The 144,179-nt window shown below is 41.6% G+C and overlaps 4 protein-coding genes and 2 long non-coding RNA genes across 7 annotated transcripts; 3 read left to right on the top strand and 3 right to left on the bottom strand.

Annotated features, from left to right (window-relative positions):
- The first annotated feature begins 631 nt into the window (after positions 1–631).
- On the top strand, positions 632–6,360 carry abhd13 (abhydrolase domain containing 13). The gene is made up of 2 exons (XM_018700354.2): positions 632–969; positions 2,363–6,360. Exon 2 carries the CDS (start codon positions 2,397–2,399, stop codon positions 3,450–3,452), a length of 1,056 nt encoding a protein of 351 aa, XP_018555870.1. The 5' UTR covers positions 632–969; positions 2,363–2,396; the 3' UTR covers positions 3,453–6,360.
- A 399-nt stretch (positions 6,361–6,759) lies between these two features.
- Positions 6,760–9,906, top strand: tnfsf13b (TNF superfamily member 13b). 2 transcript variants are annotated; one of them, XM_018700358.2, is made up of 6 exons: positions 6,760–7,263; positions 7,386–7,500; positions 8,023–8,079; positions 8,393–8,493; positions 8,783–8,933; positions 9,153–9,906. In XM_018700358.2, exons 1-6 carry the CDS (start codon positions 7,030–7,032, stop codon positions 9,263–9,265), a joined length of 771 nt encoding a protein of 256 aa, XP_018555874.1. In that variant the 5' UTR covers positions 6,760–7,029; the 3' UTR covers positions 9,266–9,906. The 2 variants fall into 2 exon arrangements, with proteins under 2 accessions (XP_018555874.1, XP_018555873.1); XM_018700357.2 differs by having other exon boundaries at positions 6,763–7,263; positions 8,369–8,493.
- A 21,361-nt stretch (positions 9,907–31,267) lies between these two features.
- On the top strand, positions 31,268–103,432 carry myo16 (myosin XVI). The gene is given in 37 exon segments (XM_051070776.1): positions 31,268–31,743; positions 35,598–35,870; positions 45,475–45,545; positions 45,938–46,081; positions 51,991–52,038; positions 52,040–52,100; positions 54,163–54,287; positions 54,432–54,557; positions 57,638–57,713; positions 59,256–59,406; positions 59,565–59,715; positions 59,885–59,995; positions 61,971–62,036; positions 63,217–63,344; positions 64,714–64,819; positions 66,101–66,218; positions 67,549–67,696; positions 68,290–68,407; positions 69,992–70,109; positions 70,835–70,906; positions 71,580–71,721; positions 72,185–72,257; positions 75,130–75,282; positions 75,726–75,926; positions 76,274–76,349; positions 77,373–77,569; positions 78,978–79,058; positions 80,498–80,703; positions 85,560–85,662; positions 86,431–86,527; positions 86,635–86,908; positions 88,787–89,078; positions 89,080–89,170; positions 89,286–90,539; positions 92,865–93,017; positions 93,330–93,415; positions 100,034–103,432. Coding segments are annotated over 37 exon segments (5,889 nt in total). The 5' UTR covers positions 31,268–31,715; the 3' UTR covers positions 100,205–103,432.
- LOC127142497 (uncharacterized) lies at positions 64,927–70,150 on the bottom strand. Its single transcript, XR_007813285.1, has 3 exons — positions 70,047–70,150; positions 67,566–67,650; positions 64,927–65,857 (listed from the first exon to the last, which is right to left on the bottom strand). It is a non-coding gene; the product is annotated as an uncharacterized LOC127142497 (long non-coding RNA).
- Positions 103,433–108,801: 5,369 nt separating the features above from the next.
- LOC108899724 (uncharacterized) lies at positions 108,802–120,106 on the bottom strand. The gene is made up of 3 exons (XR_001963600.2): positions 119,615–120,106; positions 109,666–109,771; positions 108,802–109,430 (listed from the first exon to the last, which is right to left on the bottom strand). It is a non-coding gene; the product is annotated as an uncharacterized LOC108899724 (long non-coding RNA).
- A 2,458-nt stretch (positions 120,107–122,564) lies between these two features.
- On the bottom strand, positions 122,565–136,443 carry irs2b (insulin receptor substrate 2b). The gene is given in 3 exon segments (XM_018700351.2): positions 122,565–124,990; positions 131,857–132,301; positions 132,303–136,443. Coding segments are annotated over 3 exon segments (3,390 nt in total). The 5' UTR covers positions 135,243–136,443; the 3' UTR covers positions 122,565–124,985.
- Between the last annotated feature and the right edge of the window lie 7,736 nt (positions 136,444–144,179).

The raw sequence follows: 144,179 nt of genomic DNA, 5'->3' as shown, positions 1-144,179 counted from the left end.
ACACCCTCTCTGCCCTTACTGTTGTTTCATCGAGGGACATGTCATTCAAGCACATTTCTATAAGCACCCTACCTATCAGCACCCATGAGTGTGACAGCTGTCACATCTACACTTTGACCCACTTTTGTAGGTTGCAATATGTCAATTGTGACTCCAACAAGGCAAAAAAAAAAAAAAAAAAAAAAAAAAAAAAAAAACTTTTGAGATCACAGCAGCAAGCTAACATGGGTTGTGAAGTCTGAATGGATTAAAGCACTCTACCCTTTTCCAGTAATGCTGTTTTGTAAAGACCAGTGCTGATTCTTGTAGGCCTACATCAACATTAAAAATCCAACTTGTTTGCTTTGTGTGGTGCTTGCAGATAACTACAGTTTTATACTTGTTTGTGCACTACAACGCAGCACTGTTCATTATTCATGAAGCATCCCTAAACCAGTAACTTTAATTTGGGGAGTTTACAGTTAAAGTGGCAAATTAACCGTCAGTTAGTGGATTTTCTTCTTTCTATGAGCAGCACCTTGTGGACAAAAGTCGAATAGCACAATGGTTATTGCTCAATTTAAGACAAGATCGACGTCTTTAACAGCATGTGAGCTGTACTGTACTTTATTATAAATATTATAAGATTAATATGAAACTTTATAAGTGGCTGCTGCTCTCTCTATTATAGTACATTAACATGCTGCAGGATTTAAACGGACGTGTGTGAAAACCATTGTTTTTCTGCGGAACCTTTTTCTGGTGTAGAGCTCAACACGGAACTCTTGAGGACTACACCAGTAATGCTAACCAGCTGTGCAGCTAGCCTTGCCGGTTGCAGCTGTCAGTCACTCACCTTGCGTTTTCTCAAATTAACTCTCACAGTAATTTAGTTAACCGCTACAGAGCTGAATGACATTGACTGTGCTGTCTATGTGTCTCTGTTTTGTACAAATTTCATGAGGCTGAGGCTCTGAAAATGAGAGAAGGGTGAGTATGTGGCTGCCATAGGTGGTTAGCTATAGCAGTGCCGATAGCAGTAGCCATAGACAGACGGGAGCAAAGGATAGCGTAATAATTAGCATGTTTTTTACCGAGCTAGCTCGCTGTTAGCTAACGTAACGTAATTTTAATAAGATTTGCTTCGGTTTTATGGTCAAGGACATCAAAGCTTGGCGTGTCATCGTCGCTGATTTGACAGCCTGTTATGGCTGTCCAAAAACTGATTCCTGAGTGATCACTGATGTTAACGTTAAATGGTAGTTAACATTAGCTAGTAGCTAACGCAAACTGTCAAACCTCTCCCAACGTTCGTGGTTAACGAGTAGCAGCTGTCACCAGCGCTTCCCTCTAGGTGGGGCCAAGACAATTTTCAGTCTTGTAATATTTGTAAATGTGTCCAACAGATTGTTTCCAACAACACTAACGTTAGTATTACATTATTCCTCTCAGTCGTGCTCCTTCCTGGCGCTGCAGAGTACTAATTCTTTATGCTTACTACATCTGTTTCCACCTCTGCCCACACTTAATTAACTAAAATTTGGGTTTACACTTTATCAACACTTGGTGCTCACTTGGTCTCGACTGACTGGACCTCCTGAACTTTCGGCTGATCAGGTGTGGGAGAGGTGGAAAATATGGGACCAGCAGTGAGCACCACTAAGTGTTTACTATCTAATACACTGACAGATAAGTGATGGTTGGAGCTTCCTGCAGTTGAAATTCTGCCCGTCACGTAGCCAGATGGTATTTTGTGGTGTATTGCCCAGAACACAGGATGGAAATGGATAGTGTTGTTCTCAGTTGCTGAATGGACAGAGTGACAGAATCAGTCCACAAATGTCTTTTTGGTTATATGTAGATTTTCAGTTAATTGCTGTAGAGGTCCATCCTCCCAGGTTTTTAAAGGTTGTTGTGCAAGAGCCTCCTCTTCAATGGACTGTTTTACCTACAGCTTTGTTTAATTCTCTTACTGTCATCTCCGCTTGCAGAGCAGTGTCTGCAGTGTAGAATAGACTTTTTTTGAAACCATACTGCATTCTGCAAACCTGACTGAGTGTATCCTACAAGTAGATGAGCATCAAGAGGTGGCAATTCTGATAACTAGTTGTTAATAGCATAAAATGCCACTTTTGTAATGTTAATGATTCTGAGATGTGAGAATTTGTTTGTTTCATGCAAATGTGTATGTGTCAGTATTTTTATATTAAGTAGACAACTAACAGGATTAATTAATAATGAACATAATGTGTGCTAATGCTGGAGAGATTTTCCTGCAGCTGTTTTGTGGTCTTTCTCAAATGATTTCTTCATATGTTCACTGAATCTTTCCTCCCTCTCTCTCTCCCATGTACTTTCTGTTTTGGTCTCTGTGTATTTGCAGAGCCTGTGTCGTGTGACTCAGCTTGTGTCTAGCCATGGAGAAGCCCAGGAGGCTGTGGGGGGCAATGGAGCGTTGTACCCTGACTCTGGCCTCCTGGTCCTGGGGTGCCTGTCGAGTCTCCCTTTTGGCCCTCATTCTCACCTTCCACCTATATGGAGGATTTTTTCTCCTTGCTCTCATCCTTGCCTCTGTGGCGGGCATCCTCTACAAATTTCAAGATGTGCTCCTCTACTTTCCTGACCAGCCTTCCTCCTCTCGACTTTATGTTCCCATGCCCACAGGAATCCCCCATGAGAATGTGTACATCCGCACCAAAGATGGTGTCAAGCTCAACCTCATCTTACTTCGCTACACAGGCGGGGACACGGCCCCAGGAGTCACCGCTGGCAATCAAAGCAGCCCCTCATCCTCTGCTCCGCCTACAATCCTTTATTTCCATGGTAATGCAGGTAATATTGGTCATAGGGTGCCAAACGCCCTGTTAATGCTGGTCAATCTGAAAGCGAATGTAGTGCTGGTGGACTACCGTGGCTATGGAAAGAGCGAGGGTGAGCCCAGTGAGGATGGGCTTTACCTGGATGCAGAGGCCACACTGGACTATGTTATGACCCGTCCTGATCTGGACAAGACAAAGGTGGTACTCTTTGGCCGCTCACTAGGAGGTGCCGTGGCTGTGCGCTTGGCATCAGTCAACCCTCACCGTGTAGCAGCCATTATTGTTGAAAACACCTTCCTCAGCATCCCTCACATGGCAGCGACGCTCTTCTCCTTCTTGCCCATGCGCTTGCTGCCGTTGTGGTGCTATAGGAATCAGTTCCTGTCCTATCGGCAGGTGGCGTTGTGCCGCATGCCCTCGCTGTTTGTGTCTGGTCTGTCAGACCAGCTCATCCCACCAGTTATGATGAAACAACTGTATGAGCTGTCCCCTGCACGGACTAAACGCCTGGCTATCTTTCCAGAGGGAACACACAATGACACATGGCAGTGTCAGGGCTACTTTGCTGCTTTGGAGCAGTTCATGAAAGACCTGCTGAAGAGCCACGCCCATGAAGAGAATGCTCAGGCCTCAGCTAGTGTCACCATTATCTGAGAAAAACAGTTAGGGACTGACTGCTCACTACATGAGTGAGATGAAGTGAGGCTGTCAAGGAAATTTATTAGAGGGATTTAATTGATTTTTGGAAAGAATGTACATTTTCTATGCTTTTTTTCTGTGATTTTATTTTTATTTTACTCTTTCTGTAAATTTAACACATTTGTCAAAATGATCAGACTATTTCAAGGTTTTAAGAGGGGCAGCAGTGCCCTCATGGGATCTTTTCTGTTGCAGCTATGAATGCATGTACTTATGACCTTTTATGAATGAAGCCAGAGCATACATGCCCACACTGCAAGACATGTCACAACCACAGAAGAATTTGCTGTAATGGATCTGATGAAATTGAAATTAATGAATAAGTTGCAAATAGTAGAAGGACCATGTTTCAGTGAAAATTGATTACTACTACAATTAAAATGGCACCTCTTCTAACATACAAATTGAGACATTGATAATATGTAGGCCTATATTAGTATATGTATATATATATATATATATATATATATATATATATATATCTTTGTTAATATGTTACTTTTTTGTTCAGATTTAAGTGTTGAGTTGTGTAGGCAAACATGAGCAATACTTGTAGGAGCATAAGAATGTTTTTTTTTCTCTCTCCGCCCTTTTTGGCAAGGAACATTAATATTGAGTACTTGCAACAGCTTAGCATGTCATGACATTGTAGTGATTAATATTTATTCCCTCAAAAAAATTTGTCTGGCACAGTAGCAAAAAAGTTGTGTTGTTGAGTAACTGTATTCAGTCACAAGTGTTGACTGAGATGATGTGGTCAGTAAGATAATGTGACATGTTTGATACTTCTGCCTTTAAAAAGGCTTGAGATCTTATTTCCTGTCAAACTGCTTCTGCGTCAGTGCGATTGGGATAAGCTACTAGATATGCTTTCTGTTACTGTGTCCTGTTCAAACACAACTAGCGCACAGTGTTTACTCTTAAAAGTTGCTATTGAACAACTTTGTAGTTTGGTAAGGAGCATTTGCTCTGTGTGGTTTGTTATTAAAGGATGGGTTCAGATTTCTTCATGTCTATCTCATGCACAGCTCTATCAATACATGTCTTTAAAAGAGATGATGGCTGGGAGTTAATACTGACCATGAAGAGATAGTTTCCTAATGTAAACCCTTTGGATGAGATCAATTAGGGGAAAAAATATATAATCCTCATTTTATGCCCAAAAAAAAAAAAAAAAATCCAAAGTTGAGCAGGAGTGTATGAGGTTTTGACAGTCTGAGTAAGACAAACCAAGGGTATTTTCCAAGTTCTTTTGACTAGAAAATCCCATCATTGTGTTACTATTCCTCCAGTGCAGACCAACACAGAAGCAGTCTGGCAAATTCAACAAGGGAAATTTTCTGTTAAAATAAAAAACAAAGACTAACTTTGAAAGATACTTTATTTATCCAACTTATCTGACTGTTGAAACCTCATATTAATTTAAGCTGGACTTTATACTGGATTTTTTCACTGAAACTAGTCACACTGGGAAGGGATTTCTTAATATCCTGTACAGACTGGAGGAATGATTACAGTGACCAATTACATACATATATACTTATATATGGGCGTTTGAGTACTGTATCAAGATAGTTTTGAAAAAGCCTGAACCTGTCTTAAGAACTGAAAATAAAATGTGAGCTTTTTTTAATCAAATGTTGTAATTATTTGTTAGCTATTATCATCTCATCCCATGCTTATGAGACAAAATGGCTTTACTCACTTGGAGGGCTTTTAATTAGTTAATTAACCTTTCCCGCATGTCTTCCAGGGGGTGGAGCAGAGCTTGATGATTAAAACACTGTTATCTGCTCCTGCTTTCCAAATGCTGTGGTATCAAAGCCATTTGAATACATTTAACTGATCTCCTTAGCCATATTTGATACTGTTTGTAAACAGTACGCAAAACAAAATACAACAACACCAAAAGACCAAATTTGTTTCTGTCAATGTGATAACAACTTGAAATATGGTTAAATGGTTAAAAGGCTACCGTGAATGTAAATTGTGGTCTTAAATTATCAAGTGTGCTTTATAAGAAGTCATTTACAGTCTTTTCTCCCTTTTGTGTGGGATTTTTTCACCAGTGGCACTGCACAGTTTGAGGTATTTTTGTATTATATCAAATCCATAAGCTGAGTTCAGTTAAAGATTTTTATCCCATCACATGTTGGGAGTGCACATTGCACAATCAAATGAATAGACACTCATTTTGTTTCACACCTTTTGTTGTACACACCTTTGCAGTTAGTTTGCATTGTGCCATTTCTTAATTCAAGAAAAGATGTGTGAACTTGATTTATTTGATTTATTGATTTGGTGGCTGGCCTAAAGTAAATTTAGTAATTAATAGAATATTAGAATTTTTATGTTAGCCAATACCCCGTTAATGAAAAGAAATGGACTCAAACTGAATGTCTTTTAATTTTTTATAGAGAAAATAATCTGCCAGGTACTTTGTGAATGCACTATTTGAGCATATTTTTGTGTGTTCTTACGATTGTGAGCAGAGTGGAATGAATGCTGTTGAAAGTGTTGGCATAATTTGGAATTTGCAAGTTGCATTTGCAAGCTGGCATGTGATTATGTTGAGTCTTGGCAAATTTCTGTAATGAACCTGCACAGTGTTGACTTTGTGTACATCTACCACGATTTACAGTGACTCCACATTGAGGAAACATTGATGGGATATCTGAACAGTTAGACATCTGAATGACTCATCTTTATCTTCTGTATGAAGCTGTCAGTTTGATTGAATCTTAAATTTTAGAGTTGTGTTTCTTTTCTATTTCAAAAATAATGTTGACAACTTCTTTTGTAAGCACACATTTTCACTTTCTATTTTCTGTACTGTAACATGCAATAAATTGATACATTAAAAGTGCTTGTCTTGTTTGATTTTTGTCGTTGTGATAAAGAGGCTTTTTTAATCTAACAGTTCCAAACTGATTTATGTAACTTGCACTTCACTTTTTATATTCTGGGAATTGCAGTTTGTTTGTTTTTCTGTTATGTTTCCTTTCAGAGTTGAAGTAATTTTTTTACTTCCTTCTTTTAGACTGTGTTGGCTCTCTGGCCGTCAAATTTGAATGTATTTGTCCTCCTTTTTAAAGGCGAAATGTCACTCATCTAAACTGCTAAGCCTGTCCTTACTGTGTCCACTCCAGTTTATTTGTTAGAGTTTGGAGGGCCTCAGATATGTTGTATCATTTTGAGGGCGCAAGATGAAGAGAAAGAAGGAAGAAACTTGTCAAGGGTGCTGGTCAGGCAGGAAGCTGATTGTGGTTAGCCAAGCGGAACAATACAGGGGAAGCTGTTTAACCATTTTGTATTTATTCTGCGTAGTCCCTCCGACTAAACTGAAACCGGCCACAGAAGGATAGAAACAATTGTTAAGAGAGTCAGCCTGTAGAGAGGGACTGAGGTAAAGCTGGAGGCTCTAGAGAAAACTTTATGACAGACACAAACATCCGCCATTCCTAGTCAGAAGTTTCTTACAGTACAGGCGTGAGACCAGTCATGCTTCCAGTGTGAGTTCTCTGGAGATTGTATGGGCCCTGCAATGGCAGTTTTGGCAGGTGTGAAGCCTGGGAACGGACAACGGACAGGTGAAGGGAGGCTGTCCTGGCCAGTTTTCCTGCTGACACTAGCTGCTGTCACCTCCTCCTCTCTTTCAGCTTTGTCCCTGTACCAACTGATGGGTCTCCGAGCTGAGGTAGAGAGATTCAAATTAGAGGTCTGTCGCAGGAGAGAAGAGGGACAAGAGGTCAAGCATGGAGGCCAGGTGAGAGAAAACTAGTCCTCTACAACAACAATACAACAAACATCACATCTGCACAGGCAAGTGAACATCCCAGAAGACATGTAAGACGTTGTATTTCACTTGCATGTATTGCATTTGTACAGACTGAGAATATCAGTAGCAGGGGAAGCAGCCAAGAGCCCATCCGCCAACCCGAAACTCAAAATGCTTTTGGCCTTACAAGGAGGAGGAGAATGGTGGCTACAACAGAGACACCAGGTAAGACACAATATGCGCACTTGAGCCTAACAGTTTACCATGAAAAAGGTGCAATTGTTCATTGCAAAATGTGTGATTCAAATGTTTTGGTTCACCTACAAAAGACATAACTAACATTTAACTTTAATTAATACTTGAATCTCGTGTTTAAGATGGTGATTACAGTCTTCAATCCACTCCTCATTGTTAGGATAGGAAAGTTTCACAAACAAACACTGGCCAGTGGGTATGACTCATTAACTGTGGTGGTAGCCATGTTAAAAGTGAAAAGTCTAACGTCCTTTTGGTTAACTGATTGTGTAAATGTGCTCACCATCTAGCTGAGCAGTTTAGCAATTTCTGTGGTGTTAAGGACACCGATGTTTATGCTGCTGCTGCACACTGACTGTCTGTGGAATTTCACCCAAAAAGGAAAATTGGAAGGAGCAGACGCAAAAAGAGAGACAATCAGCAACGTGTGGACTGCATGTTGCAACTGCTGACCATTTGTAATATCTCTAGTTTTCTCTTGTTTTATCACAGTTTCGCAGCCTTTCCTGCAGCTGTTGGCAAACAACAGCAGAAAAACCTTCAGGAAAGGTACAGTATGCCTGACCTGGTCTGTGACAGATAGTTTGTGTTTGGATTTCATGTAGTATTGATTTACATTTTACTATTTCAATGTAGTTTTTGTTTGGACTTTGCAAGTTACCATTAAATACATCCAAAATAACAGAGTCAAAATATATTTCATACAGAAAATGATATAAACATGTATGCATCAACCCCAAGCAGCAACTAACACTCAAACAGGTTGACTCCTGGGATAGAGCTTTAGCTTTAGGCACATTGGCATGTGTTGTAATATATTCTTATTTGTTTTGATCAGACTTTGACTTGGAGCCTTACACAGGTATCCCCTGGCAGACTGGACTGAGAAGGGGCAATGCCTTGGGGGCTGAGGGAGACAGCATCACAGTCAGAGAGGAGGGCTTCTTCTTTGTGTACAGTCAGGTAGGTCTGTTTGTTTGTCATTTCATAGTTTTTCCACAGGGGGGTGCTGCTGCTCTGTCTGCCAATCACCAGGTTTTACACAGGAGGGGCACATATCTCCATACAGTGCATAAAAAATAGTGTGCTTGATCTAAACATGCAGTTGGTTAACAGACCTTGAAGGGAAAATGCAAATGATGCATACATAATGAATGACATAGCAAATGCTTTACCATCCACCTGACTTGATGTATGTTAAAATCTGTGCCAGTTCCATACTTCCTAGACCCACTATTTTTGATTTACCCAGGTCTATTACATGGACAGCACCTTTGCAATGGGTCACGTGGTGATTCGGAGGAAGAGGAACGTGGTAGGAGATGAGCCTCAGTGTGTAGTCCTGTTCCGCTGCATCCAGAGCATGAACCCCATCTACCCTTTCAACACCTGCTACACAGGAGGTGAGCCCGTGTTATTGTTTCTGTCCAGCTACCCTTTTCACAGCAGCTGTTAGGGAGGATCAAACAGCATATTCTCTTTTTTAGTCAAGCTCAAGCATGGAAATGAATGACATGACTGCATATGTGTGTCTGTAGCTGGGTACAGGGTGATATATGTCTATGAAGGGATAAAGACAAAATGGCAATTCAGGATGTGAAGGGTTCATTTGCATCCCTCAGGTATTGTGAAGCTGGAGGTTGGGGACCAGCTGGAGCTTCTGATCCCCCGCTCCACAGCCAACGTGTCTCTGGATGGAGACTCCACCTTCCTGGGTGCTTTCAAACTGGTTTAAAGTGTGTCACCTCACTTTGGACCCAAGAGATGCTGTTGTCATGGGAAAGAGGTGCCATATTGGGGACAGAGGGAGAAACAAAGCACATTTCTGCTGACCTTGCCTGACTTTGGTCGTTTGAGAGAAGAATACAGGAAGCAGCCATTTCTGCACTGGCTGAATGACAGACTGTGTGACTACTTGCAAGTTCAGCCTAAGCAGACATGAGGGGGACTATGAGTTGATGGCATTGTCTTACTTTTAATATACACTTTTTATGTGCACCTCGTAGCTACAGCTTTATTTTGTTCATATCTACCACACACCAAGACAAAATATTGTAAATTGCCAGAATCAGATACTTTGTCTTCAAGTAATCACAAACACATAGCATAGTTTGACTTGTAGGAGGTGTGTTACTCGTGTGAAATCATTCTTATATTCTTAAATGCACTGATGGATACCTACTGTAGCAGCAGCATCACTATACCACTGACACAATTCCCCTTATATGCTTCTTCTTTTATATATGCCCACTATACTCTGACAGAACAGCCTCGTTATCTTCTAAATGGCACAATCTGATTTAAGTTTACCTGTATATGTCTAAAAGATATGCAAAATCTGAAACAATAAAGTGACAGTTCTTGCTCAAGAGATGACATCATTCGGGTGGAGGTTGTTGTTCCAACATTAGCCACTAGAAGGAAAAAGACGTCCTGCCAGGCAGCAGGGAGACAAATCAAACTAAGGCTGAGCAGGAACAGTGAAAAAGAAGTAAAAAAGCATACTTTTAGCTTTTAGCAAAACTGTAGGCAGACGATGATGATGACAAAATTATTTACTTCATCTTATGTATAACGTGAAACAAAAACCACACAACAAAAATGTGTTATTATATTTATTTCACTTGATTTTTACATAAATTTGACATATTATGATATACTATATATACTAGATAATGGAAAACTATAAATATAGTGATATATTCTCAACTATATTGTCTTGTTATATTGTCTCTATAGTTTGACTGAAACAACTAACTGCTATCTGGCTCCTCTTTTGTTATTCTACACAACAACACATTTTAAGACGGCCTGATCTAACTTTTCCAAAATGCCCCACCTCCATGTGTTTCTTTGTACTTAGATTTTTGTTGATGGGTTAAATGAATAACAGTCACATATATTTTGATCTCTGGCAAAATATCATTATTCATTATTTCAACTTTATTATTAATATTTTTGTACTGCGGGTTCTGCACCACCTGCCACGCTCAGTCCTGCCTATTTCTCCCTCTCTGTGTAACTCACACACAGGCCTTCTGTCTGTTAGGGCAAAGAGTTAGACAAAGCCCAGTGGGTGGTCACTTCTTCACTTGGCATTTTGGCCTTGGAGTCATGGCTCCATTTGACAAGAAGAGAGACCAAAAGGGGGGGAGGGAGGGAAAAAGTCTGAAATAGAAGTCTGGGAAAGAAAGATTTCAAATGGACTTAATGGATAGCAGTAGCCATTAGTGGGAGAGCTAGCGGAAGAGAGGAGAGAGACTATGCTAAAACACATATGGAGAGTAGGCCAGAACCAGGGCACAACAGCCATGGAAGTCAGGGAAACTCTTTGATGATCTGGTAAACAGAGCAGGCGGCTGTACAAACACAAATCGTGAAAAAGAAGAAGTAGGAGGAGGGTATAAGAGACGAGGGGAGCAGAGCATAGACCTCTCCCATAAATGTGTCAAGCATGATGCTCCCCCTCCCTCTGGGCCACAAATGTCTTTGTGTGGTGCCATAGTGACGGCTGGTGTGTCGGCGGAAGCTGATGTCACTGTGGGCTCTCTGCTCTCAAAAGAGAAACCAGCATCTGACTGGAGAATCAGGAAATGAGACCTGCTGTGTACACATGCTGGCACTGTGTATAGTTCACACACTCACACACATGTTGCTGGTACACAGAGACATATTATTAAAACACACAAAAAAGCAGACAGATATATATTACATATACATTATACACACAATCACAAACCAAGTCATAAGATCCATTATGATGTTGTGTAATGATGTTTTTTCCTTACCACATACATAATCAGAATGTCAAACTTTGTTGTGTGTCTTCAGGAAATAAGCAGAATGACCTACATCTGGATTTAAAAATTTTAATCATTTTATTGGAATATTTTTTCTTTGATATTTGTAAATTTCTCAACATTACAATAAGTGTTGATTGTTTGCATGGTGTAATTTAAAGGGGTAAATTATAATATACTATAGTACTATAGTATCAGTGATTTCCAGACATAGCCCTACAACCTCAAGCATCCCTTCAATGACACCACCTGCCATATTCCAAATGAATTCAACTGAGCTGATTTTAAGCCATGTCATTTATTAATTGTATGAATTATGAATTATTATTATTATGTTTTCACTCAATTCAACTATCAAAGTTTGTGGTTTGGTCAAATTTGTATTTGTAGTAGGCTACCAATGCAAGTATCAGATGCCAGATGTGTCATCCATTTATCCATTTAGCTACAGTTATAGTTACAGCTGACTCAATATATGGATATATATTTTTAATCAAATCCAAATTTTCCATTAGTTGAGCTTCTTTAGAATCACTCCACGTATACCACTGACACTGCTGATGTTCCCCCTGGGGTACAAGCTCCCCCAGTTGGTAATCAGTGTCTTAGAGTCTGTCACCTTCATTCTCTAATTTTTCAGGCTGCATCACTTGTCCCCAGCTGTCCTTTCATTTCCTCCCTCCTCCCTCTATCCAGATTTGGGAGCTTTAGGACAGGTCTGACTGATGACAGGGGCTAAAGGTGAACCCTGAATCCTGATTATAAAACCCAGCCTGCTCTGTTTCTGCAGCAAACCACCACAAACACACTCCTACATGCACCACAGCTTTCGCAGGCATACATTTGCACATGCACACGGATGCTCACAACACAATGAGCGCCTACATGTACACTAAATACTAACGAAATGTGCAGCACCCACATCGTCTCACTGCGCCTCAGTGTACTACACAGTCGTTCCATGTACATACTCTTCTAGTATTTGGGGATTACTTTGATCTGCTGCAGTCAGCCCAAAGTAATCAGGCTGATCCAGAGCCCTCAAGCTGAACTGGCAGCAACACTGTGTGGATTTCTCATTTAAGTGAGGATTTGGTTTATCATCAAACTGGATTGTGCCATCCGTTACTCTAAATACTAAACTGCCATGTTCTGTGCTTGCCATGCTGTAGAATTTTAATCAATTCAGCTTGAGGATACACTAATTGTTTTTGATCTGAAAAATGTGACCGACCCATCAGAATGAGAGGTTTATTTGTTTTTAACAGCATTACGTTTTTCAATAGGTTCAGTATTATAGTATACATAGGATCCATTAGAAAATAAGCTGATCTATAATTCATACAGTTCTGCCTCTGCTTGGAATCAAACTACGATGAAACGCCACTCGTGCAATCTGCATGTGTGCGAGAAAAGTAAAAGCAAATTTAAAAGCTGAGTCTGATAAATCTTGCTTTTTTCTGGCCTTTTTTTTCTCAAGGACATCAGACTATTACAGAGGAGAGGACAAGCATCAAATGGGTGAAAGAACCACAGAGCAAGCAAAATTTGTCTAGGTCCCTGTTTGTGTCATGTTAAAATGTGTTTATTGTGTATATTTAAGTGAAACTGATTATTAAGAGTTTACTGCAAGCTTTGACTGCCACAGCTAAATTTTGTTCATCAGCACTAAACACAAAGTACAGCAGAGGTTGATGAGAATGTTTCAACAGGTATTTAGTCATAATCCATCATCATTTAGCCATACTACAGTTGTTCAGCTATTTCAGTCTGAACCAAAGCAGTGGGCCAACTAGTTATATTACCATTCCTAAACCTGTGCCACACGCATGGCTAAAAAAAAAAAAAACAATAAAAGTTTGGTCACAAAAAAGAAAATAGATATGAACTGTTATATATAACTATAACATCACCTATTTCCCTTTGTCTGTGTGTATCTCTCTCTCTCTCTCTCTCTCTCTCTCTCTCTCTCTCTGTGTATCCATGCACCAGCCAGTCTTTGTCATGCTCATGAAGAATAAAGGAAAAGAGCATCAATGCAGGAGGATAAACAGAGGGAAGGAGCTGAGGGGATGAGAGGAGAGGAGAAAGTATGCAAGCAATAGGTTGGAGCTGTCTTGCTCGGCACATCTGCTGTGTGCCTGCTTTTTTGTCCTGTTTTCACTCTCTGGTTTCACTTTTAGACCATTGTTTGAGTGTTTGGTTCTCCTCCCCCTAACACTAACACACAGCATGCACACACACAATACAGGCGTAACCGACTGCGTGTATTGAGTTTGGTGTCAATCACTCCTACCAGCTGCTTATGGGCTTGTGATAAGCAGTTGTAATTAGAGATTTAAGCTCCCCTCTTACTCTCTTTCTATTTCTTTTTCACACAAATACACACCCTTAGTCAGTGACAAACTACAGAATCTCTCTCTCCTTTTTCTCACATTGACTCATGTTTTCTCTCCCTTTCAACTACTCCCCCTTCATTCAGCCAAATTGGCACACTCCCCTTTCTCTCTTTTTCTCTCTCCCTTGCTCTGATGGGATGTCAGTGGTGGATTTTAGCCTATGAGTGTAGTTGTAGTGGGAGCTGGGAGTTGATTCCTCTCTCGTGTTCTCTGTAAGTGTTTCAAAACCTTTGCAGCTGAGACCAGATTGTCTCTGGATTTTATTCCCTAACTGGAAAGAAAGAACTACAGGGAGGTGTTACACCGAGGTATGCCACTTGTCTCCTGTCTGTCTGTGATGTTTCCTCTGTTGTTTACTGTAGGTGTGCGTGAGTTGCTCTGTGAGTTCTTGTCACAGAAGGCCTGGTGGCACACTGTTGAGCATGGCAATTTGTTCTCACTGTGATTTAAATGCTTTATCCTTTTCATACATTTGTTTCTATAACTGAACAAACTCAAATCTCTGTTTCAGTCTGCATTCATTCAAGTTCACATATTTTCCGAGGAAAAGACTATTTCTTTTTCTTGAATGGGATTATCTTTGTTCAATGGCAGTAGACTGTCCTTTTGTTTCCTTCTCCTTTTTTTCCTTCTTGCATGGTGTTGTTTGTCCTGGGATGTTGCATGTGTGCTGGCTGGCAGCACAGAGAAAGGGAAACAGTTTGTTGGTTTGTTCACTGCACACACAAACACACACCCCTCCAAAAAGCCTTTGGGGTTCTGGATGTCACTTGGGAATCGTCCCAGTTTCAGAGGACCTTAGGCAACTTTCACCAAAACGCTGTGTGGTTTTGTGATGTGTACAGTGTCTGCCTCCGTCTCAGTGTTTAGAGAAAGTGAGACAGAGGAGAGTCAAAAAGCAAGAGAGGCAGGGACAGAAGAAGCAAGGGAGGGAATTAAAGACATAAAAACAGAGCATAGTGGTTGGCAGACAGAAAAAAAGCAGAGAAAAGGCAGAGAAGGAACAGATTTTACAGTCTGCAAAGCTGATGTGACAGAATGTAGCTGAGGAGCAAACAGGAACATAGCTCTGGCTGTGTCACCCCACAAAACTCTGCTTTTGTTTCATATGAGCTCACAGATGGGCTCATTCAGACAACTGAGAGTCTACATATCCCCATGTGTGTGTGTGCATGCATGTGTATGAGAGAGAGAGCGTGAGTTAATGTGGGTTGAAGTTGTTTGTGTTAAACCCTTGGGATGACATGATGCAGAGCGGTGACTGTTGAACATTGTGTAAAAAATCAATCACGGTAAACTGATGTACAAGGAGCCATTTCAGTCACCCTCCACCCCCACCCCTTCAGCAGGGTGTGTGTGTGTGTGTGTGTGTGTGTGTGTGTATTTGTGTGCTACACCCATCTGTCCTTTTGCTTGGCCAGATTGTGGGCCTCTGTGTCTGCCGGCGTTGCATAGAGGTATCACTCTCTCTTTAAGATGAAAACAATACGTCCACCTCACTCTTCAAAAATTCCATTTTCTAGCAGTTGGAATCCAGTCTCTTCTGTTTCTTCTTCTACACTTTTCTGGAGGATGACTACACGTGCTGAACTGTTCTTTGGGTGTAGCTGGCAAGAAACTAATGTCTGAAATCTGCAGTCTGTCGGTCTGTGTCAGGACACAGCCCAGTCCCCTGTGCTGTGGTCAGCTGTTGAGCCACATGGTCTCAAGACTTAGTCACCACCCTCCCTGATAATTATGGGTTGATTTATGGGCAAGTTGGGAGGATGACGAAGAACAGGGTGAAGAGGAGAATGGGATGGCTGTGCAAAGACACAAGAAAGGTTTTTGATGGATCTGCCGCTGTCAGAACTCCAGAGGTGTTCAAGGAATATATAACCCCCCCACACTGTTCCACTCATGTAAAGCAGCCCACCAGCTGTGTTGCGATGCTGAAGCCATGTGGCTTTGGCAAGATTTAAATGACAACTTTTATGCATGATTAAAGACAGCGATACTTGTTCTAAGAGGTCTGTGAGGACACGCTCTATGGTTTTGAAAGTCACGGCTGAATACATTTCAGAAAGGTAAAACGAGAAAATACTGCCACCACCTGTTCACTTTAACATTTTAGTCAGCTGTCTGATCAGTCAAGTCAAACAGGGGTAACACCTCGATTTGTGGGCCTCCTATTGCTCAAAAGCCTTTGTCTGCATTTTTTCTAGCCCTCAGTCTGTTAACCAGCTGATCTATTCTTAGATGGGACTGACTGGTTACTGCTCTTACTGGATTTCCCACCTCCCCCACCCACGATCTCACCCCTGTTCCCCAAACCACCTAGTACACCCTTCAGAAAAAAATCACATCTACAGACAGGCACTAAGTAGATGGGTGCATTTCATGTGCCTGATGTCAGAAAGCAGACAGCTGACTGGGCAGACAGAAGTGGGGGTGGGATGGGATTAAGGGGGTTACTGTTCATCTGAGGAAGCCATAGATTTATCTCACCATTAAATCTGATTAGTGTGAATTGTAATCCACCCCAATATGTGCTATTTATAATTGGTGAACTACACGTCTGACTGGAGACAGATGTCTGTTATTTTTGATAGGAAATGTGCAATATCTCCAGGAGGTATGAATTTCAGTAGAAGCCAATAATATTGTGTTTAAGACAGCAGCTGATTAATTTGAATATTGATTGACCCCATAGGGGTATTTTCAGTCTGTAGTGTCAAAAATAAATGGCCAAAGATTCTTGAGCCAAGGGAAATATCTTACTCTATAATTGTTTATTCCGTACGTTCTGCAAAGCAAAATTATTTCAAGGAGTTTCTTTGGTTATAGTCAATTAATCACATCCAGTGCTGAAAGACAAAGCTTATGTGGATGGACTTGAATTCCTGAAAATGTAATAAACAGAAGGGAAATTAACAGTGGGTGTAATCCGTAACCTTTCTTATCAGCATTTCCCTCCTTCCCATATATCCCAGGTGTTTGCATGTGTTGAAGAATGATTTTGAGATAAGGATGAAATCCCAGACTGTTCTTATAAGTGAGGCCTGTGGGACTGGACAATTGGATGACTCAAACAGCAGCTAAAGCTAATGACAGGTGGTGGGAAGCACTGCTGGCAGCAGCCGCACCAACAACATGTTATATGGGAGTGGAACACTTCCAACAGGCTGAGATTAAATCCAAATCTTTGGTCTGAGATTTCCCCCATCTGATGAAACAATATCATCAAAGCAGACCTGTCTATAAGGATTCAGTGCTAAACAGGTGCACACAAAGGTTGACCAATCCCTATATAATAGTCTCCGGGGGAGGGGAGGGGGCTGTTCCCCATGTGACCTCATCTTTCTATAGAAGACTTCCTCATACTAATACGGGCTTGCTGCCAGTGGCATGTGACTGGCGGCCTTGCAGACTTTGTTTCCCTTCCAGAGCTATCATTAGACACTGTGTCAGTAAGGGACATCAATGACAGGGTCAGTGTCTGGGCTTGCCAGGACTTGCATCTGCTACATTTGTGTGTGTGTATGAACATGTATTGCCTTTCACCTGTTTGTACCCTGAACTTAAATGGGATTTGTACATGGAGTGGTAAAAAAAAAAGTGATGTATTAATATGGCATTTTTACACTCCATACTTACCTGTAATTGAATATTATAAAGATAATTTAGTGTGTAGAAGTAGGAGCTGACATAATTAGATTGTGTAACCTGGCAAAGATGGTGACAGGGGAAGATAGTAAGGATCCTTCTCAGTAACATGAAAGATGTGGGAGGGAAGAAAAGACAGAAAAGAGGGGCAGAGACAGTAGCTCAAGAAGCAGCTGGTTCTCTCCTCTTTCTGGAATGTGTATGAAGGCAGGTGCATGAAATGTAGCCGCTTCACTGCTCCCAACACTATCAAGCCTCTGACACACACACACACATACACACACACACGTGCATAAAAACACATGCACATGCACACATGACTTTGGCACAAACACTTGTCCTCCTACCAGGTACTCTTGCTTGCAGCAGGATAACATACAGTATATTAGAGTGCTGAGTATGAGTCCAACTGCAGAGCCATGTTAATAATTTGAACAGGATTGGTTAAGTATTCCCTTTAAAATCACTGCTTTGATCTATGAGAGGCCGTGGGGGGAATTTACCCTGAGATGAAAGATAGCGTGTGGCTGTGATGTTTGTGCGCCTGAAACATGTCATCTCTCACATTCAAGCCTAATCAAATTAGGTCAATACTTAATGGGGCATGATGCTCCCCTCTGACAATGCTATGATACACTCCCACCATGCTCATGTTCTGCGGATCCCTGTCACAGTCATCTGCCACAGTGGGTATGAGAGAGGTAGAACAGGATGAAAAAGTGAGGGAAGACACAGTGTGTGTGAGGGAAACAGTTGAGGAAAAGATAATACACAGAATTACTGGACTGATGGTGGAACAGTGAGGGGAAAGAGAGAGGATTCAAGGTGATGGGTAATGTGAGTGACAAAGAGAGTAGGTATGGACATAAGGGCAATAAGGGATTGAATGTCAGTCTTGTCATATTCTCTGTTAATTTCTCCAAGTGCAGATAAAAGTTCTGAAAGAGATAATGTCTGGTTAAAGCAACATCTCAGACCATACTGTGGAGGGAATTGCTTCGGCTTTGGATTACAGGTTCCCTCCTCAGGTGTGTATGTGTGCGTCTGTGTGATTTGAACGTTAGTCTGGTAATTTCATGCCCCTGATCGACCTCAATTCCAAGATTTAATACTCACTCACCCCTGAACCTCTCCCACCTCTATTTCTCTATACTTACTTTGTCTCCATCTTCCACCTCTATTCACCCTTGTTACATTTCCCAATTCACCTTATAAGAGAGTAGAGGGAATTTAGCTGGAGTGGAGCCATGACCACAAGCTTTTCCTCTTTGACTGGGGGGTGATAAGTAGATGAGTACAGTAAAGACTTATCAAAGTAAAGTTTGATAACCTTGAGGATTCATATTGTACCAGTGCAGTGCTTATAGATTAAAGAAGATCATGACAGACTGCTGTATGCTGAGTATTAACATTCTCACATAGTCACAGACAGACTGATGAGAAGCTCCTTTTGCTGCTAATTGTGTGGTAGTCTAATATAGACAGTTATGTTACCCATTAGAATGATGTATTAAGTAAACTGATTAAATTAGTTCATTCTGGGTGTGTGTGCCTGTACTGTGCGATAAGAGAAAATGTGGAATCTCATACCTGCAAGGAAAACTAATATAATGCATAGGGCACATGTATGCAAATGTGTTTACTGACAAAAATGGAGGTAAAAGCAAACTGTAATTTCATTAAAAAAAGAAACTTAAATCATGCACAACAATAAAATAATAACTTAATAAAAATAATTACTATCATAATTATAGCCTAGATTCGCATTCAAAACAAATGCATGACACATGGTCTAAATTTGAACTGAAAACATATGATCTTTTTAGCATCTGCAGACTAATACAAGTCACTGAAGGGAGAAACGTAGGTGTGTCCGTTCACGTGCTCTGAAGACCCCAGAGTCACGCACACCTGTCCACCAATCAACGACATTGCGTCACGCTGCTCTCACTGCAACAGTGACAAAGAAAATGAGATATTAGTCAAAACTTATAACTCATATAAGTTCATATGAATGAATGGAAGTCATGCAACAAGAAAGCACCAGAGCACCGGAGAAAATTTCGGAGGGATAAGCCGAGGGAAAACAGCTGTTAACACAACCATGTAAACACCGACGGCGCTGTCAAGATGCTAGCTAGATGCTAGTTACCCAAACTCCCCTACTTGGAACACAGCCACCGCACAATTAAAGGTCAGAACAATTATTATGGTTTCTCGTGTTAGGTTATTGCATTGGCTTGTGTTGTGGTTTTAACTGAGAGAGCATGACGCATCTTTTCCATTGCAAGTGATTTTTAAATTTCTTTAAACTTCTTTCTTTTTCTTTTTTTTTCTTTTTTTTTTTTTTACTGATTTAACGCTAGTCTTAATGCTGGTACAAACTCTCCAGTCTACTCTATTGGGGGACTCGCTTTTATTTCTTACCTGGAAATAATTAATTGGGATTAATACCTATTCAGCCTCACAAGCAGTGTTGACATCTGCAGCAACACTAACAACACTAGCCAGTAATGACTCATTTAAACCAGCTTCGACTCTTGACAGCATGTTGATGAACCTTATCATCCACTTTATGTACTGTTCAGATAACAAAGCTGTTTGTTTGGCCAAAATGTGGTTTACTGGTCTCATAATAATAACTCTAATAGTGTTAAAAATATGTTTTGATATACCGCCTCTCCCTGTAGTTCATGATTTCAGAGTGCATGAGTTGTCATTTGATGTAAACTCACTATTTATGGAAAAAAAGGCTAAGAAGTGAAAACTACTTTATTGGTGGTAGAGTGAGACCACCATTAATTATGTGAGAGGCAACCGAGAGATTCAGAATGTCAAGCAAGGGATTGATACAGACAGATGGAGAGATTTTCCACAAGGAAAGCACCGAAAGCTAATTAAAAACCAGATGATGTGTGGAGAGATGCAACAGAATGGAGATCCCTCTTTTTTCAGAGATATCATCCTCCTTCTCTGTCTTCTTTTAGTGCTTCTTTATTAACTTGTTCATTACTTAATTACTTTTCCTCTGTGTCCTTTATTTCACTCCAAACCACAGTCTCCTCACAGACTGTCTGACAAGTAGTAGTTTTGATTTCTCTCTTTCTTTTTTGACCCCATGTGTCTTTCTGTCTCCACTTTTGATCTGTTCCTCTTTGTGTGTGTATGTGTGGTTGAGAATATGAAAACAGCAGCTAGTGGTATGTGTGTAGGGTGAAATGATTGGAGTAAGGCAGCTTGCTCACAAGAGACATGGACTGAGGGAGAAGGCAGCTCGTAAGTGAAAAAAGGTTGTGGTCTCGGACAGGGTGATTGTGTGTGTAAGTGTGCGTCTTTGTTTGATTTGTCTCTCAATGACCAGGTTTTCCTCCCTCTTTTCCTCCAAGGTCAACATGGGGATTATCAGTGAAGGGGCACTTTAATAATCATGGTGGTGGTCATTAACAATTCATCACCTCACACTATACTGCAGGGTTTATATGTGTGCACTTGGGAATTAGAAACACATCTGAGTATTTAGGCACCACTGCATGTTGTGTTTTTCTGTTTGTTTGTGTGCAAGTGACAGTTGGCTCACATCTAAACAAGAGATTTCCAGGCTCTGTTGTGTCTCCTTTGTCTGCCAAGTGTGTCTCTAAGGGTTGCCTTGAAAAAAGTATGTCTGTCTGACCACAAACTCTTGAGGGCGTGTACGCTACATGAGGTGAATCTGGGCACCTCCCCTTTTAGTGTTTGGTACCCTCCTACTTGTTTTTTTTACACCAGCAGCTCTGCAATGTGATGTGGAGAAGAAGAGGGGGATGTTTGTGAGGCTCAGGGTGTAACTGTACCCCTCAGATGTGGAGTAAATGGGCTGGCTTCACTGGGGTCTGGAGAGGGGGAGGGACATAGACAGAGAGAGAGAGAGAGAGAGAGAGAGAGAGAGAGAGCGAGAGAGGCAGATGTAGAAGAATGAACAGCTCCAAGCGGTAGAGTTGCCATGGCTACGGAGAAACGGATGAATGAGTGACATCACAGTGGCGGGGAGGTGAGAGAGTGTGAAATTGATTTGGTGGCGGAGCACGGGGAGGCGGCTCTCGTTGGGTTTTCGTCGGGCAGACACATTTCTCTCTCCTCTGTGCCCTGCGTCGGGCTCTCACCGGTAAGGCTCTGCTTTTTCTCTATTCCCTCCCTTCCCATTAGAGTGAAGGCTGAATTTAAGGTTGATGGTGAGTGTAGGTGTGATTTTCGCTCTGATAACTGTCTGCAGGTCTTGACAACATGTGAGATGAACATAGAGAAAGGACGTGTGTATGTGATAATGTAGGTGGATGTCATGTGCTGCTCTTGTCGAGCCATTGGGAATGAAAGGAAAGGCAGATGTGCTGTGCAGTTGTCATTGGTCTAAATATACCATAAGATGGTTAGTGTAGAAGAATGTGTGTGTTTCTGAGTGGGAATGAACAGCTGATTGTGGAAGAATGATTTCAATGTGCTGTGAGAAATCCTCGCTATAACGAGAATTATTATCGGTACATAGTTTGTAACACTTTAGAACTAAACTTGAGTGTGAATCTGCTGTGATTATGTTTGTCTGTTAGAGAGAGACATGCTCTCTTGTATCGGTGGTGTTGTCAGGCAACTTGGTGTCCTGATAGTTAACATGTGATAATGTTCTGGTCCCTTAGAGAAATTGTCTTATCACTTGTCCCTCTCCACAGGGATATGAAAGCACAGGGTCAGCAGCTGAAAAGCACACTTTGGTACTGGTGAAGTCTTGCTAAAAACACTTCTGCAGAGAAGCTGCTGTTCCACCAGTGGAGTGTGAACCCTATTTCGATTTAAGGGTGGTCTTCTTCCTTATGCAGTGCACCTTTTTGCCATGAATTCGTGGGTAAAGGCCACGCCATTCATCTGGATGTGTGATTAATGGCAAAGCTGACCTGCATTGACCCCTGGGGGACAAACAGCCAGTGCTGAAGGGTAGAGGCTAGAGATCACAGCAAAGCCCATCAGAATCCTTAGCTCAGTGTCTCCTCTCTTTGGCCAGAATCCTGAATGGGGAAACAGATTACTTCAGGGATCAAAGGATCAACATTTAGTCTAGATTTGGAAAGCATAATCTATTACCAGGACCATCAATTGGTCTACATGAAGTGGCTACTACCAAGGCCATGTTGTTGTTGAGCAGAGCGTTCAAGCTCCAAGGGCACTGTACTGCAGATAATCTAGTATTTTGGCCTCATTTGACAGGCATGTGTGAACCAGGCTTTTCTGTTTGTATCTAAGGAGAATATGCAAAGAGACACATTAACATTTGAATTTGCATTTAGTCATTTAACTGCCTTTCTTTACCAGACTATCCTGTTTTATTCAGGAATCACAGTAACCAGGTATATAGTGTGAAGGTTAAGGCTTCGTGCCCTGGTACATGTAATACAATACAGGTACATGTAATACAATACATTTAGATGCACTCACAGCAGAGCTTTCCGGAACAAAGGCAGAATGATTAGTTGCAAACACAGCAGAAGGAAAATTATTGCTGTTATGTGAAAGAGGGAATCAGAGTCAGTTTAGGATGGATCTTGGTGGAGCAGCGTTGATGCTGTGAAGGTGTCTTTGAGAAGGAGTGAGATGCTAGAAATCAATCTGTCCAGCCTCAGTGCTGTTGATAGGCTTGGGGCATCAATTATGAATAGGAAGAGGATGAATACACATGAGGCTATTTCAGAAGTTTAATTAGAAACCAAGAAAATATGTCTTTTGCTGCCATGGGAAACCGTATTGTAGGTGTGGGTCACTGTGTTTTTGCATAGTGCATAGTCCTTGTACAGTATGCATACGCCTCTGTATTGTGAGGAGAAATCTGGGTGGATGGTAAAGGGCTCCAGTACAAACAATATAAAGCAGTCCTGGCATGTGTTTTAAGTCAGTTTAAAAGCTCTGCTGAGTGAATGACTGAGTCTGCCAGCTTTTTGGATGGCATGGTTGGGGGCACAAGTGGGTCAGTAGTGGAGATCTCTCTCTCTCTCTCTCTCTCTCTCTCTCTCTCTCTCTCTCTCTCTCTCTCTCTCTCCCTCCCCACTCTGAGAACAGAGCTGCCCTGTAGCAAAACACAACTCAACCTGGTGAGTAAGTAATAACAGTTGAAAGTAAATAATAAGGAATTGGCTCTGAGTCATTCTACTCTGGGCCTCTGAAGCTGCATCCTTTCTCATGTGCTTTGGTTAAACTGTGAGTTTAGTTTTATTTTTCTGTGTTTCAGTTCACTCCTTGCCTTTTGTGTTCACTGTTTATGGCTACTGGAAAGTAGGGAGGCATTTCAAGGGAGGTTGCTTAGCGACATGATGAGTTGTGTTTACACCACGCTGAAGTCCACTTGAGTGTGCATGTGGTCTTGTGAGTGTATGTCCATGTGTGTGTGGTCAGTCCTTCCTCCTTGTGGAGTCAGCTGCTTGGCAAGGCTGTGGTCAGATATGGTGACTGGATCCTGTACACAAAGACCGTCACATTTTATCATGCCCACACACACAGACTGTTCTATGGAATATTTAATAATTGTGTTTGCTTAGCCTGCTCACATGTAGACTTACAAACACACTAATACAACTTAAGTAGCAAGAAGTAATTTATTGAGACGCGCAGGCCTCCATTCTCAGATCAGTGCAGTGCAACATTCCACTGGTAGAGATCCCAATGCTCCCATGCCTCAAAGCATCAGAACAACACACACGCTAAAATATGATAGATTTTCCTTCCCTGCTGTTGTAATAACCTCAGGTCAGTGTTAAAAAGATGGTCATTAGCTCCCACACAACCACTCAGATATATGAACTTAAAGAAGGTATTTAGAAAAACAAAGGATGAAATAATTCTGTATGGTTTGCATCGTGTTTTCGTCCAACTCAAGGACGGAGTGAACTTGAAAGGGATACTGATATTATGCCCTCATACAGACTACCATAATACTATTGAAATCAGAAACATAAAAAAAATTTGACCCAAATTATCTGCAGTCCTGTGTTTCAGATTATGTTCAGTTCATGGCAAAAAATCACATTTTTTGTCATGGAAAAGAATGATACATTTGCACGAAGCTGTAATTTAAAAACCTTATTTTTAAAACCTTCAACCCTGGTTTAAAAGCTGAATATTGTGCCGTCGATATTTGATGTTTAGGGTCTGTCTTTGTCACTCTGGGGCTGACAATAACCCAAACAAACAAATTGATTGTGTGTTCCGCGAGGTAAAATTACTGTTTTTGTCAATGGAGTCTGGTCGCAACATGGGAAAACATGGGAAAAAGGCCCAGGTTCAATACTGGAGTTATCCTTTAAATACACTGCTGTAGTCTGTTTGAACTTCCTCTTGAGCTTTGTTCCATTTTTCATTTATGGGCTGAAATCAGTAAATAGGCCTCAATAAATGCTGCTTACTGGTAAAACCCAAGACTTGTCAGTGTTACGACTTGTATAGGACATTCAGTCAGACTCCAAGCATGCACTGGTTATTAATAGTATTCATATTGGCATTCATTTGGATGGGAGTTGTAAATTAAATGCAATGCAAATGTTAATGAGCTGATGAGGGACTTAACAAACAAAACTTATCTCCCTATGTTTTAGTGCACTTATGTACTAAAGCGGAGAAATAACAGAAAAACAGTGGATTTACAGCACCAGCCTTCCTCCCTTTTCCATCTCCTTTTTCACCTCTACACAGCAGGTTTCTTCTTTTAGTGTAGACTTCATGTAGTTATTCAGCATTAAATTATGAAGGATTATTGACCATTGTTGTCTAGTCCAAACCAATTTGTCATTTTAAAATCTTTCGTTAGTTTAATAATGCTCTTGTCTTGATGTAAAAATACAAACTGTAATGCACAACTTATTGTGAAAGTTAGTGCCTGGACTGTGTGCTTGAAAGGGGCCATTACAATTTCTCTCACTGTCTCTCTTCCCTTTTAAATGGCTAAATAAAACTCAGCTTGCATGAAACTGAACTGTTGTCGATGGCACTCTACCCAAATGTCTGTGTACTCAAATTTACTGAATATCTGCAAACATCTCAATATTAAATTTTGTTTTTCAGTTTTAGTACACTGATAATTAAGTAGTAAATCACTGCATCACTCTGCACTGTTACTTCTGCAGTATCTGGGCTTTGCTAAGGGAAGATGTAACAGCTGGTTGAGTAGAATTGTACATGTGTAGGAGTGTGTGCTCAGTACGGTGTATGTGCATGTTTGTGCACATATCTGTCTTAGGGAACATTGATACTTGAATTTGAGCAGCTGTGAGCTTAGCATGATAATATGAGCAGAAGGGTGTTGTGGGTTAGTAGTTAGATCCAACTGTGCTTGAGTCTGTTAGCTCACTGTGAGTCACTTAATACAGTGTATGTCAAGCAGTGGTCATGGTTTTCACTCTCAGTCAGCCGGGAGCAGAATAAGGTAAGTGGAGGACGCTGTCTCTGTGCTGAGTGTTACTTTAGTTTGGAGCTGCTCACATGCAGGGTTGTGCTGTTCTTTTGTTCATCTAGTTATTGATTGTCTCTCGCTGAATGTTGCAGGCATCCTTTATGTTCCCGTGTTGTCCATTGTGCCAGCTGCTTGGAGCTGGGAGCTCAGGGGTGAGGGTACTAAAGGATAGACAAAGGCAGAGAGAGATGGACTCATTTCCAGTTTAAGGGGTTTTGGGGACTGATGGGAGGAGGGGAGGAGAGGTGATTTAGAGAAAGAGGAAGACAAACATAATTTTGGGCAGAAACCAAGTGAGGTGTTCAAATTAAAAGCATATAAGAGGAGATAAAGAAACAGTTACAGTTATTAATTGTTCTCTATCTCACAGCCATTGTCATACACTAATTTACTTCATTTGAGCTGTTACTTCCTATTGCTGTCATACATGGGAACGCGGAGATGCGATAAAAGAATGTGAGAAGCAGATTTTTTACTTCTGTCAGAGTCAGGAGACAGATTCTGACAGATTTTTTGATTTCCTCCCCCTCTCTAATGATCCTGTCTTGTCCTTTTCTCATTTTGATCAGCCATTTAGTGGAGCTCATCCATTTTGCCTTTACTGTCCGAACTTCAAAGGTGGAATAATTACAATTGTAGATTAAGGAGCTGAATAGTCACTATCAGGTGACAGTCATTCGGAGGGTTATTTTCTGCATTGTTATTTTGCTTTGTTTGCCTGTGTGTTCATTGAATGTGTACTTGCACAAAATTTCACAACTGAGCACAGTGTGTGCAATTGAACTCACAGGTATTGCTTGTTTGAACTTGTTTGGTCGAAACAGGGCAACGGTGACATCACTTGCCATGTGTCAAGCCCATCAAACAGAGGGGGAAATGTGTCATTCTGAAGCCATGTCTGTCTGATCAGGGCTATCGAACTGTCTGCGATTGAATCATATTGGCAGAAATATACCTCCTCTGTAGAGATAGACAGTGTCACTGGTTACATGGATGCCATTCTTACCTTAATCTGTTTAGCGTTTTCCATCATGTATTTTCACCTGTGTATTTAATGTGTATTCAACTGATGGCACTGTCAATGCTGTGACAGGTTTAGGATTATATCTGAAACTACATATGTCCTTAAAAATTAATGTGAATTACATTAAATGGTACAGGCTAACCTCTGATATGTCACTGTTACAGTGTACCAAATTATGGGCACGGTTTTTGAAGAGTGAAAAGAACTGAAAGAAAAAAAACAGATAGATTACAGCTTAGTTGTCTGGAAAAAAATGGTTAAGTCACTTAAAATCCTTCCCTTCCCAGTAAAGCTGCATGAAATAATAATGTTGATATAAATATTACATTTGAAAACTTTTGTAATACTGCCAGTTCCTGCTCAGAATCCAGAATCCAGAATCTGTGGACAGAAAAGTGTATCTGTAGTTTTTTTTTTAAATTCATCATTATTAATTAACTCCATCAAAAAACCCTCAACAAACATCCTAGTCAATTTCAGAATTGCTAATTCCTTCACAGGAAAAAGTCAGGAATATGACAACAAAGTTAGAGAAATATCATTTTCTTGTAACTCTAAACTTTTGCTTCAGTCATGCTGTGTGTTACACTTAAATGTCTTGTTTATGGGTAGGTCACGTTTCTGTCTTGTTCCTGCTGACCTGGTCATTTCTGTGTTTGTGCAAGAAGCTTCTATTTGTGCATGTTGCCCTCTATTATCTTGAATCCTGCCCTAGTCAGTGAAGTTATAGTTTATGCTCCACTAGATAGCCTTTGGAAAAAATAGCAGCTGGAAGAAGCTGTTGTGCAATTTATTTATTTATAAATCAATTTAATATTATTTTTTATTTTGCTGTGCTAAGGTTCATATAATGATATGATACCCCCCCATCTGTCATCATTAGAAGTGAAGTAAAAGACATAAATTAGTAAACAAAACAGTCTTTTAATATGACAACACACATATCTAAAATACACATTTAGACACCTGGACTTGAACAGGGGAGGAAGCACTAAATCTTCTAATCCTATGTAAAAGCCAGGTGTGGCAACAGCTGGTGCAAAACTATATCACTGCATCTTTGTAGTGCCAAAGGATATTTGCTCAGTTTTTTGGACTACCACTTCAGCTGCGTTTGATCATAAATATTTAATTCTTACATTTACTTCTTGCACATTTTCATCTCTCTCTCCCTGAGTAGATAACAGATACTCACCAGGGTGTAACTCATCTTGTAGACTGTTTGTCAGCACCCTTGTTGATGCATGGCTGCACACTCTAAAACCTAGTTATTACATATTCTAACATGTGTTTTAACCCATCCTCCAAAACAACAATCATGTGGCTAAAAAGATGTGGTAAACAACAGCTGACAACACTTGACATGCACTTGTGTGTATTTAGGTAAGCTTACAGCTATAATAATGATTGCAGACTGAGAATACGTAGTTGTGAGATTAACTGGGTCTGAAATGAATCACAACATACATTTTGATACCAAATGTAGTAGTGGTGTAATGATTCAGTATGCTGAATCTGCCTTACAGTTCAATTTCCAGTCAGCTAAAACCTAAAAAAAATTTAAAGTTTCACATAAAGAAATACTTAAAATATGCATGTAGCTCATTTCAGATAGTTTTGTCAGTAGCATAATTAACAACAGCAGTGCTTGGCAATATAACAATAAAACCTAATGTAGTGACAAAAACACAAGCTGTCACCTCAGCTTGAAAACCAGTGTGTATATTGCAGCAGATTTTAAACAATACACACAGTAAATTATAGGATTCACAGCACATTTAGTGAGGAACCTTGTGTGGGGCAACATGTTTCAATAATGTTCTATATTATCAATAATAGATTTAATAATAATGTTAATAATGCACTCAAAGACAATCAAATTACTTTGACCATGCAGGTATGGAAAAGAGGTTGATATAAAGACTGAAGGAGGCAAGGGAGATAACATAATCTAGTGAATGGAAAGGCACTGGATTAACCTGGTGAATTGTGTGTGTGTCCGTGTGTGTCTGTGTGTGTGACTTTCTCATTAAGAGGAGATTGTAATCACATAGTCAAGTGTTCCACTGGGGCTTGAGGGATTCCTGTTTCTGGTAAATGAACTACGCAGCTTGCTTTCTCAAAAAGCTTTGTTGTGTGTGGATGCAGGTGCACATGTGCCAGCCAGCACACAAACTACACAACAAAGAAACGTTAAGCAATCCATAAAAAATGCTAATATTATTCAAATTTTAAAGTCTGGCTCATGAAATAAATAAATATTTATTTGTGTAAATCACATATGATGAATATTTAATCCAAAGAGATCTCTTTTCATATATAATGCATCACCCCCAAACTTACCAAGTGCCTTTGGCTTTGCCGTAATTGGGAACATTTCCCGCATCAGACCTGCATTATTAGTGTCAGTTAAACAGACTGCATGCAGGTGTGGATATGTAGACACTGTAGGGTGGTAACCATAGGAATCATGGTGGTAACGCAGTCACAGTATTGCTTGACACCTGAGGGTGATGATGGCAGAATGACAGCTGTGTCAAAGAGAATGACATTTATTTGTCATCTCCTGTGGGACAAAAGCTGCTACAATAAGAATTGTTACTGCCATGCGGAAACAGAGACACATCTCCACACAGCCAAATACTGTATGTGCTACAGTATAAGCTACCTGATTATTATTCTTCTGGTTCTGTACAAACATACAGACTTACTCTTTCACAATAATTGCTGCATCTTTTAACACTGCTGTTTTTTAACAGAGTGATTTAATATCCCTCTAGTATACATCTCTATTTTCTTCTCTTAATCCATGCTCTCTGTGTTGCCTCACTGCATAGGTGCTTGACCTCATTGTTGCTGTAGAGAGTTAGAAATTTTCAGGATGTGGCTCCAAACCATTATCCTGTCAGTGTTACACCAGTGATTGGTTAGACTTGCCTTCTAGCAGGATGTCTCACAGATAGCAAGATTTTCCATGAGCCAGTAATGCTTCATGACATTTGGATGAAAAAAGAAAATGACATTTCTTGTCAGATCTACTGTGCGTTCTGTAATGGGGTACATTGCAGTATCCTTGACCAAAAATACTACACTACCCGGCTAGCGAGGGCAGCAGAGGTGTGAACATGTGTCTTGTCTGTGTGAGAGGGTGCTTAGAAATGTGACTCATTTAGTATTCACTGTAGTGCAATCTTTGCAAGCACCCGGACATGGGCATACAAGCGTGTGTACGTGCAGAGGCTGACATATTATTTTACTCAGGTAGATGTAAGTGTAGTTGCCCTGGCTGTATTGAGCAGAAGATGCAGTGAGTAGCTTCTGTGACCTGATTTCCTATGACAGGAATTACTCGAGCATCCAGTCTGACACACATACACTCACATCCATCTCCCAGTCTCTGTCTTCCTCTCGTTCACTGCCGTCGCAAAATGAACCTCGCCTGCTTCTCACATTCTTTTATCCCATCTCCGCATTCCCATGTATGACAGCAATGGGAAGTAACAGCTCATAATCTCACATGGAAAATGCAACACGCTATTTAACCTCCAGATGTATGAGCACTGTGGCACAGTTTTCCAAAGTGTGTCACAATCCTGCTGTAGTCACATGCTGTACACCCTGTCAAGTTGTTTTGTGCTTAGCTGTACTGCTTAGCTGTACTGCATGTGTGTCTCCAGTCGTTTCTTGTCTCTCTCTCCCATCTTTCTTTCTCACACTCTCCTCGCTTGTTCATCCTCACGTTCTCACCCTCCTCGTGCAAATCCTGTTTTTAATGCAAAGCTCAGGTATTCATTTATGCAAATCAGCCTCCAAACACCAAGTCATACAGATTGCCCTACAGACACACTCACACTGCATGTTGTGTCACATAACACTGTCTGTGTGTGTGTGTGTGTGTGTGTGTGTGTGTTGGAGTGTGATTAATGTATGATACAGTGTTGATGTACTGGCCTCACCATTTTTGTAAACTGTACTTATCTGTAGTTAATTTGTGGCCAGTTTAAGACCATTGATGAGCACTTAACCTATCACCGCACCAAAAGCCGCACTGCAGCAGCTTCTCTCTCTCTTAGCTGCCCTTCTATCCAATTTAACGCCCCCCTCCCCTCTGTCTCTTGCTATCACTTGCTTATTTTTCTTTCTCTTGCTCCCCCTGCTGTATCTGCATTTTCTTAATTTTTCACTCCTGTTTCAATTCCTCCTCCATTGTTCTCTGCTCCCTGTCTGCCTTTTTTTTATGATTTTGGCTGAGAAGGTAGAGGATAGTCCAAAGCAGCATGCATCTGTATGAGTCACTGCTTATTGTGTGTGTGTATGTGTGGCAGAAGGGAGGGGGTGTGTAAAGAGGTGAAGAGCATTGCGTCATTGGGGGTGTGTTGAGCGGTAGGTGGGCTGAGCCGGCTGTCAGTCAGTGACGCGAGTGGAGCACGTGTGTCGGTCGTGGCTGGGAAGACGTTGCACGGCAGTTATCTGGCTGTAGGCGAGGAGTGCTAGAAACAGCCGCAGCTCCCCTCACCAATGGATGGATTGAGGGAGTGTATGTCTGTGTGCATGTGTGAGTGCACGGGTGTGTGTGTGTGTGTGTAGGTCTGTGCACATGTAGATGCTGCATGGGCTGCAACTGGAGCTGCTGCTGATGCTGGTGAATAATGCAGACAGGGGGACACAGTTTGGATAGCATGCGGGGAGCCAGATTAATAATGCATCCTGCTGGGTTACAGGCTCTGCATTAGTTAGTTTGCGAGAACCTGTAGCTGCTACTGTCTGCCTGCTTGACTTACTGACTCCCTGCCTACCTTTCTACCTACGTGCCAGCCTTTCTACCTGACTGGCGGACTGTCTGATTTACTCAGAAAATGTCTCACTATCATTTCATCAAATGCTGTAAGTAGCCATTCAGCATCTCTTTATCTGTACATGCAAGTGTGTGTGTAAGTGTACTCATGTATGCCTCAGCCATGGGTGTGTGCTTGTGGTATTAGCACTTACTATATATGCAGGGTGTCATGAACTGTGAGTTTACATGCTTAAGAATTCTGGTCACCTGCTGTTGACACAGTAATACAGTCTAAACATGAAATGGGTATTTGTGTCCCTGTGTATGTGTGTGTGTTTGTGCAGTATGTGGGTGTGTGAGCTTGCTGCAGAGAGCTGCTGCAGATGTGTGAAGTTGACCGGTGAATGCGGCAGGTAGCAGCAGAGAGGAAGAATAGATGAAATAGAGCCACAAAGATGCAGATCCTGTGAGCGTCTGGCATATTCATAACACACTGACAGAGTGAGAGTGAGAGAGAGAGAGAAAGTCATTTCAGAGAGCGAGAGAAGGACAGATGGAGAAAAACTGAGGGTGATTTAGAAGAGTGTTGGGGAGAGGAAGGCAATGGCGGGATTGCGAAATGGAGAGGAGGTGAGGATGGGATGAGTGACATATGAAGAATGTGGTCAAGTGGTGTGAAGAGTGGTGAGCAGTCTCAAGGAGGAATAAGGGAGGGTGATGCTGATATTTTAGGGGTAATGGAAAGGAGGGAAGTAAAGAGGGAGAATAGAAGAGGATAAATAATTGAATTCTATGATAAAGGTGATGCATGCTGTCATTAAGTCTCTCCTTGATTCTGAGAACCTTACCTGTCTCACCCCCAAATCTCTACCTGCTACATACATCTATCTGCATCTTGTATATCCTTGGTGTCTGCAGTTTGCAACCCTGTGTCTGTGTCTGTATTTGTGTTTGTGCTTGTGCTTGTGCTTGTGCTTGTGTGTGTGTGTGTGTGTGTGTGTGTGTGCTGTTTTCTAATTTAGAAGCTCCTCCTGTGCTGTCAGTGTTATTAGCTGGAGCCTGCATGCCATGTTCCACATTCAATCAATAACTGATAACCTGAAGATGGGATGGCAGGAGAAGAAAGCTTCTGCTTTCTATTACTCTCTCTCTCCTTCTCCTTCTCTCCTTCTCTCCCTCCCTCTCCACTCACTCCATCTCTCCTTACATTCATTCAGCCCTGTTTCCCATTAGGCTCAGTCCTACTGTCTTTTCCTTTCTCATTCACATTCCATCTATCCGAACCATTCATCACACAGCAGCAAATGTGTCAGTGTTATGTTTGTATGACTGTTCAGAGCAGAGAAAAGCAAGATATATACAAGACAAGATATAAAATAGGATGATATACAAAATTATAAACAACATGTACAATATAAACAGGACTATGTACAAAGTAACAAATTGGATTCGAGTACTAATATTGCACTGTTTGAAATCATAACCTTAAATGAAATAATATTAGACTAGCACATTTCTATCACTTTATGTAAATATCTCAAAATGCTATTTTACTTCAGCTATTCCTGATAAATTGTTTTTAAATCTAATCCATTCATGAGTTGAATCATGTCTGCATCAATATACCATTTTATGTGACGTGTCACATGTGCTGGATGTGAATGGGTTGATGTGCCTGTAACCTTGAATGTATGTTCAGTAGATGATGTGTGTGGATGACAGAGTGAAGGATGTAAGTGGCCAAACCAAGGAAGAGATGGCACAAAATCAAAGCAGAGGTTTTGACAGAGCTGCTGTTCTCTATGTTACTTACTGTCGCTTATAATACTAGTTAAGTCCTAAAAAGCAGAGGAAAGAAAAAAGAATCAAATCTGCAGTATCTCAGTCATTTTTTTCAGTCTGGCAAATCTTTCTTTCAGTGAGGGTTCTGCAAAACTGATTTAATTGGCTGACTGATCAAATACTTGATTATATTAAAAAAAAATTGGCCATTGTTTTGATGAGTGCAGATGCAGCTGCCAAAATTGTTACAAAAAGACTGTTTGAGTCTCTGAAATGTAGCAATCTACTGCTAGCAACATTAGCATTATAGTTGTAGTTAATGCAGAACATGCACAATCTGCATGTTCCTGCTCTAATGTGAAAACGGTTTTAGACAAAGAAAACTAGCAATATGAGGATCTAATGATGTTAGACTTTATGTCATTTTGATGAGAATTTTTCACATTTTACTGGCATTTTACAGATCAAATGATTAATTGATTAATCAAGAAAATAATGTCTAATTGGCTTATAGTGAAAATAATCAGCAGTTAGCTTTAGTTCTTTACCTTGTACCCACCTCCACACATCAACATTGTATCCACCTCTGGCCATTAGAGTGACATAGTCACTTAAGCTAGTCATCTGGGGTGTGCATGTGTGTATATATGGACATACAGCTCACCACACTTGCACTAGTAGTGATGAGTTATGCTCTTGTTGCTCTTTATTGGTTTTTTTTAGCCCTGCAGTTAACTATGTATCAGTACATTAGATTGGGGCAACTTATATCAGTGCACCCACTTTAATAGGTGTCTACTATGGATCTAGACCGACCACTCATCACAGCTACTACTAAAAGTCAAAGGAAGAAATATGTGAGTAGAAGGGGAAAGAAGAGGCAATAATGTGGAAGTGAGGATGTTGGACTGTGGAGAAATAGAGTGGCATGATATTGGGAAAGACAGTGGGCTAAACATGTTTTTTTTTTTTTTTTTATCTGTGTGTCTGCTCAACCTGCAGCCAAGTTCCTAAAATAAAACACAGTTGAAGCAGACACCTGGTATGAATGGTATAATAATGACCCCCCCTCCCACCACGTCTGGAACCTGAATACAAAAAGAACCTTCTTTACATGTCTAACCAGAGCAGATGGCACTGGTGTATTGTGCAAGAGGTGTTTGTGTGTGTATGTGTGACAGAGAAGGGTAGAGGGGGCAGGTGTTTGAATGAATGTGTAGATATATATCACACAGAAAAAGCAAAGTAAGCAAAGACGCCGTAGCTCCATTTGTCTGCCTGCATGACTTTGTTTCTATTAGATAAAAATCTAGTCCAGGCACACCTCAGCCACTACTGTATAAAGCAGACACAAAGTAGACACAGTCTGTTCATGCCCATTGGAAGACTGTTGAGGATGCCTTTTATTGTTGTGTTATTTTTCACTCCAGGACATTAGCACTGTTCACAGACTTCAGAGACAGAGGGGGATGGGGAACCATGGGAACAACATGTAGTACTTCAAAGGTGTCCTACTAACAATACTTTCCACCTGACGAACAGACTGATGTGTGCTCAGTCACCCTAACAGAGAGAGAGAGAGAGAGAGAGAGAGAGAGAGAGAGAGAGAGAGAGAGAGAGATGAAATACAGGAACAGAGCTACATTCAGTCAGATCAGTGGAGAGACAGGCATGCTCCAAGGAGAGTTAAAACAAAATGGGCACAAAAAAGAGCAACAACAAAAAAGCAACAAAGGAACAGCTAAGTTGAGTTTGATAAAAGAATGTATGACATATAGAGACAGCCATGCCAAAGGGGGATGAGTTGGTGAGTCAGAAATCAAAAGACAGAGCATATTACTTCTGCAAAGACATCCTTTTGCCCATCTTCTGGGCTGGCAATGACCCGAATTTGTCAAAAGATCGATGTCTTATTATCATCTGAACCTTGTCTCATTAGCTCAGTATCAAACTGTATTAGAGTAAACAATATGGTCTGCTGTGTTTTCTGATTCACCATATTGTCTTTCTCACTGATTGCAAGGTTATCTTGCCACCACATCTTGATTGGTAACAAACAATGCTTGAATAAACTACATTTGCATTTATTTTTGCTCTGCTGTATATTGTTTGACTAAATACCATTGTCATTGTCTTTCTCTTTCTTTCTCTGTCTTGGTCTGTCTCTCTTTCTCACTAGGTTGTTTCCAGCTATGTAATGTTTTTCGTCAGAACATGGAGATAGACCAGTGTCTGCTGGAGTCTCTCCCCATTGGCCAGCGCCAGCGGCTGGTGAGGAGGATGCGCTGTGACCAAATAAGAGCGTACTATGAGAGGGAAAAGAGCCTTCAGCGCCAGCAAGGTGCAGTCAAGGTTCGAGCCCCGCCCACCCACCGCAAGAAGCACCACGTCCGCTTCAGCATCACTGATGTCATACAGGATGCTATCATTCGCCATGACAACAAAGGAAGGTGTGTATGTGAGTGCACGTTTGTGTCTGTGGTTCAGTGAAAAGGTAGCAGTATGTGCGGATGAGTATACATTTCAGGAAGACGAATGGCTACTAGATTTGTGCGGTACTGGCACACACACACACACAAACACACATGTACACACAGTCAGAGCAGTGGGCCAAAACAGTGCTGGCTGACTGCAGGTAACATGATTTGTTCTGGCTGGAAGCTGTCCACTTGACTGAGGAGAACAGAGTGGAGCTTTTATCCTGCTACAAATGGCTCTGAAAGACAAAAATACCAAAGCAGAGATGATAATGTCTGCTGTTGAGAGCAAACAGTAATTCCACAGAATGGCAGTCACTTTTTGTAGGAGTCTGTATAAAAGAAGCCCATTCCGTTTTGCTTTCTCACACCAACATAGTTCAGCGACTGGTGACAAGGGAGGTATGAATTATTCTCCAAAGATGAACAAATGTGAAAGTAACAAGAGAACATATAACACAGATCCTTGCTCAGTTGCTGGACCTTGCTGACACAGCTGTGAACAGGGGATAGCTAGTCTGTAGGATTAACAGTGCATTGTTTATGGATTCATGTGTGTTTTCACATTTGTAATGCAAACACAAACGAATGCATCAACACAAACATTAGCATGATAAAATATTAGCTCAGGAACAACGAATACTGGGAATTGTTTCAACCATTCAAACATTTGTTTCAAACAAATGGTAGCTTGCCAATACTGGATGTACTTGAATGATTTGTTTTCTATAAATACAAATGAAACTGAAGATAATCAAAATACATGCAGCAGAGCATTTAAAAAATATATTTAAAAGAGAATTTGATGAACTTTCCTAATGACTTCAGAATAGTAGCTTTTAATAATAGCTTTTAGGTAATATAAATAATATCGTGTTGTGTATTTATGTCTGAGAATGTCTCTTTGTTTCTGTCACTGCATTTGTGTGAGGGTGCATATTTGTGCATTTGCCTACTTTTAATCAGGTGAAAGGACTATGAGAGCATTTTCAAATAGTAAATCATGTTTGCCCTGTTTAGGCAGGACTGTAGCCTAGCTGCCAGTGAAAACACAGTCAGATTCTCAGGCAGTTTTTATGAGATCAGACAGTCAATGAATTCAAAGATTCAAGAGATTTTCACACCTTCACTTGAAAGGACTCTGATTTTCATCCAACGTTACTGTCCTACCTTTTGTCCATGCCAGTCATTTGCCAGTCATTTACCCAGCTGTCTGGGTGTATCTGTGTCAGTCCTACCAGCAGTCTTTGCAGGTCACTGTGTTAATCTCTGCTCCCTGGCTGCCAAGGAGGTTCAGCTGGGGTCTGTGGGAGCAGCTGGTGTGCCATTGCAACAGCCAGACTAAAACCAGGGTTCCTTGGCTTGGCATGAATCAGATCTCATACCCCTCTGCTTAATGCTTAGCTACCACCCACACTCCACCATTGCCACCAAACTGGTACGAGACCACTGTTTGCTCTGGGAAGCCTCCCTCACCTTTTGGTGGTGTTCAAGAGTGGATCTAGATTAAACAAAAAGTAGACCCACAGATGCCCCTGCGTAAGGGACAGATTCACTTCTAACAGGCTCCTTGAGTCAAGGGTCTGCTTGAAAGCTTTATAGTCTGTTCATATCTTGTTTGCCTGTCTTGTTCTTCTGACTTAAGTTCTGTGTCTCTCTTTGTGAGGGCCTAGGGGTCTGTCCAAACCACTCTGAATCACTTTTAATGATGGTTCTTGAGCATTCTTCAGTGGTGCCAGTTCTCTGAGTGATAACAGTTTTTCTCACCATTGCTGCTTGAGTTAGCTCTCTTCTTTTTTTGTACAGAGTGATAAGATTTGCCTCAGGCTACAACCCTCTCCAGAGTAATGTGGGAACATTTCTGGATCGTTTCCCCTTACTACAGAAACATTTTAAGAGAGGAGGGAATGTGTATCAACACGTGTTACATTGAGAGCCCAAAGGTTAATCTGGCAGATGGGAGTAAAAGAATAAGGAATTTGGAGTTGTAACTCTGACAGTGCAAGGATAACCCAGTCTTTTGTCTAGAAAGCAGACTGCATCCTTTTTATGATGCAAGCAGTTTCATCATATCTATATCAGATATGATTCCCAGAAAAATATGATTTCTTGATTATGTTGCACTGTAAGTATTATTGTAAAATCATAATTTCACGGATCACTTCAAGCGTGAAGTGGCAAATGAGAATTAAATATGAAATAATAGACAGTTGAAACATTGTAAGAGGCCCAAAAAAAGGAACACCCTTTAGATGATAGACAATTATATCTGTAACATTGTTGTTATCTTGAACTGTGCATATTTCAACTTGTTAGTTTTCATTTTTCTGCACCATGTCCCCCAGATGGTGATGATTAATTAAAAACTTGGCAGAAAGATGTTTTGGTGACTCATCATTGTCTTTAAGAACTTGTGAGTGCAAAAGAGAAAGAGAGAGTAGCTAAATAAGACTCAGAGCAGAAACAGCAAAAGATACAAAGGCTGAGAAGGAAATAGAACAAGAGAGATGGTGAGATTGGGTGGACACGTGTTATGTCCTAATTAAAGACTGTTTTTAGTGAGTTGGGTTGAGGATTAGAGTCATAGATAGTACAGAAACTCGGTCTGCTGACATGGCAGCCAGGTAATCAGAGATATCAGTCACACACACACACACACACACACACACAGAGAACACAAAATCACAAAGGATTTATTTTCTTATCGGTTCTCTTGTGCAGGAAATAAGATGAAGGAGAATGAGATAAAGAAGAGGAGGATGAAGAAAAGAGGAAAGGGTGAACAGTGGGTAAATGAAAAAAATGGAAAGCACAAGAAATTGAAAGGCAGCAGGGAAGAAACCTCAGGTCAGGGAGGATATTGTAGGGTTCAGGTGAAGATATACCAACAGTGCATCAGCCTATAGTTAGATAGGACCTCGCCATACCTCATTTTGCTTCTCAGTCCCTATCTGTCATATACAAACATCTGCCTCACTTGTGTTTTGACATTTGGTGAAATTGCTTTTCCCAAACCAATATCCTAACTTCATCAAAGTGGGACACCAGTGGAAAGGCAGCAGCTGTTGTCCTTATAGACATGGAATATACAATCAATTTTTTATCATGTCTTACTATTTCAACAGAGTTATATATACATACATATATATATACATATTGTATTTAATTATATTAAATACAATATGTATATTTGGTGTTGATTAAGTCTTAAAAAAGGTAAGCAGCAATTCAGGTCAATTTTAGATGACTGTTCTGTTAAGGAGATGAGTTTAAGTCACGTTTTTTAAGCTACACATGTGACTTGGCTGTAAAGAATAGCTTTCTAACCACTGAGATAGAAGGACATCCGTGGTCGCCAGAGAATGAATCCTGCTGTCTTTGTTGTTCCTCTGTCTTTGCATTGAGCACAGCCCAAAACTCCCAATGTTGCTAAATATCAGCCATATTACCCACCCATAGCTACGCTGAATTTTCTTCAATGTGGACGCTAAACCAGGCCAGAAATATTTCCGGTGCTGATTGTACCCAGCTCTCTACATTAACAAGTGAGTGCTTTTCCCCTGTGCTCATGTTGTGGTTGAAAACATGCATGCTTATGCATCAAGAGGTTGAGATATTTAGGCACTTGAAAGTGTAATTACTATACATATGATACAGTTAGTGCATATGTGTATGTGCTTGCGCATACACAAACAGTTGTCTGAGTACCCACCTTCCATTATTGATCAGTGTGTATAGATCCATCCTGCAGGAACAGCACAGTGACTCACAGACTCTAATCAAAGTGAAGCTAGCAGCAGTAACAGTAATAGCTTTCAGTCCTGTGTGGTGTTTTGGAGCACTGCTTCAGACACAGTTCATAAAGTTGAATCATACCATGGCTAAAATAAGAATGCCATGTGCGCCACATCTTGTGTTACACAATGTTCTTCCTTTTGTGTTGATGCAGCTCCCACCTCCAGATCAGTACAGCAAAGCTTTTTAACAAATGGAGCAAATTTCCTGGAAGTTTAAATAGGTCTTTGTCTAGTTGACTCCAGCCCCTAAATACCTCTTAATCAGAGGAATTCTACAACAAGGTGGTGCTCTTAGTCTCTGTAATACAATGACCATATAGTAGAGTAAGATTATTTTCATTTATCTCAATCACATGTGAAGACGTGCTCATACCTGTATGGTATTAACTTAAACTGTATCTTTCTCTATTTTTTATAGGTTGTGTGTCTTTTCAAAGGGGATCATATTCTGTAGACACTTGTTTTAATTGTAATGGATGTGCCAGGCAGCACTGCAGCTGAAGTTGAAAATCAATGCAACACTCAGAGTAGTAGTGATGTAGTGGGAACTTCCAGACATTTAGCTGTCTTTTATTTAACAGTCAGCTTGCCATCACCACCTTGCATCGATCCAACACTCAGGTGGCTTGCTCAATGGAGAAAACATGTCACACTATTACTACACCCCACTTAAGATTATTTATATATGAATAATCTGCCCAGATGGTAAAACACAAACCAGAGCAAGAAGGAGAAATAGGCAAATATGGATGTTAGTGGAATACATTGATATTTTCCTGCAATAGAGCATGCTGGCATCAAAGGCATGTCAAACGCCTGTCATATTTTTGACAGAACAGGGCCTAGGCCCACAGAGGTGGTAGAGATAGATGTCATCATGTTGGAATCCAATTTAAAACCTTACAACTCTCAGTCTGATACAGCAGAGATCCCTTTAATGTCAACTGCAACATCAGGCAGCATATTGAAACTTTTCACTGGCAGTGGTGTTTATCTGAGCGCTGATATTAAACCTTTGGTTCACTTGATGACTCATCAGTGTTGCTTTTAGGGGTTCAGCTGTACAGGTTAATATGAGAGGGAGCTGAGGATGTGAGAGTGTCAAATATACTAGTACTTTATGAACTCATTTTCTCACTTCACAAATACTAAATTGCAAAAGGGAAGCATAGAGAGGAGCTAAATATTAATTATTATTATTATTATTATTTTCCTTTATCATTGCCATCTACACAGGGTTGTGAGTAAATATTTCTCTGAGGGGGGTGCAGATTAGCCCTTTGAAATACTTTGGCATGTAATGTGAAAATGCATTAACAACCTTGTGTATTTGCTGTAAATGTATGACATTGTTCCAGAGACTTTTAACACCTGAAATTCTTGAAATCATCTCTGAACATGTGGGCAGTAGATTCCTGATCCATCTTACTGATCTCAGCGTAAGATCATCTGCATTTAGAGTTAAGCATTATTGGAAAACTGTACTGTGCCTTTTTTCATGAGGAGCTAAACACAGAAAAAATGTCCAAGCTCATTTCAGAAACATGGGGCAGTGAGTTGAGACGGTCCCTCTTGTGACTATGACTGTGTGATAAGGATGAAAAAGACAGAAGCATTCATAAAGGTGAGGGATTTGAACAGAATCTCATAAGGGGCTGCCAAGGAATAATGCTGCACATGGGGAGAGTATGTGTAGTTGTTAGATGAAGAAAATTGGCAATACTGCTTTAAGTGGCATGTCATGAATGTTGCATTACAGGGATTTTATCAAATGCATGGGCTCAGTACGATAAGGTCGAGCCAAAGAATTGAAAAGAGAGGCTGAAGAAAAGTACATTTAATCTTGTACTGTATCTATAGAACATGCTTATTCAGCATATACATCATATCTAATTCAGGTAGTTCAAATTGAACAAAGGATAATATTGTTTTTGTAGAGGTTAGTGATATTATGTCTTAGCATAGGAAGAAAATCTGTCTAAATGCTCTTTTCAGAAGTGGAGAAGTACTAATGTTTTTACTAACTGTGAAGTATACCCTGTCATTTTCTGTCTAGGCAAAGGATTTAGATGAGCTGTATTCATGTTTTACACAAACACAAAAACAGGTTAAGAATGGAATCTCTGTCAGTCTGACTAACAGCATAGACAATGACTTCTTGTTCATTGCTTTAGCCGCAGTTTGACTGTAGGTACAGGCTGTATATACATACACTGCCTGGCCAAAAAAAAGTTGCCACCTGGATTTAACTAAGCAAATAGGTAAGAGCCTCTTATTGGATAATTACTGCATGGGTGATTATCTTTCAGCTGATGATGATGCAATGAGTAGCTTCTCATTTCTTAAAGAACCATGTCGAAAGACACATCAGGATAAGAATGCATGCAGAATGCATCAGGGTAAGAAGAGAGGCAGATGAAGTGATGCACCCATCATGCCTGGTGCCTACTGTACAAGCCTGTGGGGACAGTGCTATGATCTGGGGTTGCTGCAGTCGGTCAGGTCTAGGTTCAGCAACATTATGTTCCCAAAGAATGAGGTCAGCAGACTACCTGAATATACTGAATGAGCAGGTTATTCCATCAATGGATTTTCTCTTCCCTGATGGCACAGGCATATTCCAAGATGACAATGCCAGGATTCATCGGGCTCAAATTGTGAAAGAGTGGTTCAGGGATCATGAGACATCATTTTCACACATGGATTGGCCACCACAGAGTCCAGATCTTAACCCCATTGAGAATCTTTGGGATGTGCTGGAGAAGACTTTGCGCAGTGGTCCGACTCTCCCATCATCAATACTAGATCTTGGTGAAAAATTAATGCAACAGCTGGATGGAAATAAATCTTGTGACACTGCAGAAGCTTATTGAAACAATGCCACAGTGAATGCGTGCTGTAATCAAAGCTAAAGGCGGTCCAACAAAATATTAAAGTGCGTGACCTTCTTTTTGGTGGCGACTTTGTTTTTGGACAAGCAGTGTAATATGGCATTGCTATGGGGTGGAAGGTTGAAGTAGCTCTCTTATTTCATGAGAAAGGCAGGCTCATGGGATCTTAAAGGGTTGGGGTTTCTTAAGAATCTGATACATTCAGTTAGTAGGGCATCCACATAAAAAATTTGTGTTGAATCTGTCAGTCTATACCTTATTTAGGTTTCCCTCTCATCCTCTCTGGTTCTCTCTCTTTTCTGCTCTTTCTACCAGTTCCCATCTGGTTGCCATGGAAACTCCACATATGACTCGAACAGCTGTTTTGCAATTTTCCACAAAATGACAGTCGACTTTGCTTCATGCCCACTCTCTGTTTCCCCTTTCAGCAGTCTCCTGATGGAGGGACTCACACACATATACACACACACATAAACAACAAAACCTGAGATCAGCATGTAATCAAACACCAACTGACATATAAAGATTTAACATAAAGGGAAAATGACTGTGGTTGCTGTGGGACAAACATATATCTGCTCTGCTGTGCCTGTGTAAATCATTCAGTAGGTATCAATCTCTGTGATGACCAGGACTTTTTTTCCCCTTTAAGCCACATTATAACAGAGATAAACATGGTCATTCTTTACTGTAAACCTTCAACACCACCTAAATACTCTGAACACTCTAAATGTAAATGTTTTTTCCCATGTACTATTCATTATGTTCATGGGTAATATTTCTTTTTCTATTTTACCACCAAGTAAAATGAAACTATACAACTGGAATTCAACTTTAAACCAATATTGGATGACCAGAATTACATGTTATCATTTCTAGCAGCTTTAGAGCCACAAATCAAGATAGTAATTTGTGTCCATTCTGGTGTTGAATTAATATGTTGTTTTCTGTATCTGCTGTTAAAATCCCTCTAACTAATACACTAACAGGAAACAGTGTTAATGTTGCAGAGCTATAAGATAACTTACACTAGTTTGACCTTCATACCTTATATTGCCGGTACATTTACTACTAGTGCAAATACCAGCTAGATATAGTGGCTAACAGTGATTGGTCTTGATGAATCTGCCAATGGTACAACAGTAATATTGATTCCTGTTGTCCATACTGTGCTTTGCATTTTTTTAAACTGCTTGAGTGTCAATATGTAGCTCTTGACCTTTCACCCCTCTATAGACACAGTCATTAATTAACTGTTCTGACCACTGGCAAACACCAAACATCAAATTATGTGATAGTTAATTTTTATTTAGAAGCAAATCATGTAATACCATAAATGGTTTAAAATTTCTACTCCACACTATTGAGCAGCCCTGTGAAATATTGTTTGACAGACAAGAAGACAAGAACATTCTCTTATTCCCTTGTAAGTACTTTAGTGTTATATGAACCTTAATTGGTGGTTTACAGTCCTGAGCCCCTACAGTGTGTTGAAGAGTTGGGAGATAATTGTTCTGATTGACTCCAAGGTTGGCCAGTTTGTTTCTCATCAACAATATAAAGGCCATTAAGCACTGGAAGGCCATTAGAGGTCTGGAAAAATGTATGTGCTCTGTATTCTTTTGGCCTGTTTGCTATGTGTGCATGTGCAGAACACCAAGCATTTGCTGATTATATCTTCCTTAATGACACATCTGTTTCTTGCTTTTGTATATCTATGTTAATTGAACACCTGCTCAGCTCCTTAAACTATCAGACAAAAAGAATAGGGTTGCAACTCACAGTTTCTGACTTTTGATTAATTAATCGCAATTCATTTGTTCAATATAATTCAGTAAAATGTCATCACAGGCCATCATAGGTTTCCAGAGTTGACATTGCTGTAAAACTGCTTGATCCCAGCAGTTCAAAGTCCAAACTCATTCAATTCACAATCGCATAAAAAAGATACAAAAACATATCACATAAAACTGCTTTAGGATATGCTTGCCGTGTATGTGTGTGTCTGTGTGGTATGGTCATATTATTTGAACATGTCAGTCTAGGTAATGACCCCTTTAGTGAAATGACCTCATGGGGGTCATCGGCGGGGTTCATCCATTGGAATTATCACCATGGTAATTACCATGGTTACTGTCTTCAGAGCCATTGGCTTTGGTTAGACTCTAGTATTTATTTGTGTGTGTGTGGGGTGGGGAGGGGGGTGTGGGGGTGCGTGACATGTGTGGTTGTTTTGCTGGTACAAGGTCTTCCAGCATTTAGTCAGTATATCCATCCACTGCTGTCAGTTTAAGTGAAATCACATATGTCCGAACCATAGCGCCCCACCTCCCTCTGTCCTCACCCTCCCTTGTTGTCTGTACCACTCTATTTATCTGTCATGCACTTCAGTACACACTCCCTTCTCCTTCTCTCACTGTCTCCTGGTGTGTTCTCCTTTATTTTTTGTACATGATGAATAAAATGTATCAGTGCTATGGTATAATTACTGTCATCTTGTATGTCCTACTACACTCTTCTCATCCCTTTATGGGTCATATTTGAAACGGTTTGCGTTTTCTTCAGTGGATCTGTGTCAGTGTATGATTGGGTAGTGCAGCTCTTAAGAGCCAACACTGTGATGTGAATGTGTGTAACCCAGAGGCTTTCTGACCTGCTGCTGCTACACACACACACACACACACACACACACACACACACACACACAGCCTTCACATTGATCCTCACTGACGTGTCAAGGACAGTCAGAGGACACTCAACATATATTGGTTTTGAAAGTGAATGGCACGTATCAGCATGTGTGTGTTGTGTCTGAGTGTGAATGTGTTGGAGTACCATGTCTGTCTTCACATACAGCAGGTGTTAACATATAGATGTTAACTTTCTTGCAGTGTTGCGTCTCTTGAAGGATGGAACAGACCTCAACAGTCCAATTTCTTCTGGGGGATCCTTGCTGCACCTGGTAAGATGAGACTGAACAGATGATGATCACTGAATTCAAGAAAGTAGCTCTAGTGTGTATATGTGCTACAAAAAGAAAGAAAATTCCAGTTATTTTTGCACTATGAGGATGCTCATGTTATGCTACAAGTGGCTGAGGAAGAAAGGAAGGAAGAGGTTGTCACTATATCCCTATAACCATTTGTCATGACTTTATCAGTATTTTGCAAATTCTTGCACACAAGGCATCCCTGTAGCAATACAAGAATGTAATAATTCAGTTGCTGCACATTACATTTTCTACATACATTAGGCATTATGCATTAAACCACTCATGTGTAATATTTATTGTTAGCAGTGCATCAAGAAACAAACATTTCTGCAAACTAATAATAAGGAAATCTGTCCTTGCAGTGTGCTCGCCATGACAATGTGTTTGCGGCAGAGCTTCTGATTGAGCGAGGCCTGAATGTCAACCTGCAGGACGACGACCTGTGGACAGCCCTGCATGTAGCGTGTGTGTGTGACCATGCAGATGTGGTGCTGCTGCTGCTGCTGGTGAGAGACACACATGCAAACATGGATGTGTAGTATATTGGTATTATTGCTATTTTATACAGTACCACAAATATACACGCAGACATGCATGGGAACACTTTCTGGATGTAGTTAGTAGTGTAATTTCCTTGTTGATCCTTGCAGCTCTAACCGTGTCAGGTACAAATTAGATTAGTGTTTGGGAATGGCCTGGCATACAAGATTCATGTTTTGAATTAGCTTTGAACCAGTGGCTCTATCCGCATTGGTTACCCAGAATTTTCTGTCCAAGTGGAGCATCTGATGAGGGGTTTTAGATTACAGAGGGTCTGAAATGCAACTTTGCTTTCTCTAACAAACCCAGCTGAATCACTGAAAATGAGAATATTTAGAAATTCAGCATTAGCATGATATCAAAGACAGAGCCTGTTCTGTGGAGGATATCTTGACAAGAGCTGTGGTTGTACTGATTAGGTCCATAACGAGAGCAGGGCCAGCTGCAGGGGAGGGCATACACATCCAGCCCAGTCACTCAGTGGGCTGGGTCTGCTCTGTTGGTGTTGATTAGACCTAGGGAGGGTTGACTGCAGTCTGGAGCTCAGTAGAATCCTGTACAGCCTGGTTCTGCTGATTGGGTCCTGAGTGATTGCTGGCTGCCTATCTGTGGAGCAGGAAAGAGATGTTCCTGAGAGGAATGGATATGTTTGAAGAGCTGCCAGGCAAAGGGTGCAGAGTGAATCTGTATGCCTGATCTGACTGTATGACAGTTGGGTTCATGTATGTGTCGAGCGGTTTGTATTTGCATGCATTTAATTTTGCTCCAAGCAAAGATTCATGCAGTCTGTCGTAGTAGAGCAGGGTGTGATATAGATACGCCAAATGAAAATTATGCAGTGAATTATGCTTTCATGTTGAGCAATACCATGAGAGAGAAAGCGAGAGAGATTTGGTATTGCTCCCAGGCAGGCAGTACTAAATATTTCCCTTTCACTACCGAGACAGAAGTATTTTCTAGTAAATTAGGTCATATTTACGCAGACTTCAGCTCTGTTGCAAGAGAGCAGGGTGATAGAGAAGAAGAGAACGTTTTGAAAAAATTCAAAAAATCAGATCCAATTCTGAAAAAGTTATTTTCATCTTACTTTCCTTTGATACAAAGTGCTTATTTATTTGACTGTATCTACATTTGCTTGTGTGTGAGTGTGCCCTTGTGCTTGCTTATGTGATTTTGAGAGTATTTCCAAAATGGTGCATTTTTTTCTTTAGGGAATGATAAACACTTGGTCTAATCGGCAGGGAAGATGGTTTCTAAAAGGAGAGCCCAAGGCTCTTCCTGTCTACCAGGGTAAAAATAGCTTTAGTCAAGCCATATTTCCGATAGAGATGCAATATTTCTTTCCTTCTATTCATTCATTTCACACACGTCTCCTCCACCATAGACCCTCCCAATGCCCAGTCATTCTGTTCTCAAGCGGCTTTCTTATCAAGGCTGTAAGTGGGAGATCTTCCCTCTCAATATACGGCAGCAAGTTTACACTTTAATGAGAATTTGTACAGTGGTCTCACCAGAGGAACTTGACTGGCAGTCTTATCTTTGATTGGCACAGGAAGGAATAGTGCTGCTAATATATTCTAATCTATTATGTCCTACTCCACCATCTCTTTCTCTGTTTCCCCTCCCCTCGTCCTCTGCTTTTCTGTCCTTGATTTCCTGTCTCCAGTCCCTACACAGAGCAGCGGAGTGGTTTTTGCTGACAGAGATGTTACCAAGCTTGTCTTGTGGGGAAAGTAGGGGGGTTGATGAGAAGTCTGGGTACATTGTCGCTCTGTGTCCGGATTGGCAGTAATGTTAATTCTCTTATCTCCTGCCTCCAAACAGCAGGAGAGGGAGCAAGCCATTTCTAAACTCTCTCATTCCCAACCCATTTCCAAACCCATTCATAAACCTATTCCTAGCTCCAGCTCTGGTTAATATTTATCATTGAGAGCCTGGCAGGATTAACTGGAAGTGCAGCAACATAGTGGATTGGTGCTTAAAAAATAAAAACATGACATGACAGGGTGTGTAGTCTTTATGAATAATTCCACAAAATATTACACTTTTGGTGTGTTATTTGATCGTGAAAACAGGCAGTGATTATGAAACAAAGCCAGACTGAACTCTCTGCCTTTTCATATTTATTTCCATGTCCAGTACTTAAATAGAATTTGCTTGTGCCATGTACATCAGGATGCTTCAACAGAGGTTCTTGATCTCAGCTGTTACATCATTGCTGGCCTTCTATTCAAACCACAGCCCACAAGATACTTAGCAAGTCCTATTTTTTCTGGTGGCTCAATTATCTGCCCCTAATTTCATTTCTTATGAAACCCAGAAAAAGATGTGGTAAGTGATTAGGGTTAATTGCAGACTTGCCCTAATTTTGCGTCAGAGTTAAAGGTTCTTCTTTTGACACTGTTGAATATATATAATCTTGAAGAACATAAAATATATCAATTTTGCTGTCTTAAACTGTTTACCACCACTGCACTCAGACTAATTAAAAGAGTCTTTCCTTCGCTTCTGTGTCATATTGTGGTTCTCTGTCAGATATTAGTTTATAGTCTCAAAAATTGTGCAGGGGTAAGATTTAGCTATGCAGTTATGCGATCGACAGGAGACAGGATCTGTTCCAAAGTGTTATTTCTCATCTTACAGTTCAAAATCCCAACAGGGTTACAGTTGCAGAAGTGACCCACTTTCCCTGCTGGTAAGTGATGAGTTTAGAACTTCTGAACTCGGAGTCCTTTGAAGTCAAACGATTAACAACAAGCCCTGTGGCTGCACTGAATTGAGGGGGTGTTATAATGTAGCCCTCCCTTCTCTAAACGTAACAGTGGTTCATGAAGCATCTGTTGCACACACCTGTAGTGCATGAGCTAGTTTAAGTCCCAAAGTCCAACAGTTTATGGAGACATTTGTTGAGATATTTTCATGAGATGCAACATTTTTGAATAGATTCCTAAGTACAGCAAAATCACTTCATGGTGGTTGTTGTTGTTGGTGACTCACATGTGAGCAAATATTTTATGTTGTGATGAATTATACTAATTTATAGAGAAGATATGAATATATTTCCGTGTATCAGTATCTGCATGATGGTCAGTATGCAGCAACAACAGCAGAAAGTACATAATACATATGAAAAAGTGTTATTTGATTTGAAAATAGTGTGATCATTATAGTTTGTCCAAAAGACAATTGTTTCCAATACTGCAGCATGGTGTATCAAAACTGAGCAGATGTTGTTTGCCAGTTTTTCAGTTGAAAATAATAAGTTCATTGCTCAACTGTAAAACATGCTGCCTCTGGTACATTTCTTTGTCACAACTCTTTGATAATTAAATTTGAAGGTTCCTTGAGACTAGGTTACATTTTTTGCAGAAAAAAACAAGAAAGAAAGAAAATCTTAACAGTACAATGCACAGTATGTGTATGTATTTTAGTAGAGAATGTTTTGGGATTTTTTTGCACCATCATACACTGAATTACAGAGAGTTAAATAGTCTGAGATGGATTAGATACACATGTAGTTCTCTGGAAAAAAAAAGTATATGGGAACTCTCTGCGATTTCCACTGTTCCGTGACAGTGTCCAGCTCAGCAGTTAACTGCCACAGGGACTGCTTTCAGTGCATATCTTGTAGCTGTTATTGATTCTGTGGCAGTCACTGCATGTAACAATTGCCATTATGAACCACAGGCAGCAAGATATTAACAGATTTCCATCTCAACAACGTCCACAGTGGATCCATCATATTGCAGCAGGGAACGTGTCAGGGTCAGAAGTCAACTTGTTAACCCTTTGTAGCCTGCATGGCTGCCAGCCAGGCATCACCTCGTTTATATCTGTCACCACTTCTTATCATGCAAGCTCAGACGCATGATTTATGTCTCTCGATCAATGGCCCACACATCATGCCTACTTCACCATAATATGCGTGTGTCTGTTGGTCTTGGAGCTTTGTGTGGCATAAAAGGAACCATTAGATAATATTCAACTAGGCTCAGGAGGGCATGCATAACAGTTCCACATTAGTTTAGTGCATTTTCCACAATTTTACTCCAGGATAACTTCTATCTCACACAGTTTTCAAGGCAACACGTACATTCCCACGTTTCCCAAGCTGGTTTTTGTACAGCTGTGAGTGAAAACAGTCAGTGGTGAGAGTGGCTGTGAGCTGTCAGTCAGCTGATAACTTCATCCAACCAGACTCCTATTGACTTTTACTGGACCTTGAAGTGAATTGTCTGGGTCAGCACACTTCTTCACTACTGTGCTCTGCAGCACACACACACACAACAACCACATACTTTAACAGAGGCCACGAAGTGAGCCATCAGGTTTATGAGGGAGTTGATTACTGTTTGGGGGTGAAGCACAAATCAAAGTTATATAGTTAGAGCAGTCCAAATTTGACATTAAAAGAGTGTTGGAGTGTGTGTGTGCTTGCTTGTGTGTGTGGTTGTGGGGGTGGGCAGAGAAGGTATAATATTATTCTCTCACTCCGACTCACTTATCACCCCTATCTCTCGCTCCTCAAGCTATGCTTCATGCTGCGATAAGGTTTCTTGTTTTCTCATGAATATTTGCAAAGCAGGAGCCGATAATTGTTAATTTTAATTAAGTCTCTTTGTTAACCCGTAATAAACTTTCATAACTGAGCAAAAAGAGCTCCCACTAGACGACACAGATGGATGCACGATGAAACGGCAAACCTCATCACAACAGATTCCCTGATAACTTGAATTGACAGGACTCTGCCACCATTATCCAACTGTAATTGCTTGGCATTTCTTGAATGAAAAACGTTTCCGCTGAATATACATAAAACATATTTCAGAACTGAAAAAAACAAAATCCAGTTGTCTAATTTATAAATCGATTTAACAGTTCAAGGATGCTTTGAGGCTTCAAGGCTCGGTGTCTGTGTGGTTTTGCTGATTGTTTTTTAGAGCACTAAGGTTAACGGCTCTTCATGTTGCTCTGTCAGCTGGCTCCCCCCTCGCATTTTCAGCCATCTTCCTCCCATTTTTTCGTTTTCCCTACTCGTTCCCTCTCTGTCTGCCTAAGAACTGGGTCATAAATCTTTTTGCCGCACTGCAACTGGCTCCTTAGAATTATATTAGCTGTAAATATTCAATAAGGATCCTCACTTAGTCCTCGGTCCCTGTTATCAGACATGGTCCAGCGACGATCGTTACACTGGCTTGTCTTTTATGGTTTAGTCAAACAACAAGAAGCGATTTATGGCTGGATGCTGACAATTGCCACTTCAAAGGATGTATGTTACTTTTAGTACTTAACCCCAAAGAGAGGGTGATAAAAATGAGTAAGACAGTTGGATGGTCCACATAAGTAACTGAAATACATCCTGCATGGCTTGTATACAATTCTGCTCCACTGGTGAAGTGTTGCAACATTTTTGCAAATAATAAGTGCAGTAGAGTTCCCCCAAAGAGATGCAATCAATCATAACCATATTGTGACCAACGACTGTGCTGTAGTCAGAGTAACAGTCATTACAGGAGCCAGATAGAAGGTCTCCTGTTATCTCATACTATAATAGAAGGCTGCTTAGCAGGGTCCTTGTTGAGTAAACATACATTAATCTTGTCATACATACACGCACTTACCCTGATGATCCCAGGTAGCATTAACCAACGCCCTCGCTCCTCACTGCTCCACCCCCCAGGCAGTTATTTAATGAGTTCTTTAATTCAGTGTATTGTCTGTTAATGTCTCCATGGTTCTGCTCAGCTACATGCCTCTGGGAAGCCAAGATAATTGGGCCCACTTTATCATTGATTCGAGTCTGATGAATGGGCCCTGCTAAAACTCACTTTGTTTGCCTCTACTCTGCTTTTTTTCCCCATCCTGTGTCTGGAAGGCTGGAGTGAACGTTATGCTGCAGGATGTCAATGGAAACATTTCTCTAGGACTACGCATCTGAGGGAACTGAGAGCAGCTATATCCTCCGAAAACACCTGGAGGAAAATGGTAAAGCTCAGCACATTTCTTATGAAGAGAGAAAGACAGAAGCAGCTTTGACATTTCACATTTTATTCATCATGAGCTGTATTAAAGGGGATTCCTACCAAGTTTACAGGTCAAGATCTGTTTACAGGTCTTATGGAGTACTACTGCATATATGCAAAAAACATCCATAAATCTAAATGTCATTTAAGGCAGTGTCTGTTGGGTGTGAAGACTAGAAGTTTGAAAATGAAAAAAATCTCTCTGTGCAGAGTGAGAAGAAAAAAATGCTTACTATACCCCTGCCAGCTACTTTTCCTTGAGGCTGTACTCACCACTACTAGCATAGCACACGAATCTGAAAGACTGAACCATCAATGGTTTATTATGTCACCTGTGAGTCTGACAGTGTTTGTAGGGGTGCAGTGCTAAATTGGTGGAGTACTCTCAACAGCATGATTCATTAAAATGTGGTGGCTCATTTCCATGTTATCACACCCCTTTCAGAAAGAGAAAAAATGCATGTAATGACAAAAAGTAAATATTTCATTTCCTTCATTTAAGATGTGCTCAAAATGTGAATGGTTAATAAGTCCTACCCGCTGTTAAAATGAAAGTTTTTTGTGTTTATGTGTGAAGGTGAAGTACACCCACAGGCCTAATGGTGGTGGATTGCGAATAGGGCACTTCACTTTCTACCACAGAGAAAGGTGAAGGTCAGCACAGGAGCTGTGAATAACAGAGATAAAGACACAGAAGAGGAGGAGGCGCAGACAGACGAAAGTGGTAGTGGCACGAACATAGAGTGATAGAGGAGGAGGAGGGAGAAATGCCAGAGAAATACAGAGGGACAGGCAGAGAAAGGGTAGCCGGAATCATGCTGACAAAGCAAGACAGAAACAGATATAGACAATGATGGAGGGTCTTCCCTCATCCATCTGTCATTGGCCACATATGAGTCTGCACAGGATCACATGACAAATGCAAGCTTCTGACTGCAGACAGCTAGCTCATCAAAGCTGAGACCACCCTACACACACACATACACACACACACACACACACACACTCACTCTCTAACTCCCTGGCCACAGATTTTTTTGAGACTTTTCTCTGCTTCTGTCTGCCAGCCCCTGTGGTGATCTCTTTCCTCCTGCCTACCTTCAGCTCCCCCGATACCGCCCCCCATTGCGCTGTGCTTTGCCACCATGAAACACACTCTTAACTCACACAGGCTCACTCAGCTTCTGTTGCTATAGCAACTTGGTTGCATGCCCTCTATCCCCATCAAGTTTGTGTGCTTGTGGGAGAGACAGACTGTCCATGTGTCTCTACATCAGGGATAAAGGAGGAGAAAGACAGTTGTGGTCTACCACAATAGAAATTCTGTTTACCCTCTTATTGTCCTTGCTGCAAAAGCTGAGCTGCTTGAGTTTCATGTAATACTGTTGTACTACATGTAAATGTTGGCACAGGTATTCTTTTCTGTTATGTTATTGATCATATGAGCATGTCTCAAATAGCTGTAAACCTCGGGGCTCTTGTGTGTTTGCAAAGGCAAATTTATTGATTAACTGATACAACTAGTCTATTTGGAAAATTCCCATTAGTTAGTGCCCTAGAGCTTATCACAGTCAAGTATAGATTGATAGATAATCAATCCAGAGAATTACAGCAACTGAAGTCAGGTCCACTGGACAGTGCATTGATCTTGATAGTATTGGATGCCCTTGGCCTCTGTATGTCTGTGACAGCCCAGTAGACAAGTTGGACTTGAATCATTCAAGTCATGGACTGGGACACTGTATGAGGACTCTGTATGTACCAGACCTTGGTTTTGGGGTGGGGGGTTGTACAGATTAAATGAACAAACATGTTAATTAGTGATCTTTATTGGTTTAGGCCCATTTGTTTCTCTATGCTAAGAAAGCTAACCATCTCCTGCATCCAAGCTTTGTGTTTTACACAATAATATGTCAGTGATATTCTCACAAGAAAGTGAATGAGTATTTCCCAAAATGTTTTTACACTTGACAACTGAGTACATATTGTAGCATTAGAGTGTCATTTGTGTTTGTGATTTATAGGTGTGGATGTGTCATCTATGCATGCAATGAAGACGCAGAGACCCAGCACCATGTTGTCTGATGTTAGACAGCTTGTAGCCACAGGTGGAAACCTTAGCCAGCCCAATGATGATGGGGTCACTCTGGTAGGTGGTAAAGAATTGACCTTTTTGTCTCTCTCCCCTTCCATCAGTTATTTATTCTCGTTCTTCAACTCAGTCTTTACCAGATACTGTAGCTTTTTATTTTTTGCTGTCCTAACCTCTCTTTGGTTCTCTCTCTTTCTGAAGCTCCACATAGCCTGTGCCAGTGGTTACAGAGAAGTGGTGTCTGTGTTGCTGGAGAGTGGAGCGGACCCCCATCCTGCTGACGACAACTTCTGGACCCCTCTCCACCTGGCTGCTAAATACGGACAGGTAACTCACAGATGCAAAACAAATTGTCAGAATGTTTTTGTCGTTAATGAAGAAGTCCCCAATTTCAACTCATCTAGCTGTATCGATCCCATGTGATTGCAGTCATTAATGGAAATAATGAGGAAATTATTGATGGATTGTTCCTCAGAGCAACTTGCCTCCAGTTACCCTGCATGCTCTCTGATAAACTGCTCTTTTTGGGCCTATTGATCAGAAACAGTCAAACCGCTGGCACAGAGGAGCACTGCATATGCATTTGTTACAGCATTTTAGATGAGCAGTTTAATGGTCTCTCTTAGAGGAAAGCAGATTGATTTCCAGATGGGGTGGAGGTGAGCTGTTGGAGCGATGGGATCTGGTAGTTTGGGAGTGGTCCAACTATGAAGGAAGGGAAGTGATCACATTCAGATCTTGCTGACCCAACTGGATATTTAATTACATTTCTGGGCTGTGTGCTTGGCTGCTGACAGAGAGAATTTAATCATTTGGTATTTAGAGTCGCTCTCTACTACTTTGGTTCATTTACCCTCAAGGCGTGTTTTTTTTCCCCCACTGGCATGTATTTTCAAAATTATTTCTGTTACCTCACAGCTTATTTCTGTCATTCATACAGATCTGCTGCATTTTTTTTCTCTCTTTCCTCTCAAACGATTCCTTCATCCAGTTGTTAGTTGATCAGATGATAGTTGATCAGTGGAACTTACAAATGTACAAATCTTCCTCCAGACTCTCTCTCTCTCTTTGTGTGTGTGTGTGTGTGTGTGTATGTGTGTGTGATATATAAGTGCATCTGACTTCAGAGTGGCAGTCTAGAGGATTGGAGAATCGATTAGGTTTCCCTTGCAGTGTTAAATCACTTCGGCCATTGGCTGTTCACTAGTGCCGGTGCTTTGCCTCCTGCATACCAACTAAACCCTGAGCCTTCTTAACACACGCCACCATTCCCTCACAGCTGACAATGACACGTCAGTAACACAGGACATTGTAGGTTCAAGATGTGTGCATGTATTCAGTAAAGTATGGTTCTGCTGATATGAGGCAGAAGTAAACTGTTGCCTAGAAACATTGGCTGGCAACTGTAACACTAGCTGGTACATTAAACCCAAAGACCCCTTCTGCAGTGTGGCATACACACTGGACTGACCCTTTAAGAAGATGTATGACCCTATTACTGCAGCTAATTAAGCTTCCCTCTCTCGGTCTTGCGATAAGTTAGACCTTGGCTCTTGGCTTCCCTTGTTTGAGTTAGGGGATTTTAAATTGTGTCCTCTTGAGGGAAGAATTTTTAAATAGACCTGTGTTGGATTTTCAAACAAAAATGACAGGATGTTAAGATACAACACTACTGGGACTGGATTAATTCACTTTTTTTTCATTGTGAAGTTGCACATGAAGGCTGTGGTGATATGCCAACCACAAGGTTTATTAACAGTAAAACATTCTAAGGCACTTTAGTGTTAATCTTAAGATTAATTTTCATATCTGAAATATATTGTTAAAAGGACATTTGGGTCCTTACCAAGAAATATCTGAATGTACGTCAGCTTTAATTCGGTTAGGTGAGGTTACTTTGGCCCCGCTGAACCCTGTGTACTCACAACCTTTTCCTGGTCCTCCTGTAAACTTTGACCCATTGAAGAGTTCAGATCTTGTGGTGGTACTGACGTGTTGTTAGTATTTATAGGGTGTTAGTGCAGCTGACAGGGTTTGTGGGCAGTCGAGATGCTGTAGACTCATAAGTGAACAGCTGTTGGCATTGGTCAGAGCCAGTCTGCTGAATGTGCTAAGTCACTCTCCTCTGGTAGCTGTGGGGCAAAACCATGTATATCCAAAATTTGTGTTGGTACAGGAAATAAAACAATAATTGGACCCTGGGAGTCAGACTTAATACTTAAAACTTAAAATCTACAGACAGATGTAAAGGTTGACCAATAGAATTGATATATAGGAAAAAAAATTGAGTTAAGAGGTTTCTACTCTGATTTTACTCTTGTCTCTGGGAAGCCTTTATGATGCAGTAAACTGAAAAAAGTAATCAGGAAAACTACTTTAGACACATTTATATTTTGTTTTGCCACCTAGTAAGGTAGCTCAAGCATAATTATATATGCATATATATATACTTGCTGTTTAATATACTGTATGCACTAATAAAAAGATGGAAATGCAGTATGTTGAAGTGTAATGTAAGTATTTCCATGGTAGTGAAGACAGTATAGAGCTCATTCTTTAAACAGTGTTTCATTGCATTGAAGCTAAATATGAGTCTGAAAACAGAACCCTGGAAGGGGATGTTTTGGGTTTATTATTTCACAAGAATATTCCCCTAGAATTAGCTCTGGTTGTGTAGCTCCTTGTGTATAATTATTAGCCAAAGTCATTTCATTTACGTTTTGCAATGACTGATCTCTTTATGTTTATTGAGCTGCTGAGACCGCCTCTGAGTCATGTCATCTCTCCTACATTACCAAGAAATGATGTAGAAGACCTTTGTCTATTATCCATAAATCGAATCACACTTCAGATATGACAGCACATCACACACTAATCATAAATCAGTATTCACAGATCACATAGTGCATACACTTCTTGAATTCGATACAGCAGTCAATCTGCAGAGACAAATTGGGGTGGTAAAAGAGAGAGTGTAGACAGACTGAAAATAAGAGAGTAATGAGAGGGAAAGGACAACAAGTCAGAATGTAGCCTGTGTGCGCACAGTTTTAAGGTGAAATGGAGACAGAACAACAGAAGACAGAGGTGACATCCCATGTCACTTTAGAAATGAGGGTAGATGACTAGAGGGTTCTTCCACTGTGACATGTGACAGAAGATAGACCCATTATTAAAGGATCTCCTCAGTCTGGGGCAACACTTGTACAGACATGTCATGCGTGACATACACTGTATATATCATCACCTTAATTCTTAAGACCTTTACCAGGAGGGTCTTCCGACAAAAAAAATAAAAACATTAGAAATCTGCTATGACATGCTTTTCAGTTGACATATTGGTGTATTGAGAGAAGGTGCAGTTAAATAAAAAAGATTGATGTGGATATTTCTCCCATCTCTTACAGACAAGCATCGTTAGCCAGCTCCTGAGACATGGGGCGAACCCGACTCTGTTGAACTGCAACCAAGACAAGCCTTCAGGTAACGCATTCATGTATTCACACAAATACACACAGACACACAAATAGTGCAGGTAGAATGAGAAAGCATGTTTTAGCAAGCAGGAGGTAATGGAGCAAAGAAGCTGAAAAATGGATTTTGACTTATTCAGCTGAGCCTTTTCAAATGCATTAATAACTATGATGATATAAAACATAAGCTCACACACACACACAGCGAATAAGGCTCCCTCATAATCAGTCTCTGGTGAGCCTATCTGTGCGCATCAGAGTGTTATCTTCAAGAGAGAACGCATTTCTTAATGAAAGAAAACATTAGCACCTCATTCTTGCCTGTACACACATATATGCACTGATTAAATTTGGGTGTTATCAGTAACCATAAGAGGCTGGTGTGATGAATTTGCTAATGGGCATAAAGTAAGCATATCAGCCAAGAGTGTGAATTGTACTTTTTAAAATAATGGACGCACAGAGGATCAACAGAGGATGTCCAAAATAAGACAATTACTGTATGCTTGGCACCAGATATCAGGAAAGACATAAATAAATAAATTCTTCCAAATCGCAAAGTGATATAAATACCATCTGAAAAATATTCCCCACTCCTACAGTGATATTGTATTTATAGGTGCCCTTTAAATCCCACCCTCCTAAATTTAATTTGGTTTTAGGTAACTTATAAAGTTTTTGCAGTTATTGGCTTATGATCCTGATCAGTCTTCCAAATTTCCTCCCCACACACACAGGGACACAGCAGGGGTAGAACTCCTTGCATCTCAAACCTGAACAAAGTCACTATAAGGCCACCCATTGAACTGGGCTGCTGAAGACTGCAGTGTAGTCACTATAAATGTTAGCAGTGTCTTTTGTGTGATGGTGATGAAATGTGTCATAGAGAGGGTTCTACCTAGAATATCACAGCTGCCTCTAACCATTTACTCCTGTGTCTTCATCTCACCTCTGGCTGCCTCACTCCAGCCTTAATCAATAGAATAGGCTTTGTAAAGACGTGAGACAAGCCATTAGAGACTGACACAACCCCCCTCTTTTTCACTTGTAGACCCTGCACCCCTCTTTAAGCAGTCACATGACGAAAGAAAGACAGAGCACGAGATGGGAGTCTAGGGGGTTGTCAGTCACAGAGAAATAAAAAGACAGGATGAAGCCATTCCCCTCCCTTGTGCCCTGTTAGACCTCATTACAGAGAGGGAGGATCTTAACTCCTCTTCTTCTTAAGCACAGTTGGATTGATCCACAGTGGGGTTTACATTCTGCACCAGTGCAGGCTCATCCACACAGATTGTGAGGGGCTGACATGGCGAAAGACAGGAGAACAGAAGGGTTGTTTCACAGCAGAGAATATTATGCTTTTGAACTAACAATATCACCATAATCTCAGTCTCTTTCACCAGTGTCTTTACAGTATGGAGATAACCATGCAAGTCGTAGAGAATAGTGAGGATATCCATTTTGGAGCATACACATTTGACATTTTGGAAGCTTTAGTCTATAATTAAACTCAGATTGGCTGATTAACCTGTCCTGTGTGTCCTTTCACCAGACATTGCCGCATCAGAGCCTATAGCTGATATGCTTCTGAACGCAGAGGAGAGCTGGCTGCAGAGACTGAAAGACCCCTCAGCTCCTCTGCCGTCCACAGACCAACGTTATGATGGCGGGTCACACGACCTCACCACACCCGTCAAAAACCTGTGGGTTGACAGTTTCATAAGCACAACTGTTGTTTTACGGTTACCACATAGATTCTGAATATTTTTTTTTCCTTTTCTCTCATCCACCACATTGCCCTGAACCTGCCTCCTGTCTGTCCACCTACTGTTTCCTCCATTTCCATGACTACTAAATGCAGGAACCCCTTGGGTTTGTCTATCTCTAAGCGGGACAGTCTTCTGGAGAAATGTGCCATGTTCAGAGAGGCAGGTGGAGCATTGAGTGGACAGCCCTCCCAGGACAACAGCCTAGATGGCCCCTTTAGCTCTGGAGCTAGCAAACTAGAGCAGGTACCTTGTCTTCTTATAGCCCCTTTTGCACAAAAAACACATTTTGATACTGTAGTAGAGCACAGATAATCCCAAGTATCTCGGTAGATTATGAAAGAAATTCATTTTAATTTTGCAGTCACCTTATAATGGCATGTTCCTTTTAACTCTTGACCTGCATTTTCCTCAGGTCAAGCTGATGCCTCCAGCACCCAATGACGACTTGGCATCCCTTAGTGAGCTGACGGACAGCAGTCTGCTCTATGAGATGCAGAAGCGCTTTGGCAATGACCAAATCTATGTAAGACTTCACTCTTCACTCTAGTTGTTTATTTGTGTTGGAGTGTTGTGGTGTTAATGGCTTGGGAATTTCAGGATGAGATGTTTAAATCACATTTCACATACTTCATACCCATGAGCACCACCATGGGTTTCCTTCTAGCATATGTACATGTAGTATACTCTCTTTATATAAATGTCACACAGTGCATCACACATACTGTATCTCCTCAATCTCTAAAACCTATTGTGGAAATGATATTTGTATTTGTGACCCATGACTACTGCTACAGTCCAGTGACTGGTGGTCAATAGTTTCCACACATACACACACACACACACACACACACATGCATACATAGACTGGTGACAATTGCAAAATCAATACCATTTAGATCAATTTGAAAGATAAATCCATAACTATATTTAAGAGTAAAATACCCTCTTACCATCTCCAACAATGGTCAATTTCATATTCCTGTCATTTTCCCCACTCCTTTAAAACTGTGGTCTGGCCCATACTTCTCCATTGGGACTGAGCTCCATAAAGACTGGAACTAGATCAATGTGAAGCTATTTGGTTCACTCTTCTGTGAAGAGGCAGTCTGTTAGTCTGTTATTATAGAAACCCAGATGGGCGACAGACAGTAGGGTTAGCCTCAGCAGGGGACACAGACAAGGGGATGACAATAAAGGGAAGTAGAGTGGTGGATAATGAAAAGAGAAACAATTAGAATTCAGCATAATAAGGACTGAGTACTTACCATTTGGAAAAACTGGTGAAAAGAAAGAAGAGTGAGATGACAAAGGTCAGCTACCACAGGTATATCTGAGCACACCTGATCTGATTTTGTATGAATCCTGTATGAGTCATGTGTGCACAGGGCACAGTAATGTTCAATTTTCTTTGTTGCAAAGATGATATTAAGCCAGGAAAACCCAAATAATGGCTTGCAACTTGCAACTTGCAACTTAAATGACCCTTCTTACCTGTGTCTATCTAATGTGGTTGATCTTGCATACATACAGTAATAGAGGGAATTTCAAGGAAGAGGTGAACAAAGTAGACGTTTTGAAGGACAGAAACGGGGAATGGACAAAAGCAGTGAACGCTCCATATGCTCCCAGCAGGGTGGTCAGAGATGGAGCTTTGATGAGTGATCTGCTGCCTTCTGCCAGGATAGAAGGACCAGTGTACCACTAAACCCCTGAGGAGAGCGGCAAGAAACTGGGGGACGAATATGAGAAAAGACAATGATGAAGGCTGGGTTATTGACAAGCATGTGATGAAAGAGTTAGTGAGGGCAAGTGGCTCACTATTTTTAGGTGGGTTTGAACAGTTAAAACCACAGAACGCTAGGACAGTTGGGAGAATTTTCCTCTATGTCTGCAAGCAGTGGGAATTTGTTCAAGTCATTAACCTTGAGCCAGGGCCTAAGGACAGAGCAGCATGTTACAGAATGTTAGCAATGCCTGTGCTTTCCCAGGGGACAGTGTGAGCTTTCAAATAGCTTCCAGGAGTCTTTGTGAGAAACAGAGTGTTAGCAGTTTAGTGGAAAGGGTCAGAAATTGGCAGTTGGTTATTTTTGTCTAAATGGCTTGGGGTTTGTGTGTACTCTGTGTGGGAGGGCAGGTTTGATATTTTCATTGGAGAAAGGTCATTATTGAGGTTATCATTGAAGGTAAGGGACCTTTGGACCTTGACCTTTTTTTTGCCATGAGTTTACCATATTCTTATGGTAATAGAGATGATCACTTCCATGAATATTGATGTTAAGGAAAGAGTGGGACAGCACTTCTGTTTTCAGGTCAGTGTTAGCTTTGGGCAGTCTGTAAGTAATTATAACCCAGCAGTGTGTATGTCTAAACAGTCTGTCAAACTGTGCCCCCTCAAACCCAAAAGATAAATCTTTTATGGTACTGTGTGAACTTCATGGTTTTCAGCTGAGTTACTGGGATGAAGATGACTCACATGTGTTTTTTCTGCTCTCTTGTAGACTTACATTGGACACATCCTTCTGCTGGTCAATCCAAATAAAGAGCTGCCAATCTATTCCACTTTGGTAAGCATTTGTCTAAATGGCCTACATTTCACATAGGCTTACAAGATATGCCAAACTTAGTTCTCCTGATGTTGAATTTGCAGGGTCTAAGTATACTATGATCCCTGCCAGACTTCATACTAGGAAAGCTATGCATGGTACTGATCATGCAAAATCATACCATAAAGGAGGCATGTTTGCTGTACAATGAGCAAGGCATAAACAGATGAAATGGACCCCATGGCTGATAAATAATGCAGTCTTCCTGTCAGTGATACACAGCTAAGGCTAAGATAAGGCTGACTCTGCACCAGCCAGGAAATAGAGGGATCCAGTTTAGCTAGATGCACACACTCAGGAACATTATTACTCTACCTCTACAGTATAATGAATTAATTTCAAAAAACACTATTGGTGAAAGCAGCATATGTTACATTCTACAGCAAGACTAGACTGTCAGTGAATGATTGACAAGGTTCTGGTTCTTTAATTCAACAAGGTGTGTCACCTTATCTTAAATAGTGGGTTTCATTTTGAAATAGCCGAATACATGCCAGGTTAGTGCTTGCCCATGTGGGCCCAGGAGGGGTTGAATGGAGGAGGAGACATCTTCCACTGCCATGACAGAATGATGCCAAGCCCCTTCTGGCTGTCCCATTCCTGTCTGTGTCTGGATTCACTCCAGGCATCTATGCCCAACTGAGGGTGTGCAGAGGAGCAGGGAGGAGCCAGTGTAAGAAGGACATATGTCACAACATGTGTGATCTGCTGGCCGTCTGTCACCTCTTCTGGTCTGGTGGTCCATTGCCCATTCTTTTCCATAGTCACAAACACATCACTAGCACACATCTGCTGTGTTGCCTCACAGTTCAGTATTATAAACAACTGAGGCTTCACCGTCTGATACACTGAATTTAGAACTAGGACTAATTCCTTATTTAACCCTCCCTGGGCATACATTGTGCAACTTTTTCAAGTTTCATCATTTCTACATCATCACATGGTTATAATTAGTAGTAATCTACACCTTGTTAGTGAGCTGGACACACAGGTATGTAAAGTTAAATGCATCTGTGTTGCTTAGTGCAGGTGTTTGTCACTGTTACATAAGTTTGTAATCCAGTGTTTTGATTAAATGTCTCTCTCTCTCTCTCTCTCTCCCTTTTTCTCTTTCTCCCCTCTCTTTCTATCTCTTTCTCAGGTGAGTCAGCTGTATCTGAGCTCCACAGGTCGTCTCTGCTCCTCTCTGCCCCCTCACATCTTCTCCTCAGCAGAGCGAGCTTACCACATGATGCTGCAGGAGAGACGTCCGCAGTGTTTTATCTTAAGGTACACCCACTTCCTTCAACATACAGACACTGAACTTTATGCCTTGGGATTCTGAGACAAAAATGTTTTCAAGTTCAGCTGTCCACCTGGTTTGTCCATCCCCCTCTGCCACACACCTGTTAAACACTCCCCGTGAGATTAATAGCTCTCAGCCTGAGCCGAGCTGCAGACCTGTTCAGTGTTCACAGAGAGATGAATGTTTGCTGGAAGCATTGCAGCGTTTTGTTCTTTGTCCTCTGCTGGACGGAGGCAGCTCCCTGATTGCAGTTAAATTCTCTTCCGGCTCTCGAGTGACATTCCCACTGAGTTGTAACAAATCTGGCAGAGAGTTCATCTCTATCTCATTCACACACACAGTCACACACAAACATACCAGCATGTAGGGATGTTGTAATGTGCATTTGCATGTGTACACATGCTCTCATTTCCTTGATTCTCTTCCTATTGTACTCTGTCTCTCCTTATTTCTCTTTTGTTCAAGCTTTCTGTTAACTCTGTGTCTCCTCACACATACACTTAAGTACACACACACCCACACACTTCTACACGTTTACAGGCAATCAGCGGCCATGATCCCTCGAGGCTAGTGCTCTAGCAAAATGCCCTTGAAATCTAATATAAACTGGTAAATGAAAAGACAGTGAAAAGGCCTTTAGACCTCACACTCAGCAGGGCCATTAGTAGGAAATATAGCAACACACATACTCACAGACAAACAGTGCACCACAGCGCACTGCGGTCATTAGTAAGGGCTTCTGACCTTCTGAAGCCATCTGCTTGGTGTTACTATGCCAGTCTCAACTCTCTGCATGCCGGTGAGTGTCAGAGCATGTACTGTAGAGGTACCTTATGTCAGATTTTAATATCCACTCAATGCCAAATTAAAAACAGGCCTCCAGTGTCAGGTAAATTGTGGCGGTAACAGCGTGTGAAAAGTGGTGGTCAGTAGAGCAGTACTAGTGGTGTGAGAAAGAGAAAGAGAAAATTTGATGGAAAAGGGTCCCTTAACAGGTGATGTCAGGTGGGTGGAGACATGTCACTGAGGTGACAAGTAGGATGACTAAAGCATCACACCTATTCTCCTGAGACATGTAGAGCAGTACAACACACAATGTTGCTTGATTTTTGCCTTGTTAATTTTGCCTTTTATGCCTACTTTTGGCTTCCTTGTTTGTCTTGATTCAAGCCAGGTTACTGTACCCTTGTTTAAAAATCATATGGTATATGATAGAGCAAGATCTCCCTTTTACTATATTATACAATACATTACAACTTATTTATTCATAAAATGTGTACACATCTCTGCGATAATAATAAAATACTTGCCTAAAATATGAATGAGAGATTCTACATTTTTCTGTCTTTGTAGTGGTGAAAGTGGTTCTGGGAAATCAGAGGCATGCAAGCACATAGTGAGACACCTGATGGCCCGTTCCAGCTCCAAAGGCTTTGCACTGGATCCCAGGATGAAACATGTAAGTCTGGACCTGTACTACTCTATAATACACTTCAGACAGTCTTCAGATGGGTTGTCCTGGAGGCTTATAAGGAACATGTGATGTAACTGCAGTGTCCTGGTCATGATCCTCGAATCCTTTGTTGCTCTCATGTCCTTGTTTCTTTACTTTGACCAAGAAAATGATCTTAGACACAATTGTGCTATCTTTTTAATTTTATTTCCATGCTCTATGCAATGAGTCCTCACTGAGAAACTCCTGAATATTTTTCTGTTCTTCAAAATGAAGAACAGATCCTATTGTGAATCCTATTGTGCTTATTGTTCCATCCCCCATGTAATCTCTGTAATAAAAAAATCAGATATCAGATGAATGCATCCTGCTGTTCCTTGTTGCTGTAGTGTGGGAGAGAATAGATGTATGGCGTGGCACACCACAGTATAGAGCCATTGCTTGTAGTCTTTTCCTCTCTATTAGATGGCTGATCATTTGTCAGAGATGCAATTTGAGCATTCAGACCCATGTTTGATCGCATCATTAAAATTTCCATTACTGTGGCTCTATCTCCATGATTCTGGTTCTTTAGGACAGAACCATTTGCAGAAGGGCGTTCTTTTTAGAAGGGAATTCATTCCTCCTTTTCAGAGTATAGAGGGAGAGTTGATTAAAAAAAGATATGTGTGTATAGAAGATCAACAAGTACCCATTGTGGTGCATTTTCCAAGTGAATCAGGAGATGCTAAAATCTCAAAACTTTTTGGTAGAATAGATAATGACCAGAAATGTTTGTGGGGAAAATATATTGGCATATTTTGATGAAAGAGAAAAAAATGAATTGGCACGGTTGGAACTTAGTACCCTCCCTCCTTCTGTATATGAAAAACAGAAGATAAGAAAAAAATCTGTCATTAAGGTCAGCACTCATATCACTGCCTCTTCTTGTATTCACTGGTGGTGCTTATCACAGCATTGTATAGCCTGCAAGTGCAAGTACTGTGTTCTAATGAAGTCATCGTTATGTTGTCGATATCTGGGTCAGCTCGCTCTCTGATCATCCTGGGACAGAAAAAATAGAGAGTACCCATATAATGGTTGCATATTGACATCTAGTGGTAGACTGTGGAATGTAAGTAGAACTCATTTTGTTATAGCTCTAGAAGTCTAAGAGAGGTACTATGGGTAAACCAATATCATTATTGGAAAAGAAGATGGAAACAGAACATACTTATTCTACAGTAAAAATCTAATTCTAAAAATATTGTAAAGCACTGTTAACTTTTCTTTTGGTTTGATATACAGGTGAACTGTATTCTGGAGGCCTTTGGCCACGCAAAGACCCAGAGGAACAACAGCTCAAGCCGCTTTATCAAGTTGTTGACCATTCAGTACTGTGATAAGAGGAGGACACTGCTCAGAGGTAACCTACATTTCTGTCACTATAGCACTGGATGTGAACTAGTTGTTTGTCAATGAGCTTCATTGTTATATCTAGTGGCTTTCAGAAAATCCTCACTTTCACATTGTATTGTTCTGTAGATTTTAGAATCTAGCTTTTGTGCAGAACTTTGCACTGCTCATCACCTGGCTAATATAATCCCTGTGGTGAAGTATGGTGGTAGCAGCATCATGCTGTGGAGGGGGTGGGGGGTGGGGGGTCTCAGCAGTAGGGACAGGGAGACTGGTCAGAATTGAGGTAATGTAGCCAAGGTCCTTAAAGAAAACCTGCTTCAGAGTTAAGACCAGGGATGGGGCCATGGTTCACCTTTCAACAAAACATGGAGTGACTTCAAGTTTCTGACTGTTCTTGACTGGCCGAGCCAAAGCCCAGATTTCAGCCCCTCAGAAGATCTGAGGAGAGAGTTTGCACACACTTCCTATCAAATCTAACAGAGCTTGAGAGGATCTGTCAGAAATGGGATAAACTGTCTAAATCCACGTGTGCAAAGCTTGATGAGGCTTATCCAGGAAGACTCAAAGCTGTAAATGCTGTCAAAGGGGTTTTAACAAAGTACTGAATTAAGGGTCTGAATTATTTTATTATGTCTATTTGTATATTCAGTTCAGTATTGGATTTTTGATAAATTTGCTAAACTTTCTGAAAACACATTTTCACTTTGTCATTCTAGATTGAGAGTGCAGATTGATCGATGAAAATAAAATTAAATGCACAACACAGTGTGCTAAAGGTGAAGTGGTTTAAATACTTTCTTACGCCACTGTAGTATAGTGTAGGAGTAAGATGAAAAGCTGATAAATGTCTGGACGTTATACTAAATTCTTCTATCGCTATCCTAGGTTTGTTTTGCTATACCTTAAGTAAAACATTTCTTCAGTTCTTTTTTAGCCCATTTATTTGTGATTATTTTAACAAACTAAACATGAATTGCCAAGAAAACTGAAAAAATTGCTATTGTTTTCACAGTCTGGATCACTATGTTTATAAGAGTAGTACAACTGGCTGTAGGCATAAACCATACAAAATTACTGTAAGTGTAATATCAGGTGCAAAGTAGTGAATCACCAGGAGGGGGCATTAAAAACTCACCAGTCTGCTGCTGTGGTGCTGTTGAGTTCCATTCCTACAGCCCTGCTGACCTTATTTAACCCAGTTAATTTGATCAGAGCACTGGTTTTTGAACAGTGGCCGCACCTTTGATACTCAGGACTGACTGAACTATAAGCAACACTGCTGAAATTGTATTTACATACTCCTTTTATTAAAGTATGTATCACATTTGGTGTTTAAGCCCGTGTGTACACCTACATGCTGGAGAAAGCTCGTCTGGTCCACCTGCCTCCTCACCAACACAACTTCAGCATCTTCTATCTGATGGCTGAAGGCCTGTCGCCTGAGGAGAAGAGCACACTGTACCTCAACAATGTCCTGGCTCATAGGTATGAGGCCATCATGTGCCATATGTGTATTACTAGTTCTAAAAATCACAAGAGCTCTTCAGTTTAATGTTGCTTTAAGTGTTCAGACATCTCAAGTTCAGTCTAAGAGACCTTACCTGCAGAGGCCACAATATACAGTTCAGTCCCACTCTAATGATATAATACATGTCGGTGCATGAATGTGCTGTATCAATGTGTAATGTACATGTGTGTGCCTGTGTCCATGTTTGCACATTTATATGAATTTGTATTTCCTACTTCATGATTTGTGTCTGTGTCACACATCCCTACTCATGCATGCTCTTACTTGTGGAGTGACTATGACTTTGAGTTACTATGGCTATAACAAAAATACTTACTCAACTCAGTCTGTTCTGGAGCCTGAGAAGCACGCTAGCCCCTCTGTTATCATATCAACCCACTGTGTGTCTGTATGTCTTTGCTGTGTTGTGTGATCCAGTCTTACAGATTTAAAACCCCGTTTGCCCTTTCTCTAGAAGACTAGGCCTCACCTTGTCATCCATGCTTATTTTGTTTTTGTAGTTGTCTGAAGTATTGGTCCATGTTGCCTCAGATTTCTGTCTCTACTTCAGGTATCTCAGTGGAGGATTTTCTGGGGAGAACCCTCCAGTAGCTAAAGCCTCTGCCCAGAGCAGGGAACGCCTTGCTGCAGTCAAACAAGCCCTGCGAGCCCTGGGCTTCAACAAGCAGGTATTGACTGGCACTGCATGCTCCTCCTGTTGTGTCTATTTATTCAAAGGTTATTTAGAGTAAGGACAATTCAAAGTGTCACAGACTCTGAAATAGCCACTTAATGATGTCATTAATGAGATTTTACCTCAGACTTTTGCTGGCACAAACTGATACAATATGACGTGTTCATATTTTAGCCTAGGGCACTGAGGGCTGCAAAGGACACAACAGTTCTACCAATTCAGGCACATGAAGCATTTTAAATGAGACAGGTGTCACCTTTTGAGACGTATTTGACACAGATCCTGAATTGGAATTCAGCACCTGTTTCAATTATCTATCTAAAGACCATATGAAATTTTGTGACCAAATGCAGAAGACAGGACGTTGATTTATGCATACAGTGTGCATGCAGTGGGCCATGGCACAGTCCGTCCTGTGCTCGACCAGCTGTGCTCCCAGCCTGTTATCAGGTTCTATTCTTAGATTTCCAGTCAGCATCTGTCAGCAGTGAGTGACCACTATCTCACCTTTTAATCCTGTAGCAGTCGATACATGCAGGCAAGCAAGGGACAGAGAAGCAGCGCAAATAGAGACTGTATTATTAGGGCACTAATGTGAGAGACCAAGGGATACAAGAAGGAGTGGGGGAGTAGGAGTGGACATGGTGGACCACCCATTGGTCTCTGTCTAAGCTCTCATCAGGGGACAACTCCCAGTCCAGACCCAAAGGTCAATCGTCATTAACGCTCCCTATCGCTACTTTTCTCTCCCTTGTTCCCTTTCTTCTCTTCCCTAAGTGGGAGGAGGAGGGGGCTTCTCTCTGTGTGTGGAGTGTCAGACAGAGACTAATGCTTGTGTTTATCTCCCAGATATCAGCTCCAATATCCTGCCTTGAGAGAGTGCACACACAGACATATTCACACACACGCACACACAGCACACACGCACGCACCCTCAAACTCAAACATCCCCCCTCTCAGAGCAGTAGGTAATGGGGTATTCCATTAAGCGTCCTCTACTCAAGGGCAGAGAGGAAGGGAGAGTGGGAAGTGTGTGAATGGAGGGAGGAGGGTTGACGTGTTATTAAAAAAGCAGTGTTTCTAAATGGTATTCATGCTTTTTTTTGGCTGCATTTTGAAACACATTGAAGTAATATATAGATATATAAACATGATATATTTCTGTTATTGTCAAGGAATCCCTTGAAAATTAAAAACCAACAATACTCCTGTGTAAACAATGTGTTTTTGGACAATAAAGAGGTCAATGGCAAGGGAGAATAAACTTTGGCTACACATGCTTGTTAGAGGGATCAGTTTGTAGGATTGTGTTTTTCTGTTTTCAAGGGATTTGTTGACATTTAGATAAATTTAGCTTATCCCCACTCCTGTGCTTTAAAAGACACTGGACTTAAGGTCATGACAAAAAAGAGAGCTCAGCCTTTCATGTGCAAATTGGTATTAAGAAGAAAACAAATGTTTTGGATTTCACCAATTGCCAATTTCCAACTGCTAGTAGTAAATATTTTATCTCTAGATCACCACTTTCTTTGCTCTGTCTTGCTTATTCCTTTTTCCACTGTCTCTCTCTCTCTGCTAGGAGGTTGACTCAGTGTTTATGCTGCTATCTGCGGTGCTCCATATTGGGGACCTACGTTTTACTGCGTTGACAGATGCCGATACAGCCTTCCCTTCTGATCTGCAGCTGCTGGAGAGAGGTCAGTCCCCCTGTCACAACCAGGCGTCATTTCCACCCTATGTGGAGGTAGTGAGGAGGAGGGAAGCATTACACTATCTCTACTGGTTTACCTCATCATCATAGCTCCTCCCTCCTGCTCTCTCCCTTGGAGTTCTGCTTGGCAGCTTACCAGGATTAGCTTAAGGCCAGACAGTCACCTGTTTGGTAAGCTGCATTTTCTGCCAAAACGTAACCTTGGTGAGGAGAGAGTGTGTTTCATACACGCACTTTCCCACTTTGGGGCAGTGTTTTCTCTCTGTCTGGCTCCTTCATTATGCAACTGCTACATGTGTCCCTGTGACAACTGACCTTTTTTGAGATGGTAAACAAATGACATCAGCGCCTGAACGGGAAAGACACAGTTGTTGTCAAGGAGATGTGATGTCATGGCTGGTGATTTCAGCAAAGGGTTTTGAGGTTGCTGTTACCTTCTTCTGCTTGTTTTTGGGCTCTGCTCAGAAATCCACTGATGACTAATTGCTACCAGCCCCACCAATTGATTAAGCAGGAATGAGCTATAGCAGAGCTCAGCTTGTTGTGCCTCCTGCATGATATCAGTGCTGCATGGAGCTGACTAAGTTCTTGGATCTTATCAGCAGTTCCTCTCTGATGCTCATTTAATGTTTATTGTTCTTATTTTTATGTTTTTCACCATGTCAGTGTGATTTACTCTGTATCTGTCTCTCTTTGTCTTCCTGGTCACAGTTGCTGGAATGTTGCAGGTGTCCTCCAATGACTTAAGCACAGCCCTCACCTCTGACGTTCAATACTTCAAAGGTAGCCCTTCCTATTTCTTGTCTGCTAAGACATGTTAAGGAAAAACGTCAACACTGTTATAAAGAGAGCTTTTAATGAGGTGCAGCAACTTAGGTTTCAGCAAGTAGCATCATTGTGAATGTCAAGCCAATAATACCCCAGGGTATAGGGAATTAGGCATTCCAATTTGGCAAAAAACATGAAACAATCATATTGGGATTTTTTTCTCTGTAAGATCACATAGCTTCAGCAGGAAGAACTAGAGTCTGACCTATAGCAGATTTTTGAGGCTAGTATCTAAAAGTAATAATAAAGTGAAGTTTCACAATCAATATATTGCCCTGTATGTATGTTTTAACATAAACACATAACATAAAAATGTGTCTTAAGGTTCCCCTATTGTGAGAAAGATATGCAAAGAATCAACTTGTCAGTGCTCTCTGGTGGACAAATGATGAAGTGGCAACACTACAACATTTATTTGTAAATCACTTCAAAAATATGTTTGGATGTTTTGTACTGCAAGTTGTCAAGTCAGAATAGATGCAGACAGATATTTGTGATAAGCTAAAATCGACTGTGTTAAGCATAAACACGGTGATCAGTGTGGTCAGAAGACACTCATACTGTCACTTTGCTGTCATCTGAATTGTCAGGGGCCAGAAATTGCATTTTAATGTCCTCTTTGTGTCAGGTGATGTGATCACTCGGTGCCACACAATTGAGATGTCAGAGCAGTGCAGAGACCAGCTCGCCAAAGCCATCTATGGACGCCTCTTCAGCTATCTGGTCAACAATATCAACGACTACCTTCAGGGACACGATGACAGCATTGGGTATAGCTCTGAGAGTGTGTGTGTGTGTGTGTGTGTGTGTGTGAACACTGAAATGGAAAATACTAAGCAGTAGCATAGATGTGGAGGACACACCCAACGCAAAAAAAAACTTAAACACACACACACACACACGCACACACTTCCAAGGTCAAGGCCATAAGATCCTTGGAGCTGTTAATGTTGGGAAGTGTTATCACAATTATATAACCCACGCTGCATCTTCTGGAATGTGTTTGTGCTTTGCCTTATTTACACACCAACCACAGAGTATAATAAATTTGTCAACCACACTGCTCATGGTACATCCCCTTCAGATGTGTTATTGCACACACATATACACTGCTCACAAGCATGATAATTCTTGTCAGAATGACGCAGGCAAGCAGACAAGTTCTCATGTTGATTCTGAAATAAAAGTGATGTTATATAATAAATATGCTGTTTATCAATCTTTCTCTTCCAGTGATCCTGCCCTGGAAATTGGGATCTTGGACATATTTGGGTTTGAAGAATTTCAGAGGAGTGGATTTGAGCAGGTGGGACTGTGCTAACATTTTTTAAGACTTCAGTCAACACCCTAAAAAAAGAAAAAAAAAACAAAAACCAAATTGGTGTTGTGTTCGTGGCCTCGTCAAGCTAAATGATTTCTTCTACTTAAGTCAAATGCAGTAATGACATTACTTGAGTAACATGATTGGCTGAGCTAAAAAAAAAAAGTCTCTGATAATATGTGTCACTGTCATTTCAAACAGATCTTAATCAAATTGTTGAAATATTTGGGCCTGTTATCTATTTTAGCTCCCAAACATTTTCGTCTGTAATTGTAATGAATGAGGTGAGGTCTGTGGCTGACTGTGGCGGGATTTCCAGCTGTCCTCAGATGAACTGACAACTGATATAATGACTGCCGGTGTGCAAGATGTTAGCGTAACACACAGCTTCAAACCTGTGTGCGTGTGTGAGTGTATATGCGGATTAGGGATGAGAATTTTGTTTTGACAGTATGATTCAGTTTTGGTGCTTAGGATCACAATAGAAATCCTTACTGATTATTAATTCAAAATTAAATCTCAGGTCCAATTAAATTTCTCCCCACTACATTTGTCTTGGGGCTGTATTGTTCATATTAGTGAATAAAACTGTCAGTAACAATGACATGATTTCACAAAATTTTCTTTGTTGTTGTACACTAAGTTTGAGCAAGATCAATTAGTTTCACCTGCTTATACCTCTGTTTGATATTCAGCAGTGTAACAAAAACACAAGCAATTCCATCCTGTGTGCTCATTGCACAACAGTGACAACCTGAAACTAGCACACCAGTTTCTTCTTGGAGAGATTATTAAACCCTGCATTCAACAAAGATCAGACTAGTTAATGTAGTTTGTCTATCATACAACACCTACATACAACTATACTATGCACTAAATTAATGTATTAAGCGAGGAAAAGCAATAACATTTTTAAATGTACAGAAGTTTTGGAAATTTGGAAATTAAATTTGATTCATATTAGATATAAATCTCAGTTTCTTTTGTCTTATTTTTTTGTCAGTTGCCTTTCTCCCACTCCATTGCATGTTGTCAGTGTGTCAATGTGTGTAATGATTACATTGCATAGTGTACTGAGTACATGTGCAGCTCCATGCAGCTCACCTGCTATGGGCTGTAAATCTGCCATGGGCTCATCAAGCATGCACTGTTAATAGACTACTCCATTGTAAGACCAGTAGGGATCAGGCAGACAAGTCTGTATATCACTGTGTGTGCGTGCGTATGTGTGTGGTGTCTTGGGGTGTAATTCATCGTGCTCAAGAGGCTAAGTGCTTATTCCCGCTACCCAGAGCTTATGTTCCCTCCCTTTGGAGCCACCAGCCATGTCTCAGCTTTTATTAAGGCCACTGTGTGTTTTTCTTGACTTCTGGATTTTGTGCATGTGTCTGTGACTATGATGTTTGTGTGTGTGTGTGTGTGTGTGTGTGCGTGCACGTGCGTGCGTGGTGTGGTGTGTGTGTGGCTGTAAGACGTTGGTAGCCATACTCGACCTCTGGATGTTCTCTAATCCAAGCAGAAGTCAGGGGATTGCATAACCTTTTTTACTCAGGTCACCGAAAGAGAGCAAACAACAAAATGAGCAAAAAAAAGGAGAGATAAACTACTTCTGGTATGTGTTGGCAGTGCCCGCCTCTTTCCTCAATACATCTTCTCCATTGTTGCTGCTGAGCTGCCTATTAATATAGGCCTGCTCAAACACACACACACACACACTCATTAACCACCACCCACAGAGAAGAGGAGGGGAGGAGCAAGTTCTGGATAAACAAACATGATGATCTCTTACAGTAGATGTGGTACATCAGTGACAAACAAGTCCTGACATGTTTGTACACACATGTATCCACACACATGCAGACACATACGCTGCACAATCAGGGTCATTAGTGCTTGTTAATTAGAGCTGTGTTTGTCGGGGTGTGTTGTACCTGCTCAGCACTTTGCTAATGAGCTAACTCAATCAACCACCTGCTGAGACTGAGCCTTTAATGGACTAGACTAGCCTGAAGACAAAGAATAGACAGACATAGATGAAAGAAAAACAAGACTACAGCTGTCTGCAGCACAGAACAACATGCCTGTAAATCAGCAATTTTCAATCAAGCAAGCTCTGAGACACAATGAAAATGTAGAATTATATGGAAACTATGTTTCTGTATGATTTTAACACTTTGATCAAATGGACATTGAGTCTTTTCAGTGACTGGACAAATCCTTTGAACATTACCTCAAAGCTAACAGCAGCACAGCACCAAATACAACATCAGTATTTTCATTTTCCACTTGATTTTTGAGTAAATCATTATCACCTAATGTACAAGTTTGTGTTTTTATCACATGGATAGTATGCCTTGCTCAAACTAGCATCTTTTTTCATGTTGGATGTGAACATGAAGTTAGAGTACAAAGGACAGATGCATGAAATTCTGAGTTGAAAAGAGGGACACCTAACTAAAGTAAGTGTGACAAGCTTGCACACTCGCCAGACCAATCAACGTGATTGGCTCCTCCCTGTGCTGTGATTGGTCCACTGCTGGGTTAGGAGGAGTTCATGTGTCTCAGCTGTAACACTTTGACTATATTATTGTAGGATAGCAGAAAGGCCCTTCAGAGTGAACAGTTCTCATAATTTCAGGGTCAGGTGTCTTGTATGAGTTGTTTTGGCAGTTCATGTATGCCCCATTGACTTCCCTGTTGGTGCCACAGCAGGCTATGTTTGAGATTGTATTCATGGATTTGTTTGCTTTAAAAACAAACATTCAGCATTGTGTCTCAGAGGAACTTCATCATGTGCATTGAAGTGTGTTTTTACAGGTTGATGTGTGTCTTAAAGTGTGTGGTGTGTGTGTTCCAGCTGTGCGTGAACATGACCAATGAGCGGCTGAGGCAGTACATCTCTGAGGTACTATTCCAGCAAGAGCAGGCTGAGTGTCTGCAGGAGGGCATTGCCATGGAGACCCAACGCTCCCCTGGCAACCAGCCAGCCGTTCTGGATTTCTTTCTTCAGGTACTGTAGGTTTCTGGTTTAGACCAGTCCAGTTCAGTTTGGTCTTTCATGATGTAATTCAACATTGTAAGTCCACCCAGAACTTTGTCAAAAGCTTACAAATCACATGACTAAATGAAATTCAGCAGTTTTATCACTTTTTTTAAACTTAGGAATGGTTTTAACAAGTTGCTTTTGCCCTTTTTTTTTCATTGAAATTCCATTTGACAGTCAGACAGCCAGTTAGTCCCCTTTACCCACACCCATCTCATTTTTTCTGTCTATATTCAATAATTGCAAAAATGGCCAAAAAAATTAAACACAAAAATATATAAAATATATGATTGAAGTTATTTGATATCAGAGGCACAACCCCTCAGGGGGTCAATTAAAGTGCCACAAGGACACTGTCTGAGCATGACTGACATAAATAACATATGAATGTTTGTTTGTTCCTCCTGCAGAGGCCTCAGGGACTGCTGTGTGTGTTAGATGAGGAGAGCCAGAGCCTGCGGCCAGTAGAGCAAGCCATGTACAAGAGGCTGTCAGCCCAGCTGGACTCCAGTCCAACTCACGGCCTCTCTCTCACTACCAAGGATGGAAATGGAAACCCCCCACCCAAAGACCAGGGCCCAGCTTTCACTGTCAACCATTATGCTGGACAGGTCTGTCTGTATATATAGATACGCACACATGCTAACTGTCTGTGATTGTTCTTGATTGTTGATTGTGTGATTGTTCTTCACATTGCAAATGCAACACTCGTCACGACAGTAAGAAATGGAAAGAGATTCTGTTTATGCATTTGTGAAATTTAGAAAAAACACTGCTACTGTCAGGTGAGAACTAGAAAATGATGTAGAGGTTTTCCAGTTTTCTCCAGTTGGTGCTTTTACAAAGATTCAAGTCAATGTAAATTAGAGTATTGTTAGTATTTTATGTTGCATGTAAGAGTAAATTTATTGAATGAGGATTCAAGTGAATGTCCATCAATTATTTGTTTTTCCAATAGATTTCATATGACCTCACGGGATCGCTCACAAGAAACAAAGACTTCCTTCCTCAGAATCTCTCGTTTACGATGAAGTGTAAGTACCCAATCAATAACACACATTTAAGCACATTGTGGCATTAGAGCACACTTGATCACAAAGATGTACTCTTGTCCAAACTAACAACACACAAAACCATTCTTTGTCCTAGTGCGGTTGTGTTTGTATGTGTGCGTTTCATCCCACTGTGCAGCAGACAGTGCCGTCTGTGTGTATATTGTCTATAGAAGGTGCCAGATGTGGGTTGTTGTGGTTAGCATGACACAGGCAGTCGTTGTGTGGCTGCCAGGCTAACCCTGTGTCCAGCAGCCTAATTGCTACAATTTCCATGATGACGCTAATCTTCTCAAAGCTAGCCCTTCAGTCACGCTTGGGTGTTATCCCTGCGTCCGACTGAGGAGATGCCTTGCTGACGTTCTACATACACTGACACACAAACAATTATTTTTCTCTGTATCGATGTCATTCCCTCCTTAAGCTTTAAGGCTAATAGGTTCAAAGAGATCTATGTAAGTCAGTATTCAGGTAGTGATGATGGTTGCTTTAATTGAAAAGACAGTTACCCTTGGGGCTGTGCGTAATTAAGTCCTTAAATTAGTGTGATTTATATTTGTTTTTTCTTGGCTTAGTACACATACCTGTCATCATCTCTTCTTCTTCTTCTTCTTCTTCTCCTCTCTCCCTCTCCCTCTCTGTTTCTCAGTCTTTCAGGAGAGAGTCACACACCCACATTCACACACATGTTGTTTGGCTTTGTGAATGAGCTCATTGTTGTTGTAGACCGCTCCACGTGTTGTCGAGTGGCATAGTCCACCCCCTCTTGTTGCCTAACTGATTGTTTACATGCCTAACTTTATGCATCCTCCCCACTCTCACTCCTCCTCTGATTCTTCTTCCCTTGTTTACATCCTCCTCACTGTTCTTCCCTCCTTCTTTCTTTCTATCTCTTCATCTTACCTCTCCTTATTCTCTTCCACCCCCTTATTTCCACCAATGCTGTTGCTTCTTTTCACTCTTATTTTCCTCCCTCTCTGTGTGTTTGTGCTTTGTGCCCGGCAGCTAGTGAGAGTGTGTTACTGCAGCAGCTCTTCCAGTCCAAGCTGACTCAGACTGGTTCACTGGTGCCAGCAGCTCAGGGCCGCATAGGGCTGAGGGGGCCTAAAGCTGCCTTGTTGTTCCACAGGATGCCATCAGCCTCTCTTTTCACTGCCAACTCTGTCCCCCAACAGCAACGGCGGTACAATGACCTTACCAAGGTACAGTACACTGTTCACAGTGTAGTGAGTCCAGTGCTACAGGGTTTTGCTGCTCTGTGCCTGTAGCTTCCTCTGACTGCAACACATACTTCAAAACTTCTTTCCATTATATATATTTTATATAATTTTCCCAGTGTATTTGAATCATACATTTGCTCAAAAATACATTGATCACACTGCCATTTGAAACTAGATAAAATATAAGAACAGGAATTGATGACTTCAAGGAACACAGTGAGTCAGGAAGTGACACAATCAGTTGGAAGCTTTTTCTTCTGACTGGCAACGGACTGCTGTGCCGATCAATGGAAAAACAGGGATAGTATTTTTGGAAAAAAACAACAGTCTAATTTAAGATACTTCCCACCACTGTGCTATATATAAACCTCTGGGAATTGGATTTGTTTGTACGGCCCTGCAAAGAGATAGAAAATCCACAAGCATGCATACACATGCACACAGTCAGGACATGACTGTGATTAAACACTTTTCTCATGATATACAATCACAAAAACACAAGTCACACACCTGATAATTGTAGTCTTTACATATCAAGTCTGCTTATTGAGGCTGTCTTCTCCACCTTGGTTTGTCTCCATTTTATCTGCTTTAATGTTTTGGAAAGCGCATTGTAGAGGGGCACATGTGTGACTGAAAAGGCTTGCTGGTTGTGTAACTTCTGTGGGGGTCGTGCCTGCTGTCTCTGTGGCTCATTAGCCATCTAGAGCAAAGACTTACATAAGACCCCATCCACCTTTCCAATCTGTCCCAGAAACCTTATACGGTAACATTAAGTAATATTGCAGTACTACACCAGCTGTGAGACTGTAAATAAGACAGTGTCAGACAAGTCAGTTTTATTTATATAGCCCAATATCACAAATTTGCTATAGTGGGGTTTTGTGATCTTTGCAGCATGGCATGCAAAACAGACAGACATGGACATGCAATAAATGTTGTGTGTAAAGAATAGAGCAACATAGTACATTTACAATAAGGATATTCAGGATGACAACATTGTAGGCAGACTGTAAACATATATGAAGGACATGATCCAGGAGGACCTCCGCATAACCCCCTCTCCATCGTGGATAAGACAATAAAAGCCATAGTCATGTTGGGCTTCTCATCTTTGTAAAGCACTGTGGTCAACATTTGTTGTTTTTAAATTTGCTCTGTAAATAAAATGACTAAAGTTTGTGAAACATCATAATTGACTGACAGAGAAGTGATTCATAGGGACTGTTTTGTGTGATTGCAAACATCCTATAGAGCATCAAAGTCACACAGCTTAATTTCACGATAGGTGATTATGTTGTACATATGTTCCATATTCTTCAGATGCTGCTTAAAGTAAGGTGCACAGCTATCTATTTTTTTTCTCCCTATTGTCTGTTTCTGTTGTCAGATCTTGAAGAAGAAAGGCTCAAGCTCCTTCCTCCAGCGACTGGAGCGGTGTGGGCCCATCACAGTGGCTGTCCAGCTGAGGGTAAGAACCATCTCAGTCTGCACAGGATTTTCTCTCATGCTAGTTTCCTCCCACAGTGCGTACTCCTTCTGGTCCTGTACTAAATAAGTATTTAACAAACATACTCTGTAAAGTAAAAAATGTTTAGAATAGCTACAGCTTAAATTGAACAATTTGTCTGGACTTTTCTTTTTTATACTTACTTGATTACTTCCTGGTAAGAGCAACAGATTCCAGCAGTTCTTTGTCTAAGCATCTGCTAACTGGTAATGTGCCACATGCACAATAGCCAACAACTGTTTCCGGAAAGTATATAAAAACATTTAATTTATTTTTTGATTACAATCAGACAAAACCACTCTGTTCACTTTACTCTTGGCTTTATTTTTCCTTTCTGTTTCCTGCATAGAGTACCTGCCAGCATCTGGATTAGATCTTAAATTGCTGCAGGAATTTTTTGATGAAACTGCAGTTGATGCATCCTCGCACACCCACCCCCTGGTGGTAGTCCTTATACACTGAACATTATTATTACACAAAACACAACCTTTTTAACAATGCAGCCCCAAGACCTATTCAGAATAGGATACTGTGATTTCATAACTATATAAAGCAACAATAAGAGAACAGTTCAGTGTCTGCTGATGACGCCAAGAGGCTGAAATGTGCTCAGAGAATCAGCACCTTTGGTTTGAATGAAGCCAGTGTGTTGCACAATCAGAGTTGTGGGCTTGTGGTCGACAAGTCCCTCAGGGAATGGCAGGGAAGGGGAGAGTGGGCAGAAAAACGATTCTGTACCAAGCCAAACATGAAGCCCTCCACATGAATGAATGAACAATGAACAACAGCCACTGTGTGCATGCACACGCATTTGTGTGTGCATGCGCATGTTTGGAGGGAATGTAAATGCTGGTAGTGACGCTCAAAGACGAAGGGTGAGGTGTTGAGCATTGTACCTAAGGATATGCAGTGCCTAGACTGACGTCAGTTTGAGGAGAGGCAGAAAAACAGATGTTAAGTGTTTACTTGTATGTGGATGTTGGGGTGTACGTGTGCGTCTGTGTGACCTTGGATGCAGCATCTGTGATTTCAGGGCTTGAAGAAAAGCTCCCTCACACATACCCAGAGAAATGGCAAAGAGCTCTTTGTGTTTTTTTTCCTCCAGAGGAGAAACACACCCCCAAAAATCAGACCACTTTGTCACAAACACTTTGTGATCTCACTCCAGTTACTGTGGCTCACACATCAACTTATGACATCAAAAGAAAAAGCCAGAGAGCCTTCCCTGTCCCTCTGTAGTGCTTACTGTAGAAGAGCTGCCACAGTGCTCTTCGCACCCAAACTCTAATATTGTTAATCCGATCATGTTACTCATTCTGGTATTCATATCTGTTATTCTAATTGTAATTACCAGTGAATGCCTTCAACTGTATCCTCTCTTCTTTTCCCTTCTTTCCCAGAACTCATTGTCAGAGCTGATCAGTAAACTGCAGACTTGCACTCCCCATTTTGTGGAGTGTGTGCGCCCCAACGCCAGCGGTCAGCCAGACAGTTTTGACAGCTTTCATGTGTCTACCCAGCTGCAGTATATTGGGGTGCTTGAGATGGTGCGCATGATTCGTTATGGATACCCTGTCCGCCTGTCCTTCCCAGGCTTCCTCAGCAGGTCAGTGCCAGAGCATGTCGCATAATTAAGAGTGCTGCAACTGTCATCAGTCATCCTCTTCTTGTTTTTCAGCGTCTTACAGGTGATGGGATGCTCTGCCTCCTCTCTTTGTCTGTCTCACTGATCTCAGTTCTCCAGACACATTTCACTCCCAGCAGGTCACTGTGATCTCTGTTAGTGTATGTATGACAGGGTGAGCTGGCCAAAGTACACTGAAAGCTTGACAGCATATTTCGTCTCTACATCTGCAAGTGAATGCAAGGGCATATACTATACAGGATAACACACTCACATGCAGGCTGAAGCATTAGCATTGGCAAGTCATAGCAACCTTCATTTATGGAAGTACAATTTAACCTTGAATGGCATTTTTAGAGAATTATGAAGTCCATTGCAGCTGATGAATGGCACTATCACATTACCCATGTCAGCCTGACACACATTAACCAGTCAGTTGTGTGTAAGGTCACTATGTCCCACACGTAAGTGTTAGTCATTATGACCACCTCTTTCCTCTCTCCTCTTTCTTAGCTCTTACACTATGTTCCTGGCTTTCCATGTCCCCCTAGTTAATTCACTCCTTCACTCTACATCACCAGTTAATTTTGTTTGTCACTTGTTTTTTCCCTTTTTGTTATTGAGAGGCAGATAGAATGATGTGTCTCTGTCACACCAGCTCTTCTCCATTTTTCTGTTCACAGTTTGTCGTCCGGTTCTTCAGATTCTGAGAACCAGTGGAATACTGAGAGGATTTAGCTCTAAATCTGTCTTTTCCTCTTACTCTCCCATCCTCAGTCTGTCTCTCAGCCTCTCTCTCTCTTTTTGAGGATAAAGGGATTAACACAAACATTCTTGCCAGATAGTAAGAGGACAGAGCTGGTCATGTGACCCACCCCCCAAAAAAGTTTCCACTACTCTGCTGTAAACATCCTCTCAACATCTCTCTCTCTCTCTCTCTCTCTCTCTCTCTCTCTCTCTCTCTCTCTCTCTCTCTCTCTCTCTCTCTGTCACTGTCACTGTCACTCACTCACTCACTCACTCACTCACTCACTCACACACACAAATGCACACACAAATTGAATTCCTAGTGGACTGGCAAATAATACTTAACCAGCAAAGGGATTCATAATAAAGAAAAGAAGAAGCTGCTACTTAGTCTCTGTAATTTATTGTAGATGCAATCTGTGCATTCTTTTTTTTCCTTTTTTTCTTTTTTTACTTTTGTCAAACGAAAATGAAAGAGACAGTCATGCAATAAATTTTCATGAGGGAAAATTCTGAACAGGGAATTGAATCGGGAGAAGAAGGCTATATCAAATGGTGAATCTAATTAAAACTGTAAAATTGTTGAGCCAATATTCTCTCTGTTACTGAGAGATTCCTGTGGGTTTTGTGAACACTGTTAAACCATTGTATGTGTGTCTGAGAATGTGTATGTGTGAGTAGGGGAGTCTGTGAATGACTGTCATACATTTATATTTAGGCAGCCATGTGTTGTGTTATAATCTCTGTGTTAGAAATGGGTGTGACCAGCAGATAAAAAAGGGAAACTTAATTGTTGTTTGGATGGACATAAACTGGAGCATGTGAGGTCAGTAGTGTTTGTTTACAGGCTGGTTTCTAGGATTTCTTTTGAACATAGTTAATTTTGAGTTATTTTTTTATGCAATGCATGGATGGCACTTATTGTCTGTGCAACAGCAGAACAACAGGACAGCTCCAACATCCACAGCTTACATATCCACCTCAAGGATAAATGGTTGAGAAGGTTTCAGATGAGTTGAAACCCAAGCAAAAGGGAGGCATCACTTCTGTGGTTCTTAAAAGCTGTTTTTGACACAATCAACATGTAACACAGGTCTCTGACTGGAATTGAACCATGGACCTTGCAGATATGTGACATGCACCTTTACTTGCAGAGGTTGATTTGAATAAAAATGGTAGCACTCCAGAGGTTTTCAAATCTAAAGCCAACACAGGATGACTGAGCAGTTCATTTATATTACGTAGAGGATAATGTTCAGTGTATGGGTGGAGAGAACCAAATTTTTAACCAAAAAAACCTGCTCCAGCTGGTGACGTGGGTGGATGCATAAACCCCACCATGAGTGCCTCTTTGATGTCTTCCTCCGTGGCAGCTGTGTCTGGAGTGGAGAGGGAGCAGAGATGACAAAGAGGTGGACAAACAGGCAGTGTGATAGTTAGGATGTTTTCTCACTTATTGCAGAAACACTTTCTGCGGGTTGGAACTAGAAGATCCTAAATCACCCTTTTGACTTGCAGAGGCAGGATTGGTGATCTGGTAGTTGACTGGTAGGGCATCTATGAGAATTTGAGATTGTATTAACAGTATATACAGTATAGCAATGTGAACAGATGATAATAATGGTCTAATGGATCAAGGCAAACTACTGGCTACTGGCTATTGTAATCTAATTACATAATTGTGTACCACTTAAGGAAGAAATCAAGTTACTGTTATGCTTAAATTAGTAGTGTGTAACTGCCCAGCACTGGTTTGTGTGCATTGCGTATGTGTGTTTGTTATGGCACATGTTCATACAAATGGAACTTTTGTGTGTGCTTTTGTATGACGTGTGTCCCTGTTCTGCTGTTTATACATTAAGGCCATGCTTAATTTAAGTGGCTCCCACTCACAAAGACACCAGTCAGCTCAGCCCAACTGCCATTCATATCTTTCTCTCTCCTTCACTGCTCTCAACACAGACAAGACCAATGAATGAACACAGCCTGGCTAAAGGAAGGAGAGAGCTGCTGCAGAGTGGGGGTGGACTGCACCGCTGCCTTCACAGAGCTCTTTCTCACTCAATTTCTCATTCTTTCCTCATGTGTTCTCTCCTCTGAACTGCCATTTTCTTTTTTCCTTTCATCTTTTTCTATTTTTTCTTCCCGCTCCCAGCATTTTCTTTTTCCTTCCTTTTAGTGTTTCCATTTAAGTCTTTTTCTTTCCTTTTTCCATGTGCACATACACTACCTCAATTTTTTTCTGTTTCTTAACCCTTTTTCTCTTTCCATTTGTCACTCTTTCAAAACAAGCCCTGGCCCTTGACTAATCAAAATGACAGGCCAATAAATCAGCCATTAATCTTGAGGTTGCTATATTCTCCTGAACACAAACACACCGTTAAATGCACAAAAATACACACTTGCACGCTGAAACCATGCAGGCCACTTCACTAAGTCATAGTAGCTGCCTGAGGTGAATTACATTAGTGTCCTGGTAACCAGTGGAGTGATTTATGAGGAGATCTATTTTACTGTTGTTTTTATTTGTCTTTTATGATACACCATGTGTTTTGTGGCCGGGTTTATTCTCTGCCAGTGTGTAAGGTCAAAGACTACCACTTGAACCTTGTTTCTTTAAATTTCAGCCCTCCATGCGTGTTGCTTTCCTCATTTTTACATTCATTGTTGGAAAGTGAATGAGAAAGCGGCATCAGTATTCATAGAACATGTCACACGTGTAAGCATATAGGTAATATATCCTAAATGGCTAGTTCCAAGTGGGTCCACATCATCACCTTCCACTGATGGATAAACTAACACATTTGTAGGCTATTAAGTTGCCTACTGAAGAATGTCCATCATTTCAGTCTGATGCCTGGGATGAATACCCATTACTAAACAAGGTCAATAGGCTTTGAAGATGTGGCAGCTAAAAATTTGTCAGATGAATAAGAGCAGCTTTACCGAGGAAGTGAAGTGAGCAGTTTAAATTCTAGTTGCCTTCTACCTGGCCTTTACCATTTTAGTGACGCTCAATAACAGTGGTCACTGATGGCCCTTTAGTCACAGAGAACTCAGTCAGTGCCATGTAGCCCTCCATTTAAACTCTTATCAAAGGCGTTATTTCACTTCTTTGACTCCACATGAAGCCCCCTTGGGTCTTGTAAAAGCAGGGACCATCTATGGTTTTCATATCCTCAGAGGGGAGGTCATGGGTTTACAGAGTTCCTTTGTGTTTTATGGGCCCAGGGGGACTGCATTTGTTGTCTGCAAGACTGGTATTACCATACAGAGAGAGGGTTAGGGAGAGTTCAGACAGACCCCACTCCTGCAAATCAAACATGAATGAACCATATTCATGTGCACTCACTATTACCCACTATTGACAGTACAGGTGGTTTACGCTTTCAGCCTTCTGCCTGTTAGATTTGTGTCATCAAATGTGTGACATCATCAAGTGGCTCTGCCTCACTGATAACAGCAGAGATGAAGCACTGACTGACAAAATGCACTGAGCACTGACATACCGTATTTATGTGTGTGGTTGGTTGACATTCCCATGTCTTATAGAACAATTATGTTTACACTTACAAACTGTGAGGCTGCTGAGTCTTTTTGGAGCAGGGGGAAAGGGCCTCATAAGAGCCCTTTAGAAGTAACTGCTTGTGAAGGGGAGGATGTTTTGTTTTCATTCCAGTCCACATGTTTTTATTTGCTCCAGGCATTCAAATTGGCAGGTTTCCCTATATAAGCCGGCTTCTGTCACCTTTACAGTACTCATTCATTTATGACTACGCATTCAGAATTCACACAATATATAAAAACATCTACAGTTAGGTACATTTAAATATGTGTATCTGTCTATTTTCTATATATCTGTGTTCTATATCAACATGGCTCTCTCAATCCCAGGCACAAACAAACCACTGTCTCCATCCAGCTGACAATACATAGCAACGGTTGCTCAGGGCAACACCAATAGGAACAGATGCTGTTTCGCTGGTCTGCTGTGTGACCCCACTGATCTTTGAACATATTATTTCTGACACTTTTGGATCTTTTGTCTCTGCAGTTCTAATGTTTTTTTTTTATTTATTTGTGTGTCTCAGATATAAAGACCTTGTGGTCCCAACTTTGGGAGACAAGAAAAAATTGTCACCAGTGGAGAGATGTCGCTCAGTTCTACAACAGTCCAAACTCCAGGGATGGCAGGTTTGTGTGTGTCTGTGCTCTGTGCCTCTTTCTGTCTCCATCAATAACAAAAGATTTGCCAAATTGCTTAATCCCTGACCCTCTGTTTGAAAGATCCCATGGAATCTTTGACAATTTGTTCCAGCTGTCCCGCCTCATCATAATTCTTCTCACACACACACATGCACAGACACACACACACACAGAGCAGCATGGATCCCTCCGCCTCTCTCTGTCCTGTCTGCCAGACTGCTGTTGTGTCTGAGCGTGTGACCTTATAGGTCACATCAGCTTCTGCCTCACACACGCATACACACTCCTTAACAATGCCCCACAGACACCTTTTCATCCAGCCTTGCTTTACACACACACACACACACACACACACACACACACACCACACACACACACACACACACACACACACACACACACACCACTTCCACAAGTGACATGTGTTGGAATGAATATTGTCTGTCTGTGGAAGTATGTCACCCCCACAGTTCTGTGTACCTGGTCTAGAGTGACCTCAGTCACCCCCTAAATGCCCCCTGAATTCAGGAAGTGAATGCAGTGTTAACATGCAAACCAACACCCTGCACACACTCCACACCCACTCATTATCATACATCATTGCTACATCACTGCTCTCCCATCTTGCAACTAGTAAGTCACAGACTCACAGGGTCTGCTGGCTACTCCCAGAGGCTGATGATGCAGGCAGTTTAGCGTGTGACAATGCTTTCGTGTATATGTTTGATCAGGTTACTTATTTCGCTGTGTGTGTAGATGGGCAGCAGTAAAGTATTTCTGAGATACTGGCAGGCAGATCAGCTCAACGACCGCTGCTACCAGCTTCATAAAAAGATCATCACCTGTCAGAGAGGTAATCATCTAAATATAACAAACCAACAACCAAGATGTTCTTTTAAGGTGTTCCTCGCTCTCTGACTCCTCGGATGTCTCTATTCTCATCTCCTCACCATGTCTCAGTGGTGCGTGGCTGGCTTGCCAGACAGCGGGTTCATCGCAGGCTATCATTGCAGCAGAAAGAGGAGTGCAGTGTGCAGCGGTTCCTGCAGGGGGCAGAGGATATGGGGCTGCGAACCTATGACCAGTTGGTCATCCAGAATGCATCCGACATCGCCCGGGAGAGCGACCGCCTGCGCTGCCATGGCAACAGTCTTCTAAACACCCTTGGCAACAGCCCACCACTTGGTGAGAGGCCTGAGCCGGTGGGTAAGGAGGAGGATCAGCCTGTTAGGAGGTAAATTAGAAGGCACTCCCACAACTCACACGTCCTTATTTTTCACCATTTGTCATTTGTATTTCTAATGTTATTTTGTCCACATTCATTCGGTGAGAATGTGAGTGTTGTTTGGAAGATAGACTTCTACCATGCTACTGATTACTTCACACTAATGCAGCCATTCACAACTGTAGACCCTCTTCAATAGGGCTTTTATTACTCACAACACTGTAATTCATAATACTAAATTTAATGGCCTTATAGTGACTATAGCATTATTTAGCCTGCAAAATAACAGTCTGCAGCCACTGTTACTCACAGGATTTATGACTGTATGAAGGAATCATTTACCTTGAATCCCTGTGCGCTGTAGGCTTTTAATTTGTAAGTTTCGTGATGAATAGTCAGATAATGAGCTGCGTTATCAGATTGTATTAGTATTGTGTTGCACCTATGGAACCTCTGCCTCACCTCTTTCTAATATAACATATCACACGTGGAGAAAATGGCATAACCCTGGAGGGTTAGAAGGGGTATAAAAAAGAGTAATAAGGAGCCCTTTAGAGGAGGTACCAAATGAACAACCTTCATTTTGAAAAGTCACTTAGCTATTTTTTGAAAAAAATATGGCCTTGTTTCATGTAATACCTGAAATATGACTTATTAATTTCAGCACTAATAAACCTGTAAATCTATACATGTTATATATTTTTAAGCTTCCTGATGGTATGCTGCATAATAACTGCATTTATTATTTTAATGCCATTTTTCTTTCACTGCAGAGGAGGCTGTGTCATTTGTGTTGCCTTTTGCCATTGTTACGTAATAGAGACTTTCATTTCAGGTTGACACTGAGTGGTGACTAATATGCTAATGTATCCAGGCTTTGTGACAAAGTGACAAAATAAATGTGTGTTCGCTTATATTTTGGAGGATTTCTTGTCACATATCTTCAGAAAGACACATACCGGTTTTTCACTTAAAAGCATAATCTTAAACAAATTTCATGCTTTAAATGCTCTGAAATAAAGTTAAATGCAACTGAGCACAGTGGAATTAGTGATTCATTTTAATAAACAATGTCCACGATTGAAACACAAAATTTTTAAAAGTCACCACATTGCAGTGACTGCAACAGCAGTTTTAATACTTTTTGATATATTTTAATAATTACATTGCATGTTACATACAAACATACACACACATGATTTCTGTATCCTCTGTGTGTCTTTGTATATGCAACATCTGCTGCCGGGACAGAAGGCAAGAACGCAGGGGGGCTTCTAACAGGAGGAAGGGTGTCAGTAGGCAGAATGGGAGGGGAGTCATAGTTACTGTATCGTATGGGGGATAAAAAGGCGCATACGCACTAAAACACACTTACATACAAATGCACTCACTTCACGCATTCACCTAAACTCGCCTAATTTCTTGGCAGGTTTTTAAAATACCTTCCGCCACCAACTACACATGTGCTTGGACACCCTCCCCCGCCTGCAATTGTGGAACCAACAGATGGCACAGCCAGATTAACGAAGGAAATTTCAAACTGGATGTTATCAAATTACTGCAAAGAGATTAGATTTAAAGCATAACCTCTTGGGTGTTTAGCATCCAATTGGCCTCCTTAGCTCATATTCGTGGAATGACAGTCGAAGCAGGCATATATTGAGTTTGGGTATACTGGTTATGTAAATGATGTAGTTAACTGAATCAGAAAATTAATTTTATGGGAAGATGCGCCTATGTGGCTAAAGCCTTTATGCCTCCTTTGTGAATCATGAATGAATAAATCAAGCACAAATGATGGAGATAATGCAAATGGTCAAACACAACAAAATTATTATAATTTTCTATATGAACATTAATTCTGTTATTCCTTATACCCATTTGTAGGGTCGTGGAGAAAAGTGGGAAAGTCCATGAGGGCCCTGTCAATGGAGGCGGTCGAGTTATTCGCCACTTTCGGTCCAGCTCAGTACCCATCCCCCTCGCCATGGAGAACATGGTCCATTGCTCTGCCAGTCCACCCATCAAATCAGCCCTGCAGCAGGTAGCTCATACCAATGAAGATGGGGCCAGTGGGGGAGGTCTTTCATCTCCACGGAAGCAACCTCCTCCCAAACCAAAAAGGGACCCCAACACCCGTCTGAGTGCATCTTATGAAGCAGTTAGTGCCGGGTTGAATGATGGCAGCCAAAGAGAGCCCCACTCCAGAGGGCTACTGTTCGCCAGCTGGAAGCCCCCCTAAATCCCAGCTGTCTCCCACAGACCCTGCAGGTATATCACCTCCACTGGTCTTAAGAAGATACAACAGATGGTGTTTTTTGTGCCTCAGCACTGTTGCCTAATTCTTTCTCTCTGTATTTAACTGTTTTATTTATAATGTCCTCAGCCTTGTCCAAGCCCCGTCCCCACAGTGATGACTACACAACCATGAGGAAGGTGCCACCCCCAAAACCTAAGCGCAGTCCCAACACTAAGCTGACAGGCTCATATGAGGAGATCAATGCTGTGGCACCCCACCTCCACCAGCTGCGCCCCGCTGATGTAAAGCTGGCCTTGCTGTCCCGTGCTGGGGGATTTGGAGGGTTTGGTGGTTTGATGCAGAAAGCAGCCTCCATTGACGCTCCACAAGGGGTAGCACTGAGCCTGTACCAGGGTCATGATGAAGAGGATGTGTACATAGAGATGTTAGGCTCCCAGCCACGGGCTCGGAGTCTTCAGGAGCCCCCCGATAGCCCAGAACAGGCTGACTCAGAAGCTGTCTATGAGGAGATGAAGTATTTCCCTTCGGAAGATGGTGGACCTCCTGCCACTGTGGTCACTAAGGCAGCAAAACTGGAGGCTTTAGGCTTGAGCTTGGTAGGATTAGGAACATCTCCTCCTCAGAGCGGGGACAATAAACGGGTTGCAGCAGGGGTGGCTACTGCCATGGACATCACTCACTCACAGAGCACATCCAGCAGTGGAGCTTCCAAAGCTCAGCATGGCAAAGATGGCAGCTGTGACATCCCTGCTCCCTTCCCCAACTTGCTCCCACACCGTCCACCTCTCCTGGTGTTTCCCCCTTCCCCTGTCACCTGCTCTCCGGCTTCAGACGAGTCACCCCTCACCCCTCTAGAGGTAAAGAAGCTGCCAGTATTTGAGACAAACCTGAACTATGCTACTGGCCCAGACAGCCCCCTATCCCCACAGTATGCTCGTCAGAGGGCTGACTCCTCCCCTAGCCTCTCTGTCCTCATGCCAGAGAAAAAGTCTACACCTCCGCTTACCCCTCCACCTCCACCCCCTCCCCCCAACGCCCCCCCTCCTCCCTACAGACCTCCTTCACATTTCCCCTTCCCGCCTGAGGCCAGCTTCCTGGTGCTGACACGAGCAGCATCTGTCACAGGGAGCTCGGACTCCCCCAAAACATCCTCCCAAAGGGCAGGTGGGGAACCACTTGGGAAGCCACCTCCCTATTCCCCAGTGAAGATGTCCCGTCCTGAGCCTCGGAGAGCACACTCATGTTCCTCCTCTCCCCTCCTGTTCAACCCAGCCAATGGTAGACCCCTGACCAGCCCCCTGGATGAACTCAACACTCTTTTCAGCTCTGGACGCAGCCTTCTGAGGAAGTCCACGTCTGGCCGGAAGATGAGAGATGGAGGTCTGTCTGTAATGCTCATACATGCACACGCATACACATCAAGCTGTTGGTGTGTTGGTACACATATATAAGGGATGGGGAGTTAGCCTTTGTTTCACTTTATTTTGTTATATTTTATTTTATATAGTCATTTTATACACAGTGTCTCATTGTGTTTATTTATTTGTGTGTGTGTACTCACATTTGTGAAGGGATTCATGTTTCCATTATGCGTTCTACCTAATGTGATGACCTCATGATCATCACAACCTAGTTTGTGCCAGATAATTTATTTGGCACTAGGTGATTACCTTCTGTACAAAAGGAGTGGTGTAGGGCTTTTACTCTGGGTAAGTAATAACCCCTTGTTTTTGGATGTGGGTCTATAACACACATGCCCTATGTTTGAGTGGTAGGAAAGTGAGATTCACCAACACACATTACATTAATTTGGGTATTGTAGCCAGCCACCCTCTTTGGCCCACTTGAGGCAGTCCATTTGTTACAGTCTCCAGTGCAGTGCCCTTTGGCTGCAGCAGCTGCCTTCTAACATGTTAGCTAATGAGCTAGCTGGTTAGTCCACTTAGAATCACACTGCACTTTAAGTATGATCCAGCAGTGTTGTAATTTAGTGCACTACATGCCAAGCACATACAGACTCTGTGACACTGATGCAAAGGTTGACCTTTGCAAAAGGAGGACAAACATATTTGTCTTAGAGTTAATGAAATGGGTGGGACCTCAGGTCAGAGGTTTCAAACCCACAAGAGATTACTTTGTGTTGTTTTTGTGGAGGTAAAGTTTCCATTGATACTTAGCACTGATAAAGCACTGGCTCACCCAAGAGGGTAAAAACTGTGTTGTCCCACTGTTTTTTTTTTATCTGTGCCTCTGTTTCCTTGAAGTGTATTAGTTGTGGCTGGGTTAATAATACATGAGCAGTAGCATGATGAGGATGGGCATCAAATATTTAACAGCTCACTCATGTTCTGCTGAAGGGAGTGTGACTGCTGCAACAAACAGGACATCCTGGACAATTATCGAGGAGAGAAGTTAGAAACATTGCAAACAAGTGAAAGTATTAGCTGCTGTTGTCAATAATGAGTCATCTGCCCAGAGGCTTGTTGTTGTGGAGTTATGTGATTGGTATAGTTGTATCTTACATCTCTGTAGCAAGTTCAAATGGCAGGTAGCTGAAGCCCTTATAGCAGATTGTATGTGAGCAAGTGCAAATGCTGATGCACATGCGACATCTTGCACTTGACTCATCATCAGCACCTGGACTTGGCAAGAAAAGTGCTGGTGTCATGGAAACGGTGTGTGTGACAGGGGAACCTGGTGCTGGGGTATTTTGAGTGGGAATAGCAAAGCGGTGCGCTTAGATCAGAGTGCAGAGGGATGCCGATGGGCTTAACAGGATGGCCTACTTCCGTTCCCTCTTGGCTGTTAAATGACTGAGTGTGATACCTGACGCTGTGGGAGTGGCCAGGGGTTACAGTTGCTATCCCAGACATCTTTGTGAAGAGCAGCTGTCTTTACCTCCTCCTCCTCCCCTTCCTCATCCACAGGGAATGACAAAACCACAGGAATTCTAAGGGAAGAGGGGCAGGTGGTCTTGGCAGGCTTCAGGAAATCACTGTCACAAGACCTCTCATGCCTCAGCAGCAATGTACAAAATTCACAAAATTGGATAAAAGTCCAGTTATCTCTCATTATAGTCTTCACTGTATAAATCCAAAAACGCACTGTGACTCAACACTTCACAAGCATACAACCCTCACATGGACTCTGTCTCTCTTTACCTGGCTTTTTGTTTGTCCCTCACAAGTGCACATCTACCCAGTTGGAGCTATAGTAGAGTTTGCTAAGTTTATATTTAGGCATCTTGTGACCATGGGGGGAGCAGAAGGCTCACATTCTCAGTGTGGAACAGCAGCTGACGAATTCCCATTCACACTCCCACACACGTGTACCCACAGTCACTTACTCATTCAGTTTGTGAAGTATGAGGAGCAGCAGCAGGGGCAGAGGCAGGTCATGTACAGTCACCTTCCCACTACTCAGATCTGAGTGAATACTTTTTAAAGGGCTAGGATATATGTATAAGAAGGGTTGGGACTAAGTGGAAATGATGCATACATACTAGCTAAGTTATAAAATTGTAATATTTTAGCAGTATTTGAATATTTTGCAGTAACATAAGCAAGAAGCTTCCTCCAGTGTTTTAGAGTTTGTGGTACTTTACTCTGATGACTCTATGCATAATGTAGTCTATTGTCTGATGTTTAATGTGTATGACATGCATTGATGTCTACTGTGTTTTCCCGTGACTATATTCCTTCCCAGGATTCAATTCTAATATCAATCTGCCCGGGAGGGAAGAATGTGGCTCTGCCCCCACCTCACCTTCTCTGCAGCTACAGGACAAGAACGCCAACAACCACTCTCCCCACTCATCAAGCCCCGCCCCCGTAGAGAACGGCAACCAAATCTCCAATGGTAACAGCCATTCATGTATTGTACATTTACAGTCAGAATTCAAATCACATGGTTTTCACAGGCAGAGATGAAAGGCAGGGAATGAAATAATGAAATGACCTATGAAATGTGGAAGGGAGAACACAGGTATCATAAAAGACGCTCGGCTTGTCAAGCACTATTTTTCCTTAACATTTCCCTGAGCTTTTCAGAAGGCTTATACAACCCCCTGCTGTATGCCTGTGTCTGAAAAGTGAGGAGTCCTTCAGCTCTGTACCTGTGTGTGGGAGGACTTTCAGTCTTCATAATGTGCTTTTGTTATTGTGCATTCAGGATCGGTGGAAGATGAGAGTCACAGCAAGTCAAACTCCACCAGCTCCACCTCTCTACACAGACACATGGACAGCCATCATACTCAGGTAAATACACAAAGACAGCCAGTTAAAAGCACAAACCCAGTGATGGTGGCACACATAGATATACTTACATGATATATTGTCACACTTATTATTTCAACTGGACATACAGTCAGATGCTTATACTGCAGTATACTGCTTATACTGCTCATACTTGTGGCAACAGGGATCGTTTCTCTTTGTTGTTACCTACACAGAAACTTCTCTTTAAAATATGTGAATGGCATATACATAAACATACAACCTCACTGACACACACACAATTACAGCACAACCATATCAGCCCTGTATTTTGTTTTGGGTTTGTTGACGTTTTGAGTGGGCCGGAAAGTGGCCCCCTTTGAACAACACGTATCACTCATGACATGCGAGCTTTCTCTGGCTCTGTAGACAGGTGTACGCTTACAGGATTGAATTTAATGTCCTGCATGCACGCACACAAGCTTACGTACACGCACTACCACAGGAAGGTATACTCACACAGACACACACAGCCTCATTATGTGGGATTGATAAAAGCAGAAACATCTTGAACACAAAAACCTTTTGTGAACTGAGACATAACACAAACCTGATTAACACTTGTATCTTAGTGAGCATTAATAATTCAAATATATAAAGATATTGGGTCTTATCAGCTTGATTACACTCATATCATCAATGCAGCATACAAGATGACCACAGGGAGAGTAAGTTACAACTGGGACATAGAAAGTTGTTATAACAATTATGTGCTTTGCCCTCACCTCAGGCAAAAGCAGACACTCAAAAGGATTTGTCTTTTATCCACAAGACCAGAGTCAGATTCTCTTTTGATCGGTTTTGTTTTATTTTAACAATATATGATTAAACTGAAAAAAGATCAACCCTCTCTCTGTCATTAACAGAGAGATTAAACACAGTTTTATAACTAAAGAGCCACATCATTCTGAGGGCACTCTTCATCCTTTTTGTTCTCTTCATTCACTCTGTAAATACTCTCACATAGTTTATGTGTAACTGCATTGTGTAATCCAGGAGGCAACTGTTTCATCCTACACTTAAAAGAAAGTTTCACTGCATGGAATTGATTCAGATTCATAGCAGACTGAGTCAGTCAGTGATTGAGCGTCACAGTCAGTAGTGCATGAAACACAAGAATGAGCAAAGCACGTAGCAGTCCCACTTTGAGAGCAGCTCAGAACACATCATTCATAAGACACTGCCACTAGAGATGTGAAGGCACACTGTGTACCCACTTCACAATCCTCAGGTTGACTAAATGTTATACACTTGCTTCCACAGCTGGGGTGAGCTCACTTAATGCATCTTAATGCATCATTTGAAGCTTGTTTGTATGTTTTATTAAATAAGTCTGAAGCAGAGTCTAGCTGCTAATTTAATAGTCAAATTTTTTTAAAGGTTTTTCTCTATTGGGCCTTTCTCTTACCAAAATAAAATGATTTTCTTTCTCTCTCTCCCTTTGATTCTAATGAGCTTGGCTGTTACTCTCACTCCCTCCTTTATCTTCCAGAGGGGACATCTCAACTTTTCTCCATTTGGTGCGGGGGCTGCCCTCTAAAACAGCAAGGGGGGGCAGGGGGGCTCACTGGAGGCCCTGTAGGGATGTGGTGAGTGTATGTCATGCCTCGCTGCTCTCCACCCTTAATAGCAGTGTTTTTCATAGACCCAGTGTGGGATCATAACAGTAATGACTTTCATTATGTTAAAAAAAAAAAAAAAAAGTTTTGTCTAAGTTACTCCACCTAAAGTCTATGTTTGGTGTATGAAAGACTTGCCTCCTGTAGTCTTGTACTCCTTCATAAAGAACAGAGGCCATGGTCATCTTGAATTCATCGGACAATGGATTCCAACAGTAGTCAGTAGTCATGGCAGAAAAGTATAAAATGTTCAGATCACAATTTACAGCAGTTATAATACAAAGATTCAGATCTACTGAAAACATTGGTCCCTGGAAGAAAAACCTGGAAAACCACTGCTTTTGCATCATCTCAGCTTTGCCCCACCCCCCACCCTTTTTAATCCCTTATTTCTGGAAGTAAACTGCAGCTCTTGAGTTCAGCTCCACTCTCTGCATCAGTATACCTGTACATAATCACTACATTATGACACTGTAGTCTTGCCCTCTCATTTAAGTCCATGGCCATTGTTTTTTCTTCTGTTAGATGATTTATTAGATGCTGAATCCAGAAAATACATTAAAACAGTTTAGCTATATGTAGTGCTGTAGGTTCTTGTGAGGGAAGAATATCAGATATATCAGCTATATATGATGTATGGATTTTTTTCATTTCAGGCAGCAGTGTAACAGGGAATATCTTACATGGAAGATTTCAAGGTTGCATTTGCAGAAAGTAATGTAAGAAATAAGAGAGATGTGAACGATGTTGATGATTATTCAGTAAATGCATCTGGTAGTGGACAATGCATGCAAATGTGTATGCAAGTGCAAACACAGAGGAGCATGCATATCAACACTGATAAATGTGGATAGACACTCAAACTTTGAGTGAGTCTGTTCAACAAAGCAGAGCTGCAGTTTTTGTTGTTGTTTATCCATCTGCTCTCATAATATGTTGCTGAATCCATCACATGACCCCCCTTTTTAAACCCTCCTCTCTTTTATCTAGCATCATTGTTGTCACTGGTGATACATCTAACCAAGCGCACTCCAGATCCTCATTCTGATGTTTCTGACATTATCTCTAAATTTAGCAAAAAATATGTTGCCATCTGTAGCGGTGTAACAATTCTGAAATCAAGACTGATACTGTGTACAAACGTCCACAATCTGATTTCGCAATAACGATAGACAGAACCCCAAAACTGTCCTCTGCCCCAACCCTATTTCTATGTATGCTCACTGTTACAACTGAAATATTGAAGAAGTTCCTTTTATACAGTCTTTAAGTTGGGAATATTGCAGCACTATTCCACCCTGCTGATCTGTGTAAAAGGTACAGTGGTGGAATAGGGGGCCTCATCGCCCCACCTTTTAGCCAGCAGCTTAGGTAGTCATAGAGCTGAATCAAGGTCTATATGAAAGGGAGAGCTGGCACGGCAGAACAGATGCCAACCAATGGTTAGGATTCTGATTCTGTGATGCCGGCATGCTGTATAAAATCACCGGTATCATCAGCATTGTGCCGGCTTTGTGTGGTTCAGACAAAGGCTGTATATTCAAGGGTCATCTTAACACCAGTATTGTGTAATCTCTGTGTACAAGGGGCTAGAGACACTTATCTTCCTCACTTCACTAATTTGGTGTGTTTTCTGGAAACAAGTTCATTATCATGGGACTAACTCTGTGACCCGCTTACCTTTCAATTAGCTGCATTCCAGACTGTGTTTATGTAAGATCAGCATATCTAATGGGATAAATGAAAGGGAAAGAATGAAGGAAGCAAAGGGGGATGGATAACTCAGTTAGGAATGAATGGCCTGGTCTGTTTGGGTTCCTGTAGTTAGTTGTCAACAGCAGTCTAGACTAATCATATAACAGATAAACAGACTGCCAACTGATCAGATGGTACAGATACTAATATCCTTTGTTTATCCCTTCAGACAAAGTTAGGACAAAGGCAGTAGTTAGGACATTTAAAATGGAAGAAGTACTGAGCTACATTTACTGCTCAGAACAGCAACACTTAAAGGATGGGAAGAACAGACGGAGAGCCTTTAGTTTCTCTGCATGAATCCCCTGTTTGCCAGGGTTAAGCATAGAAGCGAATAAAGGTAACATGCCAGTTTCTCTGACATTCCCACATTACCCAACCAATCTAGTGAAATTTCCAAGAAAGAGCTCACAAATAGGTCATCAGTGACCAACAACATCTCTTCCTCTCTGTTTTTCTTCTCTTTTTCTGCCATTGCCCTCTCTCCTCTTATCCAACAAAATGGGCTAAATGGTTCTAGAAATACGAGCTACTGGGAGAAGTAGGTATTGATATTGCTGATTTTCTTGTGCTAGTTTTTGTGCAAATTATGAAAGCTGAAAGCTATTTATTGTGAATAATGAAAACACAGTGTTCTGGCCACCATTTGTCGGTCTGTGTACATGCTGGGGTCTATACATAGTGGCTTGCATAGTTGTCTAGAACTGGTCATTTTGTGGAGAAGCTTAGAGGTTGTTGTCACTCTGCGTGGCCTTGGGAAATCCAGCCTCTTAGTGACAGTTCAGAATGACCTCATGTCGTCCTACATTTTCATATTATTAACATAACATTACCAACTCATTAACATGTACATGTGGTTTGGATATTGGTTCCCTCCCCTATGCCCCTGTGGTCAAGGGTGAGGTTAAAATTTCACAAACAGAAGGATGTTTCAGGGAAGGAAAAACCTAGGAAGTCCAGTTTGACTTAGACAACAGAACACAGTAAATTACCTGCCAGGAATGTGCCCTTGCACGTGTATGTTTGCAACTGGCAAGCACAGAGCAAGGTTCAGCTTTGTCTTTGCCAGATCGCTGAGCATTGGCATCCCACATTGTCATTGCAGTGGTTGAATGAATGAGGGGTCTTTTGCCTGTCTGCCAGCTCAAGCCCAAACTATGATGGCTTTCTTCAGTAGTTGGCATTTTTTCATAATATTATCAAGTACATTGTAAGTATATGGACAACCCTGTCCTGTGTGTGTGTGTGTGTGTGTGTGTGTGTGTGTGTGTGTGTGTGTGTGTGTGTGTGTTTGTCCATGTGTCCATGTTAAGTCATGCATTGAATGAGGACATGGCGTTCCTACTTGCTGACTGTTCCAGTAGCTGATATTCCTGGCTGGCGCCAGTGCAGAGAACAGCCTGGCAGAGGAGGTGTAAATTATGGATTAGGTTGTTGAGTATTGTGCTTGTGCAGGCAGTCAGTCAGTCTGACAGTGTGTGTTTGTGTGTATCCATATGAACATGCACAGGTGTGTGGTTCTCCAGATATATGGTCAGTAGTAGTCAGGAAGTATGGAATGGGTGCACTATGCTTTTATTGGTATGTGTGTGTGCTTGCCTGTAGCTATATAGCAGTGCGTGGAATGCTTCACTTACTGCACTGTATACAAGGAAATGCTGTAATACATGTACTGCTGACTTGATTTAGCTCACTGGTGTAATTTAGAAAGCAGGCATGAAAAGCAGAGGATAGAGGTAAGGGGAGCTACTATTGCAGGAAAAAGTTATGAAAAAAGGCAGAATACAGAACAAGTTTTAATTTGTGTTTATGAGAATGTAAAAGGATAAGACTGTTCTCTATATTTTTCTTCTTGTCAACAAATCCCATCAAACAACTAAAGCCAATAATGAAATGATTTGACAAGCAACTATTGTTTATGCCATCAAAACCTGATGTAGCTGATTTCTCTGTGCCATAGAGCTCTGTTGTTGTTCAAAAAGTATTTTAAGCACATCAGTAAGCCACACTATTACACTGGATGACATGTTCCTTATTTATGATCAACAAGGGCACTGTAGTTTACTTTGAGTCAGACCCAAATAAATTGTCCTGCTTCCAGAAGTTCTCACCACTCATCAAATGTCTGTTAATCTGCAGCTGAAGCTAATGAAACCATATACAGTATTTAAGAGTTATTTTTAAGGTGTACATCTTCAGGGGGAACCAGTGGAGTTAGGGCTGAGAAACAGTGCAAGAAAGCACTATGAGAAACCCATTTTTCATTTTGGTGTTTTAATGGGCTTCGTTGACAGTAAGAAAAATACACAGTAGAGAAATGCAAGCCTTATCCTCTAAATCACACCTCTGAGCATGAAGGAACAGTTTCTTGCCCTTTAACAGGCCATCAGCTGCCACCATTATAACCTTCAGTTCCTAATCTGATCTGGATCATCAGGGTTCGGTCCTGTTGCTGCTATTACTGACTGAGGGAGATTGGAATTCCTTTCTGATTGATTTACTTGGGTATTGACTGGCAGATGATTGATGTTGTGCTCTATACAGGCTATTGTGCATGTGTCTGCATTTGTGTGTGTGTGTACACGCGCGTAAATGTATGTGTGTGTGTGTATGTATGCACTTTTGTGTATTTGAGCTTCTGTGAGAAAGTAGAAGTGCCTATTTGAGATGCTCCCTGCATAAGGGACCCCACTGTATTGCAAAAGATCTTCTTCGAGGTGATGTTCAGTTTGTGGTCTCCGGAGACAGTATGGAAATACGTTGTCAGTCAAAGAAGGGATTCCTCCAGCTGCCTCCTGCTGTATCAGTGGTCTTGTGACATGGTTGTGTGCCAGCCCCCGATTCATCTCTGTGTTATTTACTGTATTAGAGTGATTCATGACAAAAAGTGTCCCACTTCCCCAAACTCAGCCCACTGATCATCGGTTCTTTCAAGATGATGGATCAGACAAAACTGTAGGTGGTAATCTCTAATGGAGACAAGATTAGAAGATGATATTCTCTGTTCTTTAAGGTAGTTTTGCAGCATTTTTTTTTTTTTTGATAAAACCACTACTTGTCATGTGCACTCTCTTCTCCCTGCTACCTCCAATCATAGCCTGGTCATTCCAGCTTTCTTTCATCTGCTTGTCTATTCATTCAGGAGAAAGTCATTATACAGTGTGTGATTTGGATGTACACACTCTCTTTTCTTTCCTGTCCTCTCTTCCTCCATCTCTTCTTCCAGGCATTCCAGCGACCTCATCTGTCCACCGGGGATGAGAGTGCCGCTCTGGGGGTGCTTCTGCGGTGGCGGCGAGGGCAGTGTGAGGGGCGGGGTAACTGGAAGCACCGTCCACCCCAGTCCCCACCCCTGCCCCCCACTCTGCTCTGGACCAACAGGAAGACCTCGCCCTGACAGAAGCTGTATGATGCAGTTACATGTATTGGCTATGAAATTCCTCCCTGTCTCTTAAACCACACTCACACATGCTCTTCGTGTTTTTTCTTTCTTTTTGTTTTTTAATTTTATTTTAATGTGGACCAAGTAACCTCAGTACCCAGAGGCTTGGCTGAAGCTCCAGCCCCAAAGCCTCAGCCAAGTCCCTGGCCTGGAGGTCCCGCCTCTTGGCCTTTGACCTTGACTGTGGAAGGATGCCTAAACCTATACACTAGAAGCTCAGCACAAGTGCTATCCATGAAAAATTAGAGGAAAGCAGGCATAGTAGAGGTTCATGGGCAGTTGGGGCGTTATTTTATTATCAAATATTTTACTAACAAAAAGAGACAGTCAGAAAAATAACGAAGACAATGTTATTGTTATCTCAGGTCTTCTGAGATAAAATTTATGATGTCCATTGATGGATTAAAGAGCAAAGTAGCAGTGTTTTCATGGTAGTCAAATATTAAATGGCAGTCTTTGGCCATCTTTATCCTTGCCTATCATGATGCACTGCTGCACACAAAGGAGCTCCAACCTAAAACATGGTGCTGATTATACTTGACATGCTGTCCTGTGATGTTCCCTTGAGTGGTTGTGTGTGCACCCCTGAGTCTCAGACTTCCTTTAAAGTTTACAAGTCAACTCGACGCCTTTGGACGACTCCGGTTTTTAGCATCAAAGTACTGGCTTAGACATGGGACATTTTCAGGTACACAGCTCTCACTTGGCCATTCATGTTTGGGCTCTAAGCACTACTGTAGGCCTGGCGACGTGCAACCAGGGGTCAGGTTAACCTCAATAATATCCCAAGGTGCACTTTTCTTCCCCATTGTTACCACCAGCCTTTGAGGATCAAAACCCTCTGGCCAAAATGCAAACCACTGCACTTACCTTTACTATGAAAATGGGATCTAACAAAAAAGGGATAAAGCTAAAAGCTAAAGCTATAATAACAAAGCTTTAGCCGAGAGGTATAAAGTTCATGTTGTGAACATGAAGCTCTGTGCCAAAGTGACACAACGTGTGAAAGATATGTCTAAACTAACAAGTATAGTTATAAAAACTTATGTATACAGTAGTCCCCATATACTCATATTTGTACAGACTGACACAAATGACCAAATCATAGCTGTTAGCACGGTTCAATGATGATCATTTATGAATAGATTAAAAAGAACATGTCAAAAACGGGGGAGAAAAAAAAATCAACAGTCTACACTTGAAAAGTAGCAACTTAACTCTCATTTTGTCTCATCAACATCTGAACGGTTTTATGTGTTCAGTGTTGTTCAGGAGACTGTGCAGAGCTCAGGAACTCAAGCACAGATGAACTCGATTATTGTACAGATTCCTCCATCGTGGGCGAGCCCTCACAGACGCTCACTACCTTCTGTGTCCTCTCTTCATGTTCTTTCCACACTTGACCTCTGATAAACTGACCCCACTCTCACCTTGGTCTTTGACCCCTCCCTCACCGCCACCTTCCTAATGGATCAAACCGGCTCTACGGGTGTTTCCATGGTAACCACTATGTAAATAGTGAGTAATGTCATATGTTGTAGCTTTTACTATGGCAGAAAAGCACAGAGATTGAATTGAAAGACAAGGAAGAAATGAGATAATACTGTCTATGATGGTGAAACTGAGATTTAAGAATGTCTTGGGTTAGATGCAATGACTAAGGTAAAGAGAAGAGGTTTATTTTAAAATGTGAATATCTTTTTTTCAGAATGATGATTAAGTATGAAATTCTTTATACTCTATTTAATATTATTTGTTTTCCCCCCTCTTGGCCCTGTGTTAATGCAAGGCAGATGTTTTCATTGTATATTGTGTTTATGTGGTGTTGTGTAATGGGCTGGGTGTGTCTTGACAAGGTGTTTGATCTTTGAAGATCATTCTGAAATGTTAGAGCCACAAAGTATCAATAGCTCTAATTGATTTCTCATTCCCACTGATCACCCACAATGTGTCTGATTGATTCAGCCTTACAAATTAGCAGCACCATCAGAGGATCAATCTCAGCTGCTGTCGATGCGTGAAGGTGCACAAATATTCAAGAGGAATTAGAGGAGACCACTGATATTCACAACAGAGATGGCAAATAAGCTGAGCTGCATTTTTCAACTGACTGGCTGAATGTATAAATGCAATTTTTTTTTCACTGCCTGTGCACATCAATGAAACCCTATGTATCTTATTACTGGAACATGCGCCTGTATCTAAAGAGTGTACCTGACTGCTTAATGTTATTATCGTCTTCAAAAATCACGTATGCAGTTCATGTTTTTTTAAGGCAAGTTGATAACGATAAGGTATTGATTTTCTCCACGATTCATGCCTCGTTTACTGTGAGCAGTACTGCATTGCAGAACTATGTCAAACATTTTCATCATGGTGCGCTCATTCACACAAGGATTTAAATCCATCTGTGATCAAACAAAACAGACAGGAACCAAGATCAAGCTGGTCAACTTTGCTAATGCCAGTGAAAGAGGTTTATAGCCTCTATAGTGTCCTTGTAGTAACATGTTTACTAAAATCATGAAACAAGGACATGATACGTTTTTATGGTCTTTTAAAGTATATCATTGCTTTTTACCTTGCATGACCATGTGTTGGACCTAGCCCCCTAAAACGTGCTCATGCTGAAAAGATTTTAAGAAAAAAAAAGAAAGGATGTCTAATGTGAAGAACTACGTCCCACTGCACTGTGAGTCACTGCACTGTCCTCTGCATCTCATCCAAACGCTCTTCATCTCTCCACGTCCACCTTTAGCTGGACCGCCCTGCGCGCTTATCATTTCCATCATATACAAACCTGAGCTCAGTCTGTCATAAGCATACCAAACTCTGGCAGCTAGATTACTGCCAGTCATTTTTGTTAGTCAGGAATTCTCTGCTCTGAGATTAGCTCTCTGGTGCTACAGCCAGTGCAGAATGGCCATTCTATTGTCCCCAGTTCACATATAGTTGTCCAGAGAGAGAGACAATATTTTAGCACCTAAACAGGGGTATCTCACTGCCTTTCATAGTGTTTTTTTATTGTAATCTTTATTTTGTACATGACATACAGTATGTTTTAACCTGCATACATACGTGTTTGTGGAAAGAAAAAGATTGTATGTGATATTTCATAATTATCATGTTCCCAATGTTTTATAAGTACTGTACCTGTACAGCAATAAAGCACAATTGTGTCAATGCCAGTCTCTATATGTGCGTGTGTGTGTGTGAGAGAGAGAGAGAGAGAGAGAGAGAGAGAGAGAGAGCACTGTGTGCTTTGGTGCAGTGGGGGAAAACCTTTTCAGATCATTATGCAAAAGGCCCTTATCAGTGTTATATTATCATATATTGTATGGACACAGCATTTTAATGATGTAACTGGTCAAGGTGACATACAGCAGTGCATCATATTTTATGACCGATAACTAGTAACCAAAGTGGTCATATAAAGCAGTAAAATGAACCATATTTGCATCTGATATGTATTTGAGCAGTAGTACAAAATGGTATAAAGTGGACACATGCAAGTAAATTACATGTCCTTCAGAATTTAAGTACAGCACATGTGCAGCACATGTGAATTCTCACTTAAGTTTCGTGGTATCCAACCAAGATAGATTGTTGTGTTTTGTTTTTCCAGGTTTTGGGACACTTGGGAGTTGGTGGCACCACCCAAGTGACTGGAATTTCATTTGTGGTGCTCACAGCACTGGAAAAGGTACCACTAACAAACTCAACCACCATGTCTCTTTCCTGTCACTTTGGGTGACGTGCATACTTGTACTGTGTACTGTAAGATTTTATGAGAACTATTTCTTTTAGAAAGTAGCCTCACGGGAAAGTATTGAAAGTGGGGTGTTTGGATTAAACAGGGTAGCAGGGATTATTCTTGAGTGTTGTTGAACTTTAAAATGTGAGCACAAACTTGTATTTATCTCCAATTTTTAGTATTTGGGTGGGGACAGAAATCCCAGGGGACTCAAAACCATCTGCATATGTAGATGCCACAAGAGGTTTGTGAGAAAATGTGGTTCTTTGTATTTTAGGTGAAACCAAAAGAGGTTTCATCTCTTTGCAGGGCCCAATATAATGCCTGAGTGGTGACATTTCCCAGGGCGAGAGGCTGCCCTTCCAGGTATTTACTAACCTGTGGTGGTTTCTGTTCAGAGTCAGGTCAAGACAAGCATGAGTTATGCCAGCTGCAACAAATGATCTATGTCTTCCCACATAAATAATCCACTATAGTAACTTAGAGGAATGTTTCCCCCAAGCAGTAGTCACTGAAAGGCTTCACTTCAGAGTGTGGGAGCCTGCATTTGAAGTTTTATGTGTCAGTGTGTGTCACAGTAAACAGCTTCTACTAGAGAGTGCTGACTCATACACTGCCAGGTGTGCATGGTGTGTGCTCCAGGATAAAAAACAGGGAGGAGAGGAAAATGTACAGCTTGGAAGAAAATTAGTTAAATCTTCAGGTTATTATAACAGGACTGAACAACATTTTTATATTGTCCTGTCAGGCAATGTCATAATTTTTAAATGGTGGCTGCGCTCATTGGCTTTTTCATTTTGAAATCCAAACCAGCCCTATAGGAGGGCTGTTTTCACTAGAAATTGCACTGGGGCCATTTTGTCATTTATTCCAAGTTGAAAAGGTCCACCATTACACAGCAAGAGAGGATTAATGGCCAAGAGGTAATTTGGCCAGAACTGCCCCCTGATGCTACACCAATAAGCTCTTAATCAAACACACAGCCCCTTCCTCTCAGTCTCCAATTTAGGGCACCTTTGCCATATTTCCTCTGTTTCTCCCGATTCTCTTTGGTCTCCATCACTCCCTCAGGGCTACTTAAGGGAGTAGTTTGTACCTAGGTGTGCCTGCATCTGTAGTAGTAAATAGTAGTTGTATGTGTTTTAAGGGTGGATGATCAAGAAAAATGCTGTAAAAGAAGTTGAAGAAAATGATAGAGTTGGTGGCTGCGACAATCTGACACCTTTCACAATAATTGCAACAGAGAACATCAAAGACCGTCCCTTGAGATGACAATTTGCACCCTACACACAGCAGGATAGTCAAGCTTTGGATCTCCATGGTTATGTAATGGCTCATGAGAAGCACTATTACTTATTAACAGGTGTTTTTTTCATGTTACCCCATTTATAGTATTCTTAACTCCTGCCAAAAAAATGATGTTCCCAGTCAGTATTTGCATAAAATGTTTGCATCATCTGGCACAAACCAGATTTGTTTTTGTTCCTAGGAAGCACTGAATAGTTGCTCAAAGACCGAGATGTGGGGGTGTTGGGAAAGAGGGAACTACTGCATTGGTTATGGACAATGAGATGGAAGGGGCAGGCTATTGATCATATGTCTTTGTTTGGTCTAGAAACCACCTTTACACATTCACCAGAGACATTCTCATATACAGTAGTGTTTGTCTTTGTGTCTATACATTTGTGCTTTAGAGAGACAGAGAGAAGCAAGAGAGTCCCTCTATCTGAGATATTTCAAAGGCCATGAAACACAGGAGTAAACATGATTCCCACCTCTATTGATTATTTGAGCACTGGTTGGAAGGTTTGTAGGTTTATGTTGACTTATAAACAGCCTGGGGACTGACATGCTCCAGTCTGATCGATGCTGTGAGGAAAAAGCATGGGTTGGCAGGGTTGTTCCTTGAGCTGTGAGCCTTCACAGGCTTTATGATAGCCAAAGGTTACATGAAGGAGCAGCTCTTTAAAGGCCCCATAATGTTCACTTTTCACCACCTAACATCAACCCCACTTTACTACCTGCCCTTCCCTCCTCCTCCTCTTGTCCTCTCTGCTCTTCCTCTTTATTACCCCTTACCGGTTTTCACTATCCTGCTTTGACCCCGCTGTTGTTTGCTTTTCACCTCTTCAACCATCTCTCACAGTGGCACAGACTTCCGTACACTGCTTGCTCAGAGTGTGAAAATCAATAACATCATCTCAACACTGTCTCAATTTTCAATTAAGAAGTTTGAGGTCTGTCTCTCCAGACACATCCATCACATCAGACCAGCCTCTTACACAACACACACTTTGTGTATACACCAGTTACAGCACAATAAAAAACAAAAAACAAAAACATGTTCCTAAAGCTGCATTTAATGTTAAAAGGGTTGCTTGTAGAGGCGAAGCCACACTGAATTATATCCAACTCATTAGTTCCTCTCTGCTCTAAAGAGCATCTTACATCTGTTAATAAGGTTTAAGATCCACAGCTGTGCTCTTATCAACTTTGCAGCCATGGCAGGAAGATGTTTCTGCCGATAAAGCTGTGATAAACTCACCTGCCGAGCACCAGCCAACAAAGTTAGTCACCACCTGGTAAAAACAGTAGAACATTTAACTTCTGCTGCTGATACTCAGGAGTATGTGGAGACCAAACTGAGCTAAAAGGAGAAAGAATATAGGACTTAAATTTGTCAGGTGGCCAGAGACATGACTCTAACTGTATGTTGATACATTTGTCAGAGCAGTTTTAGAGGGTTTATACCTTGCCAAAAAAAACTAAACAAACAAAAACAATTCTCAAAAGGTAAAGTGCAGTTTCAGAATATTGAGAATAATAATATATATTTTTAGTTATATCTACTATATCTTATGTTTTATATAATAGGGTATAAATGGGTTATAAAGGGTAAATGTGGCACCATGTGCTTTTGGTGCAAGTTTCTCTACCATAGAGGCATCAAGGAAATTGCCAAAATGAAGGTAATTTTGTGGGAAATCTCTGAAACTATGTCAATAACCTCTGTGTCGTTTTGGGGAGGCCCTGTCTCTTCTTATACTGTGGAAATGTGATTTTAAGGTAGTGACTCTTTATTATAGATGCAGATAACAACTTTTTCCCTTTCTACTCTGACCACACTATAAAGCTATCCACACTATGCACTATAAACACTGTTCTCATCAGCCCCCATGATGAAGTATTGTTTCAATAGTTCAACAAAAATACGCACACCCAACATATCCACCATGTAAATTCTTTCCCCAATCTGAACTTGATAAACATCCATTAAACTCTCTTGCTGCCTGTGTCTTGATGCTGAATCTCAAAGATCCCATGCCCATATGCTTTTAGAAAAGGAAAACAAAGTGATAAATCATTGACAGCAAATCAGTAACAGGAGATGAATCCCGCTTGCTCCACCCTCCCTGAATCCAGACGGCAGCCACTGAAATCATCTTGCCTCCATTTCCCTTTTACCTAGCAGTCAGCAGATCAGCAGACACTGAGGTTGTCTTTGATGATAAAGCTAATTAACATGGCAATTAACAAAGCTCTATACTGCTGACGAGATCACATAGATGGTGACACAATTTGTCTTTGATTTAGACATGGGTGATCATGACATGACATGTGCACATATACACACAAATGTCAGGTAAGGTACTCAGTAAGGGCTCATAGGGGAACAATTAGCTGTAACTGTGTCTGTAATGTGGCTACAGACACATAGACCTGTGTAGTGCTCTAGTGATTTCACAAATATATTAGGAAAAATAAGAATAAAGCTCTGCTCCCAATCAGACAGCTGCTCTCACATGTTTTATATAATATATATAGAGGGTACACATGTAGCACCATATGCTTTTGGTGCCAGTTTCTCTACCATAGAGGCATTAAGCAGATTGACAAAATAATGCAAAGGTAGGTTCCTGGGAACTCTGAAATTATGTCAATAACCTCTGTATCGTTTCCATGGCAACAGGGGGCCCAGTGAGTGCAGTGTAACCATTGTGCTGCTATGCTGCTTTTCTCCCCTGGGTCGTCTCTCCAAGGACCTCTCTTTTCTGTCATATTTACATTAACAACCCACATAGCTCACACAAGCAAACATATGGTACTCTATACCATGGTCTATATCCTGTGAGAAGTGCTGCAAAAGGAAATTCCTCGTGCCATTCCAGTTTGCATGTGCTACCCAGCAGGGGTTTGTGAAAATACCCATCGACTCCATGGATATGCACATTTGGAGGTGAGATCAATCATGCATTCCATGAATTCAGAAGAGAGACATTTGTGCGGTAAAATGTCAGGAATATGCTAAATGCTAAGCAAGCAATACAGCCTTGTCAGGAGGGAAAATGTCAGATGTTTCTCTGCTTTGTCCCGTGGCCCCCGCCTTTGTGCGGTGGCCGAGCCTTCTCCTTCATTTGTCTCTGCTGTCAGCAGTAAAATGAAAGATTAGAGAAAACCCCAGACCATTTCTACACTTAACATCTGGAAGAGACACAGTGAGAAATGTAGAGAGGAAAACGCCCTACCACTTTCTTTTGATCCCACATATATACATATGTGTCTATTTAAAATGATCTGAGTTCTCCTCATACCTACCCTCCCCCAATTGTAAATGACAGTCAGCACCACATAGTGTCATAGCACTTTTTAATCCAGCATTAGTTAACTATCTAATCAAGCATTCATAAACTAATTAAATCTCATAATTGCCCTACTTAAGAGGTATGAGTAATTTAATTAGCATGGCTTTATGGGTGAAAGAGGAGCTGCTGAATGGTACCACAATGAGCTGCTAGTCCATTCTAATTTACCTTTGAGTCGTCTACAGGCCATCTGCATTCATTGTCTGTCAAAAACATTAAGGATTAAGACCTGACAAGCACACAAAAACACATGTACACACCCACATACACACAAATCAGTATGGTGGTTGTGCCTGAATGTAAGAGACATTGCACATATGTGCACTGGAATATATTGCTTGAATATGTATGGGCAGTATTGTGCAAAAGTTTCAGGCACTTAAAGTAAAGTGAGGATACTTTCAAAAATAATCCCAATGAGAGTTATTTATTTATTTATTTGACAGTGAAGAAAACAGAAAAATCTAAATCAAATCAATATTTGGTGTTAGCACCCTTTGCCTGTAACAGAGAACACATTAGGCACAATATAAGCACAGTATGTATTCAAAACTCCCCTGACACATTAGCTGTATTGGTACAATATTTTCCTACAATACAGCACAGCAGGTGTACAATTAAAGATGCTATTTCTTTTCCAGTTAGTCAAAGGTCTTCCATCTGTCCGCCCTCTCTGCATGTGAGTCATGCATGAGCATTGGCAACATTCCACTTCAAGTTGACGGTTCTTATCTCCTCATCCTATTGGAGTGGTCTAATCCTAATCAGCACATCCCTGCTAGATCTGTGTATTAGTATACAGAAAGCATAGCACAAGACTTTGTTACAAACAGACACATGCAAAGACACACTCATACATTACATACACACAAGCTGTACACAATCCTCTGACATCTAATTTCTGTTATATTGTGATTCCTGCTCTGTAGTGTATTGTTATGGAGAAAAAAGCCTTAGGATTAAACACTTATGTAGGATTTGTCGTATTATCTACATATAACAATTGCTTTAATACCCACCACAAAGATTTAGAGATCCACTGGTGCTGAGCATTTATGCGAGTGTGCTTGAGTGTAAGTGTTTCACTTTTCAGCGCTGGCTCTCCACATGGAGATTGCAACCCATCTGGTATGGACACAAAATGGAGGGTTGGGAGAGGAATGAAAATATGAAAACACATTTCAGATCTGCTGCAAATGTGCAATGATTTTATATCCTTTTGGAGATTTGCCTCCTGTTTATTTTAAATATTTAGTATTTGCAGCTATGAGGTGTAAATTAGCTGAGAGAGAGAGATGGCAAACTCATTCTAAAACATCACAATTAGCATTTATGTGCGTGCTCACTTGCGATTGCAATTAGCATGAGTGTATCTTTTATTTAGACATTCTAAGTGGGACATTTTGACAAAATGCCAAAATAGAGCATTTCTGTGAATCAAATGAAGGTGTACAAGGGCTCAGTCTATTATGACTGACCTGTTTCTGTGTTTTGCCATGGTTGCCAAGTGTTGAGCGGTAAGGATGTCACCTTCATGTTACTGGTAACTATTTGCAAGGAACACAAAAGGGAAGTGGCAGTGGCAGTTAGGAAACCTGAACTGTGCAACAGGCACTTAATATTTGACTCTCTGCCAGGGGGCTCGTGGTACCCAGGTTTGGAACAGAACGTTACGGGGCCAAAGTAGGTTTAATTTGGACTGCTTAGCACCCTGCGTTCTCCAGAGCTGTCAAAGCAGCTCAGAACAGCCCTCTCTCTGAGTCAGCTGAGGTACATGGAGTGAAGCATTTGCTGTGCACACACACATGCACAGCAAGATTAAACATAGAGCAAGACAGAGTGTTCCACCCTCAGAGCAAATACCAGACCATTCTTGACAGGAACATTTTTGATAAGTGAAGAGATGTTTTTCAGACACTCTGACTGATTGCTTTACAGAGGTGAGAACGAGCTCAGCGATGAAGTATGTATAATTCTCACTGAATGAATGTCCTTTCTTTCCTCTTCAAGAATTCTGCTCATGCAGCCAGAAGCACATTTCACCTCTGTGTGTATTCACATGCGCACATTGATGGGTACCCATAATCAAACACATATGCGCAAATATACACTTAAACCAATTGTACTACAGTTCATGGTCATGTGCTTTTCATAGCTGAAGAGAGTGATAACACACAGCCTTATCTGTAACCATGACAACACACCGGATTCACCGTGGGCCCTCTGACGCTCGTTCGGCAAAGTGCATGAATGGTGTTCAGATAGGAACAGAAGCCTGCTGCTGTGGGAAAAGATGTGAGATAGCAGGTGCTTTGATAATTCAGGAGATTTCATGTTAATATCCAGCTTCCATTTGAAAGCTAAAAATAATGGTTATATGGTTATAACGGGAGTACATTCATGATGCACTGCTCTCAGTGCTAATGCAACATATCTACAGCAGTGTGGCTGCATGATGTTAATAGTATTCCTTACATGTTTGGACCCAAAACAAGGCATGCTTTTTTTGAGTCAACCATAACAAGAGGCAAGCACCCAACCCCCCACTGTCTGCCATCCTCCCCCAGACAGAAAGGTCAGCCAGAGAGCACCATAAAGAGGATGAGAACATGGTCATTGAGTTCCTCTAAAGTTCAATCAGATTCAACAGGGGCCCACCCGTGTGTGCGTGTGTGTCTGTTTGACACAAAAAAAGATTTTCAGATTGTGTTTAAAGAGAAAAAAAGAAGGGGGGGGGGTTACACTGACCCTGAGGCAAAGTGACCCCAGGGTCAAAACAACAGGAAGAAAGTCATATGACCATTTCAGACACTTCAGACTTTCAAGGGGGGGCAAACACAGACAAACAGAGAATGGGAGTAAAAGGATGAAGGGGTGGGATTTGTTCATTGTTGTTCACTCTTGTTTTTCTCAGTCAGTCTGACGCAGGTGTCTGCAGACATGCCTGGCACCCGTCCAGGTGTGGATTACAACATCAAGACCACTATAGTGAAAACAAGGTGCAGGGTGAGACAGAAGGGGAGTGAGTGAAAGCGACAGACTCAGAGAAAGATCAACAGATTCATTTCCCTGAACATTTTCACTTTCTACACTTCATATTCTCTTGTTGTCAGCATGAAGCCGCATTGTCTGTGAGTGGCATTATCAAAGAAAAAAAAACAAGAGATGAAGCAACATTTAGGTTACTGTAACCTAATGTGGTGTGTTTGTGTGTTTGTGTGTGTGTGTGTGTGTAGTAAGGCACAGAAAAGAAAATGAATGACATTAAGTGTTTGTAGTGGAATTGACATGAGCAGTGGAGAAAGGAGGGGAAATCAGTGGAGCTGACTTTTTCTTGTCCTTTTTTACAAGAGATACTCAGGTCAAGAGGCAGGATAAGCAATGGCTATTAATGACACAAGTTATTGGTCCCTCAAGTCCTAACAGAGTGGTCGTGTGATATTGGGTCATGTAAAAGCAGGTTGGAAAGACTGCTTATTTATTGTTGGGTTGTTAAACTTTGGCCTTTTGATGTATCCTGTGTGGGACATCTCTGTGAGAACAACTGGACAAGGATGGTGGCCATAATTTTGCTGTTACAGCTCTGTGTGTATCAGCTGATTTCAGGATGAAAAAGGATGTAGCTGGTGTTCATTATTTTTCTTATTGTCATCCAATGATTGTTGCCACAAGTACATATTTAATTTTTGATGTAAGCAAAAAGTCATATAAAACCATGATATTTTATTTTCCACACTTGATATAAAATTCATAACAACAGAATGTTCCATTAGAACGTACTCACATACTTCAGACTTCAGACTAGGCATACAGACAGTTTTCTTAAGCCAGCAAAGGTTAATATGATCAAGCGGAGATGAGACAGACTCAAGTAATAAACAAGTAAAAATACAGGATTGGTGTGGCCAGTTTCGCATTTTTTATCATAACTGAAACAAGAGTGAATTATGTTTTTGTTGCAGACTACCTTCATACACTGAAGCTCAATGTGAAGCAGATTTAGAGCAATATTGAGATTTTACTTGATCCATTTTTGCCTCCTGAGGGAGTTCAGTCTGCCATAGGTGTCATGTGCCACGCTGTACACTGCACCTCAGAATGCATGCAGAGTAAATTCTTTCAAGCCGGTTTCCCAGACTGCATTGCATAACACTGGATAATTTGGTCACTTTACTATGAGAGCTTGTGCAGGGTAGAAATTAGAGCAAATTACAAATTAAAAGTGGCTGAGTGCAGGGAGTGTGTGAAATTCTGTCACTGCATAATGTATTAAATTCTCTATCTGCTAAAGAGATGGTAACTTGACTGCAAAAATGCACACTGGGATATGTTTCAGCAAATAAAACTCAAAGCATGTGTTACAGTGATGCTGTCATGCAAACACACTGTTGTCATGCAGCGCCCCAGTAAATGTAAACCATATTTTTATATTAGTGTGTTATAACCATAGCTTTTAATTGACACATCTGAAATTTAGTGACATTTAGAAGTAATGTGAGTGGTATGTGGAATCTCCCAGCATCTCAGGCAGCAGCTTTGTCTGGGTGTTAGTACAGCTCTGGTCTAGTGTTTCGCATATACCCTGTGGCTGTACTATCTCTCCTCTCCCTCGCTCTACACTGATAGTGATCAGCGGAAGTCTTTATGACTTTCGTTATGGCTGAATAATTATCGTGCTGAGCTCGTGTGTACAGGCACAAGCGTACACACACGCACCCTTCACACATGGGCTCTGCTGACTGCTATGTCCTGTATCACATACAGGAAGGAGATTATTAACTTCCTGAGGAACTGAGGGATTGGCGTTGGAGCGGGGGGGGGGCAGACAGACATAGAGGAGGACAGGATGAGACTAGCAGTGCTATGGATTGGCAAGTCAGAAGCTCTCAGTGTCAGTTACTCCCTATGACCTCAAGGTTAGAAAATGGGCGGGTGTTAATGTACTGCACTGGATGTATTAAAAGATAAAAATAGGTGTGAATGATGGGAAATGTCAAAACAGGCTTTTACACCAAAATCGGTCACAGTCATGTTTGGACAGTGAATGCTGGCTTCGAGGATGTGGAGTGAAAGTGATATTGCTAGAAGCAGGATGTAGTGGTCAACGGACTCTCTAACCATGGTCAAATCCTTCCATTAAAATTGGCCTGACCTTCGACCTGCCACCACTGTCAGGGAGACTGTTGTTTGCATGGATAATTATCAAGGTTTTACTATGCGCACACACATTGACGCATACACACACATAAAATACCATCTCCACAACAAACACACCAAAGTGCCGACTTGGACAGCGCCAAAATGTCCAGCACTCTTATCAGCTTATCATGTGTCTGTCTGTCTTTGTGCACCACTGTCCAGTGCGTATATTTGTACAGCAGATACGTGAGAGTGCAGGTAGTCCACACAAGGTCACAGTATGCCCTGGGGATTTTTGTCTGACCTGGAGTGTGGAAGAGAAAGAAGACAAGTTGGACAAAATGCCAATAGCAACAGGCAGAGGAGAGGAATGGTACAAATGAAAGCATATAATGTGCTGACAGGCTGTGCGGCTTTAGATAGGAGCTGATCACAGTGAGTCTGCCATGCTTCTTTTTTTTCTCCTCCACACATTTGTGTTTCAGATGGTGTGGCTGGGTGAAGGGCGGTGTGGTATATTGTTGGTGGTGGAGAGGTAAGCTCATCATGCTGTCATTACCACAGAGAGAAACAGAAAACACACATGCGCACAGATCCTTGTAAACACAAACACATCCTTTCTCACTGTCTCTTTCTCTTACGCACAAACACATTTGCCCAATCCTGCCCTCAGCGCAGCTTTGTTCCAGCGAGCAAGTGGGTTTAAAAACAAATGACGTGCTTGGCCTTTTATTGTGTTCCGGACACTGTTTTTCCTGAGGCTGGAATGCGGACAGGAATGTGTTGTTGCTCTGCTAGCGCTCAAAGGGAGAAAAACCTATCATGCTATCATGCTCAAGGAAAAAGAAGAGAGCAAGTGAGAAAGAAAGGAGAGAGCAACATATTGATGCAGATAAGTAAGGAAAAAATAGAAAAAGTGGGAAAAGTGACTCAGGGCAAGAGTATTTGCAGAAAAACAGCTCATTACTATTAAGGGTAAACTGGGGAGTAGCAAAATCTCCTCAGTGATGTCGGGGAGGTTTGCTGCTTTTAATTGGCCTCCTCTCTCTCTGTCTCTCTGTCTCTGGTTTTCATTACAGTTGTTATGATGTTCTGTGCTCAGGCCGGCACAACGCTTGCATAACTGCCTGCCTGTTACTGGGCTGCTAGTCTAAACATTGGTCCTGCCAGTCTCTCTCTGTTTTAATGTACAGTTCTAATGTACCTGTACTTCACTAGGACTGTGTGGAAGTCAGCTTAAACCACACGCAAAGGTGAGAGAAAAAACCTGCTCTCATAAAGAGGGGACAGAAATGTTAATTGGGGTAACAGCACAAACTTTCAGGCAGTCTTCTCCGGAGAGGAATTTTAAAAGAGAGCTTGAGAATAATCCAGCTATTAACGTAGGGTAAAAGTAACCTTTTTGGGATACTGGTTTTCAAGGGGTATAATATATATAGCCGATCAGATATTTCTTTTTTTAAAGAACTAAAAGACTTATCTTGGGTAAAAATATCACGTTCAGGTTGGTATACAAGAGAAGCTTCTGGATAATTTAAGAAAAAAAAATAGATATTATCTTACACCCATCTGTTTTCATAAAATACATTTACCAGAAAGTATTTGAAACCAAATAACATTTACAGTCCTGATGCTGCACTAAAACGTACCTTTGCAGATGCAGGGACTGTGCTGTGCAGGGTGTTGTGTTGACAAATCCTCCTTAGAGGGACATCAGCATTAGTCATTTAAGTGTCCCAAAACAACAAATATTTACATTCAAGTGACAAAGCCCTTTGGCTGCGGTAGCAGTTATGACTGGTGCAAAAGAGGAAATAATGTGACAGGGTCAGCATAGGGAGGAGGTCGGGGTGGATGGATGAACAATACATCAAACTTTAACATGGGAAACAGCTGCTCATTTCCCTTTCACAACCAACAGTCAACATTTCTGTTTTTTTAAGCATGATCATGATCATTGTCTAAGCTGTCTTATTAGTATCTTCACATCTTTATTTTTCAACAGTGACTTGTAAATGTGGTTTTGGGAGACACCGACAAATGATGTGGAGGACTAGTTGGTGTTTATTAAGCAACACACATTCATCCATGGGTGACACATTTTGCTTCTTGAACAACAATAGTTGTAATGTAGTAGCAGTGTGGCAAATGTGTACCACGTGTAGGGACCTTAAATGTAACAGGTATAGAGAACATCTCCCCATATCTCTAACAAATCATGTAGTAATGGAGTTGATTCATGCATTTGTCTAGAAAGTGGGAGGTGAGTTTGATGTATCTGGAGATGAAAGTGTGTGTGTGAGGGCGCAAGACGCAGGAATTAGTGACAAAAAAAGAAAAAAAAATCAAGAAAGAAAATGGTTGTATGTGTAACAGGCTCATCCTTCACCTGGGGCACTCAGGGACCTATTTGTCCCAGCAGGGAGAGCTGGGTGAGGGATGATGTCTACAGCCGCTTGGCCCGTCTGGAGCTCAGAGCAAGGCAGGAACACCCAAGATGGATGAGAGAGGGGCTAAATGAGAAAAGAGTGGGAGAGAACTGGAGAGGGTAGCTGGGAGGATGAGGAGAAGATGAGCAATGGGTGGATGGTCTTTCTTTTGATCCATCACTGAGTGATGCCCCATTCAATGTGTTGACTGAGACCACCTGGGGGACTCCAAGGGAGGCTGTGTGTTTGTTTATTAGTGCTCTGGGGGGAGGGGTATGACTTTGCCATAGATGGCTGTCAGCCGCACAGCCCTCCACATTGGGGTGATTGAAGGAAACTGATGGCCCACTTCCAGACAGTGTCAGTGTCTCTGGAGTGCTCAGTAAACCTGCTATGTGATCTCAGTGATGGAAAAGAGCTTTCATTACAATGATACAGGAGAAGCCAGACAGGGATCTCAAGTCCCATTTTGTTATTGTTGACAATGAAATGAATAATCAAGTGGGGAAATTAATCCATTCCTCTGTTCTGTGAACGCTTTAGGTCTCTTTGTCTCTGTTTTTCTTACTTTGCCTTGAAAAGAGGAAGCCTTTAATTGTTCAACTGTATGTTTCTCTTATTATTTATTTATCTTGGCTTCACCACTACCAGCCTCCATCATTCATATAATAATGTGGTAATTCCCATCCCCCTCACTTCTCCATCCACAAGCTCTGCATTCTGCACCCATTCACCAGTCATGTTTATGTTTACTTGTTTATGTATTTTTGTATGAGACTTTCTCACACACACACACACAAATGACCTCATCTAGAGATCAGTGCACAGGCTGAATATGTTTTTTTGTGACCAGAGATGTTCTAAACATACAAACAATCTAAATGTAAACAATGGCACCATTGTCCTCCAGTTCTCATTCACCTTCTCTCGCTCTCCCTATCCATCACTCACAAATATGGAAACATTGGAAAAGAGCATGTTGTCTCAGTGTAGCATAGAAACAGCATGTCCTTGCTGTTTGCTGCTGTGTGCGTCATACGGAGAGAGCGGCCAAGATAAGACACAAGCTCTGGTAATTCAGAGCATTATCAGAGATAAAGAAAAATGTAGATGGAGGTGACGCAGAGATTAGAGAAAGTGAAACATTTGTGGTCATCAGTTAAGATGACAAATGCATTTTAGGAACAGGTTCAGTAGAGAAAGCAGTGAATGAAGAGGGGAGTGGTCAAGATTAAAGAGAGGATACATATGTTAACATTCATGTCTAAAGATTTGTTGATCTACAATAAATCTTTTCTTGCAGTGACAAATGATACTCTGATTTATTTAGATAAGCTGCAAAACATTTCCACTGCTCAGTGTACACTTACCTCATCTGAGTACAAAGTAACATTACTTGTGATTGTGTTAGCTTGTGCTTCCCAAATAGTAAATGTTAGCTAATGTTGCCTAATTTAAAACTGACCGTCCTGTGTAACTGGTATTACTTAAGTCGGTTTGCTGATTTAATGATGCATTTTCTGCACTTTGTGTCTACAAATGTCACAGATGAAGATTTCAAAGGTTTTATCGCAAAAGTCAAACAAGATGTAGACATACTGTAACTGAGCAGAAGGGTATTCATGAACAAAATTGATGTCTCGTCATTTATCACAACATATGCTTTTGTCCTCTCTGTGAACACACTCATTCAACCTTTTGTTTCCTGCAGTAGGAACAGACTGCAGACTTTTCCAGACTGACGGATGTCAAAAATTAAATGCTAAAGTGGTTTGTAAAAGCTGGAATTACCACAATATCAGTCAACAGGAGTTTCACCAATGTTGACTTTGTGCTGGGAGGATGAATTGCTGGCAAATGAGGATATCCATGACAGAGTGTACCATTTAGAAGCATGCTGAGTTGCATGTTTCAACACAACAGAATTTTTTCCTCAAAGCAAGGAACCATCAGTTGACCCGATAAGAGTGATGCACTTTTATTTACTACAGGTTATATCTAAGCTGGGAGTTTTCCAGAGCAACAACTCATTTTCTAATATCCTAATCGCCAGGTTAATGTGTCGTGATCATAAATTCAACATTAATGCACATTCAAATGAAATACAGACACACACACACACTGTGGCACATTGACACTCAGCAGCTTAAGAAGCAGATGGTGTTTCCTTCTAAGGAGCTGTATGCTGTCTGCAGGTTGTGTGCCGTCTCTGCTAACTGCATCCATCATTTTGAAGCAAAAGCAGGGTGGGGGAAAGAAGACTTGTAGTGGGGGCCCGCTGCTAAAAACTCTCCTTCATGCCATGCTCTCAGGGAGGATTTGGTTACTTTCAAGGGGCTGCGTACTCAAGAGTTTCCAAATTTGTAATCCTTGCATCATACACTCTGCAGGGCTACTGTACTCTCAATTAATGTTCCAGAAAACTGATTTAATGCCTTTCTTTCTGTCGCTCATTCTCACTTTGATTAGCGCAGCGCCATAATAAAGCTGTTGAAACACTAGTGTGATGAATAGCTCTACTTGTGCTTGAGGAAACATGTTCCCCAGCAGTGTAATGAGGACACACCCTGAGCTGACCTGCAGCTGTAAACACACATGCACCTGCCAAGTATGACTCACGCAAGGTGGGCAGGGCCAGGAGAGAGCATTAGCTCATCCTGATGGTTCCTACACATTCCCACATCTCATCTCCCATCTCCTAGTCCCCCTCCCCTTCTCTCTTACCTGCCTCTTCCTGTTTCCCCCTCCTCACATCTTACTTGTCCCATTCCCTCTCCTATTTTGTGTGTTTGTTACTGAGTGTTCTTTCTTCCCCCTTGTCCTCCCCCTTTGTTTTTGCTGCTTGTCTGTTATCAAATACAGGAAGGGGTGTGTGTTTGTGTGTGTGAGGTGGGTTTTTGTTCACCTGATGGCCAGGTAAAGAGGCAGAGTAATGTGTGCATGCATGTGCGTGTGCATGTGTGTGTGTGTGTGTGTGAATGTTGGTAGGGATTACAGTCAAAGCAGCCAGCGTGAGAAACAGGAGATGCACAAGAAGCGTGAGAAAACTACCTGGAAAACAGCTGGGAATGTCTGCTGAACAGGCTGACCAAACACACATGCGTATACTTAGAAACACACATACACACTAATGCACGCCAAGTGAGCAACAGTCACTCACACACACACACACACACACACACACACACACACACACACACACACAGATGCATTCCTGTAAAATACATGCTGGGTCAGATCCAACTGGGACATCCATACTGACTCATTTCTCAAGAATCATAGTTTCAGGGTCTGGGAACTTGCAGAAAATAGAGGAAAGAACTCTTCTAAAATCCTAGGAGACCTTCACTTACAGCTTTTAACTCTGAATCAAATATTATTCCAGACAAACACAACTTACCAGAACATCCACATCCCCACCAGAATTATCCTGTCCTTCTGCTCGTTGTCTTTCCTCTGTCTCCCAGATGTTCAGACAGACTTTTCCTTCTTTTAATGCACACTTTCTTGGTTTAACTCACTTCTGTATATTTTTATGAACACCGACATACGTTCACTACAGTATGCACGTTTTTGTTTGTGTGATTGCATGTGTGCATGTGTTTTTGTGTGGATGGGAAGAAACAGTATCTGCATTCTCGGGTTTCACTGGAAAGAGGAAGTTGTTTACTGCACTTTTGCTGGCGGATTATGCAACACTGTGTCTGAGATGACACAAGGGTGTTTATACAACCTATTGCTCCAAGTGTACAGTATGTACATGGGGAGTGGAGGGGGTGGGGGAAGGAATAAGGTGTGGATAGTTGGGATCCATGGTGGAAACACGTACAAATAGGAAGTGCTATTTGAATAGGTGGCCAGAGTTAAAGAGGGATCAGTTAAACACAGACACACAGGGTATGTGCTCTCTCTCACTTGTGAACTTGTCATCCATTCTCTCCCCTGCAGTATATATACAAATATGGTGAAAACATTCTTGTAAGTTTGAAGTGTTTGCATTCCCGGTTGTTGGATTTATGGGACATACGTGGGAACCAGAATATAGATGACTCCATGCAGCACCAGACCAAAGTCTGATGAAAGCCAAATTGATGGCTTGAGAGGAACACATTTCATTCTGCATGTAAGCATCTTTTGTATTGTCACCTGTGTGGATTTCAGCCAATTCCATCGCCAGCGAACCAAAATCAGCTGCAAACAATCTGCAAACAAAATTAACTGAGCTCAAACTGACAATGAACAATGTTCTTTAATAGGCAAGGTGAAGAAAATATTAACATTACCTTCCACAAGTTTTCCACATTCCACGTGTTATACAGATACCTTTTGTTCAGTTTTTATATTTCTTTAGGCACGGCAGTAGCCATTTCCATTTTGATCGTGTGGTCAGTTCATCCAAATAATGTCTCCATCTGTCATCCCTGGGAGACAGTCTTATTTTGGCAACTCTTTGGCAATTACAGCAAATGCTGGCTCTGTTGTCCGAAGGTAAAGCAAATACATGTTTTATTGGACAGTCTAACAACAGTGCTGCTTCAATGGACTTTAGGGTTCAAACATGCACAGATTTCTTCACATTTCAATCAAATGTGGTGGAATGTAAACAAAAATGAACAGAGGCAGTGCAGTGTATATTAAATTTCCCTCCATTTTTCAATATATTTAACCGATTGCCTATCAGGAATATCTTTCCTCTACTCTGTACTGTTTTTGCTGCATGTGCAGCATGTACTTGTTGAATTTCTGCATTTGTAACACATTTCCCTGAATATTTGTGCCTTCTCTCTTGTTTGTGTTTTGTCCACAGGGGCCACCATAAACCTCACTCTAATGGACACTACCACATGCACTATAATGCAGATAATATGATGCATGTTGGCCGAGGCTGGTTGCACAAACCAACTGAAGACTGATTGTTGTAGGAGACATCAACAAACAGCCACAGAGCATACGCACACACACACAGGCACTAATGTAGTGGCCATGTCCCAGACAGCTTTTCCGGAATTTCCTGTGGAGCTACAGCAGGTCTCTGTCCATAAGGCTGATGACTCCCTGGGGCAATTGGCTGCTTTACGTTGCTCATATGGACCTAGCTACTGTTTCACAGCTGACCCCCCTCACACGGACTCTCACTCACCTCCACACATACACAAATTCACACACAAGCAGATACGCACTTAGTTGGTATTCAAATAAGTTCATTGAGTTTCCATTATCATACTGTAATAGTGATTTGCATGGTTTTATCTTGAATTTTTCAGCATCAGTTTCTCCACATAGTGTGTGTGTGTGTGTGCAGGTATTATCTTCTGTTTGACACTTTCAACATACAGTAATGAAAGTATAATAAATTTCCTCTCCTCCTGGCCAGTGAGGATGTGACTCTTTTGACAGTGACTAGTACAGAATGGCTGAAACACCGAGACTAAAGGGTCTGCAGCTTATTGTCTGTGCCTTCTCTAAGTCTTGTCTTTAATTAAACTTTAGGAGCAGGTCAAGCAAGAGGGAGAGCAGGAGCGGTGACAGATGAGATTTGGTTAACAGAGACTATGACACACTTTGCTCTCCCATTAGCCTTCTAGCTTCTACATATGATGTAGGAACAAAGCTGCCTAATAGAAGAGCTCTACCTTCTGACTATCATTCTGTCGTCCCTCTTTCAGTCAACCTGCACATTTCTCTGCAGCCCAACCCTTCTTTCCAGCTGTTCTCGACTACTTTACTGCTCTCACATACTTAAGATTAAATACAAACATGTCATGTCCTTTGCCCTGCACATGCAACCTGAAAGCCAACCCCTCCTCCCATCCAGTAGCTTTAGCAGAAAATTAGACATATTTCTCAGCATTAATTACCATTTTAATTAGCAAGGCTGTGAGAATGAATAATCTGACAGCATATGGCTATGGGTACAAAATCATAATCCTATCACAGTGTTATTTATTCCCTCCCAGTTCCAGGGGCTGTTTCAACATGCTGGTCTAATTACTATTGCTGGGGGTGGGGACCGGGAGGCAAGCACTGAAAAACAATAACAATGCTAATACTGGAGGCAATGCTATGGTTAGGCCTACACCCAATTCTTGATGCATGCTTTCTCAATAGGGAGCAGGGCTTTAAAACACTTAGAGGAAACAAGGAGGGACATGGGAAATGAAAGAATCAAGATATGTCCTCTCTTTCCTTCTCTCATTCCTAATGAGGGTTTTCTTAATGACAGAGGGAGGAATCTGAATCGAAACATCTGCTCTAATGAGTGCCTATTCAAATGAGAGATGAAAAGCTAGTGCTTGTTGTGATGTGGTGAGGAGGAGACAGGGCGGAGTGTGGAAACAGAGGCGAATGGCTCTCTTAAATAACATCATTATTTATTGCATGTGTCTATAAAGAATCAATACAATCTAAAGCAAAGAACTAAGTTTAAATTATCATTTCTTAGTAGCATCACAATATGCAAGGTATGAAATATTTACAGTGAAAGACACAGCAAGATAAGCCAGGGCCCATATCATAACCTTTAGATGCTGAATAAAAACTTGAAACATTATCCAAATGCAAAACACAGCTCAAAACAGAAAAAGGTTTCCTTTTCAAATTTGAAGAAAAAAAATGTACAAACAGCATAAATCTGATTTAAGGTTTAACAAACATTATTAACAGTATTTATACATTTGGTACATCTTTGTAAACTAATTTTCAAAAGTGTAAATATTGCATATATGCCATTTGTGTTGTACCTTAGTAAGAAGAATTTACTATGTCAAGTAATAATGATTTCTCTTAAAATCTTTTTCAGAATTACAGCATTAGAAAATGTCCTCTTAGTGGCATCCATGTCACAAGACTATTCAATGACAGTTAAAAAAAAAAAAAAATCAAAGCCAAACCATACTGGTTAGCATATAACTTAATTAGTGCTTTTGTTGTATCAGAAAGTTCACTCAAACACGTACTATGTACAGTAAAAACAACATAAGTTATTTAACTTAACATCTATCAAAGTTTCGCAGCGTTTGCTTAGATGTAATTCTCTGTAGCATCACACTATTTACAGTATATAGGCAAAGGTTAAGTACCAGTGAATTCAGATAAATAATAAGATACTTCCCCTGGTTTGTCTTTTTTATGCGGCTTGTATCTGTGTTATATTCTCCATTCAGTACCTCTGCATGTTTCAGTATTGTTGTTGCCATTGTTGTGGTGTTTGTTGGGCTGTGTGTTCCCAAGCTCAGAACACAGCATGTACTACATTCAACGTGTCTTGTGTTACAATCTATAAAGTTTGTAAGTGCAAGACCATGCAGTGGAGGCCATGGATTCAAGCTATCGAGCCACTCATCAAACAGCCAGTCAAGACTGCGTCCTGCATTCGCCACATTGCTCAGTGCTGCCATGTGTGGTGCGACAGACCTTCACAATGAGGCATCAGGTGAGTAAAATGTAAGATACTGGGACTGTCCAGTTACTCTGTATAGACAACACATTCATGTTCCCATCCCTTGTCCTGACAGGTCATAACTTCCTGCAGGCTGTGCGGATGTGTGGGATATCACAGGTGAACAGTGGGTGAGTTTGTAAAGCGTATAAAGGTGGTGAGACTCAGGCTCAGACAGGCCACAGATCTGGTGCTCAGGTCCAGGTGGACCTGGTTTGTGCTGCATTGTTTGGGATGCATGACACCTGCATGCATGCGTGATGCAATGCAATGTCAAGTATTACTCTAAGGTCCTCTGTGTATTCTTTTAGTATGTATGAATCCTCCATCTCAAACATATTAATAAATATATTACTCTGAACTTTTAATACATAATCTTGTCATAAATGTAAGTGGGGAGAGAAGGAACTTAATCTCAGAGAGGCTGTCTCTCATTCGGCTCTGACAAACATTCAGTCTCTGAGATGATCAGTTAAATCTTTGATATACTGCGTGTTGATAGGTCCAAAATAAAAAGGTCCATCAGATGGGGGCTGATGGTTAAGAGTAAGGCTTTGGATTGGTGATTCTTAAAAAAAACATTCACCTCTGAAAATAAATATTTTATATATATTTCTACTGTGTGAATTGGTACCAACCTGGTTTTTGCTGAGGTAGGGTTTTTTAAGCAAATGTTAACTTTTTAAATATGTTATTAAATGCCACCTCTTTTTGCAGTACAATCTGTATAAAAACTTACACACACATTTCATTTACTGCATACATACATGATAAATAAATAAATACATGTAATCGGTATGCATGTAAAGTTTTTTTTTTTTTGCATGTATGTGTGTGTGTGCACACATGCTCTCCAGGTTTGGTTCACAGGTTTTCAGGTGAGAGTTTCTGGCAACTCTTGGCTGTCGCCGCGGGAAAGCCAGTTGAAAGCGTATGAATGGTAATAACAATAATAATTAACATAATGATATTCTGCAGAATAATTTTGCAGGCCTACATACAGAGATAAATAGATAAATAGTTACCTATCTATAGTTAGAGTTAATAGTCCATTTAAGTTGTTATTATTTTTTCTTTTAAGTAATCTAGTACTACAGCAGCAATGGCGCCTGAATGTTTTGGTGCCGAGAAAAGCGGAGAGAAGATTTGGGGCAAGGGTCAAGTGTCTGTGTTTCCATGGTGATGGCTGTCCCTGTGACCCTTGAAGGCAGCAAAGAGGTCAAAGGACACTGGTTCCAGCTCATGGTCCAACTGTCGTTGTGGTGACCTTGTTGCTCGGCTGCAGCGAAATCTTACGTTCACGGGGGGGTCGGGGGGGAGGACCCGTCAGCCTTCATTCTGAAAGAAGAGGAAGAAAAAAATGATACAAGTGAGTTTCTTGTCATGTTATTACAGACATGAACCTGTGTATAACTGAATCAGATTTCTCAGTCAATACTCCCTTCAGAAACTTAATCTAATTGTGTGTATATACAGTATATGAGATTCATTACACAGGACGAAGCAATAGAAGGAAGAGGTCAAACATATACCCCCACTCTGTTACCAAGTAAGGAATAAGTGCTCTTCCAGGGGCCTGCGTTTGTGTGTGTGTGTGTGTGTGTGTGTGTGTGTGTGTGTGTGTGTGTGTGTGTGTGTGTGTATTCCTCAGCTGGTAGACACTTAAGTGGCAGGTGCTTTCACAGCAGGGGAAAAACAGAGTGGCATTTAACACTGTGCAGCTGACACAGGGCAGTCACCATGAGCAGCAAAAGACACAACACTCCCACACACCCACACACACACACACTGGTATTCTTGACTGCATACCTACTGAAGCCAAATAAACAAAGATTTACTCCCACACACACCCCAAAGCTGTGGATTTTCACATACTATAAACTCAGTCTTTAGAGTGTCGCTTTTCTCCCAGAGGAAAGCTGCACTGACCCTTGCCCCTGTGTACTTGTTTCTGAGGTTTCATTTGCATGCAGAGCTATCAAATGGGAGCGGAAGTCTTGGCTGAGGCAGACACACACAGCCCTTCTCCATGGCTGGATTTCTTCCCTCATTTGCTGTCTCCTCTCCCTCTTCCCAAGCCGTGAACAAGAGCTGTTTTCACAAAACTGGATGTGATCGTCATTCTTTAAAACAAACCTTTCATTCAGAGTCCTCAGTGTTCCCCCCTCAGCTACTCCCACCATAAACACACATACATGTCTGTTCTCTCTCTCTTTGCCCTATACAAACTCGCTGTAAATGAAAATCTGATGTTAATGTCAAATCTAAAGCTTTATGGACACAAGACGCAAGCACTTATTGATGATGAAAGCATCAGAGAGGGAGGAAAAAACACATTAAAGAGGCTGAAGCATTTCCACAGATGCTCGGGAATGCAAAAATATGGGACCAGGGAGTTCATCTGAAAAATAACGGATTTCATTCTTGTGGCTACCTGGGCTCTGTCTCTTCATTGCTATGGGTGTCAGAGACAGAGGAAAATAGAAACACTTGGGTGGGAAGTGGTGGAAAAACCACAGTAACAGAATCAACCTGACAGAGAGAAACGGGAATGCAGTGAGGTCATGGGACCGACGGTCCATAACAGTCTGAATGTGTGTGTGTACGTGTGCGTGCATGCATGAGTGTGTGTGCTTTTTTCTGGAGGGGCTGGGCTAGTCAGTGGCCTGTAGAGGCAAACACTTGGGTGAGAATGACTGAGATCTACCGGGAAGGAGAGCTGAATCACTAACAGCTCAGATTAGCAACCAGGTGTAGACATGAACATAAGCACTCTAAAACATTATGATTATGCACAATGGTGCAAATGGACAATGTGACATATAGGGTCTCGCTTCACACGCCGCTATTCAAACACATGCTGATCGGAGAAAAGTGTGGGTGGGCGGGGAGATTTTGGGGAAGGGGGGGAGAAGGGGACAGAGGTCCAGTGGGGGACTGAACCCAATGGCTCCTACTCCTCCTCTTTTTGGAGCACATACACACATCCCTCCACCCCTCCCAAACAACCCATGTCTGTGGCCTGTCCCAACCCACACACAAATACGCGCACATACACACAGGCTCTGTTCATTATTTATTTAGTTCTCACAGGCTAAATTTAGCCCTGCTCCATTCACGGCTAGGACACACACACAGGCACGCATTAGCAGCCTCCTCTCTAGTGCTTCAGAAGCAGTGTAAACAAGTGCCCATGTCTGCTGATGCACAGCCTGCTTGAGTAGCTTTGTGTTGTTGCAGAGCTAAGTTACTACTGGGCTTGTAGGGGAACTGCTCCAACTGTATTTCTGCAGCAGCAACACTAACAGTAACACCGACTGTTGTTGTTATCACACATATGCTGGTAATGGAGCTTCTGCAAACAACAGAATTGATGGTAGGAGCAGGTTTCCTCCTACAGACAGGGGGAGATCAGCAGGCTTAGATATGTTCTGTTTACATTCCTGCCATGCTGGCTCCTCCCTGATCTACAGCAGTGCTCCACCAAACAAACACTGACTGACTTCCCACCTCTGACCTCAACACAACAACAACCACCAGTAAAGCTGTTATCCTGCTGACTCATTATTACTTATCTATGTTTTTAAATATTGTCTACAAAAAAAAAAAACTGTCCAGACACCTGACATTATTTTCACTACTGATTACTAAGGCCATTTTTTTCCCTCGATGAATCATTTGGTACATAAAATGTTACAAATGAAAAAAGCCGATCCTACTTTCCTGAAGCCACAGTTGATAAGTATATTCACATATCTGGTTTGGTCCATCCATGCACACTCATGCCACATTCATAGAAGCTGCATGTCTTCCTCTACCTTTAGGAAAACAAGCTACTCAACAATTTCTAATCCTGAAGTGAATGTAATCCTTCTTACCTCCAAGATAAATTGAGGATATGGTAGGTTAACTTTGTTTTTATCTAGTGCTGGAACATCCTGCCCTACTTTGCTCAAAGAGTTATGTATCAGACAGCCAGGAGTACTGTGTATGTGTATGTGTAGGGGGAGGCGTGTACAGGGCAGGTGAGAACAGAGACTGTATGTTCCTCGAAAAATACTGAATGTAATCAAGCAGAGCTATTAACAATAAATAATATAATATATAATAATATAAAACTTATGATGTATAAGCATTACAATTAAGTGCACCTTCTACAGAAAATACTGTTTAGATGATGATGATATCTCACTGCATTCATGAGCTATACTTTCAACCAAAAAAACGGTCAAACCTAGAAGACAAATATATGAATATGGTTGCTTCTTGAATTAAAAAGATTATAGTTTTGTCTTCTAAATGTTACAAAATATGGTTATATAGTAGTGTTTGTTCATAGCAACTCTCCAAAACCCAAAGATATCAAGTTATAATGCTAAGAACCGATAACAAGCAGCATATCCTCAAATTAATGAAGGTGGAGACAGAGAAAGTTTTGCTTTTTTGCTTTGAAATGTGACTCAAAAGATAAATTGATTATCATTACAGGCTGTGGAATTAATCGATTCATCATTGCAGCGCTAGACATTTCAAATCAAATGTTCAAACCAGTTGGCTGTTTGTTTTTGTGCTTGGTGGTGTGAGATAAACCAAGCAGCAAGAAGAGTGAGAGTCTTGTTAGTGGCTCTAATCAGATATGATTAGCTAATTGTTTAATGCATTGTTAGACAATCCTCTATGGCCTGTGGTGTGAAAAGCTAATCAAAGACAGTCCACTGAGGTCAGACAACAACAGGAAAAACACAAGGCTCTGATGACGGTGTGATGAAGGATAGTGTTTGTGTAAGCAAGGAAGGGGTGGGTTGGAGGGGTTGAATCACATGATTTCTGACAAACAGAAACCAATGCCTGGAGAGAAGAAGAGGAGAAATGGGGGAGGAGGAGGAGAGGCATAGAAGGAAAGGCGGGGGGAGGGTTTGGGGTTGGTGTATGGCTTCTTGAAACTGCTTCGCCACACCCCCACCTTCTCCCTGTTGTTGTTGTGGCAGATGGTGGATGGTCATTAGCGTATTGTCACTCTTCTCTGAAGGGCCAGATAACCAGTGAGCACTGCTTGGCGGGGCAGGTGCAAAACCCCTGACCCCCCTACCCACCCACCATCTGCTGATATATGTGCGCACCAAGGTGATGAAGACACACAGACAAAGTGGAAATGTGTGTGTGTTTTAGTGATGGTGGGGCAGTCTGGGCCCACAAACGGAGAGTGTGAGTCAGTTTTATCCCCTACCCCCTCCTCACCCACTCAGGACTGTTTTTAGCCAGAGAGAGAAACAGTAGATAGCTGAGGACAGAATTGGGAAAAGAAGATGACAAGGGAATAATAAGGAAGCGTTTATGGAGAAAAGAGAAGTAGCAATATTATGTACCCTGAAAGAAGAGGTAAGAGAACAGCTAAAGAAAGGGAGTAGAACAGTACATATAGCTCCCCTTTTCTTTACCAATACACAGGCGGAGGAGTGTGGATTTCTGGAAATGCCCTGCTGACGATGTCTCTCAAAGCCCTTCTCTCTCACTCACACACACACACACAGTGCTAGTTCAAAGGTCAAGAAACTGACATTGTCGGCCGGAAAACGTGCACTGAAAGCTAAACAGCCCCCACCACCACCACATAACGTCAGGGCTAAAACCCAAACAACAGTGCAACCTACCAGCTAACGGGCCAAACCACTCCTTACTGTGAACACCACATGAAAACCTCCATTAACAGACCAGTAGGATATGCTTACATATTTGCATGTTTGCTGAGATGGGAAGCAGCATCTCCCTCCCTCTGCTTCTCTTCCTCGAACCGCAATGCCAAATGAGGACATGTGATTTGTTTTCCCTAACGTACCTGTTTCAAACTCATGTACTGCGGGGAATACTAACTATGCTTCACTCAGCGATAACAAGAAAATGTTGTAAAGCCTGTCACCTTGTAGTAAACAGGTGTGTCCTCTCTGTCTCTCACACACACAAGAAACAGAAATGTTTTGTATTTTGATGTTAGTGTCAGTGACTTGCTGCACTGGTCACAACCCTCATCAGTTGAATGGTTCACTGTTATGCACAAACAAATTGTTAGGAAGGGCTTATATGACTAAGATACAGCAGCAAAGACCATCTCTTACCAGAATAACACTGATCTCTCTCTCGCTCTGTTTCTTTTCTTTCCTTCTTTCTTGCTCCTCCATTCTTCTCCTTCACTCTCAGCCAGAAAAGCTCAATTGTCTATTTTGTCGGACTTGAAAAACAAAACAAGTCATCCATCCATCACCATTATTCTTTCACCTCTCTATTTCCTCAGCCTGTGCTTCAGTAGCCTTGGACCAATATCTCCTCTGAGGGTAAAAACTCAATATTTTGGTCCTGAGACATAAAAGTACCAGGACACAATGAGCTGATGACCTCTCAATAAATGTGAGGCTCTCAGTAGATATGAGGGTGCTCATGCACACTATGTGTGTGCGTATGTGTGCCTGGTTTAAGTCATATGTGTTCATACAAAACAGTAGTGAGCATCCACTCCTGTGTAGAACATGTTTATGAAGTTACTCTCAGGGAAAAAAAATCCTCCCATCCCCCTTCTGAGCCCATCCCACCAGGTTAGAAAAACAAGTGAGCATTCACCTCTCCCAGCAACCTTTGCACACTGCCCGCATTCCAGTCCTGAAACCCAGTACCTGACAACTGATAAACAACTGACTCACTTGTTTTTCTGGGGAACCTGATGACTTCCACCAAGCCCCACGCTGGCTGTGCTAACAGCATGAGAGCCAACAGAGATGTAGACAAAGAGAGACAACTTGGTTGTGAAACCACAAACGGCAATTAAACTCTTGTATTTCACCATCAGGAACACTGACTCCTGACTCAGGATGATCCTGGCACAGTGTTTTCTTTTCAAACAACAGCAGCTTCTGACATGCCCCTGCCAGGTCATCTATCCTGGTAAATAATCCCTGCCTTTTAGAGATGCATGAAAAGCCACTGATGCAACAACAAATACATGAGGTGAAAGGTAATATTTTGATGGCAACTGTTCTTTCCCACAAAGACATCTAGTCACAAGGATTTCACAGCTTATTCATACACACGCCTGACTTATAAATGTGAAGCTACATTAAGCACTATGCAATAAAATTAACAATGAACAAGTCAGTTACTTCTATATGCACGCATGTGTAGTGCTGCGTGCGTCATCAGCTTTGGATTGGATGTTTTTTGAAGTACAGTAAAAGTGTCACTGGGGAAAACCAGAACAGGCCATTCACACAAACTCAAAACAGCAGCATCAAGCAAGCCAGAATAAAATAGAATAAGTCAATTTTCAAAATAAAACTATTTCAAAATAAGATGGTTGCAAAATAAAATCTCATTGAAATCCAGTGTAACCCTGAATTGAAATACAACTGCTGTTTCTCTCTAAGGAGATGTATGGATACATTTCTGTTGTTTTGTGTACTTCAGTGCTTTTACTCAACTTTCCAATTCAAAGCTCTCATTTTATGGAAGTAATGCATTTATTTTTCAGTGCTGTTGCTCTAAAATCTCTCTGTTGTCTCAAACAGATCAAGGACCAAGCAAAGGACTTCCTCAGCATTGCACAGCTTTGAGATCTGCCAATGTGTCATGGGCGTGACAACTAAGTGACTAATGCTATCTAAACACCACAGCCCACACCAACAAGCGATGTTAAGAACAACTTCCCTTCCCTGGGCTCCTGTTGCCTATGTTTACAGACTAAAAATTGCCATTCTAACATACAACATGTATTAGTATGTGACCATTGTTAAGGAAAAAATGGACACAACTGATGAACACTGTAAGATATGTTTAATTACACAACACTTTAGGCTGTTATTTGTCAGTAGTGTTATTTCTACTTTGAAACGTGAAGACATAAACCAAAAATTAAATAGTGTCATATTTAGCAGTCAATGAGTTAAATCCACAATCAGTTGTAAACACTCAGGATCTGCTGCAGACACACAAATGAAGCTGTTTGTTTTCGGCATATTCTCTGAAAGATCATCATCATTATCAACTGTGGAATGAAAATGTGCTCAGAGCTGCTGCTTAGCAACAAGTAGCTTATCTCTGTAGCGTAAACAGGGGCCCTGAGGCGGATCTCTCATGTACTCAAGCCCTGACACCACTCCCTTCATGAATGAAAACCTACTGTATGAATGAGTGTGTGTGACATGTATGAAAGCACTCACCTTTCACAGCAGCAGCAGTCTCCTTGAATCCCAGGCTAGCATAGGGGCTAGTGTTGAAACCATTCATGCCTCCCTTGCAGCCACAGGCTGTGTTGAATCTCAAGAGTCCATCACAGCCCCCTAACCTGCATCCTCCAAAGTTTCCCTCCATCAAATTTAAGGCAATGTAGTTAAGTCCATTTTGATAACCAGCTGATGTCTCCCTGCACATGGAGCTGTTGTTGCCATAGTCTTCGTCAGGTCCCTCAGAGCTGCGAACAGTGCGAGATACATTCTCCACAGAGGCAGAGCTGTGCCGTTTGGTGTTGTGGGCAAAGGATGGACACACAGGTGTGACAGTGGTGGTGGAGGAAAAGGTCTCAGAACTGTGCCGCCGGCGTCCCTGAGGGTCAGCCCTTATCACTTTGGCCCCCCTGTGCGGGTCCACAAGGGTGACAGATAATGAAGATGAGAGCCCCCATGAGAAAAGAGTCCTCTGGCACATGGGGCACCCCATCCACAATACTGCTCTCAAGGCTGAGTCTCTGGACACAGGCGGTAGGGCTGGTGGAGAGGGAAGCAGCATCAGTGGAGCAGAGAGCAGAGAGAGGGACAGGAGGACTGAAAGTCATCTCGGTGTAGTCATCCTTGACTGGAGCAGGCTGACACACCAGGCTCACCTGCTGTTGAAGAGGATATTCTTCTACCATCCCCCTCTTGTCTGCCTGCCCCTCGGTGCTTTTTTCCTTTTCTTCCTCCTCATCTCGCTGCTTGTCCTGCTGGGCGTTCACCAGAGGACAAGTCAAGACTTCAGCTGTGTGGTTTAGGCACCCTGTAGGGGGGGAACCCCCACCTTGGAGTGAACCAAGGTGACCTGGGGAGCTGACATCAACATTAGCATAGTCTGAGAGTGGCAAGGAATCCCTCTTTCCACACATTAAATGCTCAGAGCTCCCTGACACTGTGGATGTCTGTGTGTTGTGGGTAGCACTACTGAAATCTATATTGATGTACTCTCCGGGGCTGCGTGGCTCTGAGGGAAGGGGGTGTTCGCTCATACATGGTAATGTTCTGAGAGATTCCAGAGCCAGGCGGGTGGGTCGACACACCCTACTCCGGTGTACCAAACCCCCATCTCCTCGTGCCAGTCTGAGAGGAGATGGAGTAGAGGATGGGGTGCCTGGTGTCCCTGGAGTGCTGCTAGCTACAGATTCTCCTGGAGACACTGGACAATAGTTGGACTCCTCTTCTATCCGCTGCCTCTGTAAACTCATCACCACATACTGGTTAGTGTCTGTGGACCCATTGCGCTGCAAAGGGCCTTTAAGCGAGCGTGGTAGAGAGCTGTAGGAATAAGGCTGTCTGTGATGTTGTTGGGGGTGTGGCTCTCCTCCTGTGGGACTAAGAATGTAGTCAGGGGGTGTGAGAGACACCAACGGGTCAACAGGAGACATATTCAGGTACTCTCCGTTGGTGAGCTTTCCATCAGTGCTTTCCACTGACATCTTGGTTCCGCACCACATGCGCATATAGCCACTGTCCTCCAGAGAAACACTCCCGGGGGAGTCTGTACGTGGGGCCAGCCCTGCTGTGGAGGAGTGTGACCGGGGGTTGATGATCTGCTTTGGTGCAGAAACACACATTGGGCTCATGGGCATGTAGGGGTCATCCTTGGACCCTGGTGTCTGTGGTACCACACCTGGCATCATGGGCATATAGCCACTGTCAGCTTGGACACTGTTGACTCTGATCTGGGCATCCCTGTAATCCTCGGGATAGGTCCCTTTAGGAGAGGCAGTGTGACACCTGCGAGAAGACTGGCTTCCGCTGGTGTATGTGGCCCTCATAAGAGTGTATTCATCCAAGGAGGCTGAAGATACTTGGGGGGGAGCCCTCTGCTGGTGGGGGGTGGTTAGGGAGTATGTGCGCTTTCGATAAGCTTTGTCCAGCTCTGGTAACCGACGGTAACTGTTTTGATTCTGCCTCTCCATCACCATGTAGCCATCCAACTCACTGCCATCCCGGGAGGGGGGAGTGTCCGCCTTGAGAGACTCTGGAGTGTTGCTACGGAGGGTGAGCGGTAGTCTGAGGTCCCGTGCATCTGCAGGGCTGGAGCCATACTCCTCACATGATATAAAACCAGCATCACTGGGTGAGCCTGAGAAGGAGGCACTGCAGCTGGAGGGGCGAGGAGCACTGCTGTCTGGGCAGGAGGACAGACTCACTAGGCTAGGTGTGGCCATGGGTGGGGAATGAGACAGGGGCATAGACATGGACTTACTGTGCTGGAGGGAAGAAGATTCAAATGTCCGACAAGGGCGAGTTGTAATGGTGTGAGATCTGCTCAGGAGGGTCCTGTGGACCCCGGGGCTAAGTGGGCTCCCGGTCACTGACATGGGGCGTGTCATGCTGCCATCGCCCTCGCTGGCCGTGCGTATTCTACAGGAGGAAAATTTGCTCACCGGAGAGGTCGCAGCCATGCTGTCAGTGCGCGACCGCCGGGGAAGCCCGGTCTGACTTGGGGGGAGGTTGTTCAAGTGCCTCCGTGTGGGCACAGAGATCGGGTTTGTACCAGATGATTGGCTTTTGCTGCGCGGGCGGAATTCCGACAGCTCCTTCATGGCTTTCATCGCCTCCAAGATAGTTTCGTGGATGTTTTGTGCCACAACAGAGTCATCAGCCTGCATCCATAACTCCCCGGGACCCGTGGCTGCAGATCGACCCACTTCAATGAAGAAAAAACTGTCAGAGTGGCCGCACCTCCGGATATTCATCAGCTGTAAGATGACAGAGGCAACCTCCGAGTTCAACTTGACAAAGCTGATGGTTCGACTGGAGAGACACAGCCTGTATACCCCGGTCAAATTTCTGCTCTGTCCCAGGCCTTTGGATTTCAGATTGACTTGCCATACCTCCTTGTAGGCGGCGGTAACCGGCGTTATTACACCGTAGCTCGCCTCGTCGAAGCCAACCAGTGAGGACGCTGAGTTGGACGCTGAGCCGTCGTATACTTTCCCCTCAGCCATTAAATCCGTTAGTACCCGGTACCAGCTCTCCTGTTCCTGTTCGTTTTCTGCTGCCACGGCAAAATACTCGTCCTTGGTATAAAGAGCAATGAGATATTTGTGTTTTGCGTCCGCTCTCTTGTTGATATTGAGACAGCAGTCAAGAGAGATAACTCTCTTTGCGGCCGATTTGTTTTTCCATTTCTTCTCGCTCTCGTAGTACTCCAGCCGCGCAGAGAAACCTTCGCTCGGCTTTTTCAAAACAAAAAAGCGCTTGTGTCCGTGTTTCTGCTTCTTTAGATATCCGCATTTCTTGATACCGTTACTCACGCTCGTATTGCTGGGTAATAACGTCTGATCTCCCGTGTTTGGCGGACTCGCCATCCTCGCGTCTTCTGCCATCAGACACAATGCTTCGTTTCCTCGCGTTGCTGAAAGAAACGACGCGCTTTATTTTAATCCTCTATTTCCAGAGCCGGCTGCGCGTTCGTTCGTCTTCTCCCGCAGCTGAGCAATAAATAACACATGTCTCCTGGTGTCCGGACTGAGGAGGAGGGAGGGGGGAAACAACATGTGACGATCTACACATCCAGCTCTGGTTTAAAAAAAGAAGGGAAAGGAGGAGAAGGGGGAAAAAAATACACACACACCGACAGTGGGTGGTGCGCAGTCAGCTCATTGGGCCTATTGGTGGAAACGGGATGAATGCTGGAGTGAGATGGCTCCGTTCAAAGGAGAGAGAGAAGGAAAAGGCCCTCCTACTATCACTCTGCCCTCTTCCGACTAATTTGAGCGTAGTCAGTCAGTGCTGTAGCTTTTCTTAGCAACTCTCTTCCTATGATCTAAGACTTGGCCGCTGTGAAGATTTTTATCAAGATATGTACACCAAACAAAATGTTCCTGACCTCCAAAGACCACATCTGCGCCATTTAAGGGGTTGAGATGGATTATAAAACATATTAATACACAGTGACCTAAATATACAGGCTGATTATGTGCATAGAGAGAGGGAGGAAAGTATGCATGATTTAGAGAGTTAATTCAATTCAAATTCTAATGTAATACTTTTTTTGTATTGTATTATTTTCTCCTCACAGCCCATTTTCATTGCTGTAATGCTTTCCACACCCCTTGATTTTATTATAAGGTGACTGTAGAGAATCATCCCAGGCTCCCTCTCCCGCTGTTAAACAGGCATCAGCTATAGTCGAGACTGCAGCTTTGTCACATGAATTTTATATTCCCTCTGCGTCACCCAGCCAGTATACAATCGCAGTTTAAACAGGGACTTTCTCAGTCCCCGTGCTTTCGCTGTGTTCATGATAAACAACCAACGCACGAATATGTACTAGACACAGAGCAGTGTGACTTTATAATTGCATAACGCGGTCCTGCTTTATTCACGTTCGCCCGGAGCTTCCCAGCATAGCTGGGCGGCTCAGATATACTCCGTTTCCGACTGCTTCATCTGTATAACAGTCAGAAACAGTGTGGCGGCGCGACAGATTTAAAACGATAACAATATGTCCAAAATGTTTAAGATAATGGTACGTTAAAGCGTAACCGAGCGTAAAAAACAGACCTCCCTCTGTCAGTGAGGCGGAGGAATGACCCATATATGGTTATATTAAAAAAAAAAAAAAAAAAAAAAAAAAGAGGGGAAAAAAATCAGTGCTCATGATGACGCAAAAAATTCTCCTGATCTTGATGCGTCAGTGGCCGGCAATGTGCGTAATGATGAATGCGGGAGCCAGCTGGGTACCGCGGTGTGGTGGTGATGAGAGTGTGCTGCTGACAGCCAATAGCCTGTGTTCCTTTGACCTGAGAGAATGAGATTCGCTCACCTCATCCTGCCCAACAGAGAGGGGGGGGCTGCCTCACTGACGAAAACAGGCTGTACAGTGTGTCCTGATAGTTATACCGTATGTAGGCTAAATGTAAACACAGCAGACAGCCATAGAAATCACACACAGTTATGAACTGTAGGCTAATTAAGTGTGGATTAACCTACATTCCCATTGCCACTCCAAGTACATTATGGTTCAGTAATAAGTCACTGCAATGCCACTTTTTAATAGTCACAGGCCCCATGATCATAACATGGTGAAAACTACCCCCCACCTTATTCACACACATCCAAACACCCCCCACCTTATATCCCCATTTTCTTTCTGATCCCAGAGTGCTGGCTCAGCAGCAAGCCACCCTGTCTTCAGCAGCAAGGTCAATTACTATGTCCTGTGCAGGTCAATTATGCCACCAGAAGCAATGATTTGACTACTGCCACTGTGGAAAAAGGATCAAATCAAGCAACCCCCCTCTTGCGATCGGTCCCTCAAACAACCTTTAACTTACAAATTTGTTCCACAAGGTAGTCATAGGTATTTTTAATGTTTTATGTAGTAGCCTTATTGTAATTATTTGAGCTACTGTGTTTACCTCAGCCTTGCCTAAAGTGCTATGAATGCATATTGATATAAATAGATGTAGCAGAGTTGGCTTCCTAAACCCCTTAGGCTCAGATATCTCCCTGTAGGATAAGGAGGGTTCCCTCTCTGTTTATATTAGGTATCCTACATGACAGACACAGGCTCGGATCTTAGCTTTTACACTCCAATTGAAAAAAAACTACAGCAGGTTAACTGCGATGTGAATGTGTTTCTTTATGTAACATTTGCAGTATTGTTGCTCAAATCTCTTATTACCATGATGACCTGGCTTGTATAATACCATGACCTGACATCTGGCAAGATAAACAGAAACTAAGTGGGGGTAGTGTGAAGTGAAGGCAGGGACAGAGGGAGTGTCCATGAAGTGTAACCCATGAAATATAAGGAATGCAAATCAGCTGTCTATAAAATACCAATAAGGTGGGTGATAGTCCCATAAAGTGTGCTGCTTGCAAACCCAATCTGGTTGGGTCTGTGATATGTCCTTGCCCTTTTCTTAGGTAACTACATGAATATTTATCACCGTCCAATTTACACAGCATGGTGCATTAATTTACAAGTTAATTAAAGGGCCAGCAAAACGTGATTTACAAGGCTTTAAATGGTCCCTCTGATCGTCTCCTGTTATGAACCTGTTTTCTGGTTTATTTATTTAGGGATGGATAGGGGTGTGACTTTAAGAGTGAATCCTGTCTAAACAGATAGGTCTTTCTTACTTTCTGAATTTCTTTCCTGTTGCAAACCATCTTTATGGTAGAGTTTTAAACAATCAAAAACAAAAGGGTTAAATAAATACATTCTAATAGGTTGTCTAAGTGCACCAGGAGCCTGTAGCTTTGAGGACCTAATTTCATTCAGGCTCTCCAGGCAGGCCATCAAATACAAACAGCCTCAGTTTCCCCATTTGCTGAGTCACAAACACATAATGCCTCAGTCACCCACTGCACTGTCACTGTGTGCAACGATTAGTTTCATAAGCTTTCATAAAGCAGATTAGAAAAGCTGATCTGATGAGATAAGATTAAGGACAAGCGAGGAGCGGGGTGGTGTGTGGGGGTTAAAGATTAGCCTCAGTCATACTACTCCCCTCATTGCCACATGAGGCCCCATCAAATGAACAGCACAAACATGTATTGTTCACGTCCAAACATCACACACACTCACCCAACCTCGGCCTCATCTCATTAGTCAAAAACGAAAGAGATTATAGCCAAAGCCCAGAGTGTCTGTTTCATATTGTTATAGTAGTGTTGTTTTGACATTTTTGTTATTTATTGTCTGGAATAGGGAATATTTTGAGGGAGTTGTTTGTTTGTTTGTTTTTGGGGGGACAGAGACTGTGTCAGAGACTGGATTTGATAGGCTAACCTTTGTATCAATGGTGATTAACCCATTTTACAGCTTATACAGCTTGTTTATAAACCTGATTTTGAATTGATGACATTTCAGACATCTGACTGTAAAACATAGATAAATATGGTGGATTTTCATATTTTATTTTACTTTTTATATCACATTACTTCTCCCAAATCCCAAAAGGAAATCAAAATAATTTATTTTATGGTTTGTTTGGTTTCTAAGATGTCAGAGAGTAACTATGTAGGATGACACACTGTACATTGTTTTGTCTGCTCAAGAATTTTAGCAAATGAACATGATCATTTTTGTTCATATATAGCTCTTTATAGCTCTTAATGGTCATCTCTGTATTTTGTTAGTCATCAATTTGTGGAAAAGGAAAGTATTAGTATTTTGTAACATACTGGGTTTTGATTAATGATGGGAGAACATTTACTTGTCATATTTCTTTCTGTGAATATTTAAACATCATCCCCTTCTAACTCTGTAATTTGTAATTTCGTAAAGCCAATATTGTATTCAGTTGATGATAATGAAAGCTGTTTTCCGTGCTCTTGAGCACATACTATATAGATTGCTCTGTTCAATCTCACGTTGTCACCCATAATTGACTCGATTTCCTGATCAATACAACAAAGGCAAAATTGAAATTTCTCTTCTGGTTAATTTTTGTGCTGATTGATCACAGGCGGGCTGACCTGGAGGAAAGACAGCATGTGCTGATGGAGATCCTTGTGTTATTGGACATGACTGCCCGCGCCTTTATTGAGCCACAACACAAGTGATTACAGTTTGATTACTTCAGTTAACCAACTCATTGGCATGGACTTCATTTATTTTTTATTAATCTGCAAGTTGAACACAAGTTATGCATGGCTGTGTAGGATGATACCAGAAAGTCAGATATAGTGTTTGTTATACTATATTCAATGCCACCACCTACATCATGTAATAATGGTTTTGGATGTTTGACGAAGAAGTGTGAAGTTGTAGAGATGTTTACTTTAATATTTTTGTTTTATAATATTTCCATACTGTGAAAATTTCACTCTTTATGATCATATCTGCCTTATTATCACCTCTTCTTAATAATTTGTTGTACAGAGATTCTGAATGACTTGGGTTTCTCATTTCACAGGTCACTGAGACAGATATTTATTTAATATGCTCATTAGAGGGGACAGGAGACATATCAGGCAGACACAGCCATAGCGTGCTCATGTGACCAGAAGAGAAACCAATGATAATATGTTTATGTAGGCTGAAGACATGCATAGACAGCATATTTATTCATGAGCACATCTTCCCCCAACAAATTACTCTCCTGGCCACACAGAGAGATATAACAACAGCCTGCCATCTGAAATCTTGGCTTTGATTAAACAGATATGAATGCATATGATATTCAAGTTCCATAATACCATCATCAGTCATTTGTCATAATTAGACGTTATCTGGGAGTCACATGGTTTGATACAAATGACAATGATACATGAGCCCCCTCTCTGCATCTGTCAAAAGGGGAGAAACTTGTGACTGTGATGGAGAGAACATATAAAAATGACTCTCAAGTGTGTCTCTGTTCATACGGAATCATTTTATAGTCAGCTTTTGAAAAACAATCGTTTGGCCCAATATATTTGGACATCTGAGGTTATCTCAGGAGTTAAGACAGTTTCCTCACGAGACCTGAGACTGATGATATATGCCAGCTTATCGACTGCAGAGGAAATTGTAGGCAGAGTTCAGATCATAGCAGTGATATTTTTTGCCCACTGCAGCATAATGACAAATCAGTTTTTAGATGTTGTTTTCTTAGAGTCAGTCACACAGATTAGTAGATGAAAGATTAAAGGAATGTAGGTGGTATGTTCAGTATTTAAAACAGATCTGATCTAAGTAGAAGGAGTGTGTAGGAAGTTACCATTCCTGCTTGTTTGTGTGTGTGTGCGTGTGTGTGTATGTGTGTATTTTAAGCGTGCATTGATTTTCACTGTGACTTAGCTTCAACTGACCTGCTGATCTAATATTCCTTCTCTTCTCCAAAAAACACACATTCTGGCTTTCTCTTTTCTCGGTCTCTCACACAAACAAGTTCACACACTCATACTATGCACAAACACATGCACACACACACACACACACAAGCGAATGCAGTAGTTATCACTGTTATGCGTTTTTCATGCCACTGATAAGTTAACCAGAATTGTACCACAGGAGGGTAAATGAGGTAAACATGAAGGTGCCCACCACAGATAAACAAATACTATAACTTTAATTGTGGCAAAACAAAAATCACTTGAATAGCTAGCGTTAACAGCTTTACTAAGGTGTGGCGATTCTGCAGTTGGCTGAGTCCATTGCTGGGTGCGGGGTGGGGTATGCTGGGTCTGCCTCCTTGAGAATTCAACTTGGTAGATAATTAACCTCTAAAGTGCAATTCAAAGCATGTGCTAATAGGAACTGGCAGTTGGAGTTGGGTCACATTATGCATGTTCTGTTCACTGATTTCCATATCCCATATTTATTAGCACATGTTATCCACACCTGTTTGTTCATTTGGAAGCTGCACGCAGAGGCATCCTCCGTCTGACGCCATTGGATTCTTTTTCATATACAGCTGTTCAGCCTGTCTTTACAGGCACACAGCACACACACCTGCGCGAATATATCAACAGTCACTGGTTGTTGGACTGACAGTGGCCACTTCACCACTTGCTGGTCAAGAAGAGATGTTGGGGTGGCTTCAGTGCCTACGTTAATTTGATGGAGCACCATGGTGCTCCTCTACTAGATTTTAGGGTGTGGAACTGGTGATATCACAGGCAATGAATTAACAGCAGATGTCTTGTGCTTTATTACTGTGCTTTAAGGCAAAGCCACAACTTGAAAAACCATATGTCATTTTATGAAGTCTCCTTTTTTTTTAGCTTTGCGCCATGTCAGCTTATCTTGGTTTAAAGGAGCTTGAATCAGTATCGTAGCTGCCTGACCTGTTTGCTGGTGTTCACAAACTACAGCAACAAAATGGGTTAAAACTCTCCCACTGCCACCAATAACCCCAGAAATGTGATCCAAGTTCCACACCTGGGGCCCACGCAGTGAAGTGGTCTGCTCAAATCACACTTAGAAGTGGTCAGGCATGTACGTGAGCACATTCCAGTGGTGTGAAAGCAGAGGAATCTCCAAGATTCGAGGACCACTCAGTCAACTTTGTGGTTAAGTGTGCTTAAACCTGTATCTTGACAATCCATAACAACTTAGAGATAATGTCTTTATGTCTATAACCAAGATAAGGTATCAGCAAACATCTTAAAATGAAATGGGAGCAGGGAAGCAAAATCCAGTTACTGATCTCTGGTACTGGTCTCTTGAGACATATTATAACTATAATCCACTTTAACTGACTGTAGAAACAATCTGAATGTGTACATGGGTATAGGACACGAGGTCTGAAGGATTCACAGAGAAAACTATGGTTCAGGTCTTCCTGCTGTCAGGAAGAGGTATATGTCGCTTCCTCCCACCACTGCTTAGTCATATGCCACTTTCTATAAATCAGGCAAACACAAAACGGAAATGAGGAACACTGCAAGGTTATTATATTGTTGCACATGGAATATATGCTTGAGTTGTTGCTTTATGTGACAACCACCAATTAAGCACAGCCTGAATGAAAGTCTGTATTTGTGTTTATGTGTGTCTGAGCCTGTAAGATAGAGACAGTTTGCTTAAAAAAAGACACAATGGCAATCTGGTTAGACACAGCACTGGTTAAAAATGATCTCAGCTTTGAACCACCTCCTCTCTGGTGCAGCCCGGCCCTTGGAATGATCTCACTCTGTTTTCTCTTGATATCACAACTACATTTCATCAAAGGCTGAATGATTCATAAGGAAGACATTTAAAAATGGCACAAACAGATGAAGGAGACAGGAAATAGAGAAAACAAAAGGTGGTGCCACTGCGACCAGTTTCTTGTTCCCCCCAGAAGTCATCATCTCAGGACGTTTCCAAACTGAGCTTAGTGAAGACAACAAATATTACACATTTAACATTAATGCAATTAGTACCCTCAATATCTAGACCAATATGAGCAAATTGGCAGTATAAAAGTATGTCAAATTAATTTGTTTCCAGTGTAACCGAGGAGTTACAGATAACTATCACTGGTTTACTTTGATGCAAAGAAAACTTAAAGACTTAAAGATGATGATTCTGGAGTTACAGGGAGCATCTTTTCTATGGCTGATTTAATGACATTTTTTCGCAGAGGATATTGGAGACAATGATATTCTCAAGAAGTTGTATTTTATCACAAAATACATGTATTATGTCTGTGTGTTCAGATTTGTCTTTTTCTCCCACTTCTATTTGAAGAAAAACATGAGCTTCTAGCTCTTAGAGATTTTGACTCTTTCTGTTAGAAACAGGACTTCGACATTTCATGCACCTCACAGGGATCAAACTCACAACCCTAAAGCAACCAAAGTATCTGACTCCCTGAGCTGATGTATTTCTTTCAGTTTGTACCCTGGGTGCAGGACCTAAAAGTACAAGTTGCTGGAGAATCAAACCCACAATCTCAAGAAATATTGTATGTGTGTATGTGCAAGTGTGTGTGTTGTACTAATTGTAATGAAGAGAGGAAAGAGAATAGGAGAGGTTACAAAGATAAATTATGCATGTAGTGTAATTAGCCAATCAAGTGTTTAAATTAGATGTTGATGACTCTTTTCCACAAATGAAGCAATGGCATTCCCTCGGGTCAAAGAGGGCTTTCCCCAACACCAAGAAAATCAGCCTGACAAACAAATTCTTGCTCACAAAAACTCCTGCTTTATTGTGATTATAAAGTACAGTGTGGTTGTTTGTGTAAAATTTGCCCTTGTATTCATTTGTTTTCATCATTACAACATCCTGTAGTGTAGTTATACTGAATACATCCAGCAATTGTGAACTTATCCATCAATGTCCCCATTAAGGTTTACACTGATTTTACCTCACACTAAAAAACAATACATGGGGCAACCTCATTGGGGCAGTGTATTTTTTAGCTCATCATTATCACCTATTGGCAAATGCCAACATTCTGAACAAAGGAAACTTGCTGGTTTCCAATTCAGTTTTTTTTTTTTCTTAAATTAATCACTCTTGTTTTGTGGTGGCATTTAATGTTATTAGTCAGGGTAGATAAATTTCAAATAACATAAATAATTTGTTGAACACCCCTCACATACACACACATAATCACATTTATTTGAAGTGCAACATGCTATGAGTTCAGCATGATATCTAATAAATTGGATGTTGATGGGGGTTATAATGAAAACCTATATGGAGACAGAGGGACACACATGACATGAACACATGAGCACACACATAGATACACGTCCACAGACATGCATATCTAAATATATAAAGTCCATGCATGCAGATAGGCTCCGCTAATGAAAGAATCAGTCATAATAGCATATCCCAGACACACTTACATACATAAATACATTCATCCAACATTTCAGAGAGTGCG

Source organism: Lates calcarifer, linkage group LG1, assembly GCF_001640805.2.
Source record: "Lates calcarifer isolate ASB-BC8 linkage group LG1, TLL_Latcal_v3, whole genome shotgun sequence".
NCBI lineage: Eukaryota > Metazoa > Chordata > Actinopteri > Centropomidae > Lates > Lates calcarifer.
Note: the sequence above shows the minus strand (reverse complement) of the source record. Positions and strands in the feature narration are given on the sequence as shown.

Bases quoted from the DNA above. Each gene is read 5' to 3' on its own strand.
- abhd13 (XM_018700354.2), top strand. From the start codon at position 2,397: ATGGAGAAGCCCAGGAGGCTGTGGGGGGCAATGGAGCGTTGTACCCTG.
- tnfsf13b (XM_018700357.2), top strand. From the start codon at position 7,030: ATGGGCCCTGCAATGGCAGTTTTGGCAGGTGTGAAGCCTGGGAACGGA. The intron at 7,264-7,385 runs GTGAGAGAAAAC...GCATTTGTACAG, and splicing joins AGGTCAAGCATGGAGGCCAG to ACTGAGAATATCAGTAGCAG. The intron at 8,934-9,152 runs GTGAGCCCGTGT...TGCATCCCTCAG, and splicing joins CAACACCTGCTACACAGGAG to GTATTGTGAAGCTGGAGGTT.